The 144,179-nt window shown below is 41.4% G+C and overlaps 1 protein-coding gene across 2 annotated transcripts; it reads right to left on the reverse strand.

Moving 5' to 3' along the window:
- Positions 1-40,595: 40,595 nt before the first annotated feature.
- EPM2A (EPM2A glucan phosphatase, laforin) lies at positions 40,596-117,818 on the reverse strand. Of its 2 annotated transcripts, XM_080941600.1 has the most exons (4): positions 117,463-117,818; positions 89,109-89,283; positions 52,046-52,287; positions 40,599-43,370 (listed from the first exon to the last, which is right to left on the reverse strand). In XM_080941600.1, exons 1-4 carry the CDS (start codon positions 117,761-117,763, stop codon positions 43,093-43,095), a joined length of 996 nt encoding a protein of 331 aa, XP_080797726.1. In that variant the 5' UTR covers positions 117,764-117,818; the 3' UTR covers positions 40,599-43,092. The 2 variants fall into 2 exon arrangements, with proteins under 2 accessions (XP_080797727.1, XP_080797726.1); XM_080941601.1 differs by lacking the exon at positions 52,046-52,287 and having other exon boundaries at positions 40,596-43,370.
- Between the last annotated feature and the right edge of the window lie 26,361 nt (positions 117,819-144,179).

Raw genomic sequence — 144,179 nt, forward strand, 5'->3', positions numbered from 1 at the left:
CCATAGCATTTTACTATGGCAATAGAGAAATGATTATATATTTACACACACATGAGCACATGCATGTATACAGGCATGCATGCATGTACATGTACATAAACACAAGCCTAACTTTAAGTAGTATACTAAAAGCACTTAATGTATATATATATATATATATATATATATATATATATATATGTAAACTTATATATGATATGTAAACCATACAAATGTACAATAAATGTACACATATGTAAACATACATAACCACACACATATATGCATATGCACACACATTAAAAAAAAACTATACATGATAATAGTTTATCATTAAAGGACTTGTAGATTGGTCAGTACCAAGCATAGGAGTTTCAGATGGCTCCAGAAGCATCTTTAGAGACAAACTCATATGTGCTAAGATTCAGATGCAAACGTATAAAGCCTATTTGCTCAGCCATAGCTCAGTGTTCAATTTATTTGGGCATGGTGTATGATAAGTTATTGTCCTTATCTGGGCAAGGTTGGACTGGCTGTCTACCTATGATTAGCTCAAGTTTGGCTGGTTGTGATTAGATATAGCATGGCTATGTTTCGGCAGAAATGATACCAATTGTAAGGTAGATTTCAGACTGTATCACTGTTTGAATTAATGTGAGGTTTTCTATATAGGAACTAGAGGTATATAACATCAGCCTCCGACCAAAGACGACCTACACAGATGTACGTGTGTAAGTGGATTCCTATGACGTAATTCTCTCTCTCTTCCTTTTTCTGTCATGTTCTCTTCTCTTCTGTCCCCTCCACCCCTGCCCTGTCCCTCATTCCCGTCCTTCTCTCCCTTCACCCCCTTCCCTATTCATTCTACCTCAGCATCTTCAGATGGCCGTCGTTCCATGGAATGCTCACTTTATGATCCCAAAAGTTAAGCCCTAAGGTTTTTCTATTCTACCTGCTCTTCTCTGTCCCCAATGTGTCACATTTGCTGCAGAAGGAACTAACAACTGCCACTCATGGGAACATGGCTCATGTGGCGCCCAGGTGCAAATGAGAGATCACAGCAGGTCACAGTGAACAGCTGCTGCCTCGTCTGTGGGAGCAGCTGAGGGTGGGAGGACAGTACACACACACACACACACACACACTCATCTTTAGATTCAGACTAGAACTCTGTGAAACCCCAACCTTGAAACACATACATGCTCCTCTGACCTCACAAGCTATCTGCCAATCTGTTTTCTGTAGGACATTTGCCACAACTGGACACTGGCACTTCTTCCCAAGGTTTTATCTATTCCCAGAGATGAGCAGTTTCCAGGGACACTAGGAGAGAAGTAGAGACCGTTCCCTGGGAAGGTTTTAGATCTCTGAGAGCCACTCTGTCTCGGAAGGTAACACCTGCTAAGCGATCCCAGGAGGTCTTTCCATCTTCCTTGCTGAAGAAGCCTCTGGAGAGCTAAATCCACTTTGAGACAAGAAGAACAGCATTAACCTCTAGTTTTAAGGAAAGAGAAATCAGAATGGGGCAGGATATGGAGAGCTGCTGCTTATGCAAACCCCTCACAACTCTGAGGTGCTTAATACAGAAAGGCAAATGCAGGGGCCATGGAGATAGTTCAGGTACTAAACATGCCTGATGATCTGTATTCAATGCCTGGACTCACACTGTGAAAAAATTGACTCCTGAAAGTTGTCCTCTGACTTCTATATGTGTGTCATGATGTGTGTATGTAAGTGTGCAGTGTGTGTGTGTATGTGTGTGCACATGTGCATGCACATACTAGCATGCCCATCACAATAGCTGGGTCAATGAATATCATTTCTACATACAAATGGAAGTTTATGCTTGGGGTCAGTAATAACAAATGCGTGAATGAGGGCTAAGCTTCCCTACCACAGACATGTGTATAGTATATATCACTAGCCAATGTGAGAGGCAGTTATTGGTGATTGACAAGTTCAAACATGCTTTCTGAATCTTTCAACTGTAGGACATCATGTGGACCCCTTCAAAATTGCACCTGCTGATTTTAAAACTCAGAACATGAGCATTTGTACAAAATAAAAAAAAAAAAATTTAAACCCTGTAAATCTCCTTCTACCACTAACAGCGTTTCCTTTGTTGGTTTGAGTGGAAATAGTCCCCGACATTAAGGAAGCTCTGAGATTGTGGCCCTTACTCCTCTTTGATGCCCTATGACATTATACCAGCAGTTCCTTGAATGTCCTTGCTCTCCTTGTGTTGCTCTCAGCCTGGTCTCACTCCTGACACCTCTAATGCCTTGCTAGAGTAGAAAACTGTAGTGGGGGTTGTCTACTAAGCATCATTCACCTTGACTACCATGTCAACTCCTTCCCTACACTCCCTCCCCAGCAGCCAGGGAAGAACATTGAAGGTGGGTTGCTTTGTATGGAAGGGGAATGAAAGGCCAATATCCTAAAGTGCAGAACTAATGGAAAAGTACCGAAGGCCACCTTTCAAGATGCTAGCAAACCTTTGTTTTGGCCAGGGGTCAAAGAGCCTACTAAAGTTTTACTCTTTCCAAACATCGGCTACTGTGAGGTGTCTTGGACAAATGGATTTAAGCTGTTGCCTGGCAACAGCCCTAAAGCAGGGATGGCCTAAGGCCTAAAGAAATCTAGTAAGTTGGGAAGGAAAATTGCCTTGATGCTTGTTTGTTAAGGTCATTCTGCTTTAGGAGCTCTATAAAAAGACCGTGAAAATCCGACACACTGAGTATCTTTCCGTCAGAAAACATAAAATGAAGAAGTTGACTTTTTGCTAAAGAAGAAAACATGCTTGATACTTTCCCTAAACCCATCCCTTATGAATTAATCATGGCCTATGTTCTTGAACCCTTCCCTTCAGCATCTTGCTAAATCTCTCAGCGATGGAGGAATAGCTGAGGAAGACCTTCAGCAGCTGTCCCACAGTGCAGCTTCTCTATAGTTTGTTTAAAGACTTCAGTCCCCCAGAGTGCACACGCTTAATAAATAAATAAATATAGTGAATGTTTGGTTTAACACTGTCTTTCTTAATTAAAGTAATTAATTTTTCTCTAGAAAGATTTAAACACTCTTCTATATCTGCTACTACTCTGTCTTAAATATAGCAATTAATACTACCTATTGCAATAAATAACCCCCCCAAACCCTAGATTTTATCCCATTTCAGTAGCCTGGTTCATTATGAAGCTATACCAACTGGAGCTTATGACAACACCAGGACAGAATTAATTGGATGGTTCAAACCGGTTCTTATTACCTCCATCCACATAACACCAACACAATAGCCTGAAGTAGCGGCAGGCCTTGAGCAAGCTTTCATAGAGCCGGAAAGATATAGAAAGACGCTCCGAAACTAGTAAACATTAGCTGCAATGCTGACATAAGCCAGAAGAGAGATAGGAAATGCAATGCATAAACTCGGGTTTCTGGATTGTCCAGAAGAGGAAGGAAAGGCAACAGAACATTCACATACCTTCTAATAGTCCTCAGTTTTCCCATCCCTTAGTCTGGGTTGGGACACTGTCCAGACATCCAACCATGCTAACAGAGAGCCTTTCATCTTCTATCGCCAGGCTCAGAGATCAAGAACTTGATGTTAAAGAAGTATGCCACATAACTACTGTTGTTTAGGTTGATTAAGCTTGTGTCACTTGAAGATGTCACCGGAGTTCTACAGTGAGTGTTCCTATGCTGCATTCCAGATGCTCCCCAGGAACTGAGCAAGAAATGACCACTCAAAAAGAGATGGCAGGATTATGCAATAGGCTGATGCTTTGTCATTTTAATTTTAGAGACAAAAAACATGAGGTTCAGAAAGATTGACAGGCTTATCTGTGTATATGACCTATAAATACCAGACTAAGAGCCCAGGATCTATGAGTGTTCATCCAGTGCAAAGGGTTTGATTCAGGTCATGCCCAGAACTAGCTCAATTCTCTCCGATGCTTTCTTTGCAAATGTCAAAATTCTATCCTCTGTCCATGGGGATGGAAATGATGGGCAGCCAAGCTGCTCTGCTAACAGTCTCCCCAGGGTCAGCCCTCGGCTAGTAATACATAGTAACAAAGACATAGTTAAGTCAAGCAGAAATTAGTAGCATAATGAGGGTGATCCTCTGATGGAAAAAAAATGCTTCCCTGTAAGTTTCGGGTTGCTGGTACCCAGACTAGAAACTGTAGCCTATACAAGGGAATTGAAGGAGGGAGTAACAGGCATACATGGAGCTTTCAAAACCACATGATACAGAGCATCTGAGATGCCTTTTAGAAGAGATTACTCCTCTTTAAACGCTGTCTGTATACTCTGAGAAAGAAAGTGTCAAAATAGCATTGTATCATGAGCCTGCTCGGAATCCCACCAGGAGGGAGTTATTCACATGCTCTTGAGAAATCATAGCCAGACGGCATTTATAAAAATGCTTGTTAAGCAGTTGTGGATTTTGCAGACCTGGTTTAGTCTTTCAACATGGTGGCATCATGCCACTAAAAGGACAACACAATCATAATGTCACTTTTAGAAGACCTCATAACCCCCAGCATGTTCCTGTTGCAAGGCAGATTGTAAAAATTTCAGTGAGATGTCACATTGCCTCCCAGGAGAAATGGGTTGGTTTTCAATTATGTCCTTTGTGTAGTATGTTTATGATCCCACATAGTCCCTTAACCATAATGGAAGAAAAGCCAATCCCATTCATCCCAATTAGCCAAACGCTAATTATTTAGCAGCCCCCTGTGGGTCATGGAATCCATGTTCTCTTAGACAGGATAACAACTGTTGAGATTTTCCACTTGCGTTATTGGATTTTACTACAAACAGGTTCCTGGATTGCTATGGTTCAACTCCCCGGTTTTCCAAATTTAAATGGTCCAAGTGTAATAAGCATCAAATAAAGGTAATAGTAAATTTTGAATATTTGGTTTTTACTCCAGCAGGTGGTCCTCAGATAAGACACTCATTATCCATATTTAGAAGGAGCAGCTGCAAATGCCCTGGAGACAATGAGACTGTGCCGTGTGGCCGAGCAATAGTGTTTGTTGTATTAGCAGTGCTAAATGCATTTGGACTTGTATCTTCAGCTCCATGACGGGTCCATCAGAATGGAGTCCCATTGCAAACCAAAGAGCAAGAGCAACATGAATGTCCTAAAATAGTGATTCTCAAGTTCAAAGACCTTTCTTCGCTGATCATAAAATGTGAGTATCCTTTAAAGTCATTGAAATAATAATGAAATCAATAATGGGACATAGACCCATGTCATTTTATGACTGTGCACATCATCTTACCCTTCCAGTGATCTCACTACACCCCTGCATTCGACCATTCTATATCTCTCCCCTCCTAGAGTTCTGGTTCAGGAAGACGGTCCCTCTAGTGGTTAGAGCTACTGTGCTATGTGTGTGCCTATTTATTGATTGAGTTACTTTTATTGGTGTTCAGTTTTTGCTAATATTAATATTGATCATTGATAGATGAAGCTGTTCATCCAGTACTGGCTGGGTAGAGAAATTATGGTAAAGATATACAATGGATGACTATCCAGCCATGAAGAAATCATGTCAACAGCAGGAAAATGTGTGCAGATGAATATCTTCATGGTAAGTAAAATAATCTAATCCCAGAAAAAAAATCTATTACATTTTCTCCTATACACAGACTTTGTGGAGGAGGGGAGACATCATTTAAGTAGAAAGGGATTATAAATGAAAAGAAGAATCTTAGTAAGGGCAAACAAAATATATGGAAATATATGTATGAAAATATTACATGTATGAAAATATTACATGTATGAAAATATTACATGTATGAAATATTACATGTATAAAAATATTACAATGAGCCTGATTGTTCTCATAAATATAAAAAAAAAAAGAAAAAAACCTAGACCACTTTTCAAGACAGGGCACAGAAGACAGGGAAGGAAAGAAGTTGCCTGTGGTTATCAAGATTTCTAGAGAGTGCTGCCCCCCGTTAAACTGTTCCTTCTCCAGGTTACATTATTATAATGAGATTTAAGTGCAAAAAAAAATCTTATGCAGACATCAAAACAACTGGAATCAGTGTGCCTTCACTTACATAAAATTCCCAAGTAAATATTTGATAAGCTAAACACCAAAGAGCAGTAAGATCCCGACATCATTAGAGTTAAAACAATGTACTATAATTATACACACAGAAATCTATAGCTTAATGGTGTTTGATACATGTTAACTCTGTGCGAACATCTCTAGATCAAGATCCATCACCCAAGTCTGTTTCCTCATTCTTCCTTGCCTGGTCCTCATCTCCAACCAGCAACCACACCTCTGAAGTCTGTTTGCACTTTGTGGACTCTAACACAAATGGAGTCTATCAGTTATATGATTTTGAGTCTGGGCTCATTCACTGAACACTCTATTCTGAATTCTTACACCTATCTCGGTCTTTCACTTATAAACTATTAACCCAGTATATACCAAGCTGTGTTTATCTAGTCACCTGATGATGTACATATCAGTTATTCCTGGCTTGGAGTTACTGCACATGAAGTGGCCATGACTATACATGGATGGGCTATACATGACTATACATGGATGGACTATTTATGACTATACATGGATGGACTATTTATGACTATACATGGATGGGTTATACATGACTATAGATGGATAGGCTATACATGACTATACATCTTTGTGGGCCTGCATGATATCAGTATCTGGGTAAACACTGAGGGTGGGAATGACAGGATTGTCTGGCAGTTATGTGCACATTTAGGAAAGGGCAAGAAAGTGCCCATCTTCGCTAAACTCTTTGTACCACTTACATTTCTAACAATAATGCCTCCGTGTTAGCTCTGAGTTCTGCCCAAGGTGTCAAAGATCTTCAAAATTAGCTGTTCTCCTAATAGAGCACAGCATTTTATTTTTAAAATTGTGTTTCCTTACTAACAAATTACGTGAGATCATTTTTCAATGACTGATTCTCTATTCTTCTATCTACCTTTATGAAACATCATTCAAAACATCTTCCTGCTTTTAAGTGTGTAGTTTGTATTCTTTTTACCTAGTGCTATTTTTTTTCTATTGTACATAGCTGTTCTTCATTTAAATACCACTTAAAATATCTTCTGTCACGTTCTGACTCCTTCTCGGTCATTGTTCTATTAGTAGTGTCTTTTTTCCTTACTCCATCCATTTTGAGACAAGAGTCTCATGCAGCACATGTTAGCTTCCCATAACCAAGGTTGACCTCCCAGCTCAATCTCATGGGAGCTGGAAGTTTAGACATTAGCCACCATGCCTGGTTTATACAGTCCTGGGAATTAAACCCAGGGCATTGTACATGCTACGCAAACACTCTACATACTGAGTAACATCCCTAGCCATGAATACTGACTTTGAGAAAATAAGAGTTATAAGTTTTGATAAGGCCCAATTTATCTGATTTTTGCTCATTTATGGAGCATATGTTTGGTATAATATTTATGGTCTCTTTGTCTCTCCAGCAAAAGAGGTTTTCCTTTAATGATTTTCTTCAGAAATTTGTACACATCTGATATATTCTCTTGGTCAAATATTCATTTACAGTTTATGTCGTCTTTGGTTATACACATGTATACATATAATTTATATATATACAAACATATATATTGTTTTCATATATAACCAAATAAATATATGCAAATATATGCTCAATTGTTCTAATACCTTTTATTGAAATTTGTTTTGTCCCACAAATTGCCTTTGTACTTCACTGTAAACCAATATCCCATGCATGATTTACAATCTATTTCTAACTTTTTTTGTTTATTCAGTCTTGCTGAGCTTTCTTAATGCCAACAATACATTGTCTTGACTCTTGCATCATTTTAATAATACCAGGTAGTCTTAGTCTTCCGTTTTGTTATTTCATAAGATTGTCTTTGGCTACTCTAGACCATCTGTATATAAAACTTAGAGCCACACCATCAATTTCTATAAAAAATATAATGACAGATTAGAGTTTTGAATAAAATTACTTAGGTCTATAGGTCAATATGAGAAAACTTACCATTAAAATGATATTACACTTTACACTGATAAATACAGCATATAATTTCATTAGTCAAAATATTTTTGCATCAACAATTTTTATGATTTTTCAAGATACAGGTTTATACATTGTGTCAGATGTATTCCTACATATTATATTTGTGATACTACTGTACATTTTATAATTTAAATTTTAATTTTAAACTCTTAAGACAAGTAAGTAACTGACATATTTGTAGTGATACTGTATTCTATAATCTTGCTAAAATGCCTAACTCCAATGTTGTTTTCTTTAGGGGAATGGGTTTTTATATTTAGACTCGTTGGTGGCCTCAAAATTATAGTCCTCCTGTATCGTCCTGTACATTCTGGGATTATAGACATGATCAGACATACTCACGAGTTTTATAATCTGTTTTGTGTAGATACACTAGTTTATGTGGGTGATGGTATTCTCCAAAAATAGCAAAACCTTCACTTCTTTCTCTCCAGTCTGTACTGTAGTCAACATTTAAAAACCAAAGCTCTTTGTACTGACTATAATTGTGCAATCATTTTTAGTGAGAGCATGCTGAATCTATCAGTAAGGCTGGGTCGAACAGACTCCCTGATAAACTCATTGCTCTTTTCTGGTACCAAGTATATGATTCTTCCTTAATTTTGTGCATCATACTTTTTCTTAGTAGAACTCTATTTTCTCTTGGCTTCCATTTCCTTGAGTTACTTTTTCTTTTCGTTTCTTTGTTTTTCTGAAACAGAACCTTGCTTTATCCCAAATTGGTTTAGAACTCATGATGAACAGAGTAGCCTTCCACTTCTTCTAGGTTTCAATTTAAGTACTTTCTGTTTTTATGTGACCTTTTGTAATGCATAAACCTAATCATTATATATTTAATTTTATATATAATATATGCTTATATTATAATTCTCTCCTCCAGTTAGCCAACTAAAAAGTAGAGGTATTGTTCTGCTGGAGGGTGCTTGACTAGGTATCTAACTTAGGTCTTTTAATGTCTTTCTACTCTCTACTTCTATGAATAAATAAAACCTGTTTGTAATGAACTTTTTGATTTGTCTCCAAAATGTAACATTTAGTGGGTCTTTTGGAATAATTCTTTTATTTTGGAATAATTTCTTTTTCTATAGGGTAACTTTTAAATGTCTTTCTTCATAGAATATATGTTGGTCATGTTTTTCTTCTCACCCAAACTCTTCCCAGATCCTCCCCCAACTCCTTACTCACACAACTTTATGAGCTCTCTCTCTCTCTCTCTCTCTCTCTCTCTCTCTCTCTCTCTCTCCCCCTTCGCTCTAAAAAAGAAAATAAATAAATAAATAACTGCCCCTGAAAAAATGAACTGAAATGAAATGACAACAAAAAAAAATCCACAAAAATACCATTAAGTTTGTTTTGTGTTTGTCAACTACTGGGCATGGTACCTGCCCTGAAGAGTTGTTGATAGACTCAAGGGGAAGGGAAAGGGGAAGGGAAGGAGAAGAAGGAGGAGGAGGAGGAGAAGAAGAATTGGAAATATTATTATTGTCATTGTCATTGGTACTGTAGAATTTGTATTCTTTCTGTTTGTCTAAGATAAACCTTGGTACTCAGAAGTGGTCTTTGCCTCAGGAAAGAAACAAGTCAGTATCTTGCAAGTGTAGCATCAGGATGATACAGAGATCATTATGCGGTTTTAACATCATTTATGCTGTGAGCTTATATTAACTCTCTTCACCCTTGTGTTTGTACTGCAAGTACTAGTTATTTATTTATCGACTCATTTGCATAATCAAGATGGAAGAAGGGCAACATAATTACAGTGGAAGGTAAAGCAATATTGTACCTCATATACGATGCTTGATATATAGGATATGTCTTCAACATTATTTGTCTTATTAACATCTTTACATATAGTGTAGATAATTAGGAAACACAAATTAGCAATTATCTCCCAAAGGGTAAAAATTTCTGATCATGCTCTGAAACCCTAATATAATCTTCAAGGAGAATATTTTTTAAAGAACCATAGGGATTGCTTCAAGTACTTCCCTAATCTAAAGAAATGCATACCACTTACTCTATGCATATGAAACAGAATTTCAAACAGGGTTTGAAGGTTCAGAATAAACAATGGCCAACATGTATCTCTCCTAATGTGTTTTCTAACCTAATTGCTATTCTAACAAAACTCACCCAACTGTCAGGTCCAGAGACTGCCATTACTGCTGAGGGTTTTTTTTTTTTTTTTTTTTTGGTTATTTGATAGTTTTCTTCTACACACAGTTTCTTGAAAATATTTAAACCCTAAAAACTCACATTCTTTCAACCCTTTCCACTCCCTGCTCCAGTGACTTATTCATCTGTCACCTGGATTATTATTAAAATGTAATTATGGACGGCGTGTGGTGATTGATGTGCTGTGAAACAGGAGACCACCGAAACAGGCAAATCGAGATGACTCGTTTGAAAGAAATATCCCCGTCTTAATATGTTGTTCCTTTGATTAATGAGGAGAGTAAACTCAAATCATGTTCCTATTTTAGGCTCATTTGATTCGATAAAGAATCGCATTGCACAGTGTTCGGAATATATGAATCACTAATATGACTCCGAGTGCTGCTTCTCATGCAGGGAGGGGAAGGCTGATTGCCTTGTTTACTGTCACGCACGCATTTCATACTCCACTACAGAAGACAAAAATATTGAGGAAACAAGTTGCATGAGAGTGAAAAATTTCCCCTGACCAGACGGCTCTGTTTATCCTCCTGCTGTGACCCATCAGCAAACAGCTGTTCCTTGGCCTCCTCAGATAAGAATTCTCTCAGCACAGCAAGTGGAAGACAGAAGAGACTCATTCTTTTGCAGTTCTATAAAGCTATGGCATGAACAGGACTCAATTACTTCCACTGTGTCACATACATTTAGTCCTTCATACATATATCTTGATGGTCATTCATTACTGAACCAAATCCCCAATCTAGCTCTTCTTGAATCACCAAGATAGCAAGAAAATGAGCATTTGCATTACAAGTGTATTGGGTAAAGTACAGCATTTAAAAATATTATCTTAAATTCATGCCATTTAAATATATATATATTATATTCTCTGAGCCAAAATTGATTAAAAGCCTTAAAAGTGAAAATACTCACTTATAAGCAGATACTAGCCTCCCTCCACACCACCCAAAAAAAAAGCTCGGAATACCCAAGAAACCATCCACAGAACTTATGAAGCTCAAAAAGAAGAAAGACCAGAATGTAAATGCCTCAGTCCTTCTTAGAAGGAAGAACAAAACAGGGGAGGAAATACAAGGTCAAATAGAGGAGCAGGGATTGAAGAAAAGATCTACAGAGACTGCCTCACCTGGAGAACCACCCCATATACAGCCACCAAACCCAAGCATTATTGCTGATGCCAAGAAGTGTTTACTGACAGGAACCAGACATGGACGTCTCCTCAGAGGCTCTCCCAGAGTCATAGAGATACAGATGAAGATGCTTGCAGGTAAACATCAGACTGAACAAGGGGATGCCAATAAAAAAGCTAGAGAAAGGACTGTAATAGCTGAAAGATTTGCACCCTCATGGGAAGAACAATGCCATCAACAGCCAAGGCACTGAGGTGGAGAGGGTGATTGGGAGAGGGAGCACCTCCATGGAAACAAGTTGAGGGGGAGGAGGGAGGATAGTGGGGGAAAGAGTATAACATTTGAAATGTAAATACAGAGAATATTCAATAAAATATTTTTTAAAAAGAAATACTAGTAAAAATCTCATGATTTAAAAAAATGCCTAAATTGGGGCTGGAGATATGGCACAGCAGTTAAGAGCACTGACTGCTCTTCCAGAGGTCCTGAGTTCAATTCTCAGCAACCACATGGTGGGTCACAACCATCAGTAATGGGATCTGATGTCCTCTTCTGGTGTATCTGGAGACAGCTACAGTGTTCTCGCATAGAAATAAATAAATGTCTAAATTAAAATGCAGATAAAAATCAAATAGCATTGTATGTTGAATCTACTTTAAAAAATAACTTACAGACTCATTTATCATTTATTCTTTTTCAAAATGTACTATGATCAGGTTTTTTTTTTTGTTTTGATTTAGGTTTTTTTTTGTTTTTTGGGGTTTTTTTTTGGTTTTTTTTTTTTTTTTTTTTTTTTTTTTTTTTTTTTTTTTGGTGAGTTATGATGAACCCACACATGACTAAAATGACTTAACAATGTGCCTTACAATTACAGAACTATGTAGACCTTAGTGAGTATGGCACTGACATGTTTATCTTGTGAGGAAAATGTGACCTAGCAAATTAATATTTTTAATGTTGGAAGAAGACTAATAGAAGCCATGAGTACTGGGGAGAAGTAAATTAGTTTTTGCTTTGGAGGCTTATTTATAATTCATTTAGCAAAAAATCATGCAATTCATGGATTAATTCCTTGGAGGACAGGTTAAAATTCTTCATGTGAAACCTGTTTGTCTTGGAGAATTGAATCTTTTCGAGTAATGTCCCTAAGGTGACTGTATCCAAATTTCATTACTAATCCCAGAGCTAATCCTAAAATGATTGAAATGTGGGTTGAGAGTGAACATTAATTAGCACTCCATGGCGTGTGCTATTTTTTCCTTTGTTTTATACATGCAAATCAGTGTTTCCACTTTGGAAACATCTCGTCAATAATCACTCAAAATAGTTTTGCCCCACCCATCATTGGGCATGAACAGCAGAAGGTGTCAAGGGAGACAGATACATGAAAAGGGAAAAACATGCAGAATAACAAATAGGCCAAGTCCATACATTCAGACAATAGAGCTGCCTTTTATTTCTGGAGGGAAATTTTCCTGTATTGCGCCGTGTTAGAGTTCCATAGCTAGGAAGGGACACCAAGGCCAAGGCAACTCTTACAAAGGCAAACATTTTCTTGGGGCTGGCTTACAGGTTCCAAGGTTCAGTCCATTATCATCAAGGTGGGAAGTATGGCATCCTGCACGCAGACTTAGAGGAGTCAAGAGTTCTACATCTTGATCTGAAGGCAGTCAGGAACAGGGTCTGGCTCACGCTGGCCAATATATGAGACCTCAAAGCCCTGCTTCCATTATGACACACTTCTTCTACCAAGTCTCTGTCAATAGTAACAATTCCCATTGGCTAAGCATATTCAAACTACCACAAATGCCATTACCTAGTAGAAGCTAGCTACAAACATTGGAAGAGTCTACAAGCTACACAAAAAAGAAAAAGAGAGTCTCCTCTCTACCACTAGACCCATAAAATAATGAATCTAGTGCCTGATAGAAAACTATCTATGACAAGAATATAAAACTTATTAGTAACAAAAATTTTGTCACAGGAAAAAGGGTTACATTGATCTATGGAATTAAGTTTGGTCTACAGTTGTCTGTATGTATACTAAGCTTGACTTGAAGCTGTCCCTGAACACAGTGAACTATAATCTCACAGCCCATTGTAATCTAAGCTAAATAGTTACACCTCCCTCAGTCACAATCAGCAAATGTCCATACCCTATTTGAACAACCAAACCATGTGAAGTGCACCCAACGGGACTGTTTCTAAACCCCACTTCTGTTTTCTGTCCCTTCCATTTCTGTCGGTGTAAACAATATGTTTATGTGGGTAGAGTCTGGCATGTTGAATCATTCTAGAACCATAAAGAAATCATGAAGGTCTGCAAAAGCAGATTTATTGTAACCATCCCTAACAGCCACAGTCTGGGTCGTTGGACTATGTGGTAGCCTGAAATTGGCAGCTTCTGGACTTGACCACTTCTAGGGGATATAAATAGATCTGTTCAGTGACCGCTGGTACACAAAAGTGTGGTCTTGGGGGAACTGGACAAATGTGAATCATTGTACTGATCTTACAAATAGAACAAGGATACGTGTGATGAGGTATTCAGCATTCACTGGAAAAATGGAAGCTGAGCATTGCTGTGGAGGGTGTGTAGTCTGTACAGGGCATGGTGAAGGTGACCTGAGGTAACAATCTGAAATTTTGCAACATATATTCCACTGTCCACCTTTCCAGTGTCTCTGCAAGTCTTAAGAAGACAAGGATAGGAAAAGAATGGTGTTGTAAATGGAACTGAATTTCATGTGAAAACTTGACAAGGGTCTGAGCCTCCCCTAGTGACTGAATATTAGGCCAAAAAGGCTCACTCCATATAGATTTGAAAACCACTAGTTTCTGTATTAATTCATCAGTGCATGGCAACTGTGCAATTCAGATTTTTTAAAAGAGAGGAATACAACGAAAACAGACTCTATCTTTATAAAATGTTGTCTGACAGTTTTAGCTGGCCCTAAGAAAACTTGGAAACTGCCAAGCCCATCTTCAACAACCTCAACAGAAAGTTGAGGTCTGAGAAGAGGCCATCACTGAAATCCAAGTAGACAGAAGAGTACAGAGAACCACATCTAAATTCTGATTACCCAAAACAGGCTGTTTGAATTCAGACTAATGGAAGGAAGCTAGGAATAGGTACAAGAATGAGAAAATACCAGAGCTCATAGCCTAAGGGAAAATTACACATTTTACAGGATTTAAGTTCAGAAGTCTCAGCAACTATTTATACACAAGAATCCAAAGTAATCCTCTTGTGATTGTATACCAGAAGGAATGAAATAACCTTTTTTGAGATATGCCCAGAATGCCCTTCCCTACACAGGGAAGAAATTTTACTAAAGTTCTATCTACACACACAGAGGGAAGGGTACTTACCCTACTCTGGACATTATAGCCTTCCTAGCTCATCTCTTTGAAATAAAGGGGGAGTTGTAATTTCTGTGGGAATGTCCCACCGATGTAAAACAATGACAGCTACTTTTATTTACTCTTTCCCAAGACAATGCAATAAAACTGGATATTGACCTCAAAATATCAATCCCAAATAACAACAATACTGGAAACACAAGGTCCTAAATAGTTGATTATGCTGTTTAAAAAAGCAGAAGTGCATACCGATTTAATACTCAAAACCATGCATTGTCATATCAGTTCTATACATTGTGATATGTCTCAGCTAATATATCAAATGTGTTTATCAATGATAAAAGATAATAATGATTGTTTGGTTAGCAGAATACCTGGTGAAATATTCTCACATACATGATCGTTGTGCTGATTATGGTTTAGTATTTCTTTTACATATTGTTAAATGATATTTGCTATTTTTTTTATGGACAGCAGGATCTGTGTACCTGTGGGTGCCCACACAGCTCATTTCAGTATTGTCAGTACATGAAAACCATGCTAGTTCATTGGCCAAACAGTTTCAGTAGCAGGAAAATACTACTTCTCTGACTCAAAGCACAAAACAGCCCAAGGGGTGATTTTGAATGTGTCTCTTTGAAGGTTAGTTTTGAAGTTTCCTTCTTCTTCTAAGCTTATTTTTTTTTCCTTATTAAGTTTTATAATTTCAATTTTATGAGGAAAAACCATGCCATTTAAATTTTTAAACATTTACATATATTCTGATCTTTTGAGTTCTAATTTTTTTTTCTGGAGACTACATGTGTTTTATACCTTTACAAATGTTATTTAACAATAAATAGCCTGTTATTGATTCTTTTTGAGTTTCCCATCAGGCACCCTAACCTCATCTTCCCATTCCCTCAGATCCACCTTCTGCTTTTGCAGTCTTCTGCCAAATAAAACACACACACACACACACACACACACACACACACACAACAAAAACAACCCAAAAGCTGAAACAAAAAGAAAGCATAGAAAACATCTCACTGTGGAAGCTGAAGTATGTCACGGTGTGTCCCACAGTCTTTTCCTTTGTCCACACATCTTCACTTGCAAATGTTCAAGGCCATGAGTCATCGGTCTGGTTGCAGGTCTCTGGCTTCTGCAACACCATCAACATTGGGTCCTCGCTGGTATTCCTACCACTTATCTCTGGGCGCCCTGCTTCATGGAGGTCCTGTTCTGCCGGGTCAGCAGCACTGGCCCTTTCAGGCATCCCAACCATTCACAGATGATAGATTTCTGGGCCAATGCAGAGCTCTGGGTGTGGGACTACCTTGTAGTCAATGGCTCTCCCTTATCCTCAACACCAGGGTGAGCTCTCCAACACTGCTCCAGCTAGGCCACCCAAGATGGCCATTAGCAGGTGGCAGGGTCAGCTCTCTTGCTCTTACACCTTCAGGGCCAGCTCACCCACACCCACACCTCTACAGCCAACTCTACTGCGCTAGCCCCAAGTTCTGCAGCCTGAGAGGAGGTGGCTCACCTGTGCCGTTGCCATCAGGGTCAGCTCCACTGTGTTGCCTAGGTAACATACAGGTCCTACTCTCCCAAAGGCTACCGCCAAGCCAGTGAGGGAGCAGGGCTAGCTTGTCCACTCTCATGCCTTCAGAGCCAGCTCTCCCAACTATCACAAGGGGTGAGGCACAAGGGAAGGGCAAAAGCATCATCCCCCACCCCCACACCACCTCAAGGCAAACAAATGACTGCACCAGCTTTTCCAACCTCTCACCCTTAGAGACTGGCTCATCTGTGTCTCCCCAGCCAGGGTCAGTTCTCTGGTGCTGACCAGCTGGTGAGGAGCAGGGCTAGCTCTCCCACACTCATGAGCCTGGGGGTAGCTTTCCTGACTGCCAGACATGGCTTGGGGAGTAGTCACCATGGCAGACAGCGACAGATTTTGATCTCACACACACCCTCGGAGTCAGCTCATCCATACCCCTACCACCAAGGCTAGCTCACCTTGCAGGGCAAGGCACAGGATCTGTTCTCCTGAGTGCTGCTCCAGTGAGAGGTGGAGCCAGAACACCACAGCCAGTGAGGGATGGGACTAATTCAGCTCAATGCTTAGATATCCATATGGTCCTCAGTGGCTGCCCCAACCAGCGGTATCCCCATTTTCACTAGTGGTATTATGACCCATGGACATCGATACTAACTCACGATACTGTATAGCCAAGGACCCAGACCTGGTCTTCAGCAGCAGCTCCGGATGGGATCTCACCATGGCTCCGAGTAGCAGGGCTGGCCACTCCCACCAGGCTCCTCTTCCTATGTGTGCTCTGTGGCTGATTTAGCCAATGCACAGAAGCCTCCAACAGAGCTCCGCCTACCTTTCCTTTTCCTTTTCAGTCATGTGCCCATCAGGAAGATGATAGTCCTTTACAGTAGAGCACAGGTTCTCAGCGGTCAGTTCACTGCCCAGCCCCCAGCCTCACTACTCACTCTTACCTCCTTCGTGACTCCTCAAGGTACATTACCATGTTGTACCGTGTTTTCTTTTTTGACTTTGCCTCTAACCTTTGTAGTATCTGCCTGGTTTGCACATAGCTGGCAGTGGCTGGTTTTTAGGCATGTGTGCTAGTTACATTCATGTTTCTCAGTTCCAAATATACCTCCATTTCCTCCTTAAGACATTCAAACCTTTCTCCTCCCTTGATGATTTGGAGTTAAACCGTGTCTATCGAGGTTACTGGAGGGAAAGAGGAAGAACTTCCATTTTGGTCCCTGGTTGTGCTCGTCAGCATTTTTGTATCTCAGTAACCTGAAGCATGGGCAGGACATCCTCTGAGAAGCTTCTCGTGTCAGCTCATGACAAGATTCCAGCAGCTGACTTCTTCAGACTTCGTCAACATCTTCAAGAAGGCCCCTGCCCCTGAGCATCATAGCTGCATCCTTTCCAGTAGGGTTTGAATCTCATCATCAGTTTCCAAACCTGCTTCCTTTCTGGGTGGCTTGCTTAGCCCTGGGAGAAGATGCTGCCCCCAATGTCTGTTATCCTTACTTTCGTTAGAGTGTCCTTCACTCCTGAGTCATTGCTTTTCTTTTCATTCCTTGCTTAAGACGTGACAGAATATCTTCCAGAGTTAAAACATGACATTTACCAAAGAAGCTTTTCCATGTAACTGAATTCTAATCACAAATGTTTTCCATATAACTGAATACTAATCACAGATGAAAAGCAGCTCCCGTTCCCCAAGTAGATTCATCGCAGGTACTTTCAGAGATAACCTTACTTTCTGCCAATAATAACCACAGTGCACAAGCCTAGTTTGTTTGTTTGTTTGTTTGTTTGTTTGCTTGTAGACATATATCAATTTAAAAGCATCAGCCTGGTCAAACTTTTCTCTGCCAGAGCAGTAATTCTGAGAGGCCAAACAAATGTTCTGGTAAATGGATAAATATTAAGACTCTACAGATGTCTCAGGATTTCTCTTTGGATGGGAGTTTTATTTAAATGTGTTAAAAGAGCACATGAAGCTTTCTAAAAGGCCTTTAACAAGCTACCTGGGGAGCTCAGATCAAAAAAGAAAACTTGATGTACTGAAACAAAGAGTTCCACACAGCTCCAAAACACTTTGAAAGCACAGACATTTGAAAGGACAATCCTGGATCAGAAGTGGTACCCACCATGTATCTACATTGAGAGTGCATGCCTCAGCCCAGTTGTAATTTTTCTATAATTGCCTTTGGAGCAGTAGGCATAACCATCCTGGCCTCCAGCACTGTGTCTGTAAACCATCTATACCTGTATCATCCAAGTTCATTGTCATATCATACACACTCATACGCCTCCTAGCCTCCTTTGGGCCCCAAGAAGACAGATCTGCATATTCCATATAAATCTGACATCTACCCAGTGACTCCCCATTCAGTGTGCTTATGACATATCTGATATACTCTGAGTTGTAAAAGTGACTATCCAAGTTAGCATTAGCTGTCAACTTGACACAGCCTAAAATCATCTAGAGAAGCAGTCTCAATTAAATAACTGTCTTTGTCTGGTTCGTCAGTGGACATGTCTGTGGGAGATTATCTTGGTTATTAATTGCAACAGAATGGTGACCTGGAATTTTAAGCCAGATAGTTTGCTCTCCTTAAGTTACTTTGACGAATGTGTTTTATCACAGCAAAAGGCTTTAGAAAACAGTAGTGAAACCAAAGCTCCAGGATTTCTGGATCTCCCTCACCTTGAAAACCTCTGGTATAGGACCAAAGCTGCTGAAGTTGCCTTTAAGCATGTCCTTGTTGGTATTGAAGTTGACCCTGTTCCTTTCGTCTTAAGCCACAGCAGAGAATTCAGGTTCTCCACTGAGAATGTATAAGAGAACAGAAAATTATTAGCATATGAGGTAAGTGATATAGTAAGGTGTGAGAACTGAGGATTAAAAGAGGCTGCAGACTAGACAAAATTAAATGGTTAGAGACTCAGGAAAAGACTAACAAAGTAGACCATTGTTATTCCTTTATATCAACCTTTCCCTGTTTGCATTGCTGTATAAGTTTCTGGGTCCCAGTTGATCCATGAATAATATGATATACTGCATCCTTCTCATTGCCATATAATCTATAGATCTGCGGTAACTACATCTACCAGAATACACTTCTATTGTGTTTTCTACTCTCTGGAGCAGGGCAGAAGTGACAGACATTATTAGTTTTTTTCTTTCCTTATACCCTTAAGAATAGATTATTTTTCCATACACTATATCTAGATTATAGTTCACCCTTCCTCGTCTCCTCCCAGTTTTCCCCACCTCTCTTCCCCTCTGGATCCACTCCATGCCTCTCATTAGAACAAAATGAATTTCTCAGGGATAACAACCAACATATGTTTTATGCTAATATAAAACAAAAACCATTATATCGAAGTTGGAGAAGACAAGGCACGGAAACAATAAAAGAGCTCCAAGAGAAAGTCCAAGAATTAGAGACTGGCTCATTCACATACTTAGGGGTCCCACAAAGAAAAAAAAATACTTAGACAGTGAGCTATAATCTGTATGCAAAGAAGCTGATGAAGACTCATCATCCCTGTTCTTCCTGCTTCAGTCTCTGTGAGTTCATACAAGCTTTGCTCAGTTGATTTAAAGGCCTTATTCTTCTGGTACCTTAAACTCTTTCTGCCTCCTCTTCTGTGATACTCACTAGCTCTGATGGGCAGGATTTGATGTAGATATATCATTTATAGCTTTAAATGTTCCAAGGTCTCACTTTCTGTGTTATGTTTGGCTGTGGGTCTCTTTTCCCATAATGCTGCAGGAGAAAGCTACTCTGATGAAGCTGGCACTGGTCTGTAAGTATGGCAGAATACCACCAGAAGTCAGTTTACCACTATCTTTAAATATCAGTAGAATTTGGATTTACATTAGGTCTTTAGGCTATCTAGTCTCTGGTTCTTGGTCACTCAAGCAGTGTTAGATATGGGCTCCATCCTATTGAGTGGGCCTTACGTAAAATCTGACATTGTTTGGCTAGTCTCACGAGTTTTCTGCCACCATTGTCCTAGCATATGTTACAGATAATACATTAAAAGTCTTTTGGGTGTTTTCTTGTTTTCTTTTTGTTTGTTTGGTTTGTTTTTGTTTTTGTTTTTTCCTCTTTCAGTAGCCTACAGAAGACCTTCCTGTGCCAATGACATCTGATATAGGGGTGAGGATTCTAAGTAGGCAACTGCTTGCCCTCTCCATGTTCAATGAATGATGTGGGTGTGGGTGTTGTCTTCAACAACAGGGCCTTGATATTATTTTGTGGGTAACAACCTATTGTCTTGGCAACAGCCTGGGTTTTCCCATGGATACCACTTTTCTCAAAAACTCAACGGAATATAACCCAGTCCCTATAGTAGATGCTTAACTTGATGACAAGAGATGGCCAGTTGGAGCTTCATCTCCCTCGTTGTTTGGAGACCTCATTTGGGTTATCTTCATAGACTTGAAGAAGTTTCAGTGCACTAGGTTTTCAAAACATCCTCATTATCCAGTTATAGCTGTCTCTCCCTAAGTACCCTAATTTAATCCCAATCTCCCCACAAGCTTCCCTAACTGATTTTCTTATTCCTACCCCAAGTCCACCTATAAAATAGATTCTCTTTCACCCTCCAGGGACACCCATGCCCCTCCTTAATCCCTTCCTCTATATCTAACTTCTCTTTGTCTTCTTTTTGTAGCTTGGTTGTCAATATTTATTTAATAGCTAATATAAGCATATAAGCAAATACATACCATATTTATTTTTTTCTGGGTCTTGGTTACTTCACTCAGAATGATTTTTTTTTATCTAGTTCCACCTGTCTTCCTGCAAATTTCATGATGTTATATTTTTTAACAGCTAAATAATACTTCAATGTGTAAATGTACCACACTTTCCTTACCCATTTTTCTGTTAAAGGAAATCTAGGTTGTTTCCAGTTTCTGGCTATCATGAATAGAGCATCAATGAACATGGTCAAGCATGAGACCTTGAGGATGGATAAAGTGTCCTTTGGGTATATGCCCTAGAGTGGTATAACTATATCTTGAGGTAGATCAATTCTCAACTTTCTGAGAAACTGCCATATTGATTTTCACTGTGATTGCATAAGTTTGCTGTTCTACCAGCACCAGCAATAGAGGAATGGTCCCTTAACATGAGCTGTTATTGATTGTAGTCTTTCTGATAAGTGTAAGATAGAACAATGAAGTCGTTTTGATATGCGTTCCCTGATGGCTAAGGATGTTAAACATTTAAGTGCTGCTCAGACATTTGAGTTTCCTCTATTGAAAATTTCTCTATTTAGATCTGGACCAGATTTTAAAATTGAATTATTTAGAGTTTTGGTATCTAGTTTCTCAAATTCTTTATGTATTTTGGGTAATAGTCCTCTATCAGATGGGGAGTTAGTGGGGAGAAAAAACTTGTCCCATATTTTTAGGCTTCCACTTTATTCAAATTATGGTCCTTTGCATTACAGAAACTTTTTAATTTCATGAGGTCACATGTATTAATTGTTGAACTTAGTGCTGCATTATCAGTATTTTGTTCAGGAAGTTGTTTCCTGTACCAGTGGGCTCAAGGCCATTTCCCACTTTCTCATCTGTCAGATTCAGTGTATCTGGTTTTATGTTGAGGTCTTTGATCCACTTGCACTTGAATTTTGTGCAGGGAGATAGATATGGATCTATTTGAATTTTTCTGCTAGTCTGACCAGCACTCATTTGTTGAAGATGCTGTCTTTTTGTCAGTGTGCATTTCTGGCTTCTTTATTAAAAAAAAAAATCTGATGTCTATAGGTGTAGATTTGCCTCTTGGTTTTCAGTCTTATTCTATTGAATAATGTATCTCTTTTCATGCCAGAGCCATGTGGGTTCTATTAGTAATGCTTTGTAGTATAATTTGAGATCAATAATGGTGAGATCTCCAGAAGCTCTTTTACTGTTCAACATTGTTATACCTATCCTGGATTTATTATTTTCTGTTTTTGTTTTTCATAGGAAGCTGAGAATTGTCCTTTCAAGGTCTGTGAAAAATTATGTTAGAATTTTGATGGGGATTGCATTAAACCCATAGATTATTTTGGCACAATGGTCATTTTTACTATGTTAATCCTATAAATCCAAGAACATGCGAGATATTTCTGTCTTCTGGTATGTTTTTCAATTTCTTTCTTCAATGAGTTAAAGTTTTTATTATGCCTTTCACATGCATGGTTAGAATTACCGCAAGATATTTCATATTGTTTGAGGCTATTGTGAAAGTTGTTGTTTCTCTGATTTCTTTCTCAGTCCATTTGTTATTTGTATATAGGCGGGTACTGATTTTTATTAATTAATTTTGTTTCCAGCTACTTTGCTGAAAGTATTTATCAAATATAAAAGTTGATAATTTTAAGGATTGTTTATATATACTCTTATATAATTGCAAACAAAGATAATGTGATGTCTTTTTTTTTCCAATTTGTATCCTCTTTATCTTCTTCAGTAATCTTACTGCTCTACCTAAGGCTTTAAGTCCTATATTGCATATATGTTGAGAGCATGGCTGACATTGTCTTATTCCTGATTTTAGTGGAATTGCTTTAAGTTTCTCTCCATTTATGTTGATATTGGATATGGGCCTGCTGTAAACTGCCTTTATTATATTTGGTATGTCCCTTACATTATTACTCTTCAGGACTTTTATCATGACGTTGGTTTTTCTGTATCTAATGAGATTACCCTGTGAAATTTTTTCCTTTCAGTTTGTTTATATGGTGGATTACTTTTATTTGATTTTGAATATTGAATGATCCCTGCATCTGTGGGACGAATCCTACTTGATCATGGAAGATGATCTTCTTGGTGTGTTCTTGGATTTAGTTTACAAGTATTATATTGAATATTTTTGCATCTATGTTCATAAAGAAAATTTGTCTGTAATCTTTTTTCTTCATTGGCTCTTTTTGTGGTTTGGGTATCAGGATAACTGTGCTCGCATAATGAATTGCACAATGTTTCTGTTTTTATTTTGTGTATTAATTGCAGAGTACTGTAGCTAACTTTTCTTTGAAAATCCGGTAGAATTCTGTGCTAAAACCATATGGCCCTGGGCTTTTCTTGTTTGGGAGTTGTTTAATGACTGTTTTGATTCTCTAGTTGTTATAGATCTGTTTATATTGTTTATCTGATCTTAACTGTGGTAAGTAGTATAGATTGAGAAAATCATCAATTTCTTTCAGATTCTCCAATGGGCAGAGTACAGGTTTGGAAGTATATCTTTATGAATCTCTGGGTTTCCTTGATGTCTGTTGTTAAGTCCCCTCTTTAATTTCTGATTTTGTTCATTTGAATATCTTCTCTCTACCTTTTAGCTAACTGGGATAAGGGTTTGTCAATACTGATTTTTTCGGGGAATCAACTCTTTGTTTCGTTGATTCTTTGCATTGTTCTCTGTCTTGATATTGTATTAATTCCAGACCTGAGTTTGATTAATTTTTTTGACATCCACTCCTCTTGAGTGTGGTTCCTTCTTTTTGTTCTAGAGCATTCAGGTGTACTATTAAATTGCTATTATGAGATCTCTCCAGTTATATATATATATATATATATATATATATATATATATATATATATATATATAATAACATATATATATGTTATTAGTGCTATGAACATGCCTCTCAAAACTGCTTTTATTATGTCCCATACATGTAGGGAGTCTTCAAAAGTATCTGACACAGACACTTTATGATGGATAAAAATGGAGCTAAATAGACAAACAGGAATGTCTCAGTTGTCGATACTGAAATGCTTTCTTCTTCAAATTTTTACAGAAGTTGTGAGTAAAGCAGCCTGTGCAAGTGAGATTCCTGAGCTTCAAGCCTGTGTCTTCCTGCCTATTCTGGTTCGTTCGATTTTCACAAGGCAGCTTTGAAGAGGCGGACGAACCAGCATCCGCTTGCTGGCTGCAGTGCCCACGGCCAACAGTGCTCTTGGTGGTTTCTGTTAGGCAGAGGAGACAACAGCATGCCTTGTACCTCACCTGAGCAACACAGTAAAGCTGTCCCTGATGGCAGGGGATGTCGGTGAGAGCTGGCCCTACCCCTACTCTGTTATGAGGTGTCCTGGGCATAAGGAGAAAGCTTCCCCACCCTTGCCCCTTGCCTCAGGCAGTCAGGACCTTGACCTGGGGTCAAGAGAGTGCATGTGCTGCCCTGCCCCTTACTGGCTGCAGACCCTGCTCCTCACCCAATACAGTGGAGTTGACCCTGATGGCCAAGGGCCCCTCACAATCTGCAGCACTTGGGAGAGTGGGCCCCATGCCTTGACTGGGAAGCACGGTGGAGCTGTCACTGGAGGCAGCCCCAATGGCCTGAGACCAGGAGCTCTGACCTGCCTCCTGTTAATGGTAGCATTGGGTGGCCTAGCTGGAGCACTGAAGAGCTCCCCCAGTGGTGAGGATAAGAGTCAATTCACTATCCAGTTCAGAAGTCATCTAGGCCCGAATACAGGGATCTAAGCTGGCCCACCCCAAAAATCTATATTATCTATGAACAGCTGGTGCTTGGGAAAAGGGCCAACCTTGCTGATCCAGAGCTGCAGGATCTCCATGACACAGGGCAACAGCAGGGTAACTGGGAGGAGTCCCAGAGAGGATCTAGTATTGATGATGTCACAGAAGCCACAAGCATCGAACCAGATCGATGGTTCTTTGCAATAAACATTTGCAAGTGAAGATGTGTGGACAGACAGACACATATACAGTCGGACACACTGTGACATTTCTACAGCTTCCACAATGAGATTTCTTTCTATGCTTCATTATGTGTGTGTGTGTGTGTGTGTGTGTGTGTGTGTGTGTGTGTGTATGTGTGTGTATATATGTGTGTTTTATTGGTGGGGGGCCTTGCAAGAACAAAAGGCAGATATGAGGGGACTGGGGTGCAAGATTTGAAACTTACGAAGAATCAATAAAATGTTTTTTTAAAAAGGTTAAAAACATTTTAATGCAAATTAAAGACCCTTGAGGTACATGTGAACTTTCGGGGAGAAATTCATTAAAGCAAATAGGATAGAAATGTGTTGATTATTTGATTTTTTACCCAAAGAAATCATGAACAATAAAATGTTTATTCATGAAAGCCATATTGAATAACCATAAAAAGTTTATGTCATTTGGAAGACAAGATAAAATTCTCATAATTTTAAAAACTTTTAGAAAACAAAATGTTTTGCTCTTTTTGGGAATGTGTTACTGCTTTTATGCCTACTGTGTGATATTACCATTAAATGGTCTCCTGTGGGAATTTCCTGTCAAATTCAAGAAAAATATTTTAAGTATGTGGGCACATCGGACTATTTAGTAGAATTCATTTTAACTAAATTCTGCTTCTGTAAAGAATAAATATAAATTGCACACATTTGAATAGTTTTATTTTGACTTTCACCTGGTTCCCATAAATCTAAATTTTATATTGAGTCTTCATGATAAAATGAATAGACATTCTAACAACACAGAAAAAATAGTTTGCAATCCTCTACATACATTTAAAAGAGAAAGATGTTTGTCCTATGAAGAATGATTTCCTTGTTAAGTTCTATTATAATTGTTGAATTAAATAATTAGATAACTAGCAAACATAATTTTCTGAAAATTATATTATATCTAATGGCACTGGCCCCAGAGAAAAAGAACTATTTATGGGAGTCAAATAACTTAGAATGGTGTTACGGAGCAACAGTATACCAAAGCAAGGTAATGCGGAGGATGGACCCAGGAGAGCCAGTGCCCTGTCTCTTCTCAGACTCTATGCAAAAAGAGAAAAATGCCCTGTAGTTATTAAAGTTCAAGATCAAAATGCAGGCACTTATATCAACTCTAACAACAAATCAATTTAATAAATACAGAGGACCAAGGAGAAAGGCTCCTCGTGCATATATCTAGTTTGCAAATAAAAACCATTTGCAAACTGTTCCTGTGAGTCCTGTAACCAAAGCTTTTGCCAAGCACTTTTCAGGTTGCAGCATGCGGCATGGGGACTCAAGGCCAGCAAACTTGAAGTCTGACGTACATGTCTGACACTGTCTCACTAATGAATTCATATCAACTCCCTGATGAGCCTCTAAAAACAGTTGCTCTTTTTGTCTCTGAGCAAATGGTACTCAATTCTCTCTTTTACCTCTACAAGTTTCTAATGTCCCCATACTTCCTGGACATGTCCTTGGTCTGCCCTGGTAAGTACCCACCCTGGCAATGCTTTGACTTCCTCCCTAATAAACGTATCATGAGAAATAACAAGACAAGGAGATCTCTCTGTGCTGTCATTTGGATTATTGATTTCTATTTTGTTAATAAAGTGTCTTCCTTTGGAAAGTTAAAATAAGACCAGTTTTATAGCTACCACCTGTGACATCTTTAAAATGGTTGAGATATCCTTAACTGTCCAGATGGAAACAGTTTGATTTAAAAGGGGGGAGGGGTTTAAGTTAAAGAGGCATAAACATAGACCACTGTCCTCTACTGGTCAGCCGATGTAGATTGCCAGAGTATCCTGGCTACTACTTAAAACTCATCCTTTGAAGATTTCCAAGTGTAAAAGAAATTTGCTTCTTCTTCTTCTTCTTCTTCTTCTTCTTCTTCTTCTTCTTCTTCTTCTTCTTCTTCTTCTTCTTCTTCTTCTTCTTCTTCTTCTTCTTCTTCTTCTTCTTCTTCTACTACTACTACTACTACTTCTTCTTCTACTTCTTCTTCTTCTTCTCCTCTCCTCCTCCCTCCCTCCTCCCTCCTCCCTCCTCCTCCTCTTCCACCTCCTCCTCCACATCCTCCTTCTGCCTCTTGACTGATTTTTGGAGGGGTACTAACACAGCAAAACAAATTGTCATTCTGCGACATTAGAATTTAGAATGTGATCACTGTCCAATCATGAAAACAGTTCATAGCAGGGGAGACCAAGAGCAAAAACAGACACGTTAGAAGGAATGATGGGTCTGAACTGTAACAGGGCAGGCAGGCCTGGGGATGTAGGTAGAGGCAGGCACCACTTGTATTCTGACTGTAGCTCATTGGCATGTCTGGGATATGGGCAGGAAGGGTTACAGAAGAGTCATCAATGCTATATGGCCAGCAGGGGATAGAGACCTTTTAATGTATGGTTTTGCTGAGAATGGGTGTTACATTTTATGGTTGGATTAGTTTTGGAGACTTCCCCCTGAAAGTCATAAAGTGATCCCAGTCTGTGCTTCATGTCCGTTTGAGGGACTGGTAGGTGTCTCCAGTAACAGCAGCACAAACTATCCTGCACTTGAAATCTCAACTGTGCCATGACAGCTTCACACAGGCATCGTGCAGAGAAGGAAACACACTGTGTCTCACTCAGTGTGTTTCACCTGAGTACTCAAAGGGTTTTGATGTTCCTAACCTTTAGAAACAGTGGGACATGTCCTAAGCAATGTCAGTGCTGGCCTCCCTTTCAAGATCTCCAGCTCCTGGTACATGATGCTTGCTGACACTTGAGTTTGATGGTCTCTGTAATGACCTTACCTGCTTTTTTTTCTTCTTCTTCTTCACAGCAAGGTTGCTACCCAAGGAGTCCCAAGAAAAGTGGGTATATGAGGATGCAAATCCCAGAAAGGAATAGCCTGTTGTGTTTCACAGAGATGAAGCCAGGCAGGGGGCACTATGTTGTTGCAGGATGTTTGATTATACTGTGAACCCTGAGATTGTGTTGTTTACTGGAAAAAAGAGACTGTTTTTATTTGTGGTGTTGCTCAGCCTTATCACACACCTTTAATTTAAAAGCTTTCTGCTTCTTGTAAGTAGGATTACATAAAGTGAACCACAGGTCAACCACAGGTCAACCACGGGTCAACCATAGGTCAACCACAGGTCAACCACAGGTCAAGAAGGAGAGCAAGAAAGCACTTGGCAGGGAGTGAACATGGGTAAAAATACATAGAGAGTAAGAGGAAGTCAGGAAGACAGAGAGAGACACACACAGGAAGTAGAAGGGAGGGACATTGAGACTGAAGGGTTTTTGAGATGGTGCAGAAAAGAAGAACTTCCTTATGAGACATCAGCTATAAAGGAAAGTCAGCTGGGTGGTTTCTCTGACTCTCTGAGCCAGCAGACTTTCACCCCAGCATCTGGCTCCTGAGTCTTCTTTGGGAAAATTGAAAGACTGAGATTTTGTTAAAAAAACAAAAAACAAACAAAAAAAAAAAACCAAAAAAAAAAAACCAAAAAAAACCACTATGTATCACAAACCAGTGATGTCCTTGGCATTGAAATTTATTACACATTGCATTACTATGTCTATAATATATAAAAGGATTACAATTAAAAGCCCATGGACAAAAGGAAACAAAAATAACCTAATTTATTTTTTAAGCTTGAAAGGGCAAATATTATACATTGAGCACTGACACATTTAACGCAGAAAGCAACAATGTATCTTTAAAATCTATAGGCAACTTTCTCTTCCAATCCCTACTATCCTACTGCCCAGAGGAAGCACATCAAGTCAGATAACTGGCTGAAGAAATTCACTTCCATCAGTTGATAATTGTCTTAGCAACAGTAGAAATTCTTACTAATCCTACATGCACCAAATCGATCAATGAATAGTCTATCTATCACACATGAAAACACAAGATTACTCGTGGATTTTGTATTCACTATTCAGGTGTGTGCCTTACATGAGCTCTGGAAGTACATATTTAGCATGCACTTTGCCTTTGTGTTGGTGTTATTTGGGAAGGCAGGGTCTTCTCATATAACTCAGGCTAGCCTCAAGCTCACTATCCTCCTGCCTCAGTCTTCTGAGCGCTAGGATTGTAATTGTGTGCTAGCTTATCTAGCTTACAAGATTGTATGGTGATTGGAGGATAGACTTCAGGAGCCAGGTATCTCCTCTTATCATGAGCTCTGGGACTGATCAGTAGGCAAGTGCTTTTTCCCACTGACACATCTTCTGGGCCCTGGGATACAGTATTTTCTTAACATGTTAGAAAAACAACACTCAGTCCCTTGGTATAAATTTAAAATTTGTGATTCTAAAGCATGACAAGGAAGCTGTAACTTGGTCAATTAGCTTTGAAAAACAAACCTGAAGGCTATGTCTAGAGAATCCACAGCCAGCTGGGCCTCTCCTGTGATCTGAGCTGTTTGATTTACAAACATAAGTGACACTTTCCTTGATCTGTGTCTTATATAGAGATAGCAAGGAAAAATAGAAGTGAAGGCCGCCCAGCTAACCATCTACTAACTGTATTTACAGAATGAGGAACTTAGTGGCAGAACCAACATCTATGTGGCTGGTTGACTTCGATGTTCATCCCACAAAATTGCCCTACCTCAGTACACCCTCTGTACTGGTCGCAATTTTCGAGCTGCCCCATTCCCAGATCTCTGTTTGCTCAAAAAATTCCTGGAACCGAAATACTACTCAAAAACGTGTGTGTTCTGCCTCGCTTTGACCTTTAATACTCTAAAAGATAAAAACCCAACTGAAGTTAGTGAGGCTGTTTCTAAAGGTTTGGCATTTCCCATGCAAATGACTATTTCCTAAGAGTTGGAGAGTGACAGATTTCTCTAACATGACCCAAGAACAGAGAGTAGGGACTTGGGCTCGATCGAGTTTGTCTTCTCAGGGTGAGATGTGCAGTGTGTGGCTCTCTGATGTCTCGGCCCCAGTCCACTGCGAGCCCCTTAGTACTGAGAGCAGAGAGGGAAGAACATTAAAAGTAAATAGCATGGGCCACACGGTCAGTGACAGTGTCAACCCCAGATCATGTAGACAGGGAGTGCATTAAGAGAGGTATGGAGGGACAGACAGAGAGGGACAGACAGAGGATGTGAGGTTTGATGTTAGAACAGAGAGAACATTTAGCATGAAGAAGGCAGAAGAGGTTAAACTGCTACTTGTCTGTGGCTTTAAAAATGAGACCGGGGTGAGGCAAGCTCAACGGCTTGACAGGAGGCAGAGGACATGAAACAAAGTCACATCTCCTCCCTGAGAGCGCCATTCCAGCAACTTCTATAAACAGCTTGCACAAATCAATAGGAAGAAGATGAAACAGAAAATTCCACTTGTGTCTGGACACCCTCGCTGCTGTGGGGGGCCGACACGTACTAGCTTATCCTTTGTAGCTTCTCACTGCTTAAATTCACTTGGACAGACTTAGACACTATGGCTGTGACTTGTTAAGTCCAGAGGAGGACCGTGCATCAGGTTCCAACAGTTTGACGCGTACGCACATTTGGTCACGCACACATACACATCTACCTTACAGACGCTCAAAAACAGAATCAGCATCAGCATTATGTTTAGGCTGCTCTATGATTCCTGTCCTATTCTTTCATTATTCTCTCCTATAAAATAATCATATGGGAAATTTCTTTGTGGTTTCTCCTGTGTGTTTCATATAGACCCCCCTTGGGGGGAAATAAAAACATGGTAAAAGAGAAGAAATTGATCCCGTTTCCTCCTTAGTTGGCCATCTCTCTTCAAAGCAAAGCATATTAATTTTTTTTTAGTTGTGTTAGTATACAGGTATTACAAAAGAAGTTCTGCTTTGGGGGATTGTTTAAGTTCCATGTATTTTCGGAGCAATTAGCTGTGCTGAAGAGATGTGCAGGTGCCTTGCAGGAAAAATAATGAAATGAAAAGGGCTACTCCCATAATGAGCCTGTAAGAGCCAACTCCTTAGCTTTTACCAAGAGCTAAGTACTCTACTCCTGGCTGGAGAGCGAATGTCCAGTTAACACAAATATCTAATAGTCAGAACTGAGCTGACAGGAAATTGCGTTGAAGCACAGATTAGAGAAGAGAGAAAACTACTAAGAAGATTGTTTGATCAGTGAGGTCAGACGCACAAGCCTGTTCCTCATCAAGTGTGCTTGGCTAACTTTATCATCATAGCAAGGTAGCTCTTGCCCTTGGAAAGTAACAGACAGCAAATTCTTCCGAGGGGAGCCAGGGCTGGTATTTATTTGAAAGACTCGGTGTTAAAAACTCATCATGGCCTTAGGCACTGACCTTAGGCAGTGCTCTGATCGGTCAGCTGACCTGGCTGTCATAAGCTCAAGAATAAAATATAAACACGAGCCAATACATGTAAGGAAACATGATCCACAGAAGTATGTCAGTCAATGGCTGAGAACCAGCCTATGAGGGGTCACATCAATGCACTGAGTTTGCCTTAATGTGTATCTTCATGAGAAATTTGTGAATGAAAATATTCCGTGAAAACAATGGGAGAAAGGTAATGATGTATGTTTAGTCAACACACCTGAACAGCTATTCATTGCAGGCAATGATTTTTCTAACAAAAAAAAAAAAAACTTCTTGGGCTGATGAGATGGCTCAGCTGTTAAAGAACATTGACTTCTCTTCCAGAGATACTGCGTTCAATTCCCAGCAAACACATGGTGGCTTATAACCATCTATAAGGGATCTGATGCCCTCTTCTGGACACTGAATATATATGCAGCAGAGCACTTAGAAAGAAAGAAAGGAAGAAAGGAAGGAAGGAAGGAAGGAAGGAAGGGAGGGAGGGAGGGAGGGAGGAAGGAAGGGAAAGAAAGAAAGAAAGAAAGAAAGAAAGAAAGAAAGAAAGAAAGAAAGAAAGAAAGAAAGAAAGAGAAAAAGAAGACTACTTGTCCTTCGAGGATGTCCACTTTACATGTTCTCACTGAGGAAGCTATCTGTGACGCATCCTATTAGGCTTTGGGTAACTTACTCTCAATTTCTACATACACATGAACCTCTGCACACACAATGTGAACCCCTGTATTGCACGAAGGATTACACTGTTTCTCCTAGACGATCTCTTTCCTCAGTCTTCTCCAACATCTCTAGGAAATGGCCCGATTCAGGGGAGCATCCTCCTTACTCCCTGACCCTGCTGCGGACATCTTGCCTTTGCTGCACTTCTCGCGTGCTTTCGGTGCCTTAGTGAACATGAAAGCATGAATGTTGGTAGGAAAGAAGAAACTCAGTGTGGACTTGATCAATAATTAGAACTACAGGTTGATGATTTCTGAAGGAACCTTATAAATCGCACAGAGAAATTTCCCATTCAATGATCAACCTTTTTCAAACCATTGTGGGCGGAGGTACTGCATATTTGGTTCACCCTGTCATAGAACAAACTGATTTTCCATTTTCCAGCTCTAATCACATTTACTTCTTTTTAATTAATTAATGTATTTACTTTTCATCAAGACTGCAGTTTCTCCTCCCCCCTTTCCTCCAAGATCTTTGACTCCCCCCTTCAATGCCCCCTCCTTTCCTCTGCAGAAGAAAAGAGTCCTCCCATGGATACCATCCAGCCTCAGCATATCAAGTTGCAGTAAGATTACACACATCTTCTCTTATTAAGGCTAGAAGAGGCAGCCCAGTAGGGGGAAGGGCCCCGAAGGCAGGCTACAGAGTCAGAGACAGCCCCTGCTCATGCTGTTTGGCGTCCCATTTGAGGACTAAGGTACACAGCCGTTACATGTGTCCAGAGGGCCTAGGTCCCTGCATGTCCCCTAGTTGATAGTTCATTCTCTGTGGGCACCTATAGGGCAGGATAGTTGGTTCTGTTAGTTTTCTTGTGGTGTCCTTGACCCCTCTGGCTCCAAAAATTCTTCCTCCTCCCCTTGTAATGGATTCCTAAGCTCCACTTAATGTTTGGCAGTGGGTCTCTATCAGTTCCCATCAGTTTCTGGGTGAAGCCTATTTGATTATGGTTATACATGTTAGGCCCACATTTGCAAGTATAGCAGACATCATTAAAGAATGTCAGGGGTGAGCTCTCTCTCTCTCTGTGTGTCTCTCTCTTTGTGTCTCTCTGTGTCTCTGTCTCTCTCTGTCTCTCTCTGTCTCACTTTCTCTCCCCCACTTACCCCCCAACCCACGGCATGGTCTCAAGCTGGACCAGACATTGGTTGGCCATTCTCTCAATTTCCGTTCAATCTTTACTCCTGGACATCTAGTAGGCAAGACAAATTAATTGTAAATCAAAGGTTTTTGTGACTGGGTGGGTACCCAAATCCTTCTATTGGAAGTCTTGCTTGGTTACAGGAAATGGCCAAATTGGATATTATATCCCATTGCTAGATGTCTTAGCTAAGGTCGCCCTCATAGAATCCTGGGAATTCCCATTGCTCTAAGGTTCTAACTCATCCAAGAAAGACCACCACCCCTATCTAGTCCCATCTGCCATACCCACACAATGTCTGTTCCACTTCTCAGTGAAATTCACTGGTTCCCCCCTTGATTCTTTCTTGTTACTAGGTATCTTTGTATCTGTGGACTGTAGCATGGTTATTCATTACTTTACATCTAATGTCCACTTATCAGTGAGTATATACCATGATTCTACTTCTGGGTCTGGGTTACCCCACTCAGAATGATCTTTCTTAGTGTCTTAGAGTTTCTATTCATGCACAAACATTGTGACCAAGAAGCAAGTTGGGGAGAAAAGAGTTTATTCAGCTTACACTTCCACATCACTGTTCATCACCAAAGGAAGTCAGGACTGAAACGCAAGCAGGTCAGGAAGCAGGAGCTGATGCAGAGGCCATGGAGGAATTGCTTACTTCCCCTGGATTGCTCAGCTTGCTTTCTTATAGAACCCAGGTCTACCAGCCCAGGGATGGCTCCACCCACAATGGGCTGGGTCCTCCCCCCTTGATCACTAGTTGAGAAAATGCCTTACAGCTGGATCTCATGGAGGCATTTCCTCGACTGAGGTTTCTTTCTCTGTGATAACTCCAGCTTGTGTCAAGTTGACACAAAACCACCCAGTACAATTGACCCCTTGTCAACTTGACACACAAACACATTACTATTAAGCCTCAACCCTTACTTTCTTGTTTATCCCCAAGATATAAATAACCTTAGGAGTCCCACAGTCTTTACAAATTCTTACATATTAAAATTGCAATACCTTTAAAATATCAAGTCTCTTTTAAAAATCAAACTCTTTTTACAATTCAAAGTCTTAACTGTGGGCTTCACTTTTTCCTTCAAGAGAGAAAAATATCAGGGCACAGTCACAATCAAAAGCAAAATCAATTTCTAACCATCCAATGGGTGGTAATCAACTCACAAACTTCTGGATTCCTCTAAGGGCTTGGGTCACTTCTCCAGCTCTGCCCTTTGTAGCACACACCTTGTCTTCTAGGCTCCAGGTGCCTGTTCTCCACTGCCACTGCTGTTCTTGGTGGTCATCTCATGGTACTGGTATCTCCAAAACACCAGTGTCAGTCCTGGGGCACTAATTGCAACTGAGGCTGCACCTTCACCAATGGCCTTCCATGGCCTCTCACAGTGCTGAGCCTAGGCTGCTCTCTATGGCCCCTTCATTCCTTCAAAACCAGTACCACCTGGGTGACTCTTACACATTACCAAGTCCAGCCATAGCACAAGGTACAATCTTGGATATCTCTGGAGCACAAACTCTTTGTGCTCTCAGAACACACTTCTCAGAAGACTTTACCTTAGTGATTCTAGTCTCTTCTTAATCGTCACTAATTTCTTAGCTCCAGCTGACCAGCATCAATAGTCCCAGTAATGCAAAGGTTTTGCTTTGGTAGTTCTGGTATCCTGTTAATTACAGCTGATTCTTCAGTCCCAGCTAACCAAAACCACAGAATTTTCACAATCAAAACAGCAACAGCCCTGATAAGAGTCTTTAATCTCTCTGAAATCTCACAGGCAAGGCCTCCATCTTCTGCACTGTTCTTAACATTATCTTCCAAGCTTCTATAGAATATTCCACAGAGCTCTTAACATCTAAGTGGCTCTTCTAGTTCACAGTTTAAAAGTCTTTCCAACGTCATCTCCAAAATATAGTCAGGTTGTCACAGGAATATCCCACTATGCTGGTAACAATTTGTCTTAGGGTTTCTATTTCTGCCCAAACATCATGACCATGACCTGGGCTGGCATCTGTGTTCTCCTAGTGTTTGTATGACATCTGCCCAGGACCTTCTACCTTTCATAGTCTCTGTTGAGAAGTCTGTTGTGATTCTGATAGGTCTGCCATTATGTTACTTGACCTTTTTCCATTACTGCTTTTAATATTTTTTCTTTGTTTTGTGTATTTGATATTTTGACTATATTGTGACTGGAGGAATTCCTTCTTCTATAATTTTGTTGAAGATATTTACTGGGCCTTTATGTTGGGAATCTTCACTTTCTTCTACACCCATTATCCTTAGGTTTGGTCTTCTCATTGTGTTCTGGATTTCCTGGGTGTTTTTTGGATTAGAAGCTTTCTGCTTTTTCTTTGACTATTGTGTCAATGTTTTCTATGTTATCTTCTGCCCCTGAGATTCTTTCTTTTATCTCTTGTATTCTGTTGGTGATGCTTGTGTCTATGACTCCTGATCTCTTTCCTTGGTATTTTATCTTCAGGGTTTTGTCTTTTTGTGAGTTCTTTATTGTTTCTATCTCCATTTTTAGATCCTGGATGGTTTTGTTCAATTGTTTTACCTATTTTGTTGTGTTTTTCTGTACCTTTAAAAGGGATTTTTGTGTTTCCTCTTTAAGGGCTTTTACTTGTTTACCTGTGTTATCCTAAATTTCTTTAAGGGAGTTATCCATGTGCTTCTCAAGGCCCTCGATCATCATCGTGAGGTACAATTTTAAGTCTAAGTCTTGTTTTTCTGGTGTGTTGAAATATCTACTACTTGCTGTGGTGGGAGAACTGGGTTCTGATGTTGCCAGGTTGTCTTGGTTTCTGTTGCTTAGGTTCTTGCACTTGGTTGGCTCTTGCCATCTTGTTATTTGTGATATTAGTAGGTCTTCTTGTCTCTGACTGGAGCTTGTCCCTCCTGTAGGCCTGTGATCCCATGGGCTTTGAGAGCACTCCTGAGTGATAAGCTTTCTGTGGTAAGTTTGTGGACCCAGATGGCTGTGGGAAGGCCATAGCTCTGGGCACAGATCATTCATAACAGCTTTATTTGTAGTCGCCAGAAATTGAAACAACCTAGATATCCCTCAACCAAAATATAAAAATAAAATGTGTTATATTTATACATAGAGTATTACTCAGTCATTAAAAATAATAACATGATGACATTTTCAGGCAAATAGATGAAACTAGGTGTACTGGCTGTTTTGTGTCAACTTGAGTTATCACAGATAAAGGAGCCTCAGTTGAGGAAATGCCTCCATGAGATCCAGCTGTAAGGCATTTTCTCAACTAGTGATCAAGGTGGAAGGATGCAGCCCATTGTGGGTGGAGCCATCCCTGGCCCAGCCCATTGTGGGTGGTGCCATCCCTGGCCCAGCCCATTGTGGGTGGAGCCATCCCTGGGCTGGTAGACCTGGGTTCTATAAGAAAGCAGGCTGAGCAAGCCAGGGGAAGCAAGCCAGTGAGTAACATCCCTCCATGGCCTCTGCTAAAATCTTAGACTGGAGGCTAGGCTGCATTGGGCTAAGGGGGCTCCTATGTAGGATCTCAAACGGAGAAGGAGTTCTAAAATATAGGGGCTGTTCCTAGACCTACATAAGGCATAAAGTAGGAGAGACACCTAGTCACCACCATTTTCAGGGGTTAATTTGGTCCAGGCCTCCTTCAGGGTCCAACTCATAACAGCCTTATTCATATAGAGATGCAACAATAGAAACATTCATGCCTGCTTCCATGTTGCCTTCTCCTCTCACCTGCTTCTCTTCTGATTTTCTAAATATTTCTCCCCACCCACTCTACTGTCCAATCATGTATTGCCTTGATACCAACCTACAAAACCATACCTGGGTAGGATATCTTCCAGAAGCTTCTTTGCCACTATGCTGGCACTCTCCTTTGTATGGTAGGCTTCTACCCATTCTGAAAAGGGGTCTTATTTATAAAAGCTAGCAACTACTTACATCCACATGTTCCTGTATATTATGTTTGTATACTCTATTTCTCAATTAGCCTCTGGCCATTGACCCCTGATTCTGGTTCCTGAAGTAGCTCTTGGACTGGGGTCTGAGGACTTCACAGTCTGGCAGGAGACATAGTCTGAGATTACCTAATCAGCCAACTGTCCTGAGTCAAATATTTTGTGCCTGGTCCCTCACAGCAATTCCTTCAGTTTTCGGTGGCCAAGTGTGAAGCTTGACAGATCTGATGAATATGTTGCTTAGCAAACTTGTTAGGAAGGATAGTGCAGAGGTCAGCAACCATGTATCTCTTCTGTAAACTCCTTGGCATCTTGCCTAATGTTTGTCTTCAACAGTATATTCATGGATGGCCAGGAGCACATGGGGCAGCAAGGCTACTAGGGTGTTGGCAATGGAAGCTTGGGTGGCCTCCCTTTCAGCTTTATCAGTAGTCCGTTCCCTCAGGCTATTTCTGATGCCCAGGGCAATGAATTATGGCCACTTTGTAGGAAGCCATAATGTCTCCAATAAAGCAAGCATTTTTTTCGGCAGTCAATAATCCCATCTGCTGTCCGTATAAATGTTAGCTATGGCTCCTTTTGGCAGTTTGGATTAGAGCCTTTAGTTCAGCTTTCTGGGTTAAAGTCCCAGTGGCAAAGCAGTTGACCGAAAGAGTCCAAATCTATTATCACCAACCCTGCAAACCTGATTCCACTGAAGCTGCTCCATGAAGTAGGTACATTTCATGTCTGGCCAGGGTACGTCAGTCAAGTAAGGCCTGGTGTTCAGGACATGCCCCAGAACTATAGAGCAATCATGCAGCATGTCTGAGGATGGGTCAGGTAGCAAGGTGGCTGGGTTTAGGGCAGATGATGGATTATACCTTATGTGAGGGACAGTCAAAGGTAGAGCCTGAAAGTGCACCACACTGACATTGGACAGACACTGGCTAGGTGGATTCTTGAGGGTCCCCTCAATAGCATGGGAGAAGGGTGATAACAAGTTCCTGTCCCATGGTTAGCATCCTTAACTACTTACAGGGAAGTGGCAGCTATGCTCCAGAGGCAGGCTGGTCATTCTTGGGCGACCAGGTCCGGCTACTTAGACAAATAAAAAACAAGTCTTTTCCATGGTCTTAAAGTTTGAGTGAGCACTCCCTTTGCTATCTCCTTTCTCTAATCCATATACCAGCAGAATGGCTTGTGAATGTCCAGGAGGCCAAGGCCAGTGCCTCCAACAAGGCTCTTCCTAGAGACTTAAAAGCCATGTTCAGTTCAGGGGTCCATTCTCTTTTCAGCCCCTGGTGGCTTCATATAACGGTTTGGCTATCACAGTGAACCCTGGCACCCAAAGTCTACAAAACCCGACAGATCCCAGAAATTCCTATACTTGCATTTGGGTTGATAGAAATGGGATGCTGAGGATGGTTTGCTTCCTGGCATCTGACAGTATGTATTGGCCTGCTCCTCTTGTATATGTACCCCAGATAGGTGACCTCAAGTTGACAATGCTGAACCTTCTCAGCAGGTTCTTGGTAGCCAAGTTGACTCAGCTCTTGTAGCAGGTCCTGTAAGGTCTCCAAGTCTCCCCAACCCCCGCCACACCATCATGTTGTCATCTGTATACTGAAGCACGATTATTTGGGAGTTAGCACACCGGTACTCACCTAAGTCCTCCTAAAGTGTGTCCTCAAAGATGGTGGGGGAGTTCTTGAATCCTTGAGGTAGGCATGTCTAAGTCAGTTGTCTCCTGAAGCCCCTCTCCGAACCTTGCCATTCAAAGGCAAACAGAGCCTGGATTTTGGGTGTCAGAAGCAGGCCACAAAACCATTCAGTGGCTAAAGTTTCCAACAGATGTCAGGGGTAGCTTGGTAACCAGGTAGCCACGTTCATAGATGACTTGTGCCCTCTGCCTTCTGGGTCAAAAGGACTGTAGGTCCTATAGGCCTCAAAAAGTCTTTTTAGATATTCCCTGAGTTTCTCACTTTTCCTGCATGACTCCTCCTGATAGCACCAGTCTTCCCCATTTTAGAATGTGGAATGAATGTGTAAGTCCCCATAGACGCATATATTTAAATACTAGTTTCCCAGTTGGTAGAACTGCTTGAAAAGGATTAGTAGGTATGGCTTTGTTGGAGGAAGAGTGTAACTGGGTGTTCTGGCTGGTTTTTTGTCAACTTGACACAAGCTGGAGTTATCACAGAGAAAACAGCCTCAGTTGAGGAAATGCCTCCATGAGATCCAGCTGTAAGGTATTTTCTCAACTAGTGATCAAGGTGGGAGGCCCAGCCCATTGTGGGTGGAGCCATCCCTGGCCCAGCCCATTGTGGGTGGAGCCATCCCTGGCCCAGCCCATTGTGGGTGGAGCCATCCCTGGGCTGGTAGATCTGGGTTCTATAAGAAAGCAAGCTGAGCAAGCCAGGGGAAGCAAGTCAGTAAGTAACATCCCTCCATGGCTTCTACATTAGCTCCTGCTTCCTGATTTCCTTTGGTGATGAAAAACCATGTGGAAGTGTAAGATGAAAAAACCCTTTCCTCCCCAACATATATTCACATGTGAGCTCTTGGCGACTGCTCAAGCATCATGTCTGCCATGCTTTCCACCGTGATGCTCATGGACCCCTAGCATTCTCAGTCCATTGTCTTGGTCATGACATCTCTTTTCAATAATAGAAACTAAGGCAGAAATATATCACTGGGGTTTGCTTTGTTTCACTTTAGTTGTTTTTGCTTCTACTTACCCCAGTTTCACCATTCTTTCTGTCCAGTCTTCCCCTACTAACAATATTGTTTGATCTTGTTTGTGCAAAGCCTTCTCCATTCCTCCACACCATGATACTCACCTGACCTGTTTCCCCAATTGCCCATTTCCTCTGGTCCTCACTGATAACTACTGCATGATGATAGAGTGTTTCTGTTCTGCTTTTTGCCTCTGTAAAATAAAGGAACTGCCTTTGATTACCTTTAAAGGGGAGTTTGATTGAACCTTCCCATCTCGTCTCTCCACTGCACAATGTACGAAGAGTTCTATCTCCCATTTCGTTCTCTTTTGAGTCTCCTGTTTCACTTTTTCCTTCTCATTCCCAGACTCTTCTCTTTTTCACTAATTTATTTATCTATTCACTTTACAACCCAGTCGCATCCCCCCCTCCCAGCACCAGAGCCTCACAAATCCCTCCTCCCATTACACCCTCTTGTTCTCTTCTGAGAAGGGGACGCTCACTTTGCTCATTCCCAAAGTCTAAACTACATTTTTATTCAATAATTTTTAGGACAAGCCAAGTGAACAAAGAGAATGTGAACATGCGTGCGTGTGTGCGTGTGTGTGTGTGTGTGTGTGTGTGTGTGTGTGTGTGTGTGTTTGCTAATTTTTTCTTTTTACCAATTTTGGTCCACAGAACAAAAGAAGGATATGTATGAAGTCCAAAAGAAAGTAATAATACTGTGGTGTTCCTTAACTCAGCGTGATCATCTTAGAATTTTCTATGAGAATTCTGAGTAAAATGTTTTATTAGGCCAGAGGTAACGTTCAGTTTACAGAGCACCTGAGCATTTGTGAGGCCCTGGGTTCCATCCCAGAATACACACATACACACTCCCAGAATATGCCCAACAAGAGTGGCTTGAGACAGGTTCTTCATTGCTCTTCTCCCAGACATTCTCCAGTTTCACCTTCACTTCTGTGTGGTGTTTCTGCCTTTGCTTCCTTCTGGTAGCTAATTTTGTCATGGATGCCATTCACAGGTTAATGAGAAAAGACAACAGAGAAAAGGTGATTCTGCTGAGCTGGATGGCCTTTTTACAATAAAAAAGTAAATAAAAAGTGTGTTCTTCTAGATATTAGAGTTGGTTGACAGCATTAAAACAACTGCATGGCAAAGGTATCTTTCTTATGTTTTTATTTAGCAAAACTCCTGAGTGATTTTTGAGACACAATGGACAACCCACTCACTGAGGACAAGGTGGAGTCATTCTAAAATGTTCTTCAATAGTTCCAAACAATTTTGTTCATCAAAGCAATAAAGAAAATTCCACCTGAAAAGGGGCATTGTGCAGTGGAACTTAGATTTCTTAAGACATTAAGAAAATTACACACGCACACACATATGCCATTATGTTAGTTTAAAATATTCCATTTAAAATTTAATTTTATATAATATATTATAACTATAAATTGGTTATTAAACACAGCAACTACATCTGACTGTATTTCATAGAGAGGGTGGACATCTACTTGGTGCTGGTTTATAGACTTAACTTTGTCAAATTACAAGAGAAATCTTTCCTGTAGGCTGCTATCTTCCCAAAGCAAATGTCATCTCCCATGGGTGTCATCATGCTGAAAAATCTCTCTCTCTCTCTCCTTTGCCACCTCCTCTAAGTATCACCATTCGGAGACCATGTTCCCTTTTCTGAACACTACTCAACTTATACTGTGGTCTTACTGCCTCTGCGACTCCCAATATAATCATCTTTGCTCTCTGTTAACACACACTCATGAAACACAGCACAGAAACATATTTAAGAGTCATAGTTTAATTTTTGGCAGTATGGAATTTGAGAGGCAAACCTGGCTTTGCATCTCTTTTCATGGACTCCATCCATGACAAATTCTCTGGGCCTCAGCCTCCCTAGAGAGAACGGTGATGACATTAAGGATAGGGAAGTGACTGGCACACAGTGGCATTCAGTTAAAGGTAAACCCCCTTCTGTGCCCTTAACATATTTGTTATAGTTGGGTCCTATCTTCCGGAGGGTGGAACGCAGCTCTGTTTCTAGATCTTATATCTTTATATCTTGGGAGGTAAAGTTTTGCTGATGTATGCACTTCTGACAGAGCCTAATGGAATTGCAAATAGATTTAGGAGCAGCAGTTGTGTGTTATACTGAACTGAGTACTAGGATCAGTCCCAAGCTGTACAATGATCTGTGGACATGGCCTCCTCAACTCCTTCCTCTCCTGAACTATGGCTCAGGTAAATTAGCCTTGAGAGCATACACCACAGCTTACAGTAGGTTGAACAAAATAAAACTCTTTTCCTACATTCTATGGCAACTGATCGGAACACTGTTTCATTCCCCACCACAGACACAACAGGAGTAACAATGTTACCCCAAGAGACACAAGGCTGCTGAAAGACCAATGGCACTAAACATAGCTCTGAGCCAGATAAACTGGACTACAAGCTTCGTCTCCTTCCTGCTCACCATGACACTGGGCCAGCCTACCCTCAACAAACTGACTGAAAGATGGCTGCACTGAGTATAAGGCATACACCTTTAATCCCAGTTCTCAGGAGGCCGGGGAAGGCTCATATCCACGAGTTCAAGGCTCAGCTTTGTGGACTATTCTAGACACGTAGTACAAAGTCTGCCTCGAGAAAAACAATAGGCAAGAAAAAGCAGAAGGTGAGCTCTACACCTGCTGTCACATTGGGAGGACAAGAAAATTAGGAGGATGGCGTCTGTGAGATGTTAACGACTATGAAACAGGATGAAGAAAAATACAGGAAGCCATGACCATAATCCATAATTTCAGTTCCTTAAAAAGATGTGTTTGTGCATGTGTGCACATGCAGTGTGTGTGTGTGTGTGTGTGTGTGTGTGTGTCTGTGTGTGTGTACACGCGCACGCGCACGCGCGAGCGTGTGTCACACTCAGGGTAATGATAAAATCCACTTAACCACTCTCTTGTCTTCTGCATGCCAGAGTCACAAATCCAAAACCACCTACACAAAGCCTCTAGGCAAAGGCCTCAGCCTGTGGCAGCAGCAACTGCAGGCATGCGTTGCCCTGCCAGTGTGCTTTGAGGTTTTCCCACATGGCACTGCCGTTTCCTCTGTAAAATATTTCATACATAAGCTCAACAACAGACGGTATCTCCAGGTGACCCAGGCCAGAGTCCCCTCCATTCAGATGTGCCCTTTGTCTCCAGGTCTCCCGCTAGCCACACCCCCAACTTCCTTACTAAGGCAGTTAGAAGGGGTGGTAGGCTGGTCACCTACAAACTGCAAATGGAAGAGTGAACCTTCCCGAACTTCTGAAAGAAGTCTTGCTGGGCTTGGGCCAAAGCTTCTTCATCAATATAGACCGCGGGCCTCTTGGCCATGATGAAATACTGCACCTTGCGCAGACTCCAGCCAATCACGTAGTGCAGCCAGCCGCACACTGCGGCGGTGGAGCGGCCCACCCCAGCGTTGCAGTGCACGTACACAGTGTGCCCGTTCTCCAGGAGCGCGTGCAGGAGACACACAGCCTGGGGCAGCATCTGCACGCGGCCTAGACAGAGAAAGCAAAGGATATAGGTGATTAGAGAAACCAGGACCACCAAGTCACCGCTAGAGGCGCTGCGCTGCAGCTGTGTGCTGAGCTAGGAGAAAACTGGGTGTGACCGCTTGCTTCATTTATTTGGCAAAAGCGGAAACAAATTTAAAACCCAAGAACACCGAAGTGGAGAGATCATCCCAGAGGCAAGTCGGTTATGAACCCGACTACTCCAGGGGTATCACTGCGTTTCCAACGGCTTTGCCCGTGTTGCAAATTTCTCTACAAAGTTAAGTACCACGTGGTTGTGTGAGGTTGCAGGCAGAAGAAAGGATTTTCACATCTTTTAAGAAGGGGTTTGCCAAGATCTGGCGGTGGCTTTAGAGGGCTTCAAAGAAAACTTGATAAATCTGTCCCCCTCAACTTCACTTCCTCCCGGGCAAATAAAAAGCACATAATTAGTTCCCACTGGTTAACGACTCAGTCGTACTCACTAATGAGACAAATGCGATTTGAAACAGAATTGAATACGCTGGTTTTCATTCAAATCCCAGAGTGGCTAACTCACCGCTGATGCATGTAAGAGGACCACTCATGTATGCAGACACAGCGCAGTGAATACTGGCGTGGGTTTAATTTCTTCCTATGTTGTTGGAAAGTTGTGATTGTCCCTATTACTGTCCCTTGATGCTATTCTGATGATTAGGTTACCCAAACGTCTCCTCCTCCTGAGAAGTATGTTTCGACCTACTGAGCCCCAACAGCTCCCGCAATCCTGTCGGGCAGAATACCCAACAACCAGCCTTTGAGCTCAGAGATGGCTGCTTCTACTCACCGGTTCTCTCTACAAAGACGCTCAGCACGACTTTTATCTGTCGGGTATTTGGGTGGACAACATCATGACCAGTGACTTCAGAAGGGAATGAAAGAGGATCGCTATACAGAATTATCAAAATTTTAACTATGAAGTTGCAACTTGACATGGTTTAGTTACATCACAGAGAGGGGCACAGTGACCCCAGAAGGACCTCCCAGGACTACAGAGAGCAGACCCATCTAGTCTTCATGCTGCGGTTCCTGTTGATTGGCCCCTCTTTCATTTGCAGATCTTTATGGAAGCCTAGTTCCTCCCACAGGAGCAGCCACTCCTTAGCTGTCCTCTTAGGATGTACTAGTGCCCTGAAAGGGCCAATACAGTCCCTCAGCAGGAACCAGGGGCCAGGAAGTGTGGAAGGTAAAGTTTTCATTGGAGCTTACCATGGCTCCAAGGGCCCCTCAGTCACCTACCTCGCTTCAGGTTTATTGTGCTCTGAGACAGACGCAACCTGCAGCAAAGCCATGATGGTAGTCTATGATCCTGCCTGAATTCTGTCACCAGAAGAGGTATAAAGCTACAGGAACCACCCGACAGTTTTTAAATATTTTCTCTCAGTCTCTCTCTCTCTCTCTCTCTCTCTCTCTCTCTGTCTCTCTCTCTCTCTCTCTCTCTCTCTGTCTCTCTCTCTCTCTCTCTCTCTCTCTCCCTGTGTGTGTGTGTGTGTGTGTGTGTGTCTATGTGTCTCCCTGTCTCTGTCTTTCTTACAGCATACTCGCACACACACACACACAGACATACACACACACAGACATACACACACACAGACATACACACACACAGACATACACACACACATACACACACATACACACACACATACACACACATACACACACATATACACACACATACACACATACAGACATACACACACAGACATACACACACACAGACATACACACACACATACACACACACACACACACACACACACACACACTCCTTAACTCCTAACACATCTGCATTAGTTACATACCAGCTCCCAGATGCCCAACAGAGGACCAAATGTTAAGTTCACTTAATCTGTAGTCACGATTTCAGCTAAGTATCCTGCCACACACTTACACAGGGCCCCTGCGGGTGTCACTTTCTATGCAGAACATCACATCTGCCAGCTGGTTCCTTGTGGCAATCTCAGTGTGCCACGTCCACCAATTATCTCAAGATCAGAGGTGGCAAACATCCAGGGCATGTCCAGTGACTGTGCTGAGGGTATGATCTGCTCCATCACAGTGAAACCTGTGAGCAGTTTCTGGTATGAAGAGAAAGCCCCTGCAGATTTTGGAACCATGGCTTCTTCCTGCTCTAGTCCCCTGGACAAGTCCCCTGCTACCGTTACTATGTCAGGAATCAAACAGGAATATCTTAAATATACTTTTTAAGTCCAATCCTCGATCCATAAAGAGACTAGAGTGGCTGTTTGCTGTGGGAGCCGCAGGGCTCAATCTCAGCTGACCAGCCTGCCACACTATGACTTCCACACTCAAGATGCCCTCTGTGGAGAGACATTCCTCAAGGACAAGTCTGCTCCAGTAGCTCAGATGATGTGATGCACCACCCTTTCCTTTCCATCTACAGAGAGGTTGTTCAAGAAACAAGCACACTGTCCAACCCACTGTGGATATCGGTGTGGTGGTTCCACAGGGATCTGGGAATAGATCTATCTCAGGATCTAGCTTCTCAGATCGGAAGGACTCTACCTCCTACTGCAGAGACACTGGCTCGGTGTTCACTGCTGCTCTGTTCATGATAGCTAGAAACCGAAAACATCCTAAGTGTCAGCCAATGAATAAATGCATAAAGGAAATGGAAGGCACACAGTGAAATAGTATTCAGCCTTTAAAAAGACACAGTGAAATAGTATCCAGCCTTTAAAAAGAACAAAAAGCATGAAATTCCTGGGTAGGTGGTTGGAAGTAGAAAAAAACATCATCCTGAGTGAAGTAATCAGACTCAAAACTACAGTATGCATTTTCTTATGTGTGAATGTTAGTTTGTTATAAGCTACAAGGCAACAGTCTGTATAGTCAAGAGGGTAGGTGTACAGGAAGGGGCTAGTCGGGGCATCAAGGATGTCCCTTGGAAGGGGACCTAGAATAGATAGCTGTGGATAGATGGAGTGGGAGACCAGATCCAGAGGACCAAATGGCTAGGAGACAGTAGGAGGCCGTGGGGATGAAGACACCAAGGCAGCAAATCTGTCTAGACACACAGGACCGACAAGTCACAGAAACCATGGCATATGCACAGTTAGACCAGCCTGCACCCGCCTAACTCAGATGGGGTTCCATTGTAGAGAGGAGTGGACACAAGCCCCCATCCCTACCCCAGAAGCTATCTCTGACGAACAACTGCTCCCAAAGAAAAGCATTACTTTTCTCTGATGGCATCTCACTGGATATACAAACTACAGTTAAGTACAGCTAACTCAACAATATTGCTGGAGGTTTTTGTTTGTCTGTTTGCTTTGGACCCTACAGAACCTTTGTTTACATATTACAGTTTCCAGTTCTGTCTTTTCCTCTGCATTCTCGGGGTGTGCAAAGACACATGTCCCTGTGTCCGAATGTGTGTCTTAGGCCTTTTCTCCCTATTTGTTTTGTCCCATTCTCGTTTGTTTGTGTTTGTGTTCTTTTATCTGTTTACATTCCTGTCTCTTCTCTAATGAGGAAAAAAATGTGAATTTTGGTAGGTGGGGGGATTTGGAGGGGGAGGGGCACCCATAATTGAATAAATATATATATATATAAATCTACTTTCAATAAATGGAGAAGGAAGTCCACAGCTTAGGAGTGAGAGAAGAAGTCTTGTTTATCTGGGGAAATCCTATAGCAGGTGCTATCTCTTATCCTCAACGTTTGCATGAAGGAACTGAGGCCTGGAGAGCCATCTTGATTCTTTCTTTAAGCGGTTACTCCATTGCAGCCAGGCTGACTCCAAAGCTGGGACCTCACAAGCATCCCTTGTGCTGTGTTCCTGCCTTATCAACTCGGTTGCTGGTACCTTCTGCCTCATCTCAGCCTGTGTTCTCACAAGTCCCTCCGAGTGGCTGGGACCCTGCAAGACCACAGTGTCTTCCTGGCTCTAAGACATCTGCATCCAAGGGCCTGACGCCGACAGCCCAATTCTCCAAGGGAAGAACACGGGATCCTCAGTGTGCCAGAGACTCCATGTCATCCAGAGACCAAAAAGGTAAGTTTAATCTGTGTGTGCTTGGGTGTGTGCCTGAGTGTGTGTGTGTGTGTGTGTCACATAGAACTTAATCTGATAAGTTTCCAGCCTTAAAACAGTACAGGGGGAAAAAAGAAAACCAATTATTTTTGTAAAGTTTTATTTTACTGTTGTCTTATGTATATGATTTTTTGCCTCCATTTATACCCATCTGTCCTATGAAGATTTTATGCTGACAGGAGCCAGAAAAGGGGGTCAGATCCCCCAAAACTGGAGTTACAGACTGTTGCAAGCTACCACGTGGGTGCTGCTGGGAAGCCGACCTGAGTCCTCTGTGGGAGCAGCGTGTGCTCTTAACCACTGAGCGATGTCCCCAGTTCCCAGATTCTTTTTTATGGAAAATATTCCAGATTTTAAATGTTGCTAACTAAATTGGAAAAAAAAATGCAAACCTTATGTAGGTCAAACAAAACACTCCATCTGTGTTTCCCTCCTTGGAATTTAAAACAAGCATTGGGTGTTAAGTAGACACTCGCTCGACAATCATTAGATGCCTCCGTGGAAACTGAAGGAGGAACAACAATCTGGTAACCCCACTTGTTTGATCTGACACATGGTGACTTCCCTGTTCTACCTTTTGTTCCTAACCTGCTAAGAGGCTAATCTAAGTCTGAAATTACTGAAAAGGTCCCTGAAAAAGAGGCAGGTATTAAACAAGCCAAGGTCATAAGAAGTGAACAAACTTTCTAGGTAGCACCACACTCTTTAGGACCTGGGGTAAGGGAGGTCAAAAGCCTCTCAAAGGTCTGAAGTTGACCAAGAGAGAAATCTACAGCATACATGTACATCTTTACCATCTTGCTCTGGGGAGATATATAACTGTACATTGTTATTTGACTTGGAAAGTCTCGTTTGTCACCTTTGAGACATAGCACAGATGAGGGTCTATCTTATCTGTCACACCTTTTGGTAGAAACATAAAGAACTCTCACCCCTAACTGAGGGGCTATGTGCACTTGACACCTTCCAGGCAGGGAGAGTCGTTTTTCTTTGCAAAAGTGTCTCCTGTAGGTTGACCGTTCACCATATAGGCAGCACAAAGTGGATGCCATGATTTATTTACAAAGCAAACAAGAAGAGAATGCAAAGTGGGAAGGGTACAAGAAGGTAAGGGTGCAGGCTGGGTCCAGAAGGAGTTACAGGAGGCATGCGGTGGATGTGTTCAAATTTCATTTTACAAAATCCTCAGAGAATTAATGAAATATTTTTTAAACTTGTAACTAATCCTGCAGTCTATCCTTTCTAGGGGCTTTCGCCAGCCTTATACCCACGGCATCAGGTCGAGGCTAGGTCACGTTCCATTCTCCACCCACAGTTCTCAAGAGAAGCAGGAACATTCTTGAAAAAAAACACAGAATGTACTGACTGATAGTCACCTGACCCTCTGGTCCCAGATAGAGCTCGAATGCCTGTCACATGGTTGCTAGCCAATAGATTCGAAGGCCAACAACACTTAGCCAATAAGTTTAAACTATAACCTTGCTGATGTAACCTGTACCCCTAAAAAGTATAGAAACTGCTTGTAACATCCTTTCAGGGTTGCCTCTCCTTTAGATGTAAGCCACCCCAGTGCACTGGACTAATAAAACTCTTGCTTTTGCATCGATCCCTGGTCTCTCATCTCATTCATGGGAGCCTCAAATAGATAAGACTCAATTGGGGTCTTACAATCCCATTCCTGGATGGTCAGAACAGGAATAGAGCTGCCTGTATCACAAGCTAGTAGCCCCCAAGGCTGACCAAACTCCAGCCAGGTATTTAGGCTCCACGGTCAGTGTTGCAGCAGAAAGGCAGAGACAAACAGAGTCTGCCGAATGAGAGAAAGACCGAAGCTGTGGTAACAAAGCAACACCCAGAATCTTAGAACTCACTAGGAAGGAAAGAGTTAAGCTGTTACAGGAACAGAACAGAGATCAACACTCAATGGAGCTTCCCCTGAGATGAGTTTTAATGAGCAAATGCAGTTTATTTCTTGGACTTGGAGATTTTTTTTTCCATTCTCCAGGTGAAAGAGACAAACTAATTTTTAAAAAGAAGACCTGAGAAGGAAGATGTCTAATCCAGCCACTCTTATATGACAAAATGCACAACAGGAAGGAACTATAGGACAATTGGCTGCGGCCAGTCTATGACAATTGAGTCTAAGAGACTCTCCTTCCAGACTTCACCTGAGGGCATTATGCAACAGCTCGAATGCTTCCAGACAGATCCCACCCCTCCCCCTGAAGTTCTAAAAATATCCAGGTGGAGTCATGTGTATGTGCACTGGTCTGTAATTGGAAGCTACATAGACTAATCTGTTGGGAGAAAGTCACCCTGACACTCTGGAATGGTTAACTCTCTGATAACCGGTCAAGGTTCAAGCGAACCAAAGAAATCCTTTTATTCAGTGTTACAGTTTGTGCTATTGTGGTTGTGAGCTCCTTAGGTCTCATCCCGTTGCTATGTTAGCCCTGCATGGGAGCCAGCCATAGACACCCTGACCTGGTTACCCAGTGACCCCCCCATACACACAACCACACTTTGACCCAGTGATCCCCCCACACACAACCACACTTTGAATTCAACTACAATGGCTCCTAGCAGGTAGATGACACCAAACTACTGAGCAAATTGCCTTTTAGACCTCAGACCCTTCAGTTTGCAGCACATAGGATGGTGTGGGCCGAGTAGCAGAATTAATGGCTCAACTGCCCCCTGCCTGTTCCTCTTCTGTTCACCCAGGTGGGCAACAATGCTGTGAAGTTAGAACCATAGAAGCCAAATAAAAACCTCTGTGCTACAGCTGAAGGCTCTAACAATTCTTTGACTGTCTTAAAGTCAGAGGGACACTCTTCAGAGAGTTGATCTGTCCTTTCTGTGGATGCAAACTGTTTTGGTTTGGGGTTCAGCCTCAAGAAAAGGCAGGGCTCTGAAATTCCACCTGAGGTCTTTGCAGGGTCAAAATGGCCAGTGACACGGGCTTCCTATGGTTTTCAGGGTGCTCTGTTCTACAGACCTCTGGTTGCCGGGAGATAAGCTGTGTGTGCTCAGTTCATAGCTTTTTATAACAGCAGCTAATCAAGAACTGAAATCAATGGGGGTCTGGGGACTCTGCCTGAAGTGTACATAGAAACGTGCAGTTGTCCGGCTTTGGCAGCAGTTCTGTGAGTCAGAATGACACCCTTGAAATCTGGGATGTGACTCTTTCCGGTCTTAAATCCTGGTCCCATTACATAACCGTTTTATGCCTGTCTCTCCCTCTGCAAAATGGGCTGACGACAATGTCTGCCTAGAATCTTCTGGAAGCTGATGGGTTAATCCGTTTCGTTCATGAGTGGGTTGGAGACGTCGCATGCATTACACAGGGAGAGCTGGGTGGGAGAGAAATATTTTCTAGCTTCCTGAACAGGCTTCAGGGCCAAACTCCCCAAACCCATGCACTCTCTATAGCTCTCTGCTGCCCCCTGCTGATACGTTATTAATACTGCCGTCGGGAGGTCATTCTCTTACCAGAGAAGTGAGCCCTAATTTTCAGCCACTATCTTATCTGTAAATGGCTCTTCTACAAGTCCAAGCTACCATGTCTTTGCCTGTGCTCCTCCTTACCCCCACACTGCCCTGTCTCTGCCCACGTCTCCCCATCCAAACCAGGCCCACTTCAAATGCCATGGAAACCGTGTAGCCTGCCTATCTACCTCCAAAGAGCCATAACCTTCAGAGCACTGTAATTGGTTCTGAACCTGCCTTACTGCCGCTTCCTTACTTCGTCACGGTCTGCTTCCCCAACGGAACCTGACGAAGATGAGCCGACCCGTTCATAACGACGGTTCTTCCCTGCTTGCCCAGTCAGTACCGACTCACGGCCATGCTCCTCCCCAGAGTCGCTGTGCCTCACCCCCCCCCCCCACGTTATCACCACCTCATGGGACTCCAATGTAGCTATTCCGTGTGACATTGTTTGTTACTGTAGCTTAAGTCCTAGGGGTGCCTTCATATTTTCAGTTCTTTAGGCACGTCGGCCTTTCAGTTCCTACAGCATGCCACATCCTCTCTGGACATAGGGATTCTTCAAAATAGCTTCCTTCCATCCTCTCCCATCTTGCTTTCTCCCCAGTCATTGCTAGGGCAGTGCCTCAAACATCACTGCCTCAAAAGGCCTTCTAGATTATCTGCGCAAGCTCCCCAAAATATCTGTGGGCCTTTAAAACCAACCCATTGCACTTTTAAACCCCTACTTTAGTTCATTCATTAACTCTGCCATCCCTCAGGAACTATATGCTCTGAGTTCCCAGTCATCACACAGTACCTATTAGATGGATAGATAGATACATAGATAGATAGATAGATAGATAGATAGATAGATAGATAGATAGATAGATAGATAGGTAGGTAGGTAGACAGACAGACAAATAGATAGATAGGTAGGTGAAGCCACATTAAAGAGTCCTGTCAAAGTGTCTAGGACATATTAAATCTAAATTCTCATGTTGATTTCATTTTTATAATTCATAGTTAAGGCATTCAGTTATAGGTGACTGAAAGACAAACAGGAGCCCCTGAAGTAAGTTCCTCAAGGAACCGCGCGACTTCTGGTTCTCACCCTCGGTGCTCATGTCTGGAGTAGGCATCCAGATGTAGGCCAGGCCTTCCTCCTTGTACAGCTTCATCATGGTGTCTGGGGTCATGGGTTCCGGGTAGCGGTTGCAGCCTGAGGAATTCTGGATGATATCCCATTCAGTCTGGAAATTCATAACAGCTGTGATTCCCAATTCATGCTTCAGTTTGATGGTTACGTGTTCCAGTTGGCGAGGACAGCTGCCCAGCCAGATGTTTGGTAGAATCCTAGAAAGAACATACAGGGTCAACAATGACTAAGGCTCTAACTTGAGTTTTCAGTATCTGCATATACCATATACTACGTAAGTGCAATGAATCTTTCAATCTGATAAGGAAAGGCTGGGTTTTTTAGGATATAAGATTAAACTACTTGCATTGTTGTTTTAGGAAAACTTATTAGGACACCAACAAGCACACCAGGAAGATGACATTAAGAACTAAATCTCTAGCAACATTCGAGAAGAAACTCACCAAGCTGTACTCACTCTATGACTGTTACACAAAACCTATCCATTCATCCTGAATATATCAAATGTGAAACCACCTACAATCATCTCAAAATCAAAATTTAAAACAAAATACTAAAATACAGCCGTCACTCTATCACTACATAAAATTCCCCCAACAGTGTAAGACCTGTGAACCTCACTAAACTTAGGAAACAGAAAACTTGCGTTAAATAAGCTCAAAACCAAGATTAGGTCTATTGACCCCCAAACATTTGTCTATATGTTTGTAAGAGGTGTCATAAAAGGCTCTTCATCTAAGCTCATCAGTTTTCTTTAAAACTATCAGAGATAGACAGATAAATAGATAGATAGATAGATAGACAGATGATAATTGATAGATAGATGATACATATAGATAGATGATTAATAAATGATAGATAGATGATAGAGATAGATAGATGATTGATAGATGATAGATAAATAGATAGACAGACAGACAGACAGACAGACAGATAGATGGATAGATAGATGATTGATAGATGATAGATAAATAGATAGACAGACAGATAGATGGATGGATAGATAGGAGCAAGAGAGAATATTACCACTGAGCTTCAGATTTCCAACCATCTCCCAGGTGACCTTTCTTATTCAAATTCTAAATCTTGAGAAACACTTCCCTAGAGACCCAACTACAGGAGTCATACTATATATTTAAGTCATTCTGATTAAGATGTGTAAGCAAGAGAGACACAAATACAGTTGTCTTTGTATTTACAACATACAAAAAGAAGAGTAATGGAAAAAGAAAACAATTCTTGTGTAAAAATAAGAACAAATTCTAAGGCAATGAGAAATATATTTAACCCAAAAGAATAATAAAACCTTATTGGAAGACAGAAAACAAACAAAGAAAGCTTAATTATAGCCATTAATTGAAAACTCTATTATCATAGGTGTCAATACTACCAAAAATGTAAATATGTTACAAACCAGTATGCATAGTAAATTTATTATAATTTATCACACTTACAGAACCACGAAATAGACACCGTATCCCAAATGTCCTGGATCAGTTCGTACAGAACTTAACCGAGGAGACTTCCGAGCTTCAACAGTAACTCCAGGGATGCCCTTCAAACATGGATGACCAAAACCCCTCTGCTTCAAATTCAGCTGTGTCCCGTGCAACTTGCTTTTGTGGTTAAATGAGCTGAGGTGCCAAGTGCCACTTCCCAGTGGGTATATTTAAAACTGCATGCACAATTCTCCATGCTCTCCTTCCCCCGTGCGTGCCTGTGCGTGGGACTGAGAGCCCCTCGATCACTGACACCATCTAGAATGCCAGCCACAGTCCCAAAGACAGCTGCCCTAGAGAGCCAAAAGCTCGTTACCTTCGTGATGTGCCTGACTTGTTCTGCTAAGACAACACCTAACTTATGGATGGTTTGAGACTCCTAACACACAAGACAGAAACTAAACAGGCATTTGCCTTTATAGTAGGGTCCCTTCATGTTGACTTTAGAGCAGGGGTCATCTGCTGGGCCAGTCACCTTTGGCAGAATTAATGAGATATGCTGAGTTGTCACACTGGGTGGTGGCCTGTGCCCCTGGCAAGTTAAGACCCGATAGTGTTGCTGAGCATCTGCAAGCAGAGAGGGCAGGTCCCACAATAAAGAACTATCTGGTCCAAAATGTCAAAAATACACGTGTGAAAAACCTTGGCTTTTAAGAATGAAAATGGTATCAGACTCCTTCCCCTTTGAACAGAGGAAGACCACCAGGGATTGTGAAACTCATAGTTCATACTGTTCTGACAATAGCATGCTAGCTAGTGTCGTATTTTAAATCACACACGTATGTGGCTGCAGAGACAGCCCAGTGGTTAAGAGCACTTACTGCTCTTCCAGAGGACCCAGGTTCAGTTCCCGGAATCCACATGGAAGTTAATACGTGTCTGTAACTCCAGGTCCAGGGTATCTGATGCCATTTTTGGGCCCCTATGGGTACTGCACACATGAGGTGCACAGATATAAATGGAAGCAAAGTACCCACATATATATGTGTGTGTGTGTGTGTGTGTGTGTGTGTGTGTGTGTGTGTATAATAAGAATAAACTTTTGTGCATGTATGTTAATAAAAGGAGAAGGCCCATATTAGATATTTGAAAACCACTCAAATGTTTTTTTTTAACCTATAGTACAAAGAGTGTTACATATAGCCAGAAAATTTTAAATGCCAGTAATGATATTTAGTAGTAATCATATGACTTTTTACCATTTCTAAGCCTCCAATGTGCTCATCTTTGAAATGGGTCTAAACTAACTGAACCACAGAAATTTTCCACATAATAAGTACAGTTAAGTATTACTGCGTTTGAATAAGGTACTCACAGACATACTGAAACCAAATACAGTTTATATGAAGCTGTAGACATAATTCATGTTAAACAGCACACTGACATACGGTATGACTGTATCACACCAGGTAAGATTCATCTTCATTTCCCCCTATATTCTTTACTTGAATTATTGGCTTTCTTTTGTCCTTTCTTCTGTCTAGTTTTTGTTTGTCTTCTTTTGTTTTTTTTTTTTTATTTGCTTTCTTCTTTTTGGCAATGTTTGTTGTTGCTGATGTGAGCTTGAAAACAACCCACTCACTTCAAATGGGGGTATTTCTCATCCTCAGTAGAAATATCTCAAAAGACCTAACTATCTTTCTAAGGCTAAAGCCCTGATTACCAGACGAGAAAGGTTATTTTTTTTCTCTCCAGCTAGGTTCTTATCTAAAAGGCTTATAAACATGTTCTTATGGAAATTCTCATTAGAATAGAATTGAAATGAAGGTATAAACCTAAAAAGAGCCAAGAAAGGCACAATGGTACTGGAAAGATTGGTGTGGGGCTTCTTGATGAGATGGTCTACTGGGCACAGGAGATATGGAAAGGCCACAGCATGACAGGAACAGACCGTCCAAACCTGTGCTGACAGAAGGATATCCCTGGGGGCCTAATGCTCACACAAGTGTAGAAACTTCACAGTGACCTGTGTGCCTGTCTCTCCCCTCTGCTGGGGAATGACAACAGGACCAGCTCCGGACACACAGCCATCCTTCTGTTACTCCTTGGACATTCCTCCTCCAGGATCCTGCAGAATGCCTGTGCAGTGCTTGTGTGGGACCTCCAGTGTGGACTCTGAACTGAACACACTCAGCTACACCAGGCTGTGAGAAAGGGAAGCAGGAACCTTGTTTATGTAATTAAGAAGCATAACCTATTGAAGGGTATCACATGTTTTGCTGGGAAAAAAGCAATGTTAAGTGGACTGGCAAAATGTCAAAACGTGTATTGATGACAGAAAATGTGAATTTCAAATGTTACTCGGGGTACCCCAAATTCTGTTCATTTTGAATAAGGGGCACTTAATATTTACCTTGTCAACACGGGAAAATACAGTGGCTGGCTGGTTTTTCACAAAGGATTTCATGAAAGAGTGAAAAGGTAAACATTAAGTGCCTCTGATATGCAAAAGGTAAGCCGAGTTGAGCATTAGGGGGTGCAGGTTAGAACAGAACCCCTACCAGAGTCAGTCTGTGGACCCCTAATGTTGCTAAAAAGGAGCATTGGGTGTTGTTCTGTCCCCCATTCAGCTCTGCTCTTAAAGTACATTTTAAACAATGGAGAAGTCAAAGCAAAAATTATGGCCAAGGTTAACATTATATAGCTACATAGATATGTGTCCAACATCAGATGTCCGATGAAAATAAGTCCTTACGCAACTGCCTGCGTGCATCACAAATAAAGGTTTACTTCCAACATTTTCATAACCTACACGACTCTTCATCCGGTGATATGGTAAGTCAAGTTCTATAGTTAAGCAAAGAGTATTAAACAATCTCTGATTGTTTTTATTTTATTTATTATTTAAAGAATTATTTATTTATGTATATGAGCTGTCTTCAGACACACTAGAAGAAGGCACCAGATCCCATTACAGATGGTTGTGAGCCACCATGTGGTTGCTGGGATTTGAACTCAGGACCTCTGGAAGAGCAGTCAGTGGAGATGTGGCTTAAGTGCTGAGCCATCTCTCCAGCCCTGCCTGATTATTTTAATTAAGAGGTTGTAAACCCAGGATACAGACAACTGAAGGTAAACTTTGCAGAGACCACTGTACTTATATGGGGTACAGAGATAAAGTGTGGGGCTTGCTAGAAACTCACAAATTAGTGGGTTCTGCTAAACAGACAGCCGAGTGTCCCTCAGAGGCATCCTGTTTCTACTGTCACAGCAGGTGACACAGTCCTACTGACATGACACCCTGGAGGTAATGAGGTGCACACTGTACTTCCTAAACTGCAATTCAGCTTCTGCTTCACTCTAAAGGACAATTTGGCACCATTAAAAATTCATTTTTGTTCATCTCAACTTGTGTCTAATCTTCTGGTCTAGGTGGTAATCGAAATGATTTTTAATATGAATGTTTAAGGTAAAAAATAATTATTCAAATATGAAATTTACAGAATAAAAGTCTCCTCTAGACAAATTTAAGCCTATAATTAAGGAACAAGTATATGGCTTACAGTTATATTATACATTATAGTATAAGGCCCCTCCAGAGAAATATTTATGAATAATTCACCTTACATTCTAAGTTATTACAGAGATTCTTGGTTGCAGCGTTATAGATTATTTAGAAAGGTCAGATGGAAACCACTGTGCCAAATGAATATTAACACTCGATCAACCCAGAAAGAAGTTTCCAAGCCAGGCTTCACCCTCACATTACAGAAAGTACCTTCATACAGCCATCTATCCACCAGGATTCTAATGGGCTGCCTGCCTTTTCTGTGTTCTTAGAAATTACCCATTTATCTAGGGAACTCTATTTCAGACCAACTGGCCCGGCATATCTCAGTAAATAGTGGAAGACGTTTATTACATAAGTTTTATTTTTTTAAGAGAGTAAATATTTGCAGAATAAAAAAAATAAAAAATAAATAAAAATCCAGGCACACTCAACTCCATATATGAATATACTTCTAAATTTAAATCCACAACCTTCTCCAAAAGACTTAGAGTCAGGATGTGTAACTGGAAACTATTAATGGCATAGTCAAGAAGAGGAAGTGTGTCCATGTTTTAATGCACACTGTTCTCAGAAATATCTAAAATAAGCCTGCTTGTGAGACATGAGAAATACTTAATAAATTTATATGCATTGAGGATAGAATATTGGGATCTGGGAGGATGGCTCCGTGGTGTAGAGCAACTTGTGCTCTTGCAAACGGCCTAGTTTCAACTCCAAGAACCCATATGATGATTCACAACCATGCATAGCTCCCGTCCGAAGGGATCTCACACCTTCCTCTAGCCTCCACGGGCACAAGGCAAACACGTGACGCACATACATATTTGTATGCAAAACGCTCCAGCTGCAGGGGATTTGGCGCCCTCTTCTGGCGTCTATGAGCGCTGTGTTCATGTGCATAGCACACACACGCACACAGAATTAAAAACAAAAACTTGACAAAAGACTGGAATGTTGTGGGGGAAAGCGGTGTCAAACATTGTCTTCTGCACGTGACAGGAACGTCGCACACATGAACTCATAGCCCAGAGGGTACCTGCAATAACCCATACGAGATCAAGCCAGTTGAATTTCCCAGCATAGAGTGGGGAGGGGCTCCTTAGGCTCCACCCCATAATCAGTGATTGACAGTCAATGACGGCTGGAGAGAGACAGGATCACTTTTCTTTAGGACTGTGGCTACTAGTAGGCTTCCTATTCATCAATAGATGACCCCATGCATGCAGCACTAAGAGAATTCAGGGGAATAAGTAAATAAATTATACAATTTATTAAAGAGGACATGAAGTTGGAAAGAAGCAATTGCATTAAGATATTATATGAGAAGCTGGGGTGGTGGGGTGGGAGTAAGAGATAGAAATCAGATATGCATATATATATATACATATCTGATTATGTATATATATATATATATACATATGTATATATATATATATATATATATATATATAGAGAGAGAGAGAGAGAGAGAGATCTCACTTCCAAATAATAATTTTTTTAAAGAATAGGACATGGTAAAAAACATATCAACTTGAATTAATACTGTTTCTTTTGTGATTCAACCAATTTCAACTTAAATAAAATCCATCCTACTGATATAGCTTAATTAAAGAGCATGGGAAATAGGTAGCTGAAACTCTGGAATCTTGCTTTCTTATTGCCAATCAAAATCAGCTTAATTCATCTGAATGAATATGGCTTTGTGATTCGAGGAAGTCACATCATAACGTGCTGCTGGCTCCTCCTGACAGGCCGGCGCCTGTGGTACAAGAGCTACCGAGGCATACAAATCAGAGTTGCTTGTTCTGCACCAGCTGTCAATCAAAGCAGACCTCGCTGACAATTATGATGACATCAGGCAGAGTGAACATCCAAGCACTCTGCAGATCTGCCCTCAGGTGTTCACGGGAGACGCTGGCATGGAAGGAGCAAGTCCACTAACGGCCAAAGCAATGCTATAAATTTCTTGGTGTCCAGAAAAGTGAAACACCAGTCTAGTAGAACAAGTGCATGGTGCTCTCTGTGGCTGACTTGAAAGAAGTAAAATTGTTGTCTTTACAACTACAATATGTCAGGATAGGGTACAATTCAAATCTAAGGTGGAAAGGCTCAAAACTTAGAAGGACTAAGCTACTGGACTGAACACTGTTGACTGATAGGCCTAGCCTTCAGCTGAGACTGAGGGACTGTGAACTTTTCTACAATTCACTCTTCACTGAGGTCATTTTTCTGGAAACCGAACTATAGAACACACAGTAAGGACTCATTTGAAAGAGGGACATTAGAACTTTTAATGGAAAAGGGAACAGGACAGGCAAAGGACAAGGCCGACTTAAAGAACTGAAAAATGTAGAGACATAGAGTATAAAATAGAAGGTCAAACAGGCTGAAAGCCGAATATGGTAGTGTCTTGATGGTCTAGAAATCTATACAGTAATATATAGATTCCTCATAGTTAAGGATCAATGAAGGACTTTTAAGTAGAGTCTAAGATTTGACTGGCTACTGGTAGAAACTGGATGATGGTGGAAATGTGGTTCATATTAGAGAACAACCTTGGGATGGGATGACTTGCTGTCTTAGGATTTTATCGCCATTAAGAGATGCCATGACTAAGGCAACTCTTACAAAAGAAAACATTTATTTAATCGGGGCTGGCTTACAGTTTCAGAGGTTCAGTCCATTATCATCATGATGGGAAGCAACCCAAGGCACAAGTAGACGTGGTGTTGGAGGAGCTGAGAGTTCTACATCTTGATATAAAAGCAGCCAATAGGAAACTAGATTTCACAATTGGTAAAGCCTGGGGCATAGGACACCTCAAAGCCTGCCAACACAGTGACACACTTCCTCTAACAAGGCCACACCTCCCCAATAAGGCCACACCTCCTAACAGTGCCACTTCTCTTGGGCCACGCATATTCAGACCACCACACTTGGAAAACAGTGTGTAAAGAGAGGATATGAATGCAGTCAAGACGGCAAAAGCAACCTTGGAACCCACACAGTGACTGTATGTGATGACACAAAGTCACTTTGATAGTATAATTTACCTTCTACTAACATCTCTGTTAAATTCACTCTTGTGAGACCTTCAGGACACTTTTCTTTGAAGTCATTCATTCCACTGAGTGATCCATGGATGAAAACCAGCCTCAAAGTTTTGTACACTAAAATCTCTTCCATGTTTCATAACCCCGGACACCATCATCTCTGTTTTATTCAAGAGCTTATTTTCAAGATTGGGGGATGGGGGGGCAGAAATTGATTCCACATTCACTGCTGGGCTCAAGTGTGTGAAGATCTCTTAAGCTAAAGACATCTGGGACTTGAACTTCTAAAGCATATGTAATATGTAAAACGCCCATCCTCCAAACAATAAAAACTATCAATGGCATCTCATAAGAAACCTCAGAGTGGTAGCCAGAGACTCAATGTCTACCAAGTCCTACTCATAGTATCTCATAAGTAACTTCAATGGAGTTACCAGAGAAGCCAGAGATCCAGTGTCTACCTGTCACTGATCCTACATCACAAAGACACATACTTTTTCTGTCCCAAATTTCTGGGCATTGACACACATTGTGCTGATGGCTTCTGATGCTCTGTGTTCCTTGCCTATTTTTATTACACTAATAACTCCTCTGCTCTCTGCAAACCTTGTAAAAGTGAAGGTTTCTCAGAGTTCCAAACTCTTGAATTTCCTTCAGTTTCTAGATACGTCACTAGCATATTTTAGCTGCCATCTACATTCTGGTAAATCCAATATCTACTGCCTTCAGCTCAGATCTCAACTATGGAAAGTGTCCACTGGATAACCTTCAGCATTTACTGAACTCATCTTCACCAACTTACACTGCTTGCGCTCTACAATTTTCTCTACTGTTACTGACTCTGTCAATTATACTTGCCACCCAGAAAACTAAGCAAGGATGTTTCTTTTGGTTCTTTCCAATTTTTCTTCCTGAAACCATTAAACCAGATCCACAGGTCATTCTCCTCTGTGTTTATGATCCCTGCTGGTCTCAATGTCATGGCTTTCCTTCATATACTCAGCATTTAAAAAACAAAAAACAATCACACCAATGGCCCCCTAAATGGCTGTTTTTCCACACTGTATTGGGATGTTCTCTTACAAACACAAATCACCCAAGTTCCCGGCTAAACGTACTGAGGTTGCTATCGATTGCTTTCATGTGACATCACAATTGTTTGTATTAACCTATTCAAAGCTAACATCTATAAATGTTTCTGATCCCATGCTACCACATTACCTAATTTAGGGGAGCAATTGTGCTGATGTGCGTAGCTCTCTGTGTCTCTTCTGCCGCTTTTCTTCTTGGACTGTGGTGCTTCTGTGTTTGATGACCCTGACTTGATGATATTACCCCATCTTTTCCCTGAACTCCTTATATCCCACAGCAACCCATGCATTCTTTTGTTAAAGACTGGTAGAAACAATTACACAGCCTTAGTTCAGACTCCTACCCCTCAACTTTCAATCACTGCTTTTCCTCTTTGGCATGGAGGCGAACTCCCCCAGAACAAAATATTTATTACCATATCACCAGAGATCAACAATGTGACCATTTTATTCACCATAAAAGCAAAGGTAATGAAGAAATAAAGAAAAGAACTATAGGCTGATGATTCACTCGGCTGACAGCAGGACCACAACACTTCTACAACTTCGGTAAAGCTCTGTTGAAGTCATTTTCAACTGCATTGTCCCAAGAACATATGTGTTAAACTATTGCTTGAGCTTTGCTCAAAATAACAATTTTCTCTGCAGACAAATGTGAAAGCTGGTTTCACCCAGAGTATAAAACAACACAGTCCAACATGTTTCCCTTTTTGCCCTCCCTGCCAGAAAACTCAAATTTAAAATTTAATAGTAGTAATTACACTGTCTGGAGTTCCTAGTAATTTGTATCCTACTTGTTCTCCCAGATAAGCTATTTCTATCCTAAATTCTTCTACTATACACTAGTGCATTTCTAAGGACTTCTATTATAAGTAATTATATATATGTAGGTAGGTGAAGAATGGTGGCAAATTCTAATCCTTTGAAATATCCATCCCCTTTCTCTCAGTCCCTCCCAGGGTGACAGCCACAGAAAGGTAGAGAACAGCCTTTATGGCTGAGTCACAAACACTCATAGCCACTCAACACAATCCCCAAGCCTTGGTGAGTTTAGGGCTACAGCTATGCATGTCAATCCAAAAGGCACGCTCAAACAGAACTGATTGAAAATAGCAACCCTCGGCACAGTTCTTCTGCAACAACAACAACAAAAAAAAAAAAAAAAAAAAAAAAAAAAAAAAAAAAAAAACCATCCCTACTTGGAATATAGTCATATCTTTATTACTGTGACCCATGGACAGTAAGTGCAAGTTTTATTTCATGCCATATGGTATTTTAAATTCAAGCTGCTAATGGCATGTGGACATTTCAGCTTGCAAAACTAAACGAGATTCCGGGGTAGTGGTCACTGCCTGGGCTATGTACTAGACTCTGCTGAGGGGTCTGTTGTCATGATTCTGCCAGATCCTTGATGAAATTAGCCAGTCTCTGAGCTGGTGAGGACTCACTCAGAATCCCTCCTTCTAACCACCCCCGAGTGCTCCTTACACACCCCGGGACTTCCGAGTCACAGATGTAGAGACTGGTGGAGGCCAGCGGCAGAGAGGAAAACATGTCATCTTCTCTTTGACGGAGCACTGCCTCTCAAGACGGCAAGAGTAAAATTAACTCTGCCTTTAAAAATTCCAATTGTGTATTTATCGAACTGAAGTGAAATCAACTCTAAACATCTCATTTAAAATAAGAAGTTAGAGGTAATTATTCATCTTAAAGGGATTTTTGTCTTTGTGACTGCGAAGCATTGCTTCCATGTCTAGGTCTTTTCCGTGGTCTCGTCACTGACGTCAGAACCTGTCTATTTCAGCTGTCAAGGACGGTGTGGCCTTTACACAGTCACTTGCATCTCGCTGGGCGTCTTGTCTCTAAGGTGTGCATGGAGAGGAGCCCTCACCTCTCCTGATATCACAGACAGATATCAAGATTATTCCAAGGGGTGGAAGGGAAGCAGTGAGCTTGGAGTCTAGCTGCATTGCTTCTGTCCCCTCAGACAGGTTCCTTACCTTAGATGGGTCTTGGTATCATCATCTATAGACCGGGATTCTTAGTACTAAATACTCAGTAGTGTTGTGAGTTTAAGTGAAATAATACAGATCAAATAGACTAGCTCTAGGCACCTACCAAGCTCTGTTAAAGCAGCATCTCTAATCTTATTATTGACAGTTTTCCTGAAAATGGTCATGATCCTTAATTTTTTTTAATATTTGGTGAGCCACTTCAAGATTATTTTTCAGGAAAACTATCACCAGACCATTTGATTACAGGGTGATAGCATGCATTGTTTGGGGAGAAAGCTAAATCACATGACTGCCTGACTTTCTTTAAACCCAAGTATATCTCTGTCTGTCTTTTATTGGGACATAACCACACTCAGCTGTCTACATGTATGTTTTCTATACTAAATTTTCTGCAACCATAGTATATTTGACTAGATGGAAACCATGTGTTTCACGAAGTCTAAAGCATACCCTGTTTACTCGTTTAAAAAGAAACTTGTTGATCTCTACCTTTGAGGTATAATGTACCGGGAAGCTCTAGCCATAGTAACGTAATCATCAAAGTCAGTTTGATTCCGTGAGTGTGTGTCTCTACTCTATGAACTTAGCTGTAGGAAGGTGTTCAAGCACAGAGGACTTTAGCTATGGAGGTAACAGCCTGTGTGTGACGCGTGCTGGCAATTCAGACAGTGAGCACACAGGTGCCTCCCGTGGAAAAGAGACAAGAAGCAGCAAAGGAGAAGGAGGGGACAGAGTTCTCAACTTGGGCTAAGACTCTTACTGGATACCAACCTTGCAACAATCTCAGCCACAGAAGGAACATGTAGTGCCGGCGGGTGGGGAGGGTGCCGTCTTCTGGACCCGGCATGGCCACCACACTCATGAGCTCCCTGAAGCTGCAGCTGAGGGTTAGCTTCATGAAACCTGCAGAGACCAACCCAGCAAGATCCCAGTGGGCAGCACGGTCTCTGCTCGGTGGTTTGCAGAAAGAGACAGACTGACCGACAAATGGAAAGATAGAGAACCAGAAAAGCGCAAACACAGAGATTGAAAATGGGAGGCGGTATCTGGGGGAGGCTAGGGGCAACTGCGGTAGGTGTAATCAGGATTTGTGGTAGACATGTATGAGCCTATCCAAGGATAAACAACAGTTGTTCTTTAAAATACTCTGCTTTGCTGGGTACTTGCTTCGCAGTGGTTTATATGGGCTGCCTCAAAGATAATTTATTCATTTATTACTAAGTACACATGCAGAAGAGATGTTTCTGCCATGCTCTTTGATTCCTACAGCACCGCAGTTACTGCCCTAATGAATAAAGTAAGGCACACACTTTTAAGCACACTCCGCCATCTAAGCAGTGGTTGAACCCGAGAGCAACTTCATTCTGTAAGACTCATATTTTTCCATAGGGACTGTTGAAACTGCTCCGTTCTAGAATCTGCTGCTAAACTCTTTAAGTGGGGGAGAAATGTTCCATCAAGTTCCGATGAGCAGGATTTCTCACACTGTGCTAAACAATGGTTTGATCCCAGGGCAAACCTTTATATTCTCTAGCCATACTTAGATTCTATTGCTCTGAGGATGTTCGGATCTGGTGGCGGAGGGGGGGGGGGCTGCGGGGGGGGGGGGGGATAAGCTGTAGTAAGGAATCTGACTGCATCCTGTATAGACAGCAACTGTCATAAAATATATCTTACAAGAAAAGAGAAAGTGGAGGGCTCATCCCAGTGCACACAGGAAGCTACTGAAGATCAAACCTCTTACTGAAAGCAGCAGATGCAAACAGGTCTCACTTGTCAGCCAAGTTTTGTTAGCCAAAGGCAAATGAGAAAAAAAAACAATTTCGTGTTCAGAAAAATATGTCTAATTTACTACCGCAGCTATACAATTCTTCTTGAAGGAAGGGAGTCTACATCGGCGCTTTAGAAATGATGGTGATTAAATGATCCCATCCTATTGTTATCTGTGACACCCTGACAGAAAGTAAGTATGTCTCGGCGAGTTTTCCTCTTAGATGCAATTTGGATCACTTATCTGGGATTCTCAGAAGGAAACTGCCTGGACCACTCCGAGGGAACACCTGCTTCAATCAGTGTAAAGGGGACTTTGAGGGAGAGCCTGTCTCTCAGCTAGCCCTCAAATGGGCACTGATATGTTTGCGAATGGTTTTGCAAGGATTTTCATTTCAAAGAAATCAGAAATCGTGTGGTATGATGATTTATATTTACTCAGGAGAGGGAAGAGGATAGTCAGGAATATAGGGTACCAAAATAGGAAAGTGAGAGAGACTGACCCAACTCTAGTGACCAACACAGCCTCAGAAACAATGCCTTTCAGGTGCTTGGGAACTCAACAAAGCACCATCTAGGTTAAGATTCTGATACTTTAAGTGAGCCAAAGGACATCAGCCTGGAATGCACATCTCATTGTCTGCATGGAGGCTCTGTGTGTGAGAATCCTATTCCTCTTTCCAACAACATGGAAAATAAATGGTAATCGGCATGGTGTTTGAGCCTCACAAAAGAATGGCATCCCCGATGCCTTGTTGCAGCATTAAATGATTCCATTTCTGACTAAGACATGTAGAGCATCAAATATACTTTTCAAAGATGGTTTGTCATTACATGACCTATAAAAAGTCCGAGCTACCGCCTGGCTTCTCCACCGGTCTAATGAATACCAGAGCGCCATTTCACACATAGAACTTTTGGCCTCCCTGAGTTCTTGAGACATATACAGTAAGCGTCGTACCACAGACCTCAGCCTGACCTCAGGGAGTCTGCTCAAACTCCAAATGTGGGTAGAAACATTTTCCCCTTTGCCTCTATCTTAGCGCCTCCTTTTATTTGCCATTAATAGGAACCCAACACTGCTGAAGAAAAGCACTCGGCGAACTGGTTTGGTTTACTTACCTTTTACATCTGTACCCTGTGGGTTTTAAAAGCATTTGCAAAGCAGGGCATTTGTGCTGTAAAATCGTTTATTGAAGTGTAACTAAACTAACAGGGCCTGTAAGTCTATGGTCAACTACTCTTTCTTTATAGTCTGGGTACAGACCACAGGGCAACAGTCAGATCCCCACAGAGGGTGTTTCCCAGCCCCAGAAAGATTGTGTTCATGCCCAGTTCTAATTTTAAAAAGTCATGGCTGCCCTGACTTTTAACAGCACAGACCGGATTGGCTTCCTCATTGAGAAAGTCCCATACATCGCTTCATCGGCCAGCACAGCCAGAGAGGCACGGAAACCTTAAACTCTTGAAGATCAAGCTTGAGCTATAGTGAATATCTACAGAACTGCCTCGGCTTCTAAAAGCCTTCTGAAGGAACAGGAGAAATCACTGGACAAAATGACCTCTCTCTCTCTCTCTCTCTCTCTCTCTCTCTTTTTTTTTTTTTTTTTGCACCCACTGCTTTAAAAGCCCAAGGACTAAAGGATACTTTCCCCCGGAGTCTATGTGCACTAGATTATCCTTTCTCCCCGAACCTCTGCCAGCTTCCCATCAAGAAGAAACAATGAACCATGGGAAAGGGAAGCAAGACAATCCATACATTCTAACCATGCTTTCAGCTGATTGTCCCCCTGCTCAGAACATGGTACTCTGTGTTAATCAGGATTCTCCAGAGAAAAAGAACACACACACACACACACATGCACATACACACTGAGGTATCATAAGCTTCACTGTATGTAGGTTTTTGGTTTGTTTGTTTTGGGGACAGGCTTTTCTGTGTAGCCCTGGCTGCTTCGGAATGCGCTCTGTAGACCAGGCTGGACTGAAATTCACTGGCCTATTCCCCAGCCTCTAGCTTCTGAGTGCTAGGATTAAAGGTGGGAGCCACCATGCCTCCCAATGTAATTAGATTTTATTGAATTTCCTTGATCGTGGACTTTAGGAACCACAGAACTCACTATATTTGTAAACTTGATGGTATATTCTTTATCAATTTTTCACTGACTATGAAATCCAAATCTCATTTGAAAGCATAGGCAAGAAGGAACCAATTTTAGGAAAGAGTTATTAGGCTCCAAATAATAATTTGACATTCTATACTGCTGTTTTTTTTTTTTTTTTAAATTTGGATAATACAAAAATTGTCTGGGCATCTTGAGGGGTGGCTCAGTGGTCTTTCAGAGGACTGGAGATTGGTTCCCAGCACCTGCATCTGGTGGCATACAGTGACCTGTGACTTCAGCTCCAGGGAATCTCACCCTCTTCTGGCATCTGTAGACACACCACACACACCAGACACACACACACACACACACAGACGCGCGCGCGCACACACACATGTTTTGATCTGCCACGCTGACAGTTCAAGAGGAATGCCCAGTTGGCACAGCATGTGACAAAGTCTGTTTTCTGTATATGACATCTGACCTACACCCACACTCTTGCTATTCTGAAGCACAGGGAGGAATGAGGAATCCATCTCGTCACCAACATCACTTCACGCATACGTGAAATGAAGCAGAAAACAAAATGGCTCATACGGAGAATTTCATAACTGGCTACTGGGTTGTTAAAATAGCTCATACGGAGAATTTCATAACTGGCTACTGGGTTGCTAGCTAATGTAGACTATAATTGAATCTTTTTAACTTTTTTATTTTAACAACTTTATTTTTAAAAACAGAGATATATGTACTGATTTTAAAAGAACTTTTGCATAAAACTATATGAATATATTTTTGTCAGTACTTGATTTTTTTTTAAAGGTTTGATAGTATTAATTGAAAACTTACTAGTTTCAATGAGCATAAAGTACATGTAAAACAAAAAGTAACATGGAAATAGTCAAAGATCTCTTGGTGTGTAAAGATTAAACATAATGATTTTTAAATACCAGGGACTGCCACAAGGCTGTATTCTTAGCTCTTGTATTATAAATGATTTACAGTCTAGGTGTACCACACTCTGAGAGGGTGCTATACACTTATTTTGTTTTTCTAAGAAGGACTGAGACTTCCACAATTCTTTTTTTTTTTTTCTTTTTCTCTTTATCCTCTTGATGTTTCCACTAATATTCCTAAGCTTCCAGGATAACTGTATATAAAACTGCACTCCTGTAAAATTGGACAATTATCCCAGTAAGAGTGTCTGCCCACAAGTCACTTTCCTGTGATGGACTGTCAGTCCCTTGAGGATGATTTTAATTGTGTATCATTATGAATGGTTTCCTTGCCCCCACAGTTGTTCTGATTGTCTCGATCTGGCTTGAGAGGAAAAGTGTATGTGGGAAAGACAGACACATGTTCCAAAGCCAATACCACACACTTGCCACCCTGCAGGACAACAGAGCAAAACCTGTGAAAGCATCAGGAAGCATGTAAATGAAGGGTGATGCTTTGCTACAGAATGACAGCCAGGACATTCCACCATCTTTGCTTAAGTGCTTAAGCATCCGTTCCTGCACAACTGGCACACTAGCCGAGGAGCTGGAGAAGGGCACGCTCGCTATTGAGCGTGTCAAGTTTGCTCAGATAGAGCTTCTATAGGCAATAAATAGCATCCCAAAGGACGGTTTCTGACTGTGGGGCACAAACTCTGTACCAGGCACTGAATTCAGTTGCAAAGATTCAAAGGCAAATAAGATACAACCCCTGACATCAAAATGCCTTCTCGGTGACATCGGTCCTTTCAAATGGTATTTGAGAGGCACGGATGGCAATCTGAAAACAAAATGACTTCACAGCGACATCGTGACTGAGTAGCCAAAGGGCTCAAATTCATGGGTAATTTGAGTTGTTTTATGAAGATGCTGCTTCTCCTGGGTGAAGAGAATCTCTTAAAGAGACTGCCAAAAAAAAAAAAAAAAACTTTGGGTTGGTGATTTTATTAAAATTGTCCTTGCAAAAACAAAGGGCATGCTGAGTCAAAAACCTTGGCATTTACTAAGTCCGAAAATTATTTTCCAGTTAATTTATAGAATCAACAGTGTATCATGAAGCAGGAACAAGTTTGGCTCTTAGAGCGGAGAGTCGCTACCACTGAAAATCTTCATGTGTTTCATAAAATAAAATAAATAAAATAAAATAAAATAAAATAAAAACAGCACAAACATTGAGCAAAGGCCTGACTTTGCTATTAGATTTGGAAGGAAGGTGTTCAGAAAAAACCAGAAGCACAGTAGCTCATCATGGAAGAGAAAAAATCAAGCTCAAGGTCTTTTGTTTTCAAGGTCTGTGGATGAGGGTAAAACTGAAGCCAGGAAAACTTCAGCAACTTCCACTGGGGAAAAATCTCAGAGCTCATCAAGACTTTTGTAGGGTAAAAAAAAGTATTCAGTAAATATAAATCTTTGTCTCTCCCTATTCATTTCCATTTCTGAGAACTAGTGTTTGCTTTTATTCACATTTTATGTGACAGTAAGATGCACAGACAAACATCTCTGAAGTCAGACAGTCCTGTGATTAAACCCTCTCACTGGTTAAGTGAGGACGGTTAGATGGGTTTAACTTATTAATGATGAGCTTCCTTGTCATTCAAACCAGGACACTAACGGCTGAAAGAATTAAGGGGTTTGCCTTGAGATAGCCCGCCAATCGCTTTCCCCAGAAAGGCAGCAAGAGGGTCCAGAAAAGCAGCAAGAATGGCTTTTGGGACCAAAGTCAGCAATTGGGACCAAAAGAGGTTTACTTTGGCCATTTACCTTTTTCTTGCTATTCTTGGACCAAAAAGCTACTGGATTCTGGCAACTTAACTCTTGCTAATAGTAATGGGGGATTAAGAAAAGAAAAGCTTAGTTCTTCTCTTTGGCTCAAGGGTCCCTGGCCAGGTGAGTCAGTCAGTCAAGTCACTCTCTCTCTCTCTCTCTCTCTCTCTCTCTCTGTCTGTCTCTCTGTCTCTGTCTCTGTCTCTCTCTCCCTCCCTCCCCCTCCCTCTCTCTCATAAGTCCCAACCAACTGTTTCATAAGTCTCACAAGTGCACATACATACTTATATACATCTTACATATAACTACATACACATCTTTTATATCTTCTTAGACAAAAATTCTTTATAAAATTATGTTAACACAAAAGGTGAGTTACAGAAGGATGTTGATAGTAATTCCAAAACAGTGTTTCATTCTGTAGGCTCATTATAAGTTCAAAGCAACAGTTTCACATGGCCTTGCTTTATCCTCGGACCTGAGCTAGAATTAATGTTTTTCCTTGATCACATATATGTCACAAGCCTATTTCTCTTCATAGTGTAATTTATAAAAGCTCATTGTATTCCTCATTATGCAGCCTTTGCTTACTATTCTATGAGGGGGGGCACATTCTATTATTGATTCTAATTGTATTGCATCTTTCTGGCAAAACAACTAAAGCCATCTACTTAAACTTTCTTCCTAAAATTTTCTCAATCGAATCAGGAATTCTGTCAGGTCATTAATTCATCTAAACAACATTAATTCATGAAAGTTCATCCTCATGTTGATCTGCAGGAAATCTGCCCAATAGGGTGAGCTGATGCCCAGGAACCATTAGACTATGTAACAGTGACAGGAAAGGCATGTCAGCAGTGAGAAGCAAACCTGGGACAAAGCCTCTAGGGTTGTGCCTCTCCAGAGTGCACCCATCACAGTCCTGCACAAGGGTGACCATCTCCACGTGCTTGTTATAGCCCTTCCTAGATGGCTTCTGTCAGAAATTCATGCAGGTAGCTGTCTGGTTCACTCCCTAACTCAGGAATATTTTATTTCCTCTCTTACTAATAATGTAGTGTCTTCCACTACTTTCAAGTATTCCTTTTGCAAGCTAAGAAAAATATATAAGCTATAGAAGACTCCTTAAAAATCACCATTTTAAGGGCTGGGGATGTAGCTAAGTGGTAGAGGAATTTTTGCTGTGCATCAAACCGTCTGTTCAGTACCAGTATTGAAAAAAAATCAACATATTATATTTCTATTTAAAATAATGTTGGGCTGGGGAGTTTGTTCAGCTGTTAAGAGTTTTGAGTTTGATTGCCACCACTTGGAACACACTTGATCTCATCTATTTAGAATGACAGATTTTAACATCTTAAAGTAAAGCCACTTCCAAAAAAAGATGGCAGTGCAGATTCGGGCTTGCAAAACTTCCTTCACAAACCAAATATACACCAAAAATATATGACCAGGACTACAAGTAATAACCTTATGCTCCTAACTTCAAGAAATGGCCAAAGTATAAAAACTCATTGGGTAAAGCCATTATGGAAATCAGTGTGGCAGTTCCTCAGAAGTCCGGGAATATATCTACCTCAACATCCAGCTACACCACTCTTGAGCATGTACCCAAAGAACTTTGCACCCTACTACAGAGACATTTGCTCATCAGCGTTCATTGATGCCCTATTTAGAAGAGCCAGAAATTGGAAGTAGCTTGCATGTCTATCAATTAATGAATGGATATAAAAGCTAAATTCAAGGATAATGAAAATTTAGTAATTCACATGATGGAATAGTATCCAGCTGTTAAAATGGGATTATAAAATGTTTATTGCTACATTCTCTTAGCAGAAGAGTAGTACTTGGTTTTTCTATGTCCTTGGCCTATTTAGTATCAGATTCTTGGTCACACAGGAAGTGGTAAACATTGGTTCTTCTATAGGTGTAGTATTTAAGCCTTCAATGAAATTACTCCTAACATATTCTTCTCTACTCATGGGGCATTTTCTCAGTCATCATCAGAGGACCTTCCTATTGCAATAAGTGGAAAATAATACAGAAGCCCACAAGTGGAGAATGAACAAGAACAGAAATGTTTTAGAATGCTCAGTCCTAAGTAAGATGTCTTCATCAAATCCTTCTCCTCGGGGCTCAGAGAACTACGTGGAAGAGAAGGGAGAAAGATTGTAAAAAGCGAAAATACTACAAGAAAACAGTGTCTTTGAGACACATCGGAGCTGATGCACACATAAGACCTGCACAGACTGAAGCCAGATGAGGTCCCAACACTGAGAGGGAGAAATGGACGCAGCCCCCACCCTAATCAAGAAGCTATCTGCAATTACTACCTACCTGCAAAGGAAAAATTCGTTTGCTCCAAATGGAGCCTCATTGGATTTATTAACTGCACTAAGAGTCTATATCCAGCCTTAAATGGCCCACAAAAACAGGAGAGGAAGAAGAAGAGGAAGAGTAGGAGGAAGAGAAAGAAAAGGAAGAACAGGAAGGAGAAATCTCTTTGAACTAAATAGAAAGAGCAGAACATCGTCTCAGAGAGTCTTCTACAAGGACTCAAAGGTTGCTGCAGTAAATCCTGTAAGTCTAGACAGACTGACATCCGAACTAACTGGTTAGGGAGAGAGAGTTAGAACACGCACGAACCAGGAAAAGTGATGAGCGTCCATATTGACCATCAAGATGGAAACAGCCCAAAAAGGCTAAGGTGATATTTAAGATGTGAGCATAAATTATACTATAAGAAACAGTCAGAGAAAAAAGGACACAGCAGCATCTGCATATTGTGGGCAAGGATGGAATAAAGCCACACAAGAACCAGGCAGTGCCAACACAGGCCTTTAAGCCCAGCATTCGGGAGGGGGGGGCAGAGGTTAACAGATCTCTGAGTTTGAGGCCAGCCTGGTCTACAAAGTGAGTCCTAGGAGAGCCAGGGCTACAGAGAGAAACCCCGTCTTGAAAGAGGGGGAAGCCCAGGCAAGCTGAGGGAAGAGCTTGCTCAGCAGTCACGAGGATCTGAGTTTGACCCTCAGAAGCCACATTTCGAAGTCAGGGATGCTGCAGCGCAGGTGGGTACCAGCTCTGTGACCACAAGCAGATCTCAAAAGCTCACTAGCAAGTCTAGACTGAGTCAAAGCTCCAGCCAGGACGAGACTGTCTTAAAAACCAGGTTCACTGAAACCTCAAGATCAGCATCCACAGTTGTCCTATGGCTTCCATGCATACATACACACACACACACACACACACACACACACACACAGGTCTGTGCATACTTCAACACGCATGAACTCTCACACAAGTACATGCACACAGAAAAATCAGCTAAAGATATGTGAAGGCCATCCAAATATTCTACATCTAACCAAAATAATAAACAAACTATAAAGGCATATTAAATATGTAAAACCAGTTAAGATTCATCTTTATGAATCCTACTTTGAAAACTCTGGTCAGTCAGTCTAGTTAATCTGATAATGACTTTAACATTGTGAGCACTCATGTATGTGTATGTGTGTACATGTGTATGTGTGTACATGTGTCTGTGTGAACGTGTATATGCCTGTGTGTGCATCTGTGTATACATGTGTGTATGTGTTTGTGTGTGCATGTGTGTGTGCATGTGTCTGTGTGTGCATGTATATGTGCACGTGTGTGTGTGTTGGTGTATGTATGTGTGTGTATATATGTGCCTGTGCTGTGTCTGTGTGTGCATGTGTGTATGTATGTGTGTGTGCATGTGTCTGTGTATCCATGTGTGTTTGTATGTGTGTATGTATGTGTGTGTTGCTATGTACCATGGGGGTGTGAAATGCATGGAGGAGGCCTCAGGAGTCTTCCTTCGTCCCTCCCCACCTCCTCTTTTGAGATAAGGTGTGTCACTGAGGCATTGGTCCAGCTAGGCTGGTGAGCCACTGAGCATGGAGCCCTGCCTGCTCTTACCCTGCACTAGCAGTGTGGATTGTCACTATGCATCTAGCTTTTGACCAGGTGCTGACATCCAGACCCTGGTCCTCAGGCACAGTAAGTGCTTTACAGACCGGTGACATATCCACAGCCTGCCTGCTTGGTTTAAAGGTAAAGGGAGCGGAGATAAAAAGTGCCATTATCATCTGAAAAACTCGCTCACAGAAAGCAATTAATTTAAATAAATTATGAAGTTTAAACAATTGATTAAAATGTCAAAACAATGTCTCATCAAAATAAAATTACATGTATTTTGAAAATAAAAATAGATGATTATAGGGAACAGAGAAGACACCAGCTGATAAGAACAAAAACATGGAGATCACTGTGTGGGGGAGGAGCTGTTTGTGCAATCGTATCAAAGGTCTTTGAAGCAGCAGCCTGTCGACATTTAGGGTAACCTTTAGTAGAATATAGAAGATTATACAGACCCATCCTATATACCTTCCATTTTATCAGAAACATAACATAAAACAGAGGAGAACTTAGAAACTATTAAAATAAAATACTAAAAGTTACATGGCGAAGTGAAACTGAGCATTTTATAACACTCATTACCAATCAGCTCCGTAGACCCTCCCAAAAAGTATTAATAAACACAAAATTACTAGGTGATTATAAAGGAAGGCCTTTAAGTACAAAATGCACACTAAAATGAAAGCAATTTGGAAATGTCCAAAATAAATGGCTAGGGAAACACCATCTTTTTATGACCTGTTTGCTAGTAAATTACTGCTTATAAAAATAAATGAGGTTGAGCTGGAGAGATGACTCGGCAGTTAGGAGAATGCACTGCTCCTGCAAAGGAAGTGAGTTCAATTCCCAGCTTACTATCTCCTTCAACAAACTCCAGGGTCATCCAATGCCTCCCACTCCAAGGGTACCTACACTCATATACCCAGACATTCATATGCATGTGTGTAATCAAAAGTAAATCTTCACAAAGAAATTAAGGTTAAAGGTGTTTGTTTGTGACAGATCTCTCACTCAAAATCCCCCTGCCTCAGTATTCCTAATGCTAGAATTATAAACCATGGCTCCAGTTGCATATGTAGCAGAGGATGGCGTTGTCTGGCATCAGTGGGAGGAGAGGCCTTTGGTGCAGTGAAGGCTCGTTTCCCAGTGTAGGGGAACATCTAGGTGCTGAGGTGGGAGAGGGTGGATGGGAGAGGGAGCACCTTCATGGAAGCAAGTGGGGGGAAGGGCAATAGGAATGGGGTAAAGGGGTAACATTTGAAATGTAAATACAGAGAATATCCAACAACAAATAAATAATGTTAAAAAAAGAAATCAAATATTATTTTAAAAAATTGCTTTACCATCAAACTAAACCCTCTTGACCGCTCCATAGCAGGAGACTCCGTGTAGAGAAAGCTGAGTTCTGTTTGCTGGAAGATTCTGTGGACTTTGTTATGGACCTGTTCGTATATTTTACAGAGACTAGGAAAGGGCTTCCATAATGAGTTCAGGAAGATAAAATGGCTCCTGTGCTTGTTTTTAATACCTGTTATGGTAATAAGCATTCTATAAAACAAGGCCTTTGAATATAAAAAAATGCAGTTTAAAAAGAAAGTAGTTTAGAAGTCTGTAAAATAAACGGTGAGGAAAGCGTTACTATTTTGTCACTTCTAACCTAGGCAACAGCTATACAGATTTTCTTGTTACCATCACCTAGTAATTACCAATAGCTAACTAACTTACCCAGACCCTACTAAAAAGGAGATTCATCCCTGGCAATCCAACTCGGAGGCAGGGTTGTTCATAGCAACATGAGCGATGAACTAGAAAATGAAATGTTACTAAGTCTACTCTGAGCATAGGGACACATACATGCAGGATTCATGTAAGCTGACCTGGTAGCGTCTATGTAAAGCTTCTGACTGGTGATCATGCATGTTCTGCTAGTGTGTCAGTCCTCACCAAGGTGAGCTCAGGACGCGCACTGACCAGGCTGCTAGGACGTAAACATGTCTGGGCTTCCCAAGGTTGCCCCACTTTTATGGAATGAGTGCTTGAATCCTTAAAATCCATGTCTTGAAATCATGAACTCCACTGTAGCAGTGTTAAGAGGTGGAGCTTGTAGGACGTGATGAGGTTACAAAGCAGAGCCCCTTGGGAATGGGGCCTTATTAAAACATCAAATTGATAAAGCTCCCTTGCTGTTTCTACCACTGGACAGTGCTGTGTGTGAGCCAGAAACTGGGTCCCAACCATACCCTGAATCTATTTGTTCCTTAGAGTTCTCAGCCACCAGAATGGAGGAACAAATTTGTGCTCTTTATAAGTATGGGTGAAATCTAGACAGGTGCAGTAGCTTAGTGCCCAGTACACTGAAAACTATAAGTAATGATGAAGCTGAATTCAGGCACGAACTGTGCACTGAGACGGTGCACAGCCTGTTCTTGGGGAAGTTGATGTGGGCCGCTGGCCACCATTCACATCAGGTAATAAAGTTCAGGCGGTGGGTCTTCGAGAGCAGTTGAGGATGAGACAGACAAGGTCTCAACCCTTCGTTATGAAGACAGGGAGGGGTACAGGGCTGGACACATCAGACGGGGGGCTGGCCAGTATCAGACTATGTTCCTGTAGTGACCTGATGTTGCTATCACGTTTGTAATGCTAGTGACAATGCCCCAAGCCAGTCCTGCTTTTACATCCTTACTATTCGAATTCATACACTGTATTTGTAGTCCCAGAAAAAAATCTCTACTTTTTAAAATGTTCGAAGATTCCTAAGATGACATTGCAGCATAGAATTTGCCCAGGCTCGTGAACAGAAGCGGGCATAAACATATATTGTAGTATTTAAGGAAAAATATCCACGTGGCTCTTTTGAGACCTTACATTTTAGAAAGGCTAGAGTTTTGTTGTCTAAGCCCAGCAGAAAGGCAGGATTCATTTTAGAGAATTGCACCAAGTTCAGAATCAACTAGATAGTTAAGAGAAAAGACAATAAACAACCCAACATGTCACCATTTTCTTTTGGAAGGACTAGTCCCTCTAATACTGTTTCCAGAATTTACTCTCACCTTTTTGGATTTACTCAGCTTCCCTTCCGGGGCTTTGCTTTCTCCCGTGTCCCCTTTCCAAATCTAATTCCTTCTAATGACTTGATCCCCAATTGTGGGTCTGACTCTTTCTGCATGGCGTTTGTGTAGCACAGACAGTTGAGGTCTAAGACTGTCCCGGGGCAGATCTGCATTAGAACTTTAGGAAGACAGTACAGTCTTCTGTTAAAACCTTCTAGTCATTTTGAGAGCCAATCCCGAGCTTTAATCGGAAGACTGGCAGTTTGGCCCTAAAACTGTAGAAGTTTTACAGCCTCTATCCCAGGGTCTGTACTCAGACAGAACAGGTTCTCACATAATCCATCTCTTTGGGCTGACCTTCAACCTTGTCCTGTGATGATAAACCCGATTCCCATCAGCTTAGCACACAACCGTTTTTTATTCCCAGAAGTGTCTGGAATAAAAATTCAAATCCTAGATTTTTTTTTCCCGTGGACACTAACTGCTTGTATGACCTGTATTTATTATTTTTCTTCTCCCTTCCCCCGAAGTCCATGTGGATTAGCGAGGAGCCAGCTCAAGAGAAAGACCTTAAATATGTTAAAGAAATTATTTCAGTGCATAAGACAAAATACTTCAAACCAGACTTGGGTAGTAAATCTCTCTTGCCTCTGTCCGAGCATAGAGCCATATTTGACCCTCTCTCTTTTGCATTTTAATTATGGATGTGTTCCATTAAATGGCTGACCTGTTCTGCACTCAAGAGCATTTTTTAAATTCACATCTTCTTATTTTTAATGAGGATATGTAGTTTGGATTCAGCATTTATATCACAGTGGATGGCTTTACTTCATAGTCTCCTTTCTCCATGTTGCCTTTACTCGGCACCATTTCCAGTCAGAGCCAGTTGATTTCACTGATCTCTGTAAAGACAAAAGCCCTGACAGGTGTCCTTCTTGTTCCTTTCTTTTTAGATATAAGCAAAGCATCTTGCTTTGGTCCTGTTTCATAATGGTGTAGCTCACAAAGCATCTTGCTTTGGTCCTGTTTCATTATGGTGTAGCTCACAAAGCATCTTGCTTTGGTCCTGTTTCATAATGGTGTAGCTCACTGAATTTCAGATGAATATTGTGCTGCTTCCATTAAAATTCAATTCATAATTAAGCAATAAAAAAATCTAGTCTAAGATATTGTGTTCCTTATTGGGCTGTTTCGCAAGTTAAAGACACAGAAAATTCAATTTTGTCAAAGTAGTGGAAAATCGCAATGGCTTTCTCATTTCAAAATACTAAATTAGATTTTGTGTGCAATTGAATTAATGTCAATTGAACTTTAAACATTTATTTAGGGTACAATGTGCTAATTGCATGTTCCACACTTACAGAGTAATGAAGAAAGTTAGTTGATATTTTCATCTACTTATGTTTTTAAAGTCTGTTGATTCAGATGTGAAAATGTCTCTTTGTGCATTTATTATATATATATTTATTATAGCTTGGTATCTCAATCCATGTATACAATGTGTACTAATAAAGCAGTGATTAATGCTTTTATCTCTGACTTTGCGTTTGGAACATTGTCTCCTTGTCATTTATTAGACGGACCAAACCACTGGGAACTTACTCCTTATATTACTGTTTCATTCTAGCTATTTAGCCTCCCGTGCACTTCCCAAGCTCCAGCAATCTCTTCTATACAGTCCAGTTGCTTTTTAAAAATATTCCATTAGAGGGGGAAATACATGGAATTAACCTTTGTGCACCTGACTTAGATTGTGTAATATCATCTCCTCTAATATGGGACCATCTGGTTTTGGTTTGGTTTGGTTTGGTTTTGGATTTTTCTTTTTCAAATAATAGGATACTATTATTTTGTGGCTAAATAATATTCTGCTGTGAGAAAATGTGCTTCAATTAAGACTTAAACACACTGCCCTAGCACCCAAAGTGGTCGTATCAATAGAAACAGTGGTAGTTATTGATCTTGCCAATGGACACGAGATAAATTTTACATCTCCGTATTGGTTATCTTTTTCATTGTTCTGAGGAAAGTAGCTGAAGGAGGGGCTTATGTTGGCTCACAGTTTGAAGAAAGTGTGCTGTCCGTCATGGTGGTCCGGGCACAGTAGAGAGATCATGAATATGCCCATAGCCAGGAAACAGAACAGGATGCATGTCAGTGCTCTGCCTGATTTCTCTTTTTTAAACGGTCTAGAACCCCAGGCTATGAAATGGGACCCACATTTAGGGTGAGTCATTACATCTCAGATAAACCAAACTACGAACTTCCCTACATACACCTCTGGAAGGTTACTTTTTAGGTCATTCTAGAACCCGTCGGGTGGGCAGTTAAGATTAACTATCTCCGGCTCCATTTTCTACTGTGTTTAGAAACCTTTGTTTCTAGGCTTGGTTTCCCATACAAACTCCCAGACAACCTTTTAGACTGTGAAGTTGGGTAAGTTTAAAAACTACCAACACAGCAACACAAGAGACCTTAATTAACTCAAACACTTCCAATGGACATGTGGCAGACACAAGTCAATTAATATTGGTTATTTCTTTAAGCTGTTACTATCTCATTATAAATATATATATATATATATATATATATATATATATATATATATATATATATATTAGTGACCCTCCTAAGATTTGCACTGGATGGATAGATGGTAGCTAAAGGAATTATCCAAGCAACTTTCCGATATACAGCAAGGCAGACTTCCTACAACACACAGAAGATGGGAAGATGTGGTGAAGGGTTTAGGGGTGGCTCTGATGTTCTGAAAGGGTAGCTGCATGCAAACCCTGAAAGGCCTGCTCCACAATTGGCACTTGATCAATCAATAAAATGCTTTCAGCCAGAAAAGGCAGGACTTCCAGTTTTCCTGCAGGCAGGCTAGCAGATGCAGCGAGGAGGAAAATTTTTCACCTTGCTTCAGAGGAAAAAGGAGCAATCAGCCATGTGAGAGATCTAGGGCACAGTGTCCTTTGGCCAATTCATCAACTGGGCCTGGGGTAGCAGGCGGGAAATTAAAGATCAACTGACCTGAGGGCAGATTCAGGGCGCTGAGCTAGGACTAACAGTAACTGAGAAACTAAAATTGAGGGTGAAAAGAAGGCGCAAGAGCCAAGGAAGGCTTAGAAGAGTTTGACCATTGAGCTAAAGCATGCCAAAGATAAGCGTGTGTGTGTGTGTGTGTGTGTGTGTGTGTGTGTGTGTGTGTGTGTGTGTATGTGTGTGTGTGTCTGTGTGCGCATGCATGTGTGCATGTGTGCATGTGTGTGTGTGTGTGTGTGTGTGTGTGTGTGTATGTGTGTGTCTTTCATCAGTGATCCAAGGAAACCTGGATGGGCTGGTAGTGTGGTCTGCTTGGATCTTAAAGTGGGATAGCAAAAACTACACACTACAGAAGGGGAAGGATTCGAATAAACTATTATATAAACCATATATTGTGGCATTGTATGAGGCAAAATCTAATTCTCAACAATGTTTTTCATTTTAGTTTTTTAAGGAATAAGAGCCCCAGGCATAAGTTTGATAGAATTATAGTTACCTAGAAGCCTTTTCCTGTCCTTCAGTATTATAATAACTAAAAATACTTTGTTAGGGCAAGAAAATAGGAATGTGGGTAAGTAAAAATTTTATGAAGTTCCTTATTTCATAAAATTTTAATTAACATGATATCTTCATTTTTAAACTGCTCCTGGCTATTAAATATTAACTATATTTTTGAAAGCAAAGTCACATTGCTAATGTAGTAAGATTTAAACCAGACTCTATGTCCTTGATACAGTGGGGCCACTTAAAGAAAACAAGCTGAGATAAAGTCACAGAGACATGAAAAGTAACTTAACTACATTAATATTTTTATGGGAATGTTTATTTCATGCTCCTCTACCATGAGACCATTAGCTTATGAGACAGACCAGGTATCTCTCAGACCTAGCGTCTCAAAAAAAGGTCAGCACTCCGAAAATACCCCAACACTGAATGGAAGAAGTGGAAATGGTCCCCCAAGTCACCCAATTACCACATCAAGACCAGAAGGCACAGAGCATTCTAAAGCTGTGCTGTGCGTCCCATACTGTGTCTTACTGACCGAGTATGGAGCACACAGTAAATGAAAGGGGGCGTGTTTCGGCTCACTTCCTGTTGCTGAAACGAAGAGTGAACAAAAGTAACTTAGGATAGGAAAGGATGTATTGGGCTCACACTTTCACGTCACAGTCCCTCACTGAGGAAGGTCGGGACAGGAATCATGGAGGAACGCTGTTTACATACTGGCTGTTTACATACTGGCTGGTCCCTAGTCCAGGTCCACCTGCCCAAGGCCTCACACAGTCCACAGTGAAATGGGTCCCCCTACCCCAATTACCTATCAAGACAGGTGTGGCCCGATAATCACAGGCCATCCGAGGCAGGCAGTTCCTCTGCTGAGATTACATGATCAAATGATTCTAGGGTCAAGAGTCGAGGAAGTGTCAAGGTGACAAAGTGACTAAAACATGATGGGAAAGAGACGTCAGGGAAAGACAAGGCGGGGCAGAAGAATGGTGGCATGGTTGTGGAAGGACAGAAAACACAGTCAAGGGAAAGAGAGACCGTGGGTGAAACGGGGAATGGTGGGGGAAATGGATGGAGAACAGTACAAATGTAGCGGACAGCAGTGTCTTCACATGTAAAGTTTTACACACACACGTCTGCCTCCCGCAGCCACCAGCTGCTCCGACCTCTGTTGCTCAGTGCTGAAGTGTGAACTAACTAGTTAGTTAGTTAGTCATGGTTCACAGTCTGGAGGGCGCTTCTGTGTCTTTCTTTTTACAAGGTACGCAGCACTGAAGGGCTCCAAAATATCTCTTGCATGGCACCCATTTGGGTGAAAAGAGACCCTGCCACAGAGCTCTGCTCCGAAAATATCTATCGGCTCGATCGGAGGGACTCTGTATGGAGCACAAAGCACCTTGGAGGGCGTATGAATATGACTAATTGTTAAACTGGAGCCATTTGTAATTCCTAACACAACTGATGTACGATGACAATTATGCTTTAAACTCTGCATTCCCTCGTTCATACGACAGGAAACAGTGTTGGGCAAACCCATAAAAGGTCATTTCGAAAACGGGCGCGTCCGCACCCAAGTGCGCGCCTTTCAGCTTTGTGTTGCCATGGTATCCAAGCATCTACTCTTCCTTCACGGACTAACAGCATTTGATGTGTTTTCCTTGGAGGAGCAGAAGGGGCTGGAAACCTCATCCGCTGTAAACAGCTACTACTCTGGCTGAGGACCACTGAGGAGCGCTCCTGGACCCTGCTGTCAATCAGCGGCCTTACGCAGAAAACAAAAGGCTAGCTCAGCTGGTCAAACACTTTCAGTCTGCCTTCTGTATTCATTTAATCTGAGGGAATAAACTCTTCCTTGGTTGTCTTAGGACTGCGAGAATGGAATTGGGAGAATCTTGTAAAACTTAAAATTCGTGAGTCAAGGTGTTTCCACTCCATCCATCACTCGATCTGTAGCTCATTTTCAGTAAGACTGGCTTCTCGCACCCACCCTAGGACGGTGCTTCATAGTTCACCGAGAAAGCCTGAAGAGCGCAAAATGTGAACTTCTGCTTGCTCTGAAGTAGATTGTCCTGCAGCTCCTATTTTGATATTAATTCCACTTCCCCAAGAAGGGCTGCCTAGTTACGTACCATCCCATTTTAATTAGTAAAATAAAGGGGAGAGCTGGTGATTGGGCAGGGGAAGGGAGGTGGAGAGAGAGGGACAGAGGAGAGAAAGGGGAGAGCAAGGGGGCCAGGGAGGAGGACCAAGAGGAAAAGGACCAAGATGGACATCAGGAAGGATGAACTGGATCCAGGTGGATTTAATTGGCGTTAGGTAGCTATGAACATTTTAAGGATTTTATAGGTCTTTTATCTCATATAGAAGGGCAGTTTGTATCTTTGTCCGTTTGACGTAATCTTATTGTGCAGAGGGACTGTGGAATGAGAGTTTGAGATACAAACCTGTATAAAAAGCTATCAGGCCACAGAGTCAAGTTTGTGCTGGGAAGGGTTGGAGTGAGATGGGGGGGGGGGGGGCTTGGAGCAAGTGACATTCTAGAAGCAGCACCCGGGGAGTGAGACCTTGGGGCTGCTAAAGAGGTAAGATATTCCTTTTTTTAATATTTACTGCAACACTCTGACTTCCAGCAATCTGTTGCATCCAAGCCCAACCTTTTCCTCCTCCCTTGGATGTGGGGGAACCACCTGTTCGCCTGGAGTCTGGACTCTGACACTGCACAAAATCTCTGTACCGTTTTTCCCTTCCCCTTTCTCCTCTTGATCACTTTCTTCCATTCCATGGGCTCGTTTTCATTGGCGGGAAGCTATTCCACAATGGCTGCCGTGTTATGTCATTTTCTCTGACCATATATAACCGCATCTCATCGCCCACTGCCTTGTGATCAAGTTCACAGGCGACGGTAACACTGCCCCATTTTCTCCCACCATGCCTCGAGAATCTAATTTCCTTGTTTCTTTATGATAAAAGAAATCCTCTGCTCCCCATCATTCTTCTAGACCTGACCTTACAGCTGACGAGCGCACACTCTTGGTTCCATCTCCTTTCACTTGCTGCCGATCGAGACATTTGAAGACAATACAAAATCACAACTTAAATGCCGCTGCTGTGGATAATGCACTCGGCGGCACAGGACCCAGCTGCTTCTTTTATGATCCCACTGGTGCCGAGACAGCATCATCAGCAAGAACTGTCCACAGGTGACGACAATTTAGGACCTTTCATGATGAATAGGTTTCCTCTCTCGTGATGTAAATTACCCCAGCATAACCATACGTATAATGCAAAACATCCTATTTAAATGTTTTGCATGAAACATAGGCACAAATCTAAGGAAGAAAAGAACATCTGTTAATAACTGGCCATAGAAAATATGAACAGCACTACACGTAAGTAGGAAAAGGGAACCCTCACAGAAATCCCACGCACCTAGTTGAAACTCCTTAGCAAGCATCCCACAACCCCCACAATCAGGAGAAGGATGATATTTCCCCTTCCTCTGAAAGTGGACAGCTGTGTTCTCACTTTAAGCTTTAAAGAATCTCAAATCATCCAACCAGATATAAATACCAGTTGAAACTGGTTGTCCTCCTTTGGCCAATAATATTTTGCTACTGAACTACAGGACAAGGGCAACGCAACCTGTTAGAAGGACAGCAGAATGTTGTGGCTCATTTGTATTCATTCCAAAAAGGACATTCTTGCCAAGGTTTGATTCTTAGCATGATTAATATAAAAATATTCCTACGTGTTAATGAAGACAACTGTATTATAAGCTGTGTATTTGTAAACATGGATTCTAGAGCCACACAAGTGAAGAATAGTATCTCTTAGAGATGGGACACTTGGTCCCTGGATCTGAAGCCAGAAAAGCCCGTGTGAGGTAGTTGTTTTAGGTGAATGTGACATTAACCTTAGCTTACTTCTAGAACCTGACTTTAGCAGTCACTTAGATACACATCTCATTTTGAAATGTAATATACTAGAACTTGCAGGGGTATTACTGGATGATGCCAAGTTTACCCAGAAGAAACTAAAATGGAAAAGACAGTAGACTGCAAGTTGATCCTTTCTTCTGCCACAGAGAAAATGTTTTACCATTTAAAAACACAGTGTCAAATAAATCCAGTATTTTAAAGTATATACAAAGTTACTGTGCTGTGTTGTTAAAAAATAATTCAGGTTCGTAATTACTGTGTGGTGTTTTCTTTTATAAAGCAAAGGCCAGTAAAGTATAAGCAGGCTTTTACAATACATTTTCTAAACTGTACCATGTCAAGAGTCTAAAGTGTTATGTTCATTAAGGCTAACTTATGTCTCTTGAAGTGTATTCAATTAGCAATAAACCTTATCAAGAAACAGAAATGATAGCCCTTTGCCACTAATGTTTTATTAAATTAGTTGTCTGTGTCTTTAGTGCCAATCAGTTCTTTTGCATGAAAAAAAAAATGTTCTGTGGAAGGGAAAGGTGTAATTTCCATGTATATCCTGAAGATGGGATTACAGTATTGACAAATTAAAATCTCTGACTCTGAACAGTGAGGGATGCTGGGATGTTTTCCCTCTAAGGCAAATGCCTACCAGCTGCCTTGTTTCCCAAGTTTGAACTTGTTCAAGCTAAGTATTAAATCCTTCCTTTGCCCTCCAAAGAAACATGACTACAGAAGACTATTTGGTCTTTTGAATTTGCCATCATCCCTCTGTTCACATGAACTTGCCGCTTTCCTTAACGTGACCTACCTTCCCAGATGCCCTCCTGGAAAACAAACCCAACCTCTATGTTCCTGTAAGCTCTCCTTCCTAAAAAGGATTTCTTTGGACTCAAATCTTCTGCTCCTTACTAAGCTGCGTATAAAACTTTATTGCAACAGTGATCTCTCTGCATTGGAGATGTGCATGTGTCCATCTTTGTCTATGGCATGAGGAGCCCATTGAAATCTGAGTCCTTTGACGGCCCAGCATTCAACATGGGCTATGCCATAGCCCTTCCTGAATGAAGTTTCCATGTACCCTACAACAGATCGTTTAGAATGTTAGTCATTTGTATTCTTGGAAGACTCATCACGTAATAGTCTAACAAGTCATTTCCATACAATTGACCCCAACCATAAAGGGATTCCACACATAATTCTCTTCTGATAATCAAACTAAATGGTGAGATAGTTTGTGTTTATATCTTTGTAAATAAGTCTTAATGTATATATTACTACATCTGCTCAAGCACATTACCTACTATGAGTATATCTACTCCAAAGGCTAAGATAAATTTACACATTGTACTCGAATGGATGTGGCAAACATACCAATTGGGTGTTTCCAAATTAATAAGGAAAAACATAGTTTTCTCATTTAGACTAAATGCACATTTTGTCTTGTCTAGTTTTAAAATGAAGGCATGTTGTAGCTGGAATATCTAAGGTGAATTAAACTAAAATGTACAAACATATCTGAAAATATGCCTCCTTCATTCAAAATTGCTGCCTCATTGGTTCAGCTACACTAGTTTTCAAATGTTGTGTACACAATAACCACATGTTGCAAATTAAAGTCCTCAGAACTTGGAAGGATACAGATACACACACACACACACACACACACACACACACACACAGGGAAATAGAATGTTGATAATTAATATTGTTTATTTTTACATTTCAGTGAATATTCTCTGTGGTGTGTGTGCATGTGTGTGTGTGTGTGCAAGCAACATATGTGGAAAAGTTAAAAGTTGCAGGAACCAGTTCTTTCCTTCCACGTGTGGGTCCTGGGAATGAAACATAAGTTGTCAGGGTTGGCAGCAGGTTTCTTTGCCCACTGATACACTTCACCAGCCCCACATTTAAAAAAAAAATCACACCTAATATTCTACTTAGTCTGGTTTTGACACTTAACCATGAAAAAGCACTAGAGGATAATACAAACTATAAATGCATTTTTACATGTTATGATCTATAACAGCAGATTAAGTTCCCCAAGAATTCAATAAGATCGACTTGAATGTACAACCAAGTTGCTTTAAGGAAAGTAACTTCTACCTTCCCTATAAAGTTGAACACTGAACCACCATTCCTTCTCACTTTCCTATGTGTACGTGCATGTGCCTTTTGTGTGTAAGCTGAGGAACTACAATGCTCTCGGAAGAGCTGATCCCCACAGTAAAAGGTACAGCGAGGTGGGGAAAAGCAGAACCTGCTCACGCCAGGCATTCACCCCACACCTCCCACAGAACAGTCAGTAATAGTAGAGGAAGCTTGTATCTACGGCCTGTGGTAAGCATTCCAGGCTCACATGTGATAAAGACGAGCAACTAAAAATCGCTGGCCATTTTAAAACTATAAAAGAGAATTATTCAAAGAAGTAAAGAGCGTCTAATTGGGGAGGAACTAAGGCTATCTTGATAGGAGAACTTCTGAGTAACTCTTGAGTGTTATCAGAGAGACCCATGAATATATCCGTTCGCAAACTAGAACAAACGAAGATAGACAAAAATCACAGTACAATTACAATTCCTGAAATTAATGGGAAAAAAATTGTAGTTTACTTTGGAAAAATGAATACTGAGAAAGTCTCCAAAATGGCGAGCAGTAATAGTAACGGGTGAAGAATGGGGAATGACAATGGAATGTGGCTCCGAAGGGTCCAACATGCACCCAACGGAAGGCGGCTGGAGAGATGAGGCAATCGCGCCCCAGAGGGAAGTCTCGCGACCCCATGACAGGCGCTCTAAAGGGTCTGGGGAGTTCTTTGGTTCAGGACAGATGAGAGACAAGGTCCAAGCGCATCCTCACTAGAGCTTAAACTGGCTCAGCATGTGCTGCTCTTTCCCTGGACGTCTGAATTCTACGGACCCAATGCTTCCTGATTTCATTTCATCTCCGTTTTTTTTTCTTCATCTCACTCGCTCGCTCCAATGCCTCAGGACACTCGTCACTCCGAAAGTTGTCTCCAGAGGAAAGCGCCCCCTAAACTGCCTTTTTCCCACCCTCAGATGAGGATCACAGTTTCAAAGTCTCCAAATTCTGGCATCTCGGTAGCATTCCAAAGATGCTCATCCTGCCCAAGCACTGCCCCTCCCCGAGTCATCCTCCCATCAGTGAACAGCAGCACCTTTAACTGTGTTGCTCAGGCCTTAAGTCCACGACTCATGCGAAACCCCTGACTCTCTCACCCCATCCATCGAATCCAGCAAGCCAAACGTCAAACATGAATTTGAAAGGAAGTACGTTAAAATAAGAAGAAGAAGGAGGAGGAGAAGGAGAAGGAGAAGGAGAAGGAGAAGGAGAAGGAGAAGGAGAAGGAGAAGGAGAAGGAGAAGGAGAAGGAGAAGAAGAAGAAGAAGAAGAAGAAGAAGAAGAAGAAGAAGAAGAGGAAGAAGAAGAAGAAGAAGAAGAAGAAGAAGAAGAAGAAGCAATGTTCTCACACTTTGAAGAATTTACAGTTGTTGTCCATTTCCTTTCCCTCTTGAGGTCTTATCTAAAACAATACATATTTCTTAAGGACACGCTGAAAGGGGCTGGAGAACTGGTTGCTCTTCTAGTGAATCCAGATTTGATTCCCAGCACCCACATAGCAGCTCACAACTGTCTGTAACCCCAGTCCTGTGGTTGCAAATTTTTTTTTTGGCCTTCTCAGGCACTGAGAACATATGTAGTACACAAACATTGATGCAAGCCAAATACCCAATGCATATGAAGTATACTTTAAAACAATGTTTCTGTCTATTGGTATAATCACTGCATGCTCGACAGTAAATAATATGTACTACTTAAAAATTGGCTTTACATTTTAATCGATTAAAATATAAAGGTCATATTTACTATATTAAACCAAAGTTCTCTACATCTTAAAAATGTGAAAGTAATGGAAATGAATCACAGGAAAATAGGTTTGGAAGGAAAAAGGCACAAAACACAATATGCTCTTATCAAGTAGGAAATGCCAAGACACAGAACCTGATAGATCATAGAAAATAGTTTTCATGAAGGTAAGAAAGAGCAGAAATGCTTTGATGTGTGTGGTAGTGATTAGTGTATGGGACAGGAAAAATGAGTGTTAACAGTCACACTTGTGATCGGGGAAATCGATACATTTACAAATAGAGGGTCTGCACAGTATTAGAACTCTGGAGGTCTAACAGTCTCTTCTGGCAAGTTATGGTGAAGAATATGTAGGGAATCTTTCATTTGTCATATTTTGTGGCTGCTCCTTGTTCTCATACATGCTGCTACTACAATATTCAAATAAACAAACACACACAATAATAATGAATGAGCAGCAATTAACAACCTATTCTTACATCTCATTATTCACAGTAGTAATTGAGAAAAGATTTATAACAAGATCACAAACATTTGTCTCCTTACAGTATAAAATAAAATAAAAGACACAATGCGACCTAAGATATATCAGAGCAACTTTTAGAATCAAGCCGCTGAGTCAGTAGATTGGTTAACTATTATTCTGTCCAAATATTCTGATAGCTGCATAGACGTGAAATAAAGGATTCTATAAAAATCTTCCACGCAGACATCGGATAGAGCTTGTGCACTAACACACGGTAATCTGTCTGCTCAATGCCCTGCAAGTTTTGAATTCAGTAAATACTCCCATTGTCCTAACTCTACCTTCTGCCCGGCTCCGAAGCTTGTAAACATAGCGCTATTTTTACCTTGAATAGTGCATGGCTTGGTGGCCCGCAATATTAAAATAGAAGTCTGTTGTGTGCTTCATTTCACTGGTGTGCCCGGTGGCCTCAATCCAGTGCCCTACCGGGAGACAATAAACACCATCCACCAAGTTGTTTTCATTATAAGTGCAGCAACGGTCATGGTGAGGTCCATTTCCTAGAACAAGAAATAACGAAGCGCAATTAAGCCACTGTTTCGCTTAGGCAGCCTCAAAATGACTGGGACAAAATTAATGGTAAGAGGGAAATAGACATAAAGCCTGCTTAATTACAAAATGAAACCGGCTAGGCAGAGAAAATTGGGCTTCATAATGTTACTTATAAAAATCATAGTGTCTGAGTTCCTTCTAAGTACATGAGGTTTAATTTAAAAGAAAAAAAAAAAGATGTTTATTAAGTCTTTCAGAACGCCACGGACTCTCTTAGTAATCTACAACAAGCTATGACTTTTTCATAGCCAAATAACCGTTTGGAATGGTTTCATAGTCAGTATTATGCTTGGATTCCATGTTATCTTTACGGTATACAAATTACAATTCAGGTCAGTAATAAAGTATCTGAGTACCAATGCAAACAGTAAATATATAAGTATGAACATATTAATAAATATTGAAGATGAATGACCACAGCCAGTCTAATTCTCAGGTAAAATGTGGATTAGTACTACTTATAGATGAGGAGACTAAGTGTCACAGACGTTAATTAGTTTACTTAAGCCTGCTGAACTTCTAAACAGGACCCTCTCTCGGGCACCTGACACCTTCTGCTGCTCCTTGCCTTCTTCACACGCACAAGAGACACACAATCCTCCTTCCCAGTGCCACAGAGCAAGGGAGGAAGAGAAGAGCACGTCTGCAAAAACATCATTGCCTACTTTGCAGTTTTTTCCAGTGTCAGCTACACCAGATATTGTGACCTGAATGCTGTGTCATCCCCAGAGTCCCATGTTGACCTGAACCCTTGCATCACCACCAGAGTCCTGTGTTGAAGCATCTGCATTTCTTCTTTTTGGGAGAACCCAAGGAGAAGCCATCTATGAATGGGAAAGTAAACTTTCACTAGATGCTGAACATGGCTTGTTCCTGCTTTGACCTACTCTCAAAACTCTAAGAACTATATTTCCGGTTTATTAAATCCCTCAGACTATGGCACTTCCTTATAGCACGATAAATAAGACACTTGAGCCTTTATTTCTATGAAAAACAAAATTCAAACTGTATTATAATTAGATCTTCATGCTCATCTCATTTCAAATTATGTCCTCCTTATCCTATCTATTATATAAGTAAAACAAATGTCTGTGGTTTGTAGGAATAAATTGCGTTTGTTATGACTATAAAAATTTTGACTCACCTGCTACTTGAAGTCTTAAAAAGCTGCTTGGCATAACAATCTAGAAATACTCTTTAACTATTCTCTAGAATATAGAACTACTGTTTCAATAAATCATCAGTGATCTCCCTAGACAAGATCCCCCTCTTTTCTCTTGATAGCTCAAAGGCTCAAGGGACCATGAGTCCCACTGAGTCCTTTGATATTTAGTCGATGACATGCACACGGACCAGCAGCTCAACTCCTACAAGAATATCCAGCAGAAAAGTATGTTTTTGCAGCAGTACTGTTTGAATGGAAAATGCTGCAATGATGTTTATTCCTTCTTCAGCAAGTTTTCGAGTCGGGTAGTGTGGTATCCAGAGTCATAGAAAGGATTTCAAACAGTCTGAAGCAGCCAAGTGCCGAGACCACACTTTTATTCTGAAATGACTCTCAGATTAGAGGGAAATTTAGTTCAGGGATAATGAAGCTGAGAGTCCTGGTCCAATAGCCCAGGAAAGTGTGAGGACCTGCGTTCCATCTCAAGAACTCATAGAACGAGCTGTCTTGGCAGCCACGCTGTCACCCCAGAGCTAGGGATAGAGAGAGGTGGACCACTGGGGCTCACTGCCATCCTACATGGCCTATTTGGTGAGCTCCAGGCAAATGAGAGACCCTGTCTCCAAAATGAGGCCAACTGTGCTTGAAGAATGACATCCTGGGTTGTTTTCTGGTTTCCACACACGTATGCTCCCGTGAATGTATGGACAGACACGCACAAAGTAGTGTAGTCCATTTAGAAAATGATTGTGTTAACGCGGGAATGTGAAGAGGGAATGTGGTTGGTAGAAACAGAAATATTAGGTGAATGCAGGAGGGAAAAAAAGATCAGTAAGTAATCAGACATGAAGGAGACAATGGTGGAGGATCAGTAGAGACCTCTGTTGGTGAACAAAACGCTGTAGAGAGTAGCACCAGTTACTGAAAGGAAAGGTCTGAGGAAAGAGACTTAAGAATAATGGAGTAAAGTGCTGAGTACTCAGAGATCTAAGGAGAAGATCAAACAAGGCTGGAGTTATGGATATGACACTCGAGCTAAGGACTTAGACTACAATGAGTTAGGAATTTTCTGTATATATCACTTAGTAGCTGGAGAAGAGAAACAACCTTATAGATGTACGGGAAGAGAAAGTGGAGGGAAAGACGGGAGAAAATGAGGAAGGACCATCCTGAGTGAAAATGAAATGTAGCCCAAAGTAGACAAGGCACGTGTGCTGTTACAGACAAGGCATGTGTGCTGTTACAGACAAGGCATGTGTGCTGTTACAGACAAGGCATGTGTGCTCTAACAGACAAGGCATGTGTGCTGTTACAGACAAGGCATGTGTGCTCTAACAGATAAAGCACTTGTGCTGTTACAGACAAGGCACGTGTGGCCTTGATAGTGCTTGTCTCTGGGTAGTGAAACTCAGGTCCAGTGATTATACCATGTTAAACTATCCAAACTGATAGCTTTGTTACAAAGAATGCTTTACCATCACAGTGGAAGAAAAGATAATGGTTCTGCCTAGCCACGGTCTCCACACAGCAGGCTTCATCGAAACCTTCCTCATCTCCGTCCTCCCAACCTTGGCATCCCGGGGCACAAACTCATCATCAACCCTGGGACTGATGATGTATCTCAACGGTAGAGCAGTTAATTACCTAGCTTGTGCCAGGACAGTCCACAACATTGCCAGTAAATAAGCCAATTAACTCATTCGCTAATTAAGCAAAGCCTTCTAGGATTATTTCTTTAAATATTAGTCTTAACTGCATGCATGCACTTAAGTACACACATGCACTGTTAAGCATGGCACACCCATCACCTCGGGCATTCATCATTTCTCTGTGTGAGGAAACGTACATACTCTCTTCAGCTAGTGTGAACTATGTGGAAACTTCTTGGCAGCCAGGCAGCTCCCCTGTGCTATGGAACTGCCCAGCATTTTCCTCCTGCCTACCCCAACATGGCTCCCACTGGGTAGCAACTTCGTATTCTCCCATGCACCCTCCACAAACCTACTAACCATCACTAGACCCAAGCTCCAAGGGTTCATCTTTTTAGATTCTACTCGTGAGGAAGATCAACACTGAGCTTACTTCAGATGTAATGTCCGCCAGGACCGTCCACATTTTGACAACTGTAGTTGTTTGAATGACAGTGACCCCCCCATAGGCTCAGATATTTGGATGCTTGGTGTCCAGTTAACAGAACTGAGGATGTATTTCACCGGGGTAGGCTTTGAAGCTTCAAAAGCCCATACTGGGCCCCCACCTCTCCCCCTCTCTCTTCCTGTGGGACAGGATGTAAAGCTCTCGGCTCCTGCACCACGCCTGTCTGCTTCCCAGCATGATGATTATGAACCAACCCTCTCAAATGTAAGCTGGCCCCTAATTAAATGCTTCCTTTTAAAGATAACAAAAACAAATTAAGGTGATTAAAACATCCTTTAGAATGGAGTGGTTGTCTTTTGAATTTAACCCAAAGAAAAAACCAAAACGAGTAATGAATTTTAGTTGGTGGGGTTTCTACATCTAGAACAATGGAGCAGATTTTATTTTTCTTTTCCTTTTAGAACTGGGCATTTGATGCACACCAACATAAATAACTTAGAAGAACAAGGAATAGAATAAACTACCTGAAGACTCTGAAGCCTAAGGGACATCACAGTGCTGGCTTCTGTGGGGCATTGTTTACTTTATACACCCCAGACTTGGATCTGAAAAGCCAGTGATGCCCTAACTCACTCCAATAGAACAGACAAAACACACAGAACTGCAGTTTCTACAGAAAAAGGAGAAAAGCAGCTCAGAAAAATAGACCTCCTTGTGTGTGTGTGTGTGTGTTTGTGTGTATACACAAGTGTATGTGTTAGTATATATTCACAAGTTGTTATGTTTGTATACATGACTTGTGTTTGTGTGTGTGTTAGTTTGTATGTACTGTATGTAAATATGTGTTGTATTTGTATATGTGTGTATATGTATGTTATATGTTTGTGCATGCATGTCATATGATTTTGTATATGTATATGAGGACAGATGTGTGTTGTATTTGTGTCCATGTGTGTTGCATGTATGGAAATGTATGTGCATGCGTATTTGTGTAAATATGTGTTGTATGTTTGTTTATGTGTTCATAAGTTAAATATCCATGTATGCATGTTGGTATTAGTGTTCATATGTGTTATATGTTAATGTATGTATTCCTATGTTAATGTTTATGCACATGAGTACACAGGTAAATTTGTCTTTGTGGGTTAGGAAAGGTGCCATTTTGGATAGCTAGACAGCAAACCTTTAGGATCCTCCCACCTCCCAACCCTCAGCACTGGAGTTCCAGATGTGCTGCCACACCTGGCTTTTAGACAAGTATTGGGGGTTGAACTCGCATCCCCATGCTTGTTCAGCAAGTGTTGTAACCACTCTACAAACCTTCCATCTCATACAACAGTAATCTTTAAGGTAAGAACCACAGTACTGTAGTCCCACACCACTGATAAAGTATGAATCTACACCCACCAATGCAGGCAACCTCCATGGGTGAGTCCAGGGTCACCAAACTGAAATGAAGCACCACAAGCCACTCACTAGGGCTGTATTAGAGGAGGCCAAATAGAGGATTAAGGCATTAAGATGGTTTTCCTCACTGTATCCCTGGAGACCGGGTGGAAGGTAAATGTTTCCACTTACTCTTAAATAGATGTCTCATCCTTTGCCACTGAGAAAGTGAAAGAGAGAGTCAGATTTGCACCTCCCTTGCCAACACTACTAGCATGGATGTTATATAGGTAACAGTAACAAGATATTTTTGTCTTTGAACACCCATCCATTGAGTAACATGTCACTGCAATCCCTTGGTTACCAAAGAAGGCAGAGTGAGGAGCAGCATCCTCACACTCCTACTGAATCAGTACCAGAGAAGCCAAGTCAAAAACAAGATTCTTCCAAGATACAGAGTCTCACTGGGTACTACCGAAAATGTTCAATTCCCAAGCATAAGAGACTCATTGTATCCAGAACCATGACAACCTCCAGCTGCTTCCTTAAGGAAGATACTTAGTAGATCCCAACACCAAAAATAAAGAGATTATAAAAACTCAACAGCCTCTTATGACCAATTTCAAAGAAACGAAATCATCAATTTCAATAAAGAAAAAGATATCAAAGATATTGAAAGCAAACAAAATTTTTACAATTAAAAATAATAGAGATTAAAAACATAATTCTGTGGATAAACTTAAGGGTGAAATAGGAAGAATCAGAAAACTTCCAGAGAATTATAAAAATTATCCATCCAGGGAAACCTGAGAAAAACAGGCAGTCTTTAGATGTTTAGATGTTTAGATAGATGTTTAATCCTATCACAAAATATTTAACATTCCTATAAAACAAGAAAAAGTTGACATTGAAGAAAACACTTGAAAGAATGCCCCAAAACTTTTGAAATCTGTCAAGGAGCATAAACACAGAGAGATTCAAGAAGCTAAGTGAAGCCAAACCAGGGTCGATCAAAAGAAATACATTGTAATTTCTGGGAACTGACAATAGAAAGTTTTGAAAGCAACCAGAAAACCATAATAAGAGCAGCTCCTGCCTGCTTACTCCCCTGCAATCTCAAATTTGCACTGGGAAGTGGAGACAGAACTCAAGGTCATCCTTGCTACAAGAGACTTAAACAATCAGAGGGGAGAAGAAGACAGATGTTCTGGTGTAAGATTGACCATCAGAAGCCATACAGGCCAGAAGATATAGCATGTCTCAGGCACCAAAAGAAAACTGTTCACCAAGAATCTTTTATTCATTAAATACATCCTCAAGTAACAAAGAAAATACTATTAAGACAGGCTCGATGCAATAAATCTGAGAAAGTTTCTTGCTACTTGAACTACTTTTAAAACGTTTAAAACTATCAGAGGGGCAGGAGAAAGCAAGGCATGGTAGTGAGAGAACTTAACGCCAGCACTCAGGAGGCAGAGTCCTGTTGATTTCTTTGAGTTCAAGGCCAGCCTGGCCTATATAGTGAATTCCAGGTCAGTCAGAACTACACAGTGAAACCCTGTCTTTAAAAAAAGTAAAAACCAAAAAAAAAAAAAAAAAAAAAAAAGATATGTTGTAATAATGGTTTTTAAAAATTAGATTTTTAGTGGGGCATGACAAAGAAATGCATTGCCTGTCCAAACAATATCTGGTGTATGTCAATAATTATTACCATTCATTTAACATGAATAAACATACAAACAGTTCATGAGATTGAAATAAAGACTCGATGTATATTGTTATTTGTTTAGCTAATGAAGCACCTGCTTCCTCAGAGTGTATTTGGTCATTGTTCTGGCAATGAAGACCAGTTAGTCTAAGAAGGGGGGACTGGTCTCAGGATCTGCTGCTCCATTCTCCAACTGCAGTATTAAGAAACCTCAGACTAAGCTCCCTGTTCTCAGAAGTTTTATAAAGCAAGACTGTGGTTAAAGGAAGTTTAGCTTTTATATGGTCATAAACTGAAGTTATACTGGATAAGCCTCATTTATTGGATAAGTGTGGCCTTCTGAAGTAAAGTAAGATATATTTATTATTCGTGTTATTTGTTTAAATCTATCCTCCTTGGAATTTAATTACTTGACAGTTTTCACTTCTAGCATATGAACATAAATCCTGAACCTAACACATTAATCTCTAATTTTAGCTATTAGATCATCCCGTCTGTCGCTGCTTCAGAAGCTGTGAGTGAATAAAGTGGCCAAAGATACAGGAGAGATGTTGCAAAGTCTTTGGCATTGCAATACTGTCCTAATGGAAAATAAATACAGAAAAGTAAAACCACATTTAAGATATGTTTGCCAGCTGCCTGCTCTTCGAAAGGGTGGGACGGGCTGCAGCAGACCTCAGCAGGATAAAATATGACGGGAGAAAGCAGTTGAGTTTGGCTGCAATGGTGGAGAGAAAGGCCCTTTTCCTGCATGACATAGGAAAAAGACCTGGGAGAAACTAAATAAAGAGGGAGTAGAGAAAGCCGTGCGGATGTTGAAGGGAAGAACGTGTGAGATTGAGCCCTTCATCCCCATCACAATCCGGAAAACAATCCCAAGATCCATACTGAGGTCCAAAAGACCTTGGGGAGCTGAAGCAGGAAGAGCCGCAATGAAAGTACCACCTACTAGATCTCAAAGAACATTCCAGAGCCACAGGAACAAAAGCAACGCGGTGCCGGCACAAAAACACATTAGAGCTGTAACACAAGACTGGGGAAACAGGACGGTTACCGCGACCTGCTTGTCGCCAAGCTCTCGAAAGCATCCCTTGGAGAAAAGGACTGACAAACAGCGCTAAGAAACGGTGTCTCGACATGCAGGAAAAGAAAACCAGAGTCCTACTATCTCACCCTTCATAAGAAAACAATACGAAACGGATCAAATACGTTCCTGTAAGAGCTAAAGCTTCCAACGTGGAAGACATGGATAGAAACAGTTCACGATATACGCATAAGGGTTGGATCGATGGACCAGGCATGAAAGAACTCAAACTGCTCTTCCAGAGAACCCCAATTCAGTTTTCGGCTCTCACATCAGCTTGAAACCTTAAACCTCTAGCTCTAGGGGGTCAGATGCCATCTTTACATCTCCCTGTGCACCTGTACACACAAGAACAAATGCTATATACACATAATGAATTCAAAAATAAACCTTTAATGGAGATGTGTGCATAGACAGGACTCTAATTGCATAGGAAATGATGCAAAAACGAACCAAAACTGACCAGTAGGATGGTGTGATGTTAAGTTTTTACAAGTCAAAGGAATCTATCACCCGAGTGAAGAAACAGCCTAGAGAAGGAGAAAAACTGTTGGCCAATTACACATCAGTCAAGAGATTAATACTCAGCTACATAAAGAGTGGTAAAAAGTCAACACCAAAAACCCAAGTCACCCAATCAATAAAGGTGCTAGTGGACTGAATAGATAGTTCATAAAAGAAAAAATACAAATGGACAATGCCTTTGTAGGGGGGTTTCTATTCCTGCACAAAACATCACGACAAAGAAGGAAGTTGGGGAGGAAAGGATTTATTCAGCTTACACTTCCACATTGCTGTTTATCACCAAAGGAAGTCAGGACTGGAACTCAAGCAGGTAAGGAAGCAGGAGTTGATGCAGAGGCCATGGAGGAATGTTACTTACTGACTTGCTCCCCCTGGCTTGCTCAGCCTGCTTTCTTATAGAACCCAGGTCTACCAGCCCAGGGATGGCACCATCCACAATGGGCTGGGCCCTCCCCCCTTGATCACTAGTTGAGAAAATGCCTTACAGCTGGATCTCATGGAGGCATTTCCTCAACTGAGGCTCCTCTCTCTGTGATAACTCCAGCTTGTGTCAAGTTGACACAAAACCAGCCAGTACAGCCAATAAATATTGAAAAGTGTTCAATATCCTCAGCCAGCCAGGAAAAGGCAAATTAGAACTACTATGTGATTCCACCTTACAGTCATCATGGCTCTGAGATCAGATCCCAGTAGCCCACTCAAGAGCCCGGCAGAGCAGCTCACATTTGTAAGGTGATCACTGGTGGAACACACACACACACACACACACACACACACGCAGATTCCTAGGTAATACTAGCCAGATTGGCTGACTCAATCAGTGAACTTCCGGTTTACTGAGAGACCCAATATCTAAAGATTATAGAAAAACAACTGAGAAGGATTACCAAAACTGCCCTCTGGCCTACACTCATGCATGCACAAAATAGAGAACACATGTTAGTGAAGATATATGTGCAAAGGAAAGAAGTTTCTCTTTTCCATTTTTATTATTCTCTCATAAATTACATCCCACTGTCGTTTTCCCTCCCTCCTCCCCCTCCCGTTCCTCCCTTCACCTCCACTCTCCCCCAGATCCACTCCTCCGTGGCCTCCCAGAGATATCAAACCAACGCAGCATAACAAGCTAAGACTACCCGCAAACCCTCATTCAGGGCTGGATGAGGCAAGTAAGTAGGACAAAAGGGGTCCCTAAAGTAACCAAAAGCTAAAGATAGACATCGTAAAGGCCAGCAGTCTACTTCTAGATGTGTACACACACACACACACACACACACACACACACACACACACACACGGCCAAAGCAATAGAAATTAATACACAAAGATCATATCTATACTCCTATATCCCCTACAGCACACTCATGATACCCAAGACATATCATCAGCCTGAGTGTCCATCAGCACAAATAAAGAAAATCTGCTGCAAATACAATACATAAGGGATACAAGCCAACATAAAAAGACAACCCCAACATTTGAAATAACATGCATAAGCCTGCCACACCTTATGCTAAGCAGAACAGACAGGTGCCAAAACACAGCTCAAGACCATGCTGATACGTGGAATCTAAAAAATGTATACTCATGAAAACAAAGAGTAGGAAGGTCGTTACCAGAGACTGGGAATCAGGAGAAATAATGAGATTTTGTTCAGAGTTTACAGATTCACTTCGGGGGGAGCAGTGAGACTTTTGAGATCTACTGCATAAAAGGATCTCAAATAGTAAAGTATTTATATTTCAAAATTAGAAAGAGCAAACATCAAAAACTTGTTCATAAAACAGTAAGTGATATATGACATCTTAATTAACTTGATTTATCCAGTCATTCATACATGTAAATTAAAATATCATATTCTGTTACATAAATGTACAAAGCTAGTAATCATCCATTTTAAATATTAATAAATATAGATGGAAACACTATTTTCACAAGGCTAGAATTTCAAGTACCAGAAAAAAAGTCAAGCATGATAGAGTTACTGGAGTAATAAACATTTGGTATAATATAGTGTGTGTGTGTGTGTGTGTGTGTGTGTGTGTGTGTATTTCTATCTCAAAGTACAAAATATACTGTTGAAGATGCTGCTGTCTTATGGAGAATTGTACAATGAGTGCAAAATGCATGACCCGCCTTTCTGTGTACCTGCACATGAAAACTTGTCCAGCCTTTCTAGTTGCAAATGAGCCACACAGCCTTCGAGCAATTATTTAATGGAGTTACAAGTCAGTAGACTAACAGCTCTGTGCTGATTTGCTGGGCCTCATTTGTTCTTATTAGCAATCATGCTTTGGATTCTCTGAGAAAATAGTTAAGTCCTTGAGACAGTTGGTTAGATGTCTGCTACAGTGCTCCGATCTTTAAGGTAAGCCTGAGGCATACAGAAATGAAGAACGCATGATTAGCAGACTCACGCTTGGGCTCACTGCCCTGCCTCCAGCTAGAATGGCTCTTCAAAGGGAAATTCCCAAAGAGCCCAGGTCAGTTCAGCTCAGAATGTTATGGAAATATCTCATTCTAAACACCTGCTAAACAGAACAGACAAGATCCAGACAGGAAACTCTTATGATTAGAGAAAGGTGTGGGTATAGTGGAAGCCTTTTTCCAACATAAATCAAAGAAATATGATGACAGAGGTCGACCTAGGCTGGGGGGTGTTGACCTCTCCCTAACGATATTGACTAATCATTTAATATCCCATGGACAAGGGCTGAATCACGCCTATTCAAATTCAACATACTAAAGCCCTGAGTCAATAGGCCCCTATTTGGAAATGGGCAATATTCAAGGTACCTCATGATTCAGACTCAGGCTTCATCCCAGGCCATACCGTCACACAGCATTTGCGTGTGACATACACATCCCCTCAAGTCACCTCTAGGTGATGTGCGCCACCTAGCGTGATCTTAAGGTGACATAAGTTGCCTTAGCACTGTCATTTCCGAACTAGTAACAGGAGAAAGGTCCGTACCCGCTGAATTCAGATGTAGTTCTTCTGAGTCAGGTATTTCCGAGTCAGTGTTGGTTGGTGGGCTCCAGATGTGGGGTCTAATGATGCAGAGGCTGGGTGTCTTGTTTACTATCCCCACACAGTCAGTAATGAGAAAATCATTTAAGCAACCTGCGTGCTCCTATTTCCCGATTTGCAGGAAAAGGACAAACAGTCCTAACTACTTCGTGGGGTTGCTGGGAGGGACTCAATTAGATAGTCCATTAGAAGGATTTAACACAGGAAATAACACAGTTGGTGTCCCGCGGCTCACGGCTCTTAACCACGCTTCTTCCCCGGAATATTCCGACCCTTCTAGCAAGCATTTAATCTGCACACCGCAGAGCACTGAGACATGCGCACATTAGCTGGACGACAGCCTTGTGCAGAGCTTGTTTCGAGACAAGCTCATAGTAACAGTAACCCCATATGGGCTCATGTGATGTCTTTCCCAGTAATTCATCAAGTTTACAAATTCTAAAAGAACGTCTGCCCAAACTATGGAAACTGTCCCTGAAAACTAAGAGTAATCAGAGCTGCAAAACCCTTCCTCATGACCGCTCTCAAGGTGAACAGTTTCCTTGTTTTCTGTTCTTGGAAAGTAATGCAAATATAAGAATTCGTGTTTATTGATTTCTTATTGGTTTATTTCTACTTGGGAGGCATCATGTTTGAAAGGTGATTCCCTCAAACAAATTACCGACTCCCCTCCCCCATTTTCTCTTGCCAGCAAATTTGACAAGCATGCTTCCTGATCAGCAAACGAGCAGGGAAAGACCTGATCAAGGGGATTCTGGCTCTCGCTCTGTGTCCATAGTATTCAGAGCCCTGAGGAATCCGTTTGCTTACCTTCCATGAGGCCACTTAACTCACTAGCCAGACAGTTTCATTTTGTTTTGTTTTTTAACTTATAGACAATGTGTGGAACCTCTGAAACATGTACTGAAACCATCCCTGACTCATTTTACCACTTGTACAAATGGGGACTCATCAGAAATAAATCCAAAGGCAATTTTTTTATAAACACCAGAAACACACAGTGGTGGTGAAATTTAGGTTGTCTCCAATTCCCTTTATAAACCAGTGCGAAACTATGAACTAACTCATCAGAAATGTGTTCTAAAGTCCGACTGGCATAGTGCCCACACGTCTCCAGAGCTTCATACAGCAGCTCACAGAGACAAACAGGAAAGTTGGCTTAATGATAAACCCCTGTAACCCAGAGCGATTTGGAGGCGGACTCCGCAGAATCCGAGCACGAGGTCCTTGTCCTTTCTGTAGTGAGTTTGAAGCCGGCCCAAGCTACACAGGACTGTGTGTCAACAAAAACAAGGGGGTGGGGGACAGGCCTTGGAAGAGCACTCTAGTCACTCTAAAGCAGAATAAAATAAAATAAATATTTTCTTCCCTGAAAACAGCATATAATGTATTTGGTAAAAAAAAGCAATTAAAATTTTGTATCGCGTTTCAGCTGTTTAAAAGCAAAGATAATTTCTATTTGAATCAAATTTTATAAAGAACTCTAAATAGACTGATTTTTTTCAAAGCAGTTATCCCCTCTTGGATAAATCACAGTACCTGTGGTGGTATCAAAGTTGCCCCTGCCTAAGTAGACACTAGAAGTCAGTGCTGAATAACTCTACTTTTTTATTTGTAACGGATAGGCATCTTGTAATACACATATGTTCACTCACGGTAAAACCTTAATATCAACAGATGTCAGCAAGGAATCATTTATCACAGCCCACGGGGTGCTTTTCTTGCGCAATTCATCTCGTTGAATTAATTCTCCAGGAAATTCTGACTCAGAGCACACCAATACGAAACCACGATAAAGCATTTCTCGAGCACGTCGTAAGTATCAAAGGCGCAGGACGATCTGATATCATGAGCAAAGCCTCCGCCGTGATCTGAAGCAGCCACGGGAGGACTTGGGGGATGGCTCAGTGGTTAGCGCACTTGCCCCTTAACCCACTGAATTTAAAGCTGTCTCTGAGAGACGGATGGGGAGGGGAGGATGCAAACGAGCTCACGGGCCAGCTGGACCGGCATCTGTAGCAGGAAACGAGAGAACCTAAACAATATCCTTATAAGGAATTCTAATTACTTTGTAGGGGACTTTAACCACACCAAAGTAATTTACATATTTTGGAACAACATAAAACGAATGTTTTATTTCTTCACACGTGGAAGAATTCTACAAGTTCTAATTCTTACTCAAACTCTATCTCAGCTGAATAGGAAATGTTTTATTTTTTTCCCCAGAATTTCCTGGGGAGAAATGGGAAGAAAGTAAAGATTGAGAGAGAATAAGTTAAAATAGAGCTGGTTGCTGCACACCTTTAATACCAGATCTTGGAAGGCGGAGGCAGGTGGATCGCTGTGAGTTAGAGGCCAGACTGGTCTACACAATTGCTTTTCATGCTGACTTTCGGTCCAGCCAGAGGTAAACAGTGGGACCCTGTCTCAAAACAGAAAGAGTGTAGGGGAGGAGAGAGAGGGGAAAGAGGAGACAGAAAGATGAGAGAGGGGGAGAGGCAGGGAAGAGAAGGGAGAGCAGGAGAGAAGAGGAGAGGGAAAAGAAAGTAGCGTGTTCCCTCGCACAGGCACACACTCACACACACACACACACACATACACACACACACAGATATACATGCATGAACACACACACATACACACACACACACACACAGATATACATGCATGAACACACACACACACACATACACACACAGATATACATGCATGAACACACACACACACATACACACACAGAGAGATATACATGCATGAACACACACACACACACACACACACACACACACACGCGCGCGCGCACGCACTCACGCAAGCACGCACGCACGCACGCACGCACGAACCCTAAATTAGTGAAACACTGCCACCTAGTGGAATCAGAAGACAGATAAAAGTCTGGAAAGGGCTGGGAGAATTCATTCTGTGGCACTTTTTAGTTTAAATAGTAGAAGCTAATCTTCCAACTATGTGATAGCTCAAGAATCCAGCTGTGCATGTAGCAGAGGTGGAGGCCATGTTTACTCACTAGCAAAGCCTATGGTGCTCTGCTCCCGTCTCCCCCTGTCTGTCCACAGGGCCACTCCTCAGGAGCCTGAGTCCTGCCCTTACCCAACTGACCCTCCACACGGGGTTAGACTCAGATTCAGAGACAGCCAAGGTTCCAGACATGCCCCAGCATGTCTCCATCACACAGTCTGAGTGAGAACTTCATTGACCTGAAAGTTCCTGGAAGACTTCTGGTCCTTAAAAAAAAAAAAACTGTTAAGATTTTGATCGAGTCCAAGGATAAGCATATCTATTTTAAGTTTCAAACGTTCTCCGTCTTCAAATGACTCTTTTTTTTAAGTGGAGTTCTGGACAATGTGGGATTTTTATCTGCTGTTACAAACTCAGCTCAGTGGTACGTGATGACATTGAAGGAGACCAGAGAGCATGAACTTAGATCCTGAAGTGACCTTCTCCAGCTGGGCCACTCATCTGGTCTTTAAGGACTTGTTGCCCTTTTCCTAAGAGTCAAGGCGCTAAGGTCATGGTATGCTGACTTTGGGATGATCAAGAGACAACTTGGAATAAATAACTGATTGATTTATAAATAAGAAAACTGGGCTTTTGGTCCGTATGAGACAAGCTAATAGAGAGTGACAGTTTTTTTTTAAGGCTGTATTTATTTTTTATATAAGAGAAAACTGTAGCTATCTTCAGACACACCTGAAGAGGGCATCAGATCCCATTACAGATGGTTGTGAGCCACCATGTGGTTGCTGGGATTTGAACTCAGGACCTGTGGAAAAACAGTTACTGCTCTTAACCACTGAGCCATCTCTCCAGCTCATGATAGCAGTGTATAAAGAATTTTTTTCTAAGGAGAGCTGAGATATCTGTAAAGCTCTGGAGAGTGAACAAAGCTCTTTTAAAAAATATTTTAAGTGGATTTCTGATTTCGGTTGGAATATCCATGCAGAGTGACAACAGGTCTTTTAATTCCTAGCTGTCTTCCGACTTTTTTCTAACAGTATTTCTGACCTTGATCAGAAATCCCAATAATTACTGACAGAGCAAACACAGCTCTTTCAGAATTTTTTCTGGCTTTCTGATTTTGATTGGAAAACCCAAGAAGTTACTTTTAGACTTTTTCTAATGGGATTTCTGACTTGGTTGGAAAAATCCAAGAATTTTTGTAGCAGCTTTTCTGACTTTGGTTGAGATTTCTATGACATATCTGGAGAGCTTTTAGAGCTTTTACTAGCAGAGAGAGATGTCTCAACCAGAGACAGCTGTCTCGAGCAGAAAGCTAGGTGTCTCAACCAGAGAGAGCTGTCTTGAACAAAAGCTACTGAGAGGCTAAACCTACTTCATCTTGGGAAGGCATCCATCTTAAAAGGGGGGGAAAAAGCCTGCAGAAGAACCCAAGAACCAAGAACTCAAGTGCCAGAATGGTCTTGGCTAGTTACTCACTAGCTACTTCCTAGCAACAGTTAATCAAAAATTAGTCTGATTGGTTTATGATTGTATACAGCGTTGCTTCAGAGCACCCAGTTGTTGGCCTATAATAGTTACTCAGATACTTGCTAGGCTAAACTCCCCTCTCTTGTTGACCATTTCCTATAAAGCCTTGTCCCTTTCATAACTTGGGGCTACACCCTCTCTTTCTGCTGGCAGAGATGGCAGTGTGGCCCAAATTTGAGCTTGTAAATGAAGACTCTAAAGTAATTACATCAGAATTGGCTCCTTCGTGGTCTTTTGGGGTTCACGAACACTTCCTGGCACAACACTATCTCTAGCAGACCATAGAGCCAAGAGCTGTCAAGGGAGTCATCTTAAAAAGACTACAGGATATCAGATTGTACCCACAATTTGACTTCGGGTTGTTTTTTAATGCCACTCCCAGACACCCTGTCTCTCAGGACCACACACACACATACACAAAGACACACACACACACACACAAATACACACACATACACACACACACACAAAGACACACACACACAAATACACACACAGACACACACACAAACACACACACAGAGACACAGACACACACACAGACACACACACAGACACACACACATAGACACACACACAGAGACACACACAGCTTTAGGCAGAGTACTTGCAGAAAGAACACCCACCTCCATCTCATCCGATCTGCCTTGACCATGAGCAGATGTGAGAGGATCCCAAAAGTCACAATTATAAACCCACAACTACATATTCAGTGGATCTTGTATATAAAGTGTAAACCCATGTTCATACGGAGTATTCCTGTGTGTTAACTCATCTACCTACCATGATTACTTTGAATGGTAGTGAAACCAATGTCTTCTACACTTCTTCAGAATTACCTCTAGCTCAGCAGTGAGTGGGTAACATTTATGACACTTCTAAACCTAAGATGGTATAACTTACACTATAACATCCAACTCTAGTTTTTCAAGTGAGAGTCTGGACTGTCAGAAAGCTAGTAAAGAATGGCCAAGGCGAAGGGATGACCTCCAGACCTCAGAAGAAAAAGAAAAAAAAGAATTACCAGGTTTGAAAGTCGGTAAGAATGGACCCACCCTTATAAGAAACAGCCTGCACAAACAAGAGCTGAGACTGGTCAAAAAGAAAACAAAACCCACAGAAACAAAAGCAAAACCTGAGATCTGAATCATGGCTTTGGCTCTTGATGGACATGAGACAATATAAACTACCCCCCCCCAAAAAAGATAGTAAGATTATTGTCTAGCATAAAGCCCTCTAGTAAAGAAGAAAGACAAACCACAGTGCCTTCCTTCCCTTAAGACTTGATTCAAATAAACCTGCCACTCATCCATATAATAAAATGCCACCACTGCCAACTGTCCAGGTAGGTTAGAAAATACTATGAAGCCTACCTACATATGCAGGTCAGCACGGTGGTCTCTCAACCCTTGGGAGCATTTCCTCTATAATTGTCACTTCAATCATTGGCCAACTCTGACCTCTTGAAAGTGTTTTCCTCCACAGTAGACTCCCTGGCCCTGGCAGCGCTCACCCTGACAGCGTTTTCCTCTGTGATTATCCCTTTAAGCACTGTCTGCTCATGCCCTTACAATGCCCCCACTTTACTCTGTAGTAAACAGTACACTCGGCTCTCTATCCCATAGTGCTTCCTCCCCAAAGCCATACGCACTCTAATTATGAGAAAGACACCAGGAACATTTTCAGAGCCCCTGAGAAGAACTCTTTCTAACCATGAAGGTCATGTCAGAGACAAGGAAGGCTGCCTGAAGCAGTCAGTGCGCTGTGGTGAAAGACTGGAGATTCTTCTCTCCCGTGCTGACCTCAAACTCATGCAGATCTGCCCACTTCTGCCTGAATGCTGGGATCAAAGGTGTGCCCCATGCTAAGCTCAAGCATGAGCTTCTAAGTAAAAAAAGTAAATTGGGTTAAAAAAAAAAAGACTAGGATAAAGTATCCACTCTCATTAATAATGTATACATAAATATCAGCCTTTCTCTTCCACAAGGGTAGCGGATCAAAATGAGATGTTAGCAACAGAGAAGGGCTCAAGGCAGGTAACATAGTGTTCTGTACTGACTCAGGAATTTCTCTGAACGTCTAAAATTATACTAAATAGCGTGGCTGGGTGTGTAAATTCTTTCGGCTGGGTGTGTAAATTAACAGATTTTTAGGCTGAATCACATTATAAGTTCCCAGTAGTTACAGCTGCAGACTCCAATACACTATAACCTGTGGTGGTGAATTTCGACTGTCAATTTAACAGGCTCTGGAATTACCCAGGAGACACACCTCTGCACAGACAAACAGCGGCATAGGAATTTCTACATCAGGTTAGCTAACGTGGGAAAGCCAAACATAAATGCGGGCAACATCATTCTCCTACATTTCATTAAAGGGAGACATTTAAACCTCAATATTCTTCCCTGTGTTTCCTGACTGTGGGTACAACGTAACCAACTGCTTCCTGCTCCCTATAGTATGCCTTCCCAGCTGTAGTGAGTGACACCCACGAACCTGGAGCCAAAATAAGCCCCTCCTCCCCGTCCTCCCTGTCAGCTGGTTTTCGTTACATATTTTGTCACAGTAACAAGGAAAGTAACCGATACACAACCCATGTGACTGTGAACTGTAACAGCTTGTGATGGGAGGCACAAGGTAAAACAGCAGGTAAGTAGAACAAGAAGACAAGAGCTGGGCTGGAACGATGGCTCAGAAGTTAAGGGCACTTAGCACTCGTACAGAGGACCCAGGTTCAATTCCCAGCACCCACATCAGGGAGCTCAAAACTACCTTTAGTTCCAGCTGCAGGAGATCTGACTCCCTCTAGAAGGCATCAGCACTCCTGACAGTACACATAACCTTGTGCGGGCACAAACATATACATAAAATTAATTTTTTTCAAGAAGATGTTAAGAAACACTTCCAGGCAAACAGGAAAGTGGGGCACCTAACAACTAAACACATGCCAGCCTGGAAAACTTCTGAAGGAAAGCTTTCACGCCCGCGCCGCGACCCTCTACCCCAACCAATAGCTACCATGAGATGAGTGTTCTTCAAATACGTCGGGAAAAGGTTTCCTGGGAAAGATCGCAGTGTGTGTGAGGTGTGAGGACCTGCCCCAGCACACTGAGGTGTCTGAGGCCCAGCCCAATAGAGTAAAGGTCAACAGGAACTCTGCTCAGTAACAAGCATCCTACAGTTAAGTCACAAAATAAGCGCTAAGATGGTGGCACAGCTGCCAATGCCCTAAAATGGACACCTGAGCTTAGTCCAGACAGCCCTTCCTTAGGAAAGAAACCTAAGCACATTGCTCAGAAATCTTGTGACTGGGAAGCTCTGTTTCTTGTGTAGCAGCTGCCTCATTCCCCAACCCCTCACCGGCAAAAGAACATCAGTCAGTCATGAAACTGGCCTAATGACTTCAGACTCTCTCTCTCTCTCTCTCTCTCTCTCTCTCTCTCTCTCTCTCTCTCTCTCTCTCTCTCTCTCTCTCATTCACTCACTCACTTGAACAAGCTAAGATCTCTGTCTTACCTTAAAATTTTTTTTCTAGTGGGGTTAAGACCTGCCCTTACACCTTTAGAAGCCCTGTTAAAAGCTTCTGTAAGGTAAAGGACACTGTCAAAAGGACAAAACGGCAACCGACAGATTGGGAAAAGATCTTTACCAATCCTACATCTGATAGAGGACTAATATCCAATATACACAAAGAACTCAAGAAGTTAGACTCTAGAGAATCAAATAATCCTATTTTAAAATGGGGTTCAGAGCTAAACAAAGAATTCTCAACTGAGGAATACAAAATGGCTGAGAAGCACCTAAAGAAATGTTCAACATCCCTAGTCATCAGGGAAATGCAAACAAAACAACCCTGAGATTCCACCTCACACCAGTCAGAATGGCTAAGATCAAAAACTCAGGTGCCAGTAGATGCTGATGAGGATGTGGAAAAAGAGGAACACTCCTCCATTGTTTGTGGGATTGCAAGTTGGTACAACCACTTTGGAAATCAGTTTGGTGGTTCCTCAGAAAATTGGACCTGAGGACCCAGCTATACCACTCTTGGGCATATACCCAAAAAATGCTCCAACATCTAACAAAGACACATGCTCAACCAATTTCATAGCAGCCTTATTTATGATAGCCAGAAGCTGGAAAGAAACCAGATATCCTTCACAGAGGAATGATTACAGAAATCATGGTACTTTTACTACTCAGCTATTAGAAACAATGAATTCATGAAATTCCTAGGCAAAAGGATGGAACTTGAAGCTATCATCCTGAGTGAGGTAACCCAGTCACAAAAGAACTCTCACGGTATGTACTCACAGATAAGCGGATATTAGCCCCAAAAGCTCTGAATACCCAAGAAACAGTTCACAGAGGCAATGGGAATGGGAGGGGGATGGGATTGGGGGAAAGATAATAACATTTGAAATGTAAATACAGAGAATATCCAGTAAAAAAAGTTTTTAAAAAGAAACCCTATCAAACCTTCTTGCTCCCCACAGCTGGGTGGCTGTCCCCTACTCTAGAGAGACAGCCCAGCAGTTTTGTTTTCTTTTTCCTCAGAAGTATATTACTTAATGGTTTTCAGTGCAAACGTTTACTCACTTATCCCACAGTCAACTCCAGATTTCCTGTCGGCCCTTCCTTGTTTCTCTCTCCTTGGAGCTGCGTGTTCAACTTTCCCCTCTGTAAAGTCATGCTGGACACCCATCACCTGGTCAGGATACCATCCCTCATGAGCTGGACATTCTCTTGATAAAACAGGATCCACTTGGAGTGTCCTCTGGTTCAAGAGTCTATCCAATGCCACTTAACCTCTGCCCACCCACCCCATCTCCTCTCCTCCTTTCTACTCTCTCCCCTGTCCCTCTCTTGTTCGTCCTTCTCATACTGATCTCCCTTCTAGGGCCCACCTGGTCCTGTTCTGCTCCTGACCCTTAGATGTGTAGAGAAAAACCTCTTCTGGGTCTTCTCTATCTTGGCCTTTGCTCTAACCCTGGAATTTCTTTACTTCTCCGCTTTCTCCAAGAGAATTAAGAGATGGCTATCTAATTCTTCTCATTGAAAACTCATCAAAAACTTCAACTCTTCTTGTCTGTCTCCTTAACATCTCTCTCTCTCTCCACATGGAACTGGAGATACCATACACATTCAACTTGCAAATTCTCAGTGATCTTAGAAATTCTGCCACCACATGGGTAAGCTGTCTAAAACCACCTTATATCCAAGCACTCCCCTCTCTCTGATTCTCATCCCTCCCTTCCTCCTACCATATCCATCAGATTCTCCTGGAAAAGCTGAGTCTCCTTCTCTATCTAATCAGAACATAGAGCCCTCAGTCTGTCTCCTTTAGACTTTGAGACAGCGGACACAGCTCCCTGTAAGTGCCCCCCACCCAGCACAATTCACTGGGACCTCCTCCTCCCTTGTGTGTCTTTATATGGAAGAAGAATATTTGTTAAGCTTTCCAGGTTGCCTGACTCCATCATGAAAACTGGTTATGGGTGCACGGATCACTGGATCCAGTCATACAGAGATTCAAATGTCTTTTTGGTATATATTTTTTATATATAGTCACATGCTGTCTTACTCTACTAAATAGCTGACTCTGGAGACAGGATTTGACCATCCCACTTTAGACCCAAGCATGTTTCCGTAAAGATTTCCTCTAAAGCCTCTGTCCTGGGTCAGGCTTGCATCCTGATTCTGAAACAGGAAGAATATCAACAGAGCATCCCAGGAAAGAGATATGTTATATCTGAAAACAACTGAAAAGCAAACCATTTCCAAAAGGGGCTACTATTGTTTATCTTATGGTTTTTACATTTTTTTAATCAATATAAACTTAGTTACAAATGCTTAGTTTTCTAAATGTCCTTACCTTTTCTTGATTTTAAAATCATGGCCATCGACACTTTAAAGCTGAAATTTAAACTTACCCCATCCTAGGACCTGAAAAAAAGCCACTAAGGTAAAATCTCCCCCACCAAATGTTATCTTAAGATTTGTAACCAAAAAGAGTTTATAGTTTTTTTTTTTATTTTTATGTAGAAATAATTTTAATTTGCTAGAGCAGGCCATATATGTAACTTGGGACCAATTCTTTCTTAGGAAAGAAATTAGCTTAGGATAAAAAAAGAAAACAAAAACAAACAAACAAAAAACTTAAAAGGCTAAAGAAGTCCCTCAGAGAGATGTGTTGAGAATGATATTTAAAGTCTTTAATGGGCAGGATCAACAGGAAAACACCATAAAGGCCCCTGTGAAAAATACCAGCTTCTAGCAGCAACCCTGAGGCCACCCCTGAAGAAAATAGGTCACCCATGCACTCCACTTGGACCTTGCTTCAAGTGTAGCAACCCTGGCCACTGGTTAAAGAACTGTCTTCATCCCTTGCCTGCCACCAGGACCATGTCTGAACTGTGGGTAGGTGAGACATTGAAGAGTCAACTGTCCCCTCATTATCTCTTCCAGGTAGGTCAGTCTCCCAAGTTCCTCCTCCACAGGAAAAAGCTTAGATCTTCTGGGCCTAGAGACCGAAGACCAACTGCCCTAGGACTTGAGACTCTAACAACTCTGTCAAGATTACCACAGAGGCACAGAGTAACTGTACTTAGAGAGAATAAGTCTCTGTCATTATTTTAATTAATATGGGTGCCACTTGATCCATACTTTCTGCTTACTCTGACAAACATCCTTCTCGGATCTCTGATGGGTATAGGCGGCTCCCCTAGTTATAGGTCCTCTCCACCATTCCCTGTGAAGCCAGCTAATACTTATGTCTTTTTTTTTCATACCTAGCTGTTCTATCCATTATTGGACAAAGATGTCGGCTAAACTAGCCCTTTACCTTCACCCCTTCTTCCAGAATTTTCCTTCTTCTCATAGTCTCTGACGACAATACCCTCTAGTTCAGCTTTTTTTAAATACAAATTAAGCATATTTTTCTATTTTATATTAACTAATTAAAGTATGCCAGTCCTGTGGAAGTGAGAACCACAGAGATATTTTGATAGATAAAAACCTTTAGTGTTTCATCTGGACAAACTTTAAAAGCTGATTTTCCTTTTAAAGAAAGGAAATTGGTGGATTTGTCTAAATTTCATTGCCTTTTATATTGCATTGGGACAGATTTGGCTGTAGTTCTGGTCATCTGAGACATACTTTAAAAGTTTGTTTTCAGGTGATCCAAAGGAAAAAAATGTTTATATTCTTGAACTTATATTAGCCTGAGCCTAAATCAAGATTCCTTGGACGTAACCACTTAACAGGAATAGACCTGAAAGTCTCTGCTTGCTGACTCCCTGATGTTTACTGCGTTGTGGTCTTGACAGATTCCTCTTTTCCTTTCTAGGTCTTTCTTTAAAAGACAGTTTCATTACTAAGGTATACAACTGGAAGGACTTTTTCTTTCTGATGATACAATAAAGTTATTTATATCTAAGAACTTCTGGCTGGTCTCAGAAAGATGATGGATTGAATACTCCTAATTTTGTCTGGAAGTCTGGTAGAGTTATGCTGTACATTTAGTGAAGGGTTTATTTTTTTTTTGTACTTTATACCTTATATGAAATAGTTTTAGAGTCTTTAATGAAGATGAAGAGCACACCTTCATATTCCACAGTGAAAACTAGCGTGTCATAAATCTAGGTCATGTGTTATTTCTCAGGATTCTCCAAGACCGTTGCTCCTATGTGGCTCCTGCTTTCCCACTCTACCACAGCCTTAACTCACTCTATACATCAAGGATGAAATTTCCACTCTGCTCTAAGCCACACACATAAACTGGTGGACTGTGGCTATCCCAGTCACAACTGGGATAAGTTTGGGGACCTCAGTAGCTGATACAGGTCCTCCTGCGGGGCTGGGGCTGGGAGGAGTCACAGTTTCTATGTATCTCGGTGGATCTCTACACAGTTGGCAGACACCATCCAACAGTCAACCTTGGTCCTACCCTTCCTCCAGGACCAACTCACCTTCCTGGCCTCAGTCCTTCTCAGCCTCAGTCCTATAGAACTAAAGGGCTCTCAACGTGCTGGCTGTCAAAAGAGAAGACCCTTGTTACCTCTTCAATAAAATATATGCTGATCCTATAAAAATCAGTCTGCCCAAGTGGAAGAGAGGATACAAAAAACCTCACATACACTGCTGGTCTCTATCTTTCTCATAATGACTGTTCCCTGTCTCTTTAGATTTTTTTTTTTTTTACAAACATCTATAAAATTACCCAAAGGTCAGTAAACTTTTGACAAAAATTCCCTTGGGTCTCTTATTGTCTCCCGCCATCCTAACATCCTGTTTTGGACCATAGTTACCTCCCACCACCCGGCTGTGCAGAGGATGGTTTGTAAAAACAAAACCAATCTCAAGATGCAGAGCTCCTTAGATATCCTTTATTCCGGGAGCAGCTGTCAAGGATTACCAGATACATGAGGAAAATCTACAGCATGAATGAAACCGCAAAGAAAAAAAAAAATGATTACAAATAGGGTTAAACTGATGAAAGAGAAAACCAGTTTTGACCAACTCTACGCAACATCTTTTAGAAGTTTCAGACTGATTATAGAAAAACATTAGCCACAATCAGCTCTAATAATAATAATAATAATAATAATAATAATAATAATAATAATAATAATAATAATAATAATAATAAAGATATCAGAAAATATCAAAAATATGGGAAATTTAAAAATAAAAACTGACTGTTGGACCAGAGAGATGGCTCAGTGGTTAAGAGCCCACTGGCAGCTCTTCCAGAGGTCCAACATTCAATTCCCAGTACCCACAGATGGCAGCTCACAATCCTCTTTACTGCCCTCTTCTGGCCTGGAGGGCACTGCACACACTTGGTACACATACATGTGCCAGGAAAATACCCATTCACATGTAATAAAACATTGCCAAAAGACTTTCAATGTGCTGACAAAATTGTGAAATATCGAATTCTTAAAAACTCAAGTGGAGAACTCATTAAACAAACATATTAAACATACGAAAGGTACATGGCTATTCCATTTCAGAGGTTAAAAAAAAAACAGAGAATAAAATACTCAAAGAAATACTTCATGGGTTGAAGAAAATAATTCTTGGGATGAAGGGAAACAATTGTCCAACAACACAAAACACACATCCTGACACAATAATATTTTTTAATTGAAGCTTCAAAGGAAGACAAAACAGACTACATTCCACCAAAAAGGAAAAAAAAAAAAAAAAAAAGGATAGAGGAAAAGAAAAAAATGCTGATTTTGACATTTGAAAATACTTTACAGGCTGACCCCCAAAGGTCCCGAGGGAAAGCCTTCTATGAGCACTTGCCTTAAAGAGGGGAAGGGTCTAGGAAATGCTCATCCCGACGTGTGGGCTCAGACGTTGCCCTAACTGCCACCTTTTGAAAGTTATTTGAGAATACAACAAAGCAAGCGATTACGTTGCTACAAAAAAGAAAATGGAATCAGAAACAAAGTGACAACCGGAGAGCTTCTTGAGGTCTCCCAGAGCGGCTGACGTCGAGAAGCCTTGCCTTAGTAAGAACTTACAGCAGAAATCGGAGTCTGCAGGGAGAGGCGTTTTCAAATAAGCAAAACTACATTCATCAAGCCCTGTGGTTAACCAAGAAACCTCAAGGGCTCATATAATTCTTTTGCTAAAATTTAAAATTAAGTTGCAGAAGGAGTTTCAGTCTAAATATGAAGTAAAATGAAATCTGAAATGATTTTAAGCAAATTTCAGCAACATTGTTACATTATATTACAATATATTATACTGAAGAAAATTGTGTCATATTATAATTATTATAACATTCAAGTATATTAATTATAATTTATATAATATATAACTATTATATAACATTTTATAATTTATGTTATATATAGTATTATAATATATAGTTATATATGTTGTTTTATGTATGTTTTATATATAATATATAATATTATACATTTATACATTCTGTAACATATAGATTATATTTATAATATATATTATGATCTTATATATAATGGATATAATATATCAAATTATATATATTATGATGTTATATGTATATTATATTTACATGATATATGAAATAGTAAATTATGCAATATACACTATATTAATATATATCTATGATATAATATAACATATTATATTGTGTATATTATATATCATGTTATACATGATATATCACATATATTATTTTTTAAAGATTTATTTATTTATTATAAGTACACTGTAGCTGTCTTCAGACATGCCAGAAGAGGGCATCAGATGTCATTACAGATGGTTGTGAGCCATCATGTGGTTGCTGGGATTTGAACTCAGGACCTCTGGAAGAGCAGTCAGTGCTCTTAACCACTGAGCCACCTCTCCAGCCCCAATATAATATTATATACTATACATGATATATAATATAATGATTATGAATGTTAACATATTTAAATATAATTCACTAATTATTCATATATGTTAACATGTATAATATACATTCAGAGACAGCTTCTGCTTCTGGAAGTTCCTTTTCTTTTTCCTTTTTTAAATTACTTATTTACTGGCTTATTGTGGTGTTTTTGAGATGGGGTCTCTATTATGTAGCTCTGGCTGTCCTGGAACTCACTTTGTATACCAGGCTGGCTTCTGAACTCTGGAGTGCTGGGATTACAGGCATACACCGCCACACCCAGAATTTTTTTTTTTTTTTTTTTTTTTTGAGAATGAGAGTAGAAGGTCTTGATTTGCAAAAGTACCAAGCACAGTGGTCTGCGCCTGTTTCTCAGCATTCGGAGGCTGAGGATTACAGGTGCTACCTGCTACAGGAAAGCTGCACAAGGATTGCTTTACAACAGTCTGACCTGGTCTAATGAACCATATGCCTGTGTTACGAAGTTTAGCCCCTCCCACACAATTAACCTTCCTCTTAAGCACCCCACGTCCTTGTTAATTTCCAATCCTCAAAACTAACATACCCATCTACAAGAAGGTGCTGGTAACGGAGAGAACAGGACATGAACACGGAAAACTTAACTCAGAAACAAAGTCAGAGTACAGAGAATGGGAGGGGTGTATATGCTATTTTAGAAGTCTTTTTAAAAAGAAATTTCTTTAATAAGGTAAAATGAACTCGATAAAATAAAAGTCAATATCACATCTATAATTTAAAATAAGAATATTAAAATCAACACAGAAGGGGTATGAACATGGAATAAATTTCTTCATATTATATAGCATGTACGGTTGTGGATTTTATGCATTTCCAGCAGGTGTCAATAGATACGAATTTTTGCAAATTATATATAATGTATGTGGTAACTTGCAGAAAGATTGAAACCAGACAAATTAAGAAACAGCAACCCAAGCGTCAGCACTTTGGGGGTGTTAGAAAACCCAATAAAGAAGGGAACCTGGAAATAGAAGATCTAGGACATCATGAACTGTTATTAAAATTATCAGATGTTATTTTACGGTGGGAAAGAAACACAGTAACGTTAGTAGAAATGCACTGTAAAGGAAGGACAGCCCACGGCAGGCACCTCTCGGTTCCCACAATAACTGACTACTGGCCAGTTTTTCTGCCCATGTGAACGTCTCAAGAAGCTTTCCCTCCACGGGAGTGAGAGAAGCACTGAAGCCATACAGAATGAGTTTTCCACCACGCTCAGTTCCTTCACAGTAAACTGGTCGGCGAACACGCTGGTACTGCTTTTTCAAGACATTCCTTACTGAATTGCAAAGTGACTACATTCTAGCTGCTCTAAATCTATTGTACAGAAACACTTCCAAACGCTAGAAAGAAAACTCTGCCCTTGGATTGCAATCCAGGAGTCTCGAAAACCAAAAGGAACCTTAACGCACCGTAACAGGTGCGCAGTCCTTTTTTATTTTTCCACTTAAAAAGTAATACACACCCATATGCAAATAAGCCTGGGCTGTCTTAATAATACTGTTAAAGTAAAATAAAGTACAATGTTTGTTCATTTACATGCGCACATGCATGCAGGCAGTATGTTTAGAGGCTGTATGGTGAAAATGCTGCTTTCACTCATATATTCATATTATAGCATTTCTGTGAAGCAAGTTCTCACTGTAGCTTAGGCTGGCTGGGAACTCCCAGCAATCCTCCTGCCTCAACCTCCCAAGTTCTGACACTCCTAGATTTGTGCTATCACACCTGGCTATTTACTTTTATTATTTCTTTCCAGCCGATATTGTTCTTTACGTGTTTTAAGAAATCAAGTCAAGTCTCAATTGTCTTCTCCCTCGGTGGGCGGACTTTTGGGGGAGGAGCTTGCTATTTCCCACTGACTCAGTGTCAAAAATCTAAAGGAAAAATTCCCTCCAGCAAGCGGCCCTTTGTAGTCTGGGATGGGCCACTTATTAGAGAGAGGCCTGGGGCCGAGCGGAGGCAGGAGAACCACCCGATTGGGTCTCGATCCAGCCCAGGGAGGCTAGCTGGGATCGCAGTGCAACCGGGTAGGGTCAAGATGGGAGCGTGGGGAGCGGTGGCCAAGAGCGGGGTGCACGACGAGCGGCGGGAGCGCGCGCCTCCGCGACCGGGGTGCCCGGAAAGCAGCCGGGCGCGCGCCCCCGAGGTCGCGGCCGGGGTGCACGGGGAGCTGCGGGGTGCGGGCCCCGAGGCCGGGGTGCGCAGTACCTTCCCAGTGCAGCTCGCCTCCCGGCTCGCGCTGCAGGAACTTGTACCAGAAGGTGTCCACGCGGCCCGGCTCCGCCCCGCCCGCCGCCTCCTCGTCGGACGCCAGCTCCACCTCGGCGAGCCACAGGCCCGGCTCCTGCAGCGCCAGCGCGGCCGCGCCCGCCGCGGTCCCCGCGGGCCTGAGACGCACGGCGCCGCGCGGCTCCCAGCGCCCCAGCTCCGGCCGCGATCCCGCGAGCAGCAGCTCCTGCCGAGCGCCGGCCACCGCGGGCGGCACCACCACGCCGAAGCGGAAGAGCATGGCGGTGGCCCGGGGTCCCTGGGAGCCTGGCGAGCGGCGGCGGCGGCGGCGCGAGCTCCGGGGCCGCGCGGACTCGAGCGGCGCCGCGCGTTTGTGGCCCGGTCACGCGGCCGCGGGTTTTGGGTTCCCAGGCGCCCCGGAGCTGCTGCAGCCAGGGGAAAGCGGGCATTCGGGGCTCGGGAGAGGCAGGAACCCACACTGCAGCTAGAACAGAGGAAAACGAAACCCGGACATTGTCCAGTGGTCTTCCCAGAGATCTGAAATCACTTTTACTAAGTCGAGAAGAAAGAAAGAGCGTCTAGCCTGAACCCCCAACCTCAGTGAAGTTGGCGATGATCCAGGATTTACCTGTAACCCTCAATCTAGCACCCCAACTTTTAGTCCCTATGGGCCTCTGATCATAAAATGGGAATAATGCATATGAAGAATGGTCTTTAGGGACCCTCCCCTCCAAACGCAAAAACTGGAGTTCACCAAACACACAAAGTACTTTCCCTTACCTAGAGGGAATACAGAACAAAAACCTCTTTAGCACATGAAAGTTGATCTCAAGATCAAAGCAAGACAAAACCTTGATTGTGAGATGACAGTTTAGAAACAAGGTCTCACTGTGGAAACCAGATTGGCCACAAACTTTTGAGATTCTCCTGCCTTCACTCCTAGGATTACAGACTTGCATCACCAGAGCCTAGTTGCTTCTCTGAGTGTGTGTGTGTGTGTGTGTGTGTGTGTGTGTGTGTGTGTGTGTGTGAGAGAGAGAGAGAGAGAGAGAGAGAGAGAGAGAGAGAGAGAGAGAGATAAAAACCTTTTTTTAATTGTTTCTTGGCAAATAGAGGTACAGGGATTGAAGATCAGTCAGAAACTGCCTCACCTGGGGATCCACTCCATATGCAGCCCCCAAAACCCAAGCACTATTGCTGATGCCAAGAAGTGCTTACTGGCAGGAACCAGAGGCTTGGCTAGAGTCATACAGATACAGCTGAGGATGCTGGCAGCTAACCATCGGACTGAACACAGGGACCCAAATGAAGGAGCTAGAGAAAGGACTGAAGGAGCTGAAAGGGTCTGCAACTCCATAGAAAGAACAACATTATCAACTAACCAAACCCCCAGAACTCCCAGGGACTAAAACACCAACCACTGAGCACACATGGAGAGGCCCATGGCTCCAGTTGCATATGTAGCAGAGGATGGCATTGTCTGGCATCAATGGGAGGAGAGGCCTTTGGTCCACTGAAGGCTCATTTTCCCAGTGTAGGGGAATATCAAGGCGTTGAAGTGGAGAGGGTGGTTGGGAAAGAGAGCACCTTCATGGAAGCAAGGGGTTAGGGGAGGGAGGGTGGGAGTGGGGAGAAAGAGGATATTTGGAATGTAAATACAGAGAATATCCAATAAAAATGATTTTAAAAAAGAATAATTGCTTCTTGGATAAAAACAACAGAAAAATAAATAAAATTTGCTTCTTGTAAATATTAGCACTTTAAGTCAAAAAAAAAAAAAAAAAAAAAATAGCTGTGTCGTTATTTGGCCAAAAGAAAAAGCTACATCTTTCCAGGAGCAGATGGGTCTGCTTCATCTTGTTATTGATGTGAATAAAAAAATGTTCTGCTTACGTTCATTGTTCTTGTTTTATATTACTTCCATATTCCTCGTTCACCAAAATCTAATCTGGTACACATCCACAAAATGAGTTTAAAAGTCACAAACATAGTTGTTGATATTTGGAAGATGGTGTAAGAAAAAAATCAGAATTCTATGCATGTACAGAAAATCTGTCAGGCACAACTACAAGAAAACTAAAGTGCGCAAAACTCAGTTTACAGAGTAGTTAATAAATGAATACTACAGACATACCTGTCACTCTTAAGTAGCCCTAAAATTTAAAAAATTCTACTTAGAATTGGTTTGGTTGGTGTGTTTAAGGATGAACGCGAAAATGTGGGGAAACAAACAAAAACTCAAGCTGGCCAAACTTGGCTGATTCAGTAACAAATCAAAAGTGAGCAGAAAGTGCCAAATGGGTCAGTTTACTTAAGTCTGTGCTGCAGAACATTCTCGGAGCCGTTCTAGGGAGATAATGGTCATTTGGCCGTGCAAAGAGGACGTCTTGTCTTTTTTGAAATTCAGACCTCAGTGACTCGTTTCTGCAGGAAGCAGTCTCTTGTGTGTGGTGCTGCCTGTATGAAGGGGAATTCTTCCTGCCAGAGTGAACCCTGACCTCTGATCAGTGAAAGAAAGGCATAAAGAGAAAACAAGGATGATTCAAAGGAGCTTTACTCTTCTCTTCTTTTCCATCACAGAGACTAAATGTTTTAACCATTGGAAGAAGAACCCTTCTCAGCCAGAAACAAAACAATTGTGGTTGGTTACTTAAGGCATGGATCTAAGGAGGGTGAAAATTTGATGGTTACATTGTGTACCAAGAAAAGAGCCAGTCAAAAAGAGAAGACCAAATTAAGGATTAAGCAACATATGTGAAGGCCTCAACTAAATTTTGACTGTCAATCATTTGACTATTTGGCTATATTAACCATAGTAAAAGACACTGAGACCTTATTATGAGTCAGACAAGGTTTTCTCAGATTATCTCATTTGTCTCTCAATTGAAGTAACTACAATATTTTCCCTATTTTCAGAAGCAAGGAAACTGAGGTACAGAAGGACAGTCCACAAGATGCAAAAGGAAAAGTCACATAAGTCACATGCTAAAGGGCATCGATTTTGCCAACAGTTAAATATGTAGAGAAATGTATATGTTTTTGTAAGACATTTTATATGAAATGCACTTAAATCCATGTGTACTTTTTCAAATGTGTGTGTGTGTGTGTGTGTGTGTGTGTGTGTGTGTGTGTGTGAAAATCGGAGTACAATTTTCAGGACTCAATTCTCTCTTCCACCATATGGGTCTTGGAGATTGAAGTCAAGTATCAAGTTTGATAAGTAAGCACTTTGACCCACTGAAAAAACTCTCATCCGTCTTCCACATATGTTCAAATTTTACTCTCTTTCATCTTTTAACAGAAAATAAATGTCTCGTAATTTCCTATAACCAATTTCATCCCTAGGGATGATAGATAAACCCCCGATGAAATTTTAAAATGGTCAATGAGTCTGTACAAATTATTTTGATAGATAGGGGAGATTTGACTTTAAATTATAGGAAACCAATATATGGTTTCCTATATTTCCAATATATGGTTTCCACACCTATATATGGGCATCTCATATAGCCAGACTGGGCTCAAACTCAGCATATGTGATAATTCCCCTTAAATTCCTGCTCCTCCGCCCCAGCCACCCAAGCTCTGGGATTGCAGGCTTGCACTATGACATCTGGTTTGTAGATGCATCCTGTGGACACCAGAAACACAGACTTAGAAAACCCTGCTAGAGAACACATCCAGTAATTAAACTGCGTTATACCCAGATGTTCTTCTTGCTTGAATTTTCTTTGTTAAATCTCCCTTTGTATTTCTAAGAGTATTAGTACTAACTCAGAGATATTACCTATTAAATCCACTTGCAGATCCCCCACTGAGGTGGTTTGAATGTTTGTCCCAGGGAGTGGCAATATTAGGAGGTGTGGCCTTGTTGGAGTAGGCGTGGTCTTGTTGGAGTAGGTGTGGCCTTGTTGAAGTAGGTGTGGTCTTGTTGGAGGAAGTGTGTCACTGTGGGCGTGGGCTTTGAAACTCCTCCTCCTATCTGCGTGGAAACTAGTCTTCTCCCGTTTGCCTTTGGAACAAAATGTAGAGCTCTCAGCTCCTCCAGCATCGTGCCTGCCTGGATGCTGCCATGCTTCCTGCCTTGATGATAATGGACTTTATGTCTGGACCTGTGAGCAAACCCCAATTAAATGTCGGCCTTTATTGGAGTTGCCTTGGTCATGGTGTCTCTTCACAGGAGTGAAACCCTTAGACACCCACTATACAATTACAGTGATGCACATACCATTCAAAACATATGACGCCACCCTTTGCCTGCTCGTCTCCCCCCACCTCGTCATTATAAAACCACACCTCCTCCCTCACCTGAGAACTCAGCATGGCCTTTGCTAAGGCAGTGAGCTAAATGAAGTCTGTCAGGAGACAGTGAGGAGCAAGTTCGTTAGACCTTGAGTTTGAGGCTTCCTTCAAACATTAAAAGATGGTAAGTCTGTGGTAGGTTGACTGACTGATACCTTATGTCTTTCTTAAAAACACTGAGTGATGACTGGAAGGGAGGTTCTTACGGGCACTCGAAAACATTTCGAGAAAAAGGGATGTAAGCTGGTGAAATGGGAAAAGGGTGTTTTTTCTGAGTAGTGGAAACATTGGTGGGAGCAAACCTGTAAAAAGTTAGTTTTAGCAATTTGAGCTTATTTTTTTCTAACTAGTGTGTGTTATAATAAGAATAAACAGAATTTTTTGTCTTAGTTTTTGAAGCATTGTCTCAACTTCAGATAGATAGATAGATAGATAGATAGATAGATAGATAGATAGGTAGATAGATAAATAGATAGATAGATAGATAGATAGATAGATAGATAGATAGATAGATAGATAGATAGATAGATAGATAGATCTGGCTGGCCTCAAACTCATCCTGTCCCCTGACTGTGGGGATTACAGGCATGTACCCCAACTGAATAAAGAAGTATTTTAAGTTCAGCTGACCAGGGTCCTTTCCTCACTGGGGGCCAGGTTAGCAATGGCTGCAAACAAGTCTCTGGGGATAGTGCATGTAGCCAGATGCATGTACTGGTGACTATGAGGTAGATCCATGCAGACAGTTTCTGGTGGATATTCCCCTGTCTGATCTTCATGTCCAGACTTCGGACAGGTATATAGCGTGCCATGGAGAAGCTCCAGTGCGCGGTGCCAGCATTCACATCATATCTGTCCACTCCAAGCTGTAGAATAAGGAGCATGGGATGGAGGCCCTGCCCAGAGCCATGTTCAAGTTCCCTGGAAACCAGAAGATCCACATCTCAAAGTGAGTGGACACCGCTACCCTTAAATCAGATGGAAAATGTGGTTACTGAGAAGTGGCTCATCCCTCATAGCTTGTGGGATCTGTCCCCAAGCACTGTCTCCTGGCCAACATTAGACCCTGTGCTCCTGTAGGCTTTGTGTGGTGAATCACATATACCCTGCCCAGTAATACTTACCAATAAATCTCACATCAAGTCCAGAGTGGAAAGAAAAGTATTTTAGACACGAAACAGATTTGGACTAGACAGAAAGTCTGAAACCATTGTACTTAGAAAATCCTTATTGTGTGTATTTATCTGACTGCAGGTGCCCCCATGGAAGCCAGAAGAGGGTATTGGAGAATTTAGCTGAGGAAGTCTCACCTTAAAGAGCAAGACACCTCCAGGCTCAGCTACGAGGAGACCTAAGGACAAAGCAGCATTACCGGTTTGCTTCTGTTTCTTCCTGAACCAGTGCGCTCACTGTTTCTGCTCCATCTTCTGCTGTCGCCAGACTCCAGCTACTTCCACTTTGCACGGTGATGACTATGTATTTCCCTGCTGTCAGTTTGACTGTATCTGGAATGGACTACAATCCAGAAATGGAGGGCACACCTGTGATCTGGATCTTGACGCATGGTAGCCATGAAAAGCCTTGGCCCCGGCAAGGTGGTACATGCTCATAATAGCAGGATATGGAGGGAAGCAGAACTCTGAGTTCAAGGCCAGCCTGGGTCAGAGCAAGTTCCAAGTAAAGAACAGCTTAGGTCCAGGGGTGGCGGTACATACCCGGGCCATACCTTCTGCTGGAGGCCTACATCAGGACAATGGAAAAACGAAGGCATCCTTCTCTGCCTGCTCGCACTTCCTTGCCTACCTCTTACTTGGATTCCAGCTTATACAGAAGACCAGCTGAAACACCTACCCCCATGGGACTGAGCGACTACTAGGTTCTTGAACTTCCCATTCACTGCCCATTGTTGGGTTGGTCTTCATACTTTAAGAAATCATAATAAATTCCCTTAATATTCAGAGACCTTCTGTAAGTTCTGTGGTGCTAGAAAACCCTGACTAATATACACTGTACACTGAATACCAGAGACTAAGGTTCTTCTAGGCCTCCAGTGCTGGGTTGCTGCTGACCTATAGAGATTCTTGGCCGGCTGGCCCAGCATGTGTGTGCCCATGGTTGGACTGAGACCCTATCATGTAAGCTAATCTAATAGATCTTCATTTAGAATGTGTATATGTATAAAGACACATGAGCATGCTTTTGTTCCTCTAAAGAACCTGCCTACTACTGGGAGGTAACATACTCATATTTAATTAGTGGAACCAACCACATATTCCAAGGTACACATTTATTTGAGTGTGTAATAAAGACATAGGGAAAGTATAATTTTTCAAAGTAGTTCTTACGCAAATAAAATGAGAGAATGGCAGGTTGGTGATCTAATTGAAGAGAATTCAACAAACACTGAAAGAAACCAAGAGAAAAATTGCTAGGCTACATTGTAAAAGCTGATTAACTCTCTAATTAAACTGCATTTTCAGTTGACCTATTCTATCAGGAGAATGTGTTTGCATCTTTAATGGATAAATATGTACAAAATTTCACACACAATGAACATCTGAGGTTGGCCTTAGTGACAGAGAGTAAATCTGTCACTAAGTAAATCAAGGCATGGAAATCGTATCAAAAATAAAATAATTTTTATCCAGGCAAATCCCAGTAATGAGGTGACTGAGACAAGAGAAATATGGCAAGTTCAAAGCCATCCTAGGCCAGGTGGGCTTGATTGCCCTGGTGTTCCAGCCTCTAGTACTCAAACTACATTCCAGAAATTAAGTCCGGGCTGTTTATTCTCCTACTCGGAGAGTCCACTCTGCACCCCCTTCAGACAGTAGCATTTTTTAAATATAGCATGAATGTGGAGTTTTTGGAAAATTCATCTAAAGTTCATGAGAACATAAAATCATGAAGGCTTGACAGTTCCTCCAAAAGTTAAACGGACAGTTGCCAAGCAACTCACCACATCCTTTCCTTTAGAGGAAACTTGTCACTCAAAAGCTTTTGCCTAGATGGTTACAGCAACATCACTCAGACTAACTCGAACCTGAGACAACCCAGCTGTTTATCAACTAATTAGCAGATGTACAGCCTTTGTATCATAGGATGGGATGGAATCAAAGCTGTGAGCTGTTGTTACTTGTCACAACACAGATGTTGTGAAAACATGATGCTAAGTAACACGTGCAAAGCACCATGGGTAGTGTGATTCCATAGGTGTGAAATGTGCACACTATGCAGGTCTGCAGAAGAAAGAGGCAAGTTGAGTATAGGCGCAGGGAGAATGGGGAACACTATTAAAGACTTTCAGGTTCTTTGGAGAGGTGACAAAACGTTTCAACATTAGTTGTAGTGACAGTTATACAACACAGTGAATATTCTAAAAAGGTCGCTGGATTTATACTTTAGATAGGTAATTTGGTCAGTAGAGAAATGGCTCGGTGGTTTAAAGGCACTGGCTGCTTTTCCTGAAGGCTGGGTTCAGCTTCCACATGGTAGCTCACAATTGTCTGTAGCTCCAGTCCCAGAGGATATGACTCTTGCTTCTGTTTTCCATGGGTACTAACTAAATACACATGGTACCTAGACATACATACAGGCAAACACACACACACACACACACACACACACACACACACACACACACACACACTAATATTTTTTAAATGGATGACTTGTATAGTATACCAATTATACTAAAGTATTCTGTCTGACCTTATTGAGTTACTTAAGTTTGAATCCCTACTTAATTGAGACAGAGTCTAGTATGGAGCCCAGGCTAGCCTCAAACTCACACCAATCCTCAACCTAACTACTTGGAATTTAGAAAAGCAGAATTTTCACTCTCTACCCTATAATAGGGAACTGATTTGCACATTGTAGTGGTAGGTAGATGGGGAAAAATTGATTTATTGCAATTCTTCCCCCCAAATCTATTTGAAAAGCAATCTATTTACAAGTGCTTTTGATGAATCCTTCCCTGAGTTAAGTCACCTGGAGCATACACATATATCCAAGACATGTTTACTATCCTCACAGAGCTCAGGAGAGTTGCTGAATCTAAAAACACAGAGTTAAGTGGAAGCCCTGTCTTTACATTTTAATGACACTAGATTGCATGTGATAGAGTAGTGTCTAATCTAACCCATAGTCTGTTGGTCTGTTGCAGGTCAGAATAGGCTGAAACATGAAGTACCTGGGAAGCCTGGGTCTGAAATGTCACCACAGAGGACTTATAACCATTTTTGCATTAGCAAAAATAATAATAATGATAATAATAATAATAATGCTCTCCTTGCAGGTGGAAGGGAGCTGGTTCCCAAGCCAGGGGCCAGTATCAGCAAAAGCAAAGTGGCCATCTCAGGCATATCAGCTGAGAGTCATGAATGCCGGATCTCACAATCATATATTTAGATAATTATATGGCAAACATATGTGCCTTTCTCAGTCACCTTTGAGACTAATTATATACTTTAGCATATATGCTTCCCACTTCAAACTTTATAATGTAGAAAAATCAATAAGGAGACAAGCATGCCAGATCTATAAAGAAGAAAATAGAAGAACAAAGTATCTGAGGTACTTATTGTGAAAAGAGAACATGAATCTTATTAAAATCAAGGGATAATCCACCCATATACAAAAGGCTCAGCTCAGTGTTGCTCTCTCATAGTAGCAGAAAGTTGGCAGTGTACGTGGTTACAATGCATTTCCACATTACTTTCTGGAGTATGTGTGTTCATACACCCACAAGCTCACCTGGTACCTATTATCTGTCATGCAAGTGTACCGGCAAGCACTGTGAACCCCAAAAAGACCAACCAGGAGCCAATTCCAATGCAATCACATTAGGGCCTTTCTTCACAAGCTCTAGTTTGGGCTTTCTCACTGCCAACCCGCAGAGCCGTTTGGTGAAGGAGTCCTGAACTCTCCTCCGCAGGACAAGGTTTTATAGGACACGGTGATCCTAGGCAGACTCCCTGAGTTCCTGTTGCAGTTGCCCATTAATCTCTTCTCTAATTGACCTGGCAGAGGCTACATGCATTCCTTATTACCAGTCCCAATTTTCTGGGTTCCAGAATGACAGGCAAGACACACACGAATGCACACACGCACGCACATAGCCTTATATTTTAACATGCCTTAAACACCTCAATGCTTGCACTACTTCTTAAGCTCCACGAAGCTAACACACTCCCCTCCCCTGAGCTATTACTTACTAAAATCTCTGTTCCGTCTTTGTTACCCCAGACCCAGACCTGCAGCCCTTCTGGGCCACGATCCCTGACTCTTCCGATTGCTATGTCCCCTCTTCTGTTCCTCTCAGGCCTGGTCTTTACTCCCCTTCCTGCCTGCCTTTTCTCAGTCCCTTCGTGGAAATTCTAAATTCCCACCTCTGTCTCTCTGCCCAGCCATTGGCCTCTGGCAACTTTATTTACAGGTCAAAAACAACTGGGGGGCGGGGTCCCTCATCATCCTACATGCTGACATGCGGATTCCTGTGAAAATTTGGGGACACGATTAACATAAGTATCATTAGACCAAATCCACAACACGTTCGAGCTGAACTGAACAAACATTCATATGAGAGTTTATTCATCTGTAAACCGAGTTTCCCAACACTGGTGGATTAACAGAGACACAGTCCCCTTAACATTAAGGATTTTCCTCCTTAACTGGGAACATCAAGAGTTCATGGAACACCTAACTTAGTAACATATATAGCCTATTAGAGAGAAGAGTAATTACTTCAAGAAAATAATTCTGCTAAGGATGTAGCTCAGCTGGACCGGTGCTTACCTACTGTGCACTGTTGTGAATTCCTGTATTCCTAGAGCAGGAGGAAGTTCAGGGTTATCCACGGTGACACATACTGAATTCAACCCACGTGACCCATGTGAGTTACATAAGAGCCTGTATAGAAAATAGGAAGGGGAGAAGGAAGGAAAGAAGCAAGGAAGGAAGGAGGGAGGGAGGAAGGGAGGGAGGGAGGGGGCATGGGAAGGAGGGAGGGAGGAAGGGAAGGAGGGAAGAAGGAGAAAAGAGAAAGACCTGGTGTTTTGTTTCCATTGACAATATAGCCAGAGTGCTTTGTTTAGAGTATTTTCTGCTACTCTTTGAGGACGACAGTTCCATATTTAAACAACATTTTAAGTCCTGCTTTTTTATAAAAAAGACATTCTAAGAAGCCGTATTTATGCTGAGGTACTACTGTAAGTTTTGAGATTGCCTTCTTTCCAACTTACACCCACCTAAAACAGAAAGAGCAGCTCGGGCACATTTAGCTGAAGCCCAAGCCATGTGGTCAGCAGGGAGTTTCCTGGTTTATGTGTTGCTTTCAGGCACACAGCCTCCCAAGAGCCTAGTAGTCAGTGGGTATTGATCTGCTTGGTTACATGATAATATCCTATAAGCCAGACCCGCATCTTTTAGCTCATTTTGAGCCTCATTGGAGAAGGTAGAGAATCAGTAGAGCTCCATGGAAAACAGAGTCAGCATCACAGCCAGACCTCACAAAGAGCCAAAGTACGTTCGATTGGATCTGAGAGCTGTTCTGGTGTCCCGGGACTCACTGATGGAGGCTGGCAGCCTCTGGTCCTTCTCTGGTGTTCTGCCACGGAGTATGACTCAGCTTGTCTCCTCTTCATCTTCCGCCATCCTTCCTGTGTACGACTTTCTCTTGAGGGTCACTGAATCAGAGCCGTGGAAAAGACACATCTGACTGGCTTTTCTGCTATTATCCAGTAATGCAATCACTGCTGACAGAACCCTCAGGCCACACTCCCTAACAGACCAAACGTCACTTCCTCAAAGAACACTAGCGACTACATGCATGGACTACCCAAACCAATCCTGGCATCTCATTAGGATGCATCAAGCCAACTTGAGACTTACTTTATAACTAATTGAGCTATATATTCAGAAGTGCAATACCATGACAAAGGCCAAAGGAAACTTCCAATATAAAGGTTACGAAGGCTTGACAAAAATGAAGCTCGGGATCCTAAATTGGACCCTGAGCCAGGAAAAAAAGGGGGGAGGGGATGTACTAAAAGACATTCCTGGACCTACTAGCAAAAGTATAAAGGGACTATTGATTACTGTATTCATGTTCAGTTTCTTAATTTTAATGATTGTATAATGGCCATTCTTGCAAGAGAACATAGCTTTTTACTCTCGGGAAATTCTCAATGAAAAATTTAGACTGGACTCTTTTCAAATCACTTCGCAACATTAAAAACGCTTATATGTAATATAATATATATTATTGATTATATGTTAGTTAATATAATATATAACATGGAGACAGGGAATAGGAAAGATCAGGATGAACACAGAGGCTGAAAGTTAGGTAGCCTAAAAGGACAGACAAACAGGAATTCAAGGAGGTGAGCATCACACAGTAGGGCTATGCTAAACTGAAGCCCCAGGCGTGGTCAAGATTTCTCTAACCCTTGACCCCTTTCACATGCGCACAGTGGTCAAATGATAAGTGAACGCAGCCACTACCACCACACTCTTGGGAATGCCTTCCTTTACCTGATGGGGCCCACGTGTAAGGTTTCATCCTTGATCTCGTATATTGATAAGCTCACTGGCCTGGATTTTCTGATAAAGTTTTAATGCAGCCATGTTCTCACGTGATCCGTTTTCGGACAGCCCATCCTAGGCAGGTTGTGACATCTATGTGCAGAAATAAAATCTATGCAGTCATTCTTCATTTGTAAGCAAAAGATAACCAACTACCTTTTAGTGAATTCGAGTCATCCAGGGTTAGGTGCACGCAGAGAGCCAGTGAGTTGCATGATTTGGGGTAACTGGGAACAAGGCAGTAACTTAGAGAAGGTACAGAGGCTCAGAGCTGTGAACAGTTAATTCCACTCGGTGGATCTGGCTACAATTATGTCAAAAGTTTTTGTTTTGTTTTGAGTTTTTTCATCTTTACTCTAAATTTAAAATTCTTTCAAATTAAAAGAGAGGACAAAAATTATATTTATTAAGCCATTTACAATGAAACTCCAAAGGTAGGGTTCATGATTAAAATGTGGCTCAATTATGTATAATTAACTTCGGAGAGAGAGGGGGGGGAGGGAGAGGAGGGAAGAAGGGAGGGTCTGAGGAGAGGAGAGATTATCAGGCAAGATAATTATATAAATAAGTCCTTGTCTAATTTTTAAATGGGGCCTTGGTGGCACAGATTTGTATACCCCCAGCTACTCAGGAAGCTGAGGCAGGGGGCTCATCAATTTGAGACCAGTTCTAAACTACAGAGCGAGCTCAAAGCTAGCCTGAGCAACTTAACTAGGCCTTTTTCAAAATAGAAGTATGTTAAAGGCTGAGGATAAATCTTAGTGGTAGGGTATTTGCCTTGCTTGAGCAGAGATATTGATTCAATCCCTAACACCACCTAAAAATGAATTGTTTTTTTTTTTAAATCCAATGGATGATATTTATACATGTAAAAATTTTAGCAAATGAGCAGAAGAAAAATACAAAGAAGCTCATATTCAAGTCTTCATATCGATTCTAAATATGCAGTATGCACAGAACACTGTAGGTACGTGTGTGTGTGTGTGTGTGTGTGTGTGTGTGTGTGTGTGATAACACTAATTATGTTGGGTTCCATAATTAATGCAAACGAGAAACACATTCTCTCATAGTCCCAGAGCCCAGAAGTCAGTACTTCAGACCCAGCCAATGTCCCAGGAGAGCTCCAGGGGACAGCCCTCCCTGCTGCTTCCTGACCAGCCAACTTCATGCTTCTTGCCTTGTCTTCTGAGTCACTGCAGTCTCTGCCTCCACTGTCACATGAGATTCTTTCTTCTACATTTTTGTCTCTTTATCTCACAATCTTTTCCTCTCTCGTAAATATGTGAGCCATTGGTGCGGGACCTATTCTAATCCAGCATGACTATATCTTAATTTGATTCCATCTGCAAAACTTCCCAAACTTGCAGAATTCCAAATAAGGTCACATTTACCAACACTAAGGGTTGGGATCTGAACATAACTATTTAGGGACAGAAATCAACTCACTACAGGATGCGGAAGACAGAGATTATTCTGAAAAAGAGACACTCTGTCTCCATTTTGTGGATTGAGGGTAGAATACTAACAAATCAGGTGCAAAACCCTAACCCTGAGTTCCAAATACTAATTTAGAAGTCCCAGCGATTATCTTGTTAAACCAAAGTCCCTGATGAAGGACTGGGACCCTGACGCAGAGCATCACAACTTCTGAACCTCAGATTTTTTTAATGTAATTTTCTCCGTGTGTATGCGTGTTCCATCTGTGCGTCTTTATACCTCCTGTCTGGTGTTCACAAAGGTCAGAAGAGAGAATCAGAATCCCTGGCTTGAGAGTTACAGACCTGAGTGATAGGAATCAAGTCCAAGTCCTCTGGAAGATACAGCAGGAGCCTTTCCCTGCATGGGATGAAAGGCCGTAAACCAGAATGGTGACAACGGGACTGGCTTTCACACTGTGTATCACTGACCTCTTCTAACTGACATACTGTAATTAGAGGCAAGATAGACAGCTTTCCGGCATGGTTATTGCTCTGACATGTATAACCTAAAAGATTAATAACATGCCTTTAATCCCAGCACTCAGGAGGCTGAGACAGGTGGCTCTCTTAGTGGTTGAGGAGCCTAGTCTACATCGTGACTTCTAGGACAACCAAGGCTACATAGAGGACCCCCTATCCCAAAACAACAAAAAAATCATTAATTACATAGAGAGACCCTGTCCCAAAACAACAACAATCATTACTTTAAGAATCAGGCAGAAGGCACTCATCTGTCACAATGAAAAAAGAAAAAAGAAACAAACAAACAAACAAACAAAAACCATTGCTTCCTCACCCAATTTCCAAATCAAGGTCAGTTCTCAAACTACCTCCCATGAGTTGAAGGAGAAACCAGAGATCCTCCAGGAAGAATGTTGCAGTGCTATAGAAAGTATGTTACTGAAAGTATGTTACTAGTAGAGGTTTTTTAAAAATCATTTTTCATCAAAGGGGTGTGTGTGTGTATGTGTGTGTGTATGTGTGTGTGTGTGTGTGTGTGTGTGTTCCCTTACTACGGTAATTCTCTACAGAAGGAAAGAAATACCCATCTACATCTTTAAAACTTTACTCCTATTTCTCATGGTTTATACTGCAAGAACTGGGATCATGGCTAATGGCAGCCTAACTAGACAACTATTGTCTCCCGAGAGAGGACAAGCTCCTTAATGTGTCACAGACCTGACGAACCTGTACAGAAGGACCAGGGAGGACATGTCTCAAACAGGAAGGCCCTTGAATATAAGAAGGATAGAGATATGCTTTGAACTTGAAGACACTTTCCTGGGACTCCGTCTTAGCAAAGACTGCTGAAGTCGGTCTCTAATGCACTGCTGTAAAGGTTCCTTACAATATAGGGCAAGGGAGAGATGCTAAAGCAAGATGTGGGAATTGTCTTATGACAGATTCTGAAGGAAGTTAGGATTACTTCAGCGTATGAAGGAAAGGGGCTTCCTTTCTTCACAGGGGTGAGCGTGAGAGAATGTGTTCAGGACCAGGGGGCTGCCAGCTAAACACTGAAGGAGGTGAGAATATTCATTTTGCTGGATCAGCAAAGGGCGCAGTGCTGAGGGAAAGTAGGTTGTCGGGTTGCCACTGGGGTAGCTCTTCTTTCAGGTCAGGGCTTAAAAAAGACCACTACGGAACTAAACTCCGTATTATCACGTAGGGATAGTAAGAGAGGAGGAAGATGCGTCTGCCTTGTGTCACACTGTCTATTGAAGGGAGGTTCTGGCCCCTCAACAGGACTTTTCAATGTGACAGAAAAGACTAGTATGGTTACTTTCAAATCTTCACAGCAAAACGACACGGTTGAGTAACTGCAGCAGAAGTGAGAACTCCTGTGTCTCTGAGGAGCTCTGAGACAGGACCTGGTATGATTCATTAGGAATCCAAATTACCACGGCAGCCAGTGAGACAAAGGCAGATGGTGGTCAGTTGATAGGTTCCTTGTTTCTTTCCTATTTCACACTGATTTAATGAGTCTATGGGATCACCCACACCCATCCCACTAGATCTTGAATGCTTAATCAGAATGGGTGCGCTTAGGTAGCTGGGACATCGGGTGAATTTTAAATTGGTTCCGAGACTCAAAGAGTAAAATTACATAAAAATATAGTACAAAATATTTTAGGTCCTTAAAACTCTCTTTGTTGCATATAAGACAAAAAAAAAAAAAAAAAAAAAAAAAAAAAAAAAAAAAAGTTAGAAATAGTACCTAATTGCAACGGCTAGTGTCTCCCAAAGACATGGGTCTCATCATAACTATCCATTTCATCAGTCTTCCCTTTCTCACTCATGCCATCATGGTGAATGAGGGTAAAGTGTACCATTTTCTCTGCAGAACATCATACTCTCCCTGATCTGAAACGGAGTGTAATCCAAAGGAACCTCCACCATCTGTACACTTTACTGAATGTGTCAACAGCATGTGATAGGACTGTTGGGGCCAAAGAGCAAGAAGTGACACAGGGATCCTGTGGAAGACGGACAGTCAGATCTGATCCTTTCAAATGTCCACGGTTCAACAGCCACCGGTAGATCTCTTTGGAAGTGAACCACAAGCGTCTCACATTTCAATCAAGAATGAAGCAATACTCTCAGTCTTTCTACATTTTGGAAAGCACATGCCATATCTGAATGTGTTGTCTCAACTCTTCATTGGGTAAACTAGAAAACTGCCAGCTGCTGTTGGGCCCAGAAACAGAAATGTCCCCATAGCATCTCAGCCTGCGGACTCAGTAATGACATCTTCCACGACCTGTGCCTATGATAATCCCATCATGTTTGTAGTGTTAGCAGGAGCCTAGGCTGCTCTGTGGCGCCTCTGTACACCGCAGAGCAGCCGACAGAAAACAATGCTAAAATATCTCCACTTCTTCATTCCTAAAATAAATTTGTTCTCCATATTTTTCCATGGACTCCCCAGAGAGTCTCTCGTGAGATTAAGATCTGGAGACCGTGAGAGCTGGCATGCAAATAAACATGATCTTTCTTTTCCTCCCGATTACATCACTGTGGTGTTTTTCTTCCCTTACTAAATAAGCTACTTGATTAAGCCATCTTTGAGATTTTTTCCATAGGCCACATATGGTTACAGACCTTCAGCTTCCTGTTCTAACTTAGCACCTGAATGTGAGATCTTTCTGGAGGGTCTGCGTCAGATAACACCTATACTACAAAGTTTCATCAGTTGTTTTGTCTGGTGTAGAAGAGATTATCCTGCTTGTATTCTTTATTTGTTCTTGTTAAGGACTCAATATACGCTTTTGAAACTCACTTATTTTTTAAAACATATAGCTATAATTCAACTATTTTATATACATATGGCACAATCCATTGTTTGAATAATCCATATTTTATATGTTGTTCTATGAAATGAGTCCACGAGTTATCTCTGATATGGATCTGGTGAGTGCATGTGTGATTCCCCAGTTAAACAATCATTAAGACTCCCTGGTAATTTAACACTGACAGGAAGTTTTCTAAAAGCATCAACTGGTTGCCAAGTAACTGGAGAAACAAGGTGAAATAAGGGGAAAATGTTTATTTCTTTCTCATGTTTACTGACTTCAGAAAACTTCACATTTACATAAGACCCGTTTGACAATTTGTACTTGGGAAATTGTAAGTGTGACATTCTTCTACAAGCAGAACTATGCAAAAACAAAGCTATTTTAGGTGCCCAGGGAATTTGCAGGGCATTTGTTTTTTATGGAGCCGTCTATCAATCACGCATACCATCGCCTAGATAAGTGAAACATTTGAACACAGAGAACAGAAGTTTGGGAAAAAGACTGTCCTTGGAGACGCCTAGATTTTCTTAAGCAGTTTGGCAGTAATAGTTGAAGCATCCTTTGAATGAGAACTTCACAGTAGCCAGCACGGAGCTTCATCCTTTGTCTGCACTACCAAACAAAATCCCCATAACAACTCTGTGAGCTGGAAAATGATGGTCCCATTTGACTGAGTGACACAAGTTCAAATGGTTCCATAAACGCGTCTTCTTTTCCAGGTAACTAAAGCAGCTAAGTTAAAAATGAAAACTCAAAACTCATTCCTGAAAGATTATGTTTCTGAAAGTATTTAAAAGCTGTGATTTCATTTACTATCATAAAAGATGCTACAATTCAAATTAATTTAATAGAAATTAATCTAGATCTAGACAGCAAAGATAGTGTCAAATTAAAGATGTACAGTTACAAAATCCAACAGTTAAAATGGGCTAGAGGTTTAGGGACACACTTTAATTGAACAGAAGCTATTGCTTCATTTAAAAAGTATTATTTAAGGCAAGAGACAGGGCCTTCTGGTCAACCCTCATAATTAAATGGGTTGAGTTTCAGGTAAATCTGAGAGACCCTGCCTCAAAAATGAAAGGAGAAATGACACCCAAACATTGACCTACACACACACACACACACACACACACACACACACACACACAGAGAGAGAGAGAGAGAGAGAGAGAGAGAGAGAGAGACAGACAGACAGACAGACAGACAGACAGACAGAGACAGAGAGACAGAGGGGGCAAGGGAGGGAGGGGGAATGGAGAGAGAGAAAGATTGTTAGAATGAACAACAACAAAAACAGGGCTGAGACTTCAGCCCTGGTGGGCACTGACATTAAAAGAGTCTCAAGAATGAGAAGGAACGCATATTTGATTGTCTGTGCTGAGTGGGGCACTGAACTTAGCAACACGAGTAAGAAATAGCCTTTCATAAAAGGAACCGAAGCCACATCCTTGAGAGGTCCTTTTGCAGAGTAGTCTAAATAGATAAGCAAATAGTAAAGCAAGAGAGGAGAGAAGCTTGGCAATCAAAAGTCTTCAGAGTCATAGATTTTTAATAGGATAAGAACAGAAAATATCCCATGGAACTTAGCAAGTCAAAGCATGTTCAAATGCTTTCATTGGCATCCTGTAAGGAAAAACAAATTGTTCAAGGTGGCTAGTGAGTGATACTCATGCTATTAAAGAGTAAGGGTAATAAAAGTCTTATATAGGAAAGTCCCATACCATAACTTTTATGATAATTCAAAACTAAGTATCAATCACCTTTCAAAAAAATAGGAGAGTAAACTACTCTTTCCAGACTTGACATGAAAAGCAAGAGATGGGATCAAATGAGGACAATGGCGTTCCCATTGGTGTGATGAAAGGTGTGTTGATTTACATGCTGGGGTAAGTTAATGCAGAGATGGGATCTGAATGCACAGAACAAGGAATGCTGCTTCATAAAGCCGATTTTCTCCTGAAGATGAGAGAAAAAGAGAGAGACATGCAGAGATACAGAGAGACAGAGACAAAGACACACATAGAGAGAGAGTATATACAAAGCACTGGCAACGAATTACACTTGAAATTGAGGAGGGGTAACTACTTAAAGGAGAAAACAGGACAGGAGAGTGAAGATGGATTTACGGGGTGGAAGATGACAGTGTGTTTCAGAGGCACCTCTGCCTTCTGTCCTTGTAGAGGTGCCCCTCCCTCTGAGAGTGAAGGGTGGAGTTGTTCTAGACGACAGGGTCCCAGGAAGGCTCCCAAGCAGAAAACTACCAGAAATTACTTGTTAGAACAGAAGTTGGAGCTGAGGAAAATGGCAGGAAGGGGCACTGTCAATGCAGTAATGCAGTGAGACTGCTTCTTTGAGCCACCGGGTGACGTTAATATCGCAGGACTGAGACTGGGTCATCTTCCAGCTCTTCTGGTTTCTCATAATCAACCTACTATAAGCACCCGCTCTAAGCTTGACAACATATCCCCCCTTCTCAAGCCACTCACTGGCTTTCCAGAAATACCTGACAGAGGACCAACAAAATGAAGTCAAAGTCAATGTGAAGACAGTGATGCTGATCAAGCACCCACTTTTCTGGGACAAGCACAGGAACAATTGTCACTGTGGCTCCATTGCTGACATAGATTCATACATTATTTAAAGTGCTTGAGGACTGTGAAGTCATAATAATTTTCCTTTTATTTTGAATTATTAATGCAGAAGGAAACAATGATAAGGACATTTGAGGGGTAGATAATCTTTGCGATATACAAACAACACTAACCTAAGTGTTCCTGTTTGAGTGTAGTACATGCTGCTGGAAATCAAATTAGGAACTGGCAACTAAAGTAGAGGTGAAAAATAAAACTCAACTGAGGTTCATAATGTTAACATGAAACCAATTGTTGTATACTGCATCCTTTCAAAATAAGGCACCACTTATACTGAATATTCACTAATTGCTTATCAAAATATTGGTTCTCACAGATTGCTACGTAGTCAGGGATAACTTTGAACTTCTGATTCTCCTGCTTCCCCCTGCCAAGTAACATGTGTGTGTGTGTGTGTGTGTGTGTGTGTGTGTGTGTGTGTGTGTTGGAGACTAAACCCAGGGCCTTGTCCATGCTATGCAAGCCCTCTGCCATTGAACCGCACTCACAAACCTTCACAATCATAGTTAGGAAATAAGCGTTCTCCTCTCAGTCACTGATAGTGAATGCAAAGGAATCAAGAAGGTTTTATAATGTTTGAATGGCATTTACTAAATAAATATTATAGTCTGTGGTATAAAATACACATTCTGTCCAAGTGACCATTGGTTTTTCACTAACATTGGCCAACAGACAAACCATCATGAAAAATCACAAAAGTCTGCAACCATACAGATGATATTCTCTTTGCAAAATAGGATTAGAAACCAATAATAACTACTACTGATGAAAACACCTACCTTTGCTATGGTCTACACTGCTGAGAAGAGACACCATGACCAAGGCAAAGAAAATATTTAGTTGGGGTTGGCTCAGGTTCAGAGGTTCAGTCCATTATCATGGAGAGAAACACAGAAGCATCCAGGCAGATATGGTACTTTAGAAGGAGCTGGGTGTTCTACATCTTGATCCACTTGTATCCAGGAAAAGACTGAGGCTTCAGCACTGGGTGCAGCTTGAGCTGTTGGATCCTTCAAAGCCTACTGACACAGTGACACACTTCCTCCAACAAGGCCACACCTCCTAATGGACTTCCCATGGACCAAGCATAACCAATCCACCACAACTCCAAAGTTAGAAATTTAATAAAAATACTTCTAAAATTGTATAAAAGCAAGCATAAAATAAATATTTGAATAGAATTATAATAGAATATATGCATGAAAGATTTATGGATGTTGCTGAAAGAGCAGTTAGAGAAAATTTTAAATGTTAAAATACCAACATGATAAGAGAAGAAACATTTAACATTAATTAACTGTTCCCACATAAAAGAAAACAGTAAAGAAGGAGCAAATTGACCACAAGGTGAACACAGAGATCAGGACCCAAGGTAAACAGGAGGAAGAGTAACAAAGCCCATTTGGTTCCTTTAAACAAAATTATTTGTTTTTATGTCCTGTGGTGTGTTAAATGAGAAAAATAGAAAATAGAATAGCATCAATGAGAGATGGTTATCAGGTAGATCCCATATATACTAAACATATCATAAATTCTGAGATCACTAAGTAAATAGTTACAGGGGTCTAACCTGTAATTACAGTCTCAGAAAGTAAAGAAATGTGATCCCCAGGGCAAGCTGCCTAGTTTAAGGGATGGTAGCTTTGCCTGCTCCCAGGCACCAGGCCCCTGTCACTAGCCACAGCCCCCCCCCCCATAGATTCGTGGCCATCAGTCACTTAAGGGCCACACCAAGAGCCCCTCCACATGTAGATGAGGCACCCCTAACATCTCAGACCAAGACAATAGGAAAAGAAACATGACCTGTGATCGCATAGGCTCAAGACAGATCTCCATTTTAATGAGGTACCTAGAGGCCTAGAGGGCATAGCCAATAAGCTTTCCTTCCCAGACATTCCTCCCTACAAAAGGAGTTTAATCTCAGGCCCACCCTGAGAAGTAGGATCTAGTTTTATGCATTCATTTTCCACCACAGCAATAAATGATTCAGAACTATGACTGTCTCTTTTCGTCGTGATCCACCATAGGGAGCCACGGAGAAGGCCTTTGCCTACAGAACCACTGAGAACCCCACGACCCCAGCCTCATCACAGGTCTGCAGAACCCCCAAACCAGCTCCTGAACCTCAGACTGTTTTCCCACTCCGAGAGGTGTCTCAGCACTTCTTACAGTCCAACATCCCTGTGGCATGGGACAAGCACAGTCAAACTCATGTTCTGTCTTCTCAAGTGGCTGCACCCGAGGGACCCACAACCCTACTACAGTGCATGATACCGTCAAACTCTAAAGGCACTCAGCATGTGTTGTGTATCTTCCTTGGTTTTAGGAAGAATATGATGAAACTTCACCTTGGATGGGGAATATGGAACTGTCCAGACTACTGGGATCCTAGAAATTTCACTAAGGTGACAGGACCAGTTAGTTTTGTGGACTTTGTTTTCTTCCCACTGACAAGCCAGTGTAGTTCCAGCATGTCTGTGCTATTTACTAATTCTTACTCACCAGGTCCTATCACTTTTTACAGGTTGAGATGTGGTAACTTCCAATCAAAATCTATCCTTATTTAGGAATAAAGTCACAGGTAACATAGTTGTTAAGATTCAAGTACACTTCAGTAGGTTGGGCTCTCCTAATCCTGTAGAAATGGTGTCCTTAGAAAGAGGTGAGTCTGGACACAGGTATACACACAGGGCGAATCTAACATGAGATGAAGGCGGAGGTCAGATTGGCACAGCACAGGTCAGAGAACAGAAAATAGGGCAAAAAGCCAGCAAATCTAGAGGCTGTCTGCAGGCAATGCACATCCATTCACTCCTGGACCCCAAAAGCCATTCTGCTGACTTTCTGTCTCTGCAACTTTCTTCCTGTTCTAGAATTTCATGTGAGACAAAGTAGTTTCTCATGTTCCTTGCTTCTTCTGCTCACATAATGGATAACTCTTGCTTTCTCCATCAAAGAGTCTATAACCAGAACAGTCATATACATAACCTGGTAACCCAATTATAGCATAGTTTCTTCATGAATATAGTGTGTACTTGTATGTACAGTACTTTGTGTCTGATTTATAATGTCGCAGTCAAAACAAAAGTTTGAGCCTAAGCCAAAATTGCACTCCATTCTTTGAAACCAGAATTTCCAGATGTTTTCATGTGTACAGCTTTCTTAAGACACAATGGACACATTTCCCCCTTTGACTCTGTCCCATGAAGCTCACTGCAGTAGTTCTCAGGAGCTAAGGAATGGAAACAAGATCTGCATCGCTCACCACTAACAATGGCACCCCACAGGCAGGCAAATTCTCACTTCCTAGTGCCAAGCACTGTGCTCTGCTGTTTGGAAGGCCATAATGTCTGAAGGAGCAATGGTTCCGTTAAAGGAAGTGCAGTGTCAAGAGACACATGACTCCATTTAAGTAGATGGTAAGAGGGCTACCTGACCACTCTGGATTCCTCAAGCCTCTTGAGTGGGGGGAGTAGCAATATTAGTGAGGCCTCAGAGCACCCAGGGAGCATGAACTGGTACACATGTCAGAAAGGAAATGTCTGGAATACTACAATGCTTCCTGCAACCATTCTTATACTTAATATGGTTGAGAAATCAATCACAGCAGTCCAATCTAGAAAGTAGTATCTGGGGGCCTTAAAAAATAAAGGTTGGGTCATTGGCAGCTAAAGAATAACCAGGTAAGACATTTGATGCCAGCAGAGGTAATCAAGAATGGGCAATGAAAAAGACAATTGTAATGTGACAAGTTACATAAGCAATTACTATGACTGCCTTATTTCCTATTTCATTAGATACATTTGTGATTTTTTTTTTTTCTCTGATTCATCATGGGTGCTGAGTTTACCTGAGTAAATGCTGTTAAATTTACATCATGATAGCTAAGTTATAGGCTATGGGGAGCAGAAAACACTGCTCAAGTGCTTTATATCTTCTGGGGAAGAGATTAGTATGTTTTTAGATGCATTTAGAATGGTTGTTGCGCTATAGGTAGAAATATATGACTTTGCTATTGTCGTAAAGTGTGGTTTAAAAGCATTCATGAGTGTCAATACTGATGAGGATCAGACCTATAAAAACGATTTGGGTGTCAGTTTAATTGTACTAAGGGTTACAAAGTTAGCTAGAAAAACATATTTATTCTCAGTGCTTCCGTAGGTCAAGAGCTTGCTTATCTACTGAAAAGGAAACCAGATGGAAACTCGCTTGATTACGATGTGTGGGCTGTCTAGGACCTACCTACCACAGTATTGCCAGAAGAGACAGGCACTGGAAGCTACCATCAATTCGGATTTGCACCATCAGATCAGCTAGAGGCTCAGATCCAGCAAGGCAAAGGGAAGCTTTAGGAGCTGGGATACCTTTCTCCTACCCTTGGATATCAGAGCAGGTTCTCTGGCTTTTGGAGTCTAGGATTCCCACCAAGGGCCCTAACCTTAGGATATGCACACCATGGACTTTAAAAAACCATTAAAGAAAAAGTCACAGCAGATCAGTTAGTGTGCGAATTAATACAACTACTTACCTTCCTCACTTCCTCTGGGACTTTGGACTCCCCTCTACTGAGCAAATACAGATGCTGTACTGCAGCTTCTCTACTTTGTGTGTGTTTACTTCAGGCTCTCCTACAGTTCCATTCGACTACATTTGCTGAATCATACTTGTAAATATGGAGTGTGAATATCTCTTAATTGTCACGCGCACTCCCAGTTAGATGACAGGGAGAGTCAACAACACTGATTTGAATAAATTACTTTGTAAAGTTATCCCTTAAGAACACACACACACACACACACACACACACACACACACACACACCACTAAAATTCAAAATCAGGTAAGTGAATGACATGGTTAAAAAAAGCCCACAGCATCATGAAGCAAAGTATCTCCAAAAATAAAATTGAGTTTGCTTTGTTGGCCATCTACCAATGGGCATGAGGCCTCCCTTCAGAGTGGTTTCCATATTCAGTGAGACTTCATTGGAGAAAACTACAATCTCGTTTGTGAGCTGCTGTCAATTGAAGATGGCTTCTGGGTTAGGGATGGGGGGGCTGGTATCCACGTCTCAGCATCGGTACCGACCCCTCTGTGGCTTGGACCTGTGCATGCTGCTAGTCTGCATTCATACGTGCACCAATCCCATTGTGTCTGAAACACACCATTTCTTTGGTGTCTTCCACCTTTACTGGATTTAAAACCTTTCTGCCTCTTCTGCTAAGATTGAGTATTCCAATGTCTTTATAAGTAAATTATCCAGTTGTGGGTCTCTGTATACTCAGTTTCCATCTAGTGCAGAAGGAAGCTTTCTCCAGTTCTGGTGGTTCCATTTCTATTTCTTACATATATTTTAAGAAGCTTCCACTTTATTAGCTTTCAACATGTCCCCTCACATAACCATTAGTGTTAGCTGTTCTTTCCTGAATTTTCCCCCTTACTCCTTTCTTCCTTGCCCCTCTAATCTTCTTAGTTCTGGAGAAAGGGAAAACAATTCTAAGGTTTCAATTTGTTCCAGGTTTTACTACTTAGGATTTTAATTATAATATCAACGTGTTTGACAATGGTGAAATTTATTGATTTTAAGGTTTAATTAGAATGACTCCTCCCCTATATTATTCATTTGTAACATGATTAATATGCTGCTCTTCCAATTAAGAGGTTGTCTATTTCATTGACCATGGGGCTGCTTTGGAAAATACAAGTTTAAAAAATGTAGCAAGTGGTGGCATGAAAAGGACTTGACAACTGGACTCTCTTGCTGGTTTTGCTACTGCTGTGTAAACAAGCCTGAGCTGCCCTCATGGATGATGAGACATGTGGCCCAATCATCCCATTATTGTGGCCAGTGGCCTGCCAACTGCCTGAAATGTAAGAAGATCTTACATCAACTAATCCTCAGTTCATCAATCAGCTGACTGTGGACCTGTGAGCCGACCAGGCAGCAGCTAAGTCAGGCCAAACAAAACCAATCTAGCCAATTTAGCATGCATTTGCTAAACTGTTGCTTAAACACCAAAGAGTTGTGGAAGCACAGTATAGCAAAAACTAAATAAAAGGCACTAGAATGTTCCATTGTTCACTAATTAGATCAATAAGCATCAATAAATACCTTGTTTAAAGCTCTCACCCACACACAGGCACTTATAGGAAATCTATATTGAGGTGGCCACAAACTAGCCACAGATAAACAGCCAAATCGTACTGCAGTGTGATTAAAGCTGGAAAATATATAATAATAATAATAATAGTAATAGTAATAATAAACCCAAAAGAGTGGCATAATCAGAATTACATGCTCAGCAATAAACAAGGTAAGTTGAAAGAGAACACTTATCACAGGAAATGAAAAGGTTCAAACTTTTGGAGAAACAAATGCAAATGCATCAGAAAGGTAGAGAGCAAGATGGAACAGGACAACAGAGTACAAGTTAAAGGACCTACTTCCTAAATGGTATACAAGTACCGTTAATCGGAAAGCACTTAAGTGACAGCTTGTGAACGGTCAGAACATGAGTTACATAGAGATTTGCTGTGCTCTGGTTGCACAGCTATTGTAGTACAAGTCTCTTCTTGTCTGTTTATCCCATGATCTACTTCACAGCATCATTCTCACTCCATTAATCGCATTTAATTACACTTATTGCCATTCGGTTTGGAAAACATACCCTTCAACTGGCATGAACGCTCCCAATTATACGACAAGCACAGCTATTTGTAAAGCAATTTACCTTTTAATTTTTGAGTCTGAAATTGTGCAAAATTGGTTTCTTAGCACTCTGTGCAATCAATAGTTTCAAATGATTTGAAAGCAACTCCTCTCAGAATCGTGAGAAATAGAATTCCTTGAGGGATTGCTTATAATCATATATACATAAATATGCTGAAGAACACCTTGTGAAGTATTTGGAGAATTATGTGAATGAACATTTTAAGTGAATTTTTACCTTAACCCTTTGCTCTCCTGAAATTAGTCCATTGGTCTGGCATTATTATTAGATGGTAAAGGACAGAAATTAATAAATTACTTGTAAAACTTGAGAGTTGAAAAGCTGCCTAAGTCAAGCCTGTAAGTTGAGTAAGTGTTCAGTACGCATGCATTACAGCAGTAACAACTTCAGCCTCAGCAAACCATGAGTGATCCTTACATGCTTAGAGAGCGCAGGATTCAAGTAGTCTTTTCCACAAGACAATTCAATTTATTAAATCTTGCCTAATAAATAACAAGTTTTTATTAGTCCAAGTACTACTTGTCCGAACTTCTATTAATCCAAAAGGAAGCCCTATGTTCCTTAAGACATCCCCTTTCCCTTGGTAACCACTAATCTGATTTGTTTCTCTAGACACAACTATTCTAATTAGTTCATATAAATGCAATCACA

This window comes from Micromys minutus (assembly GCF_963924665.1).
Source record: "Micromys minutus genome assembly, chromosome: 30".
Taxonomy (NCBI): domain Eukaryota; kingdom Metazoa; phylum Chordata; class Mammalia; order Rodentia; family Muridae; genus Micromys; species Micromys minutus.

Excerpts from the sequence above, each read along its gene's own strand:
- EPM2A (XM_080941600.1), bottom strand. The coding sequence starts at position 117,763 with ATGCTCTTCCGCTTCGGCGTGGTGGTGCCGCCCGCGGTGGCCGGCGCT. Across the intron at positions 89,284-117,462 it reads AGGCGAGCTGCACTGGGAAG|GAAATGGACCTCACCATGAC; the intron begins GTACTGCGCACC and ends TTCTTGTTCTAG. Across the intron at positions 52,288-89,108 it reads CAAGCCATGCACTATTCAAG|GATTCTACCAAACATCTGGC; the intron begins GTAAAAATAGCG and ends TGTTCTTTCTAG.